Source organism: Anopheles funestus, chromosome 2RL, assembly GCF_943734845.2.
Source record: "Anopheles funestus chromosome 2RL, idAnoFuneDA-416_04, whole genome shotgun sequence".
Lineage (NCBI taxonomy): Eukaryota > Metazoa > Arthropoda > Insecta > Diptera > Culicidae > Anopheles > Anopheles funestus.
Window position 1 is genome coordinate 60,458,758 of NC_064598.1, and position 144,179 is coordinate 60,602,936.

At 39.0% G+C, this 144,179-nt stretch overlaps 11 protein-coding genes across 25 annotated transcripts; 7 read left to right on the forward strand and 4 right to left on the reverse strand.

Moving 5' to 3' along the window:
• Positions 1–1,160: 1,160 nt before the first annotated feature.
• LOC125762623 (acid-sensing ion channel 2) lies at positions 1,161–6,378 on the forward strand. Its single transcript, XM_049424956.1, has 5 exons — positions 1,161–4,747; positions 4,827–5,027; positions 5,269–5,417; positions 5,490–5,768; positions 5,842–6,378. The coding sequence occupies exons 1-5, from the start codon at positions 4,345–4,347 to the stop codon at positions 6,139–6,141; spliced, it is 1,332 nt and encodes a 443-aa protein (XP_049280913.1). The 5' UTR covers positions 1,161–4,344; the 3' UTR covers positions 6,142–6,378.
• Positions 6,379–7,125: 747 nt separating this feature from the next.
• Positions 7,126–15,521, forward strand: LOC125762622 (protein yellow). Its single transcript, XM_049424955.1, has 3 exons — positions 7,126–7,281; positions 10,559–11,469; positions 13,759–15,521. The coding sequence occupies exons 2-3, from the start codon at positions 11,172–11,174 to the stop codon at positions 14,895–14,897; spliced, it is 1,437 nt and encodes a 478-aa protein (XP_049280912.1). The 5' UTR covers positions 7,126–7,281; positions 10,559–11,171; the 3' UTR covers positions 14,898–15,521.
• A 166-nt stretch (positions 15,522–15,687) lies between these two features.
• Positions 15,688–31,331, reverse strand: LOC125762616 (BUB3-interacting and GLEBS motif-containing protein ZNF207). 6 transcript variants are annotated; one of them, XM_049424941.1, is made up of 8 exons: positions 30,895–31,331; positions 30,362–30,675; positions 29,514–30,292; positions 28,020–28,184; positions 27,487–27,634; positions 23,874–23,945; positions 20,387–21,977; positions 15,688–20,301 (listed from the first exon to the last, which is right to left on the reverse strand). In XM_049424941.1, exons 1-6 carry the CDS (start codon positions 30,933–30,935, stop codon positions 23,938–23,940), a joined length of 1,455 nt encoding a protein of 484 aa, XP_049280898.1. In that variant the 5' UTR covers positions 30,936–31,331; the 3' UTR covers positions 15,688–20,301; positions 20,387–21,977; positions 23,874–23,937. The 6 variants fall into 6 exon arrangements, with proteins under 6 accessions (XP_049280898.1, XP_049280894.1, XP_049280895.1 ...); XM_049424937.1 differs by lacking the exon at positions 23,874–23,945 and having other exon boundaries at positions 20,387–20,735; XM_049424938.1 differs by lacking the exon at positions 23,874–23,945.
• A 10,040-nt stretch (positions 31,332–41,371) lies between these two features.
• Positions 41,372–62,719, forward strand: LOC125762634 (arylalkylamine N-acetyltransferase 1). 5 transcript variants are annotated; one of them, XM_049424971.1, is made up of 5 exons: positions 41,372–42,580; positions 59,025–59,393; positions 59,665–59,841; positions 61,608–61,760; positions 61,852–62,719. In XM_049424971.1, exons 2-5 carry the CDS (start codon positions 59,289–59,291, stop codon positions 62,263–62,265), a joined length of 849 nt encoding a protein of 282 aa, XP_049280928.1. In that variant the 5' UTR covers positions 41,372–42,580; positions 59,025–59,288; the 3' UTR covers positions 62,266–62,719. The 5 variants fall into 5 exon arrangements, with proteins under 5 accessions (XP_049280928.1, XP_049280929.1, XP_049280932.1 ...); XM_049424970.1 differs by lacking the exon at positions 41,372–42,580 and adding an exon at positions 57,818–58,181; XM_049424972.1 differs by lacking the exon at positions 59,025–59,393 and having other exon boundaries at positions 41,373–42,580.
• Positions 62,720–63,256: 537 nt separating this feature from the next.
• LOC125762643 (dnaJ-like protein 60) lies at positions 63,257–64,557 on the reverse strand. Its single transcript, XM_049424984.1, has 5 exons — positions 64,246–64,557; positions 64,078–64,171; positions 63,836–63,996; positions 63,606–63,755; positions 63,257–63,538 (listed from the first exon to the last, which is right to left on the reverse strand). The coding sequence occupies exons 1-5, from the start codon at positions 64,299–64,301 to the stop codon at positions 63,388–63,390; spliced, it is 612 nt and encodes a 203-aa protein (XP_049280941.1). The 5' UTR covers positions 64,302–64,557; the 3' UTR covers positions 63,257–63,387.
• A 417-nt stretch (positions 64,558–64,974) lies between these two features.
• LOC125762645 (5'-deoxynucleotidase HDDC2) lies at positions 64,975–66,191 on the forward strand. Its single transcript, XM_049424987.1, has 4 exons — positions 64,975–65,388; positions 65,452–65,590; positions 65,673–65,827; positions 65,888–66,191. Exons 1-4 carry the CDS (start codon positions 65,344–65,346, stop codon positions 66,125–66,127), a joined length of 579 nt encoding a protein of 192 aa, XP_049280944.1. The 5' UTR covers positions 64,975–65,343; the 3' UTR covers positions 66,128–66,191.
• Positions 66,192–66,519: 328 nt separating this feature from the next.
• On the forward strand, positions 66,520–72,819 carry LOC125762613 (GMP synthase [glutamine-hydrolyzing]). 5 transcript variants are annotated; one of them, XM_049424933.1, is made up of 12 exons: positions 66,520–66,681; positions 68,496–68,609; positions 68,692–68,878; positions 68,946–69,063; positions 69,359–69,515; positions 69,583–69,726; positions 69,808–69,904; positions 69,974–70,533; positions 70,608–70,779; positions 70,860–71,089; positions 71,182–71,373; positions 71,490–72,819. In XM_049424933.1, the coding sequence occupies exons 2-12, from the start codon at positions 68,514–68,516 to the stop codon at positions 71,589–71,591; spliced, it is 2,055 nt and encodes a 684-aa protein (XP_049280890.1). In that variant the 5' UTR covers positions 66,520–66,681; positions 68,496–68,513; the 3' UTR covers positions 71,592–72,819. The 5 variants fall into 5 exon arrangements, with proteins under 5 accessions (XP_049280890.1, XP_049280887.1, XP_049280889.1 ...); XM_049424930.1 differs by lacking the exon at positions 66,520–66,681 and adding an exon at positions 67,005–67,114; XM_049424932.1 differs by lacking the exon at positions 66,520–66,681 and adding an exon at positions 67,038–67,205.
• Positions 72,820–77,081: 4,262 nt separating this feature from the next.
• LOC125762651 (UPF0047 protein YjbQ) lies at positions 77,082–102,189 on the reverse strand. Its single transcript, XM_049424997.1, has 5 exons — positions 101,284–102,189; positions 97,656–98,778; positions 82,595–82,649; positions 82,257–82,338; positions 77,082–82,165 (listed from the first exon to the last, which is right to left on the reverse strand). The coding sequence occupies exons 2-5, from the start codon at positions 97,816–97,818 to the stop codon at positions 81,950–81,952; spliced, it is 516 nt and encodes a 171-aa protein (XP_049280954.1). The 5' UTR covers positions 97,819–98,778; positions 101,284–102,189; the 3' UTR covers positions 77,082–81,949.
• A 306-nt stretch (positions 102,190–102,495) lies between these two features.
• LOC125762627 (adenosine kinase) lies at positions 102,496–104,857 on the forward strand. The gene is made up of 4 exons (XM_049424961.1): positions 102,496–102,949; positions 103,092–103,253; positions 103,462–103,623; positions 103,684–104,857. The coding sequence occupies exons 1-4, from the start codon at positions 102,912–102,914 to the stop codon at positions 104,471–104,473; spliced, it is 1,152 nt and encodes a 383-aa protein (XP_049280918.1). The 5' UTR covers positions 102,496–102,911; the 3' UTR covers positions 104,474–104,857.
• A 729-nt stretch (positions 104,858–105,586) lies between these two features.
• Positions 105,587–116,423, forward strand: LOC125762625 (cytoplasmic protein NCK1). 2 transcript variants are annotated; one of them, XM_049424958.1, is made up of 6 exons: positions 105,587–106,104; positions 110,337–110,670; positions 110,737–111,057; positions 111,149–111,485; positions 111,562–111,883; positions 111,956–116,423. In XM_049424958.1, exons 2-6 carry the CDS (start codon positions 110,649–110,651, stop codon positions 112,163–112,165), a joined length of 1,212 nt encoding a protein of 403 aa, XP_049280915.1. In that variant the 5' UTR covers positions 105,587–106,104; positions 110,337–110,648; the 3' UTR covers positions 112,166–116,423. The 2 variants fall into 2 exon arrangements, with proteins under 2 accessions (XP_049280915.1, XP_049280916.1); XM_049424959.1 differs by lacking the exon at positions 105,587–106,104 and adding an exon at positions 106,477–106,712.
• A 1,937-nt stretch (positions 116,424–118,360) lies between these two features.
• Positions 118,361–121,046, reverse strand: LOC125762626 (arrestin homolog). Its single transcript, XM_049424960.1, has 4 exons — positions 120,617–121,046; positions 119,313–120,123; positions 119,123–119,252; positions 118,361–119,020 (listed from the first exon to the last, which is right to left on the reverse strand). Exons 1-4 carry the CDS (start codon positions 120,723–120,725, stop codon positions 118,919–118,921), a joined length of 1,152 nt encoding a protein of 383 aa, XP_049280917.1. The 5' UTR covers positions 120,726–121,046; the 3' UTR covers positions 118,361–118,918.
• Positions 121,047–144,179: the final 23,133 nt, after the last annotated feature.

The following is a 144,179-nucleotide window of genomic DNA, read 5'->3' on the forward strand; positions in this document are numbered from 1 at the left end:
AACTTAATGTCATTATAAAATTTCGAAAAGTTTCAAAGCGTTTGCTCAACAGAGGAACCTTACAATTGTTAAGTTTAGTATCTAATGTACCTATCGACAAAACCCGCTTCTTTTGTCATCGCATCTTTCGAAGATTCCCCACGATGTAAAAAAAAGCTTCTTTTTTCATGGAGGAAATCTGCAGATAGACGTTAGATGTCCCGGTGATAGACGTTAGATAAGACTCTTCCAGCATCCAAAGGTGATCTACCACTTGCAACGATGGTATGCTTCTTCATTGGAAGACTTAAGGTACTCCTTGTTCATTCAATCCACCGCAAACATTTCTAAAACCGTTCTCACAAAAATAAAAGTTGTAACAGCGTGTACAATGCGTTAGAAACAGAAAAAGCGACGAATACGTAATTTACGCTACCCTCATTTCGAGTGCCATGCCACTGTCAACGATGGACGGTTTTCCCCATTCAAGGTCTTGTTACTTGCAATGAGTTGATATTTTTATTGTTATTTACGTAAGTAAGGATTTCACTTTCTCTTTAAACATCCTCATTCGACACTTTCACGTCACATGTCATAGGTGATACTGCGTCACCAATATTTCGAAATATACCTAATCAATTACGAACTTATATTCAAATGGAAACTATTTCAATAATGTCCACATTATTCTTATAAACCAAGATTTACACTAATTTTTGTAATAATTTGACAATTTTAATTAGGTATGTATCATTTGCTTATAGCGCGTTGATTAGTATTATGCTAATTAATTGCCATAACTTTAATGAATCTATTATTAAAAAAGAATTTATTGAACAAACAGGAATGTCGGCAAATGTGTCATATCGTACGATTATTAACAACAAGAAATTATAAAGTTTTATAAATATAGCATTTTTATAATATGTCGGTAAGGGATATTCAAGGTTGTATAAACATATAATTTAAATACTTTATCAGCCATTCTTATTCTTATTCTTATTCTTATTATGAGAAGAAATCATTTTTCCTTAAACACAAAGTTCAACATAAGGAACTCATTACTCGGCATATCCGTCCGATATCCGACAGTATCCCTGACACCATTCATTAACAAAACAGGTTGTAGTGCAATGCGTCGCTTTTTGTTAGTATAGCCATGTTTTTTTTTGTTTATTTGCAACGAACAATCCCTAAACACCTCTGCTTATGATGAACGATCTATTTTCACTGTGCTTCGGGATTGAAATTTCCACAGTAACGCTAATAGCCGCCAACGCTTTCGCGAGGCTTTTTGGTCAGTTGAACCGCTTGACGTAGCAGGAGAGCAAAACCGTACAATAGACAGATACAAACCGTGCCGTGGTTGTTCCATTTCAAACATCACAAAATCTCAACCTGGTTGCTTATTTCCCGATGCTGCGCCTACGACTACCCGGTCTACGTCATCTTTCCATTTACCACCCAAGTTCGTGCGATTTGGCGGCCCATATTCGGCAAGGAATGTCGAATGATCGTATTTATAATCAGTGTTTGTTGTTCACTTTAACACATTTTTGTTACTGCCACTGAGGTTTGGTAGCATTTTTGTTCATATTACTTCTTTCACTTTTCTTACTGGCTTAGCCCGTTCGGTTCCTTCACTGTACGACCGAACCGTATCGCACTCGGTTGGCGCTAACGGCATCAAAAAACAGTTCACGAACGAAATCCTTCGTGACAGTCTTTACTCATCTTAAAACACATCATCTGCGCATAACCACGAAATTATTTCGATGATAATATGAAGAAAATTCTTTCTTCCTCATGGGTGTATAGAACGTGGTCACAAAAACTGTGGTCAAGCAAAACGGGAAAATAGCATGCATGGCATTCTACTACACTCGATCGCTACGGACGATACGAAAGAAAATGAGACTTTCATTCAACTTGAAGCAGAGATGTTTTTTTGTGTTTTAAAGCTTCTGTCCAAACAAGAAGAGTTATATTAAGACATTAGAACTATTATTTAATAAAAAAATTTAAAAACTTGCATGTTTAAGCATATAAAATTGAATAATGATTTTCTGTATAGCGTTAATATAAGAATGTACAATTAATTTTAAAGCAAAAATGCAATATAATACTAGAAAGAAAATTAAGAACAATTTTAACAATTACCTCTCATTATAGTTCTACAAAATAAGTACTTGCAGAGCCATCTAACGGCTGCAATTACTCAAAGCTACTTACAAAAGCTTAAATACAAAAATGCATTCTAGGTTCATCATAGTATTAAAAATAGAAACCAGATCAACGTTTCGCTTTGGAAAAAAGCAAAAGTTTTTGTTTTTTTAAACATATACCTTCAATGTTCTTTGCTGCTTGAACGGTATTCATCTAATTCACCAAACGCTTCTAGCATATCTACATTTAGGCGTAACATACATGACCTTAAATTCACCATAGGCTAGCTTTATTTCCGTTCTTATTTCACTCCGTTGTACAGGTGAACTGCGAGATATATTATTCTTGTGGACCGTGGAGATCCGCGATGATCTGTGTATCTCGAAATTCTTTTCCGCTTTTTAGGAAGAGAAACATTACCAAAAACCTTTGAAAAAAAATATTTGATTTAATTAGAAGACATTACCAATTTCCTTTAAACTTGATAATTTTAAAATCAACCTACTTCACTGCTCATAATGTATGAAGCAACAGTACAGTAGATAACCTCAATCGAATTTAATTACCAAACGGTACTACGGTAGAACAGTTTTTTTCAAAGCTACCTGTGTTTACGATCTGTTGGTCTATCTGAATTGCTGCTTACGAGTGAGAGGGCAACATATCCGGAACCGACAATAGCTACCAATTAGTGTGCGTGTAAAGAGGTGTAAACAAGGAGTACACTCAGTTGCACCATTGCATTCTGAAGTCCCTGGGTACAAACCTACAACCGTCCCTTATAGTACGAATAATTCAATAGTATTTGAAAATATTATTAATATATTGATTAATTAGTAAACATAAATCTGTTGTCTGTGTATGTAGCAATACCGCACTGATATGGGTATGGATCCAAAACCTCTCGAAAGATAATGTAGGCATTACACATCCTACTTCGACTCAATACGTCCACGGCGAACAGAACGGTGACATATCTCCCCAAATATCTGAGCTTGGCTATACGGGGAAGCTCAACCCCTTGGGCAGATGGTTAATATGAGTAAATTATGCGTAGGGGGACAGTCAGCGCATGATCTTCCTGTTAGAGGCGGCTGGAAGTCTTTTTTTAATTTATTTTGATTATAGAGATTTTCAGTAGCTAGGACTACATTCTCCTCTCCCGCGGTTGGATGTCCCTTCTGTCCTGGCATCCTACACGATTTTAAACAGCTAGGATACGTAGGCTTTCCGACGAGGCAAAGGGGGAGGAGAGGAAATTGGAATTCACCCGTAATACAACCGCAATAATCAATGCATTTCGAATCGGATAAACAGATATCGACCCACGCTCCGAAACAAGTACAACGCATTCTTTCGGACGAGGTGAGGGGCCGCGGTTTCGGTATAGTAGCACTACTGGTGGTCCGTTGGAAAGGAGTTAAGGGGCGCTCATACATTGCATGATCTACCAGAGCGGTGGTGAAAAGCATGAACTCGGTAGTAAACATATATACTTAAAGCTAATCAAATATTAAAGTCGAGAAATCACAATGCACGAAAAGGACTGATCTAGGTTCAAATCTCAACTCATGACTCGACTCCCATACACATGACTGACAACAGAACTGAAGCAATCAAAACCATAGAGACATAATCTTGCTCATCACATATCTGAAATGCATACCAAAAAATCTCCAACCTCCATAAACAATGATAAACAAAACACAAGTTCCAACAATCTACATAGGACGCATTTAGTTTCTTCTGATAGTCATTCATGTTAGAGCTTTACCATTTTGTCGAATCAATAAAATGTATGGTGTGTAATAAACATGCCATTATATTTCCCACATACGTTGCTGTGCAAAATATACCAATAGACAGAAAAATGCTTCATGTATCAAGTCTTCCCAGAATTGCATTCAGTGCAATGATTTATGATATGTTTTCCGATAGATAAAAAACTACGAACGCAATGTTTCCGATAAACCTCTTGATTTATGTCGGAAAACATAGTTGATTATCAACGAAAGCCGTTTATATAAAAGGTGTCTACAGGGCATTAAGCCATCGGATATCGACCAAAAGCCCCACGAAGCGCTCGAAAAACCGTTCTCGTCCCGGGTAGTGCAAAAGAGTTGAACGTTAGTTTTGAAAGATGATCACTCGAAAGTGTTTCCCTCAGCTAATCGATCTATACCGACGATCGCTGCAATAATGGTTAGTGTCGCGAAAGTGAAGCACAAACTATGGAATCTTCTGCACCAGCTGTGTCACGACCCGAAGCGCTTGGTTCGTGGGATAGTGTTGTTTATCTGCAGCATTGTCGTAATGTATCAGCTGACGGATTGTTTCAAGAAGCTGTTCAATCCACCAATTTCAACTCATTCCCGGTTCGACCTAAACGACTCCATGCTCTATCCCGCCATTACCTTTTGTCGCGAGCCAGCATACAAAGCAGAAGTAATGGCGAAGTACAACCTGGCGATGCATCCCAAGTACACTAGTTCATTCGATCGGTTTCCCTTCAACGAGTCCTCGCTGGAGCAGCTGTTCAGCGAGGCGACATACAACCATAGCGAGTTTTTTATCCAGCATGGATTGAACGGTGGCACAAACAGTGTGTAGAATTACCTTTGCAGCTGAGCAACTTTCTGAGTACCTTCGTTTTGTGTTGTGCCCTTTTCCAATGTTAACAGATATAGACGTGGTGGAGAGTTTACATTTGGACATGGGACGATGCTACACGCTAAATCCGCTGACCACAACGAAGCACTCCTGGAAGGAGGCGGGATACTCGATCATGTTGCGACATGATACGAATATCTCACAAGTAAGCGTTGGTGACACACCTCCTGGTTGGCACGTTTTTATTCATGATGAAACGGAAGGATTTGCAGGTAAGGTGGATTGAAATTTTTAACATTATTCATTGGCATTTTATAATAAAAAAGCCAAATGACGTTTCAAACGAGATCATTTTTTTCTATTTTCAAATTTTTTAACCATATCTTATACTTTAGTCCTTAAAATTCATTAAACACTCCATGCAATTTATGTACGTTTCTTGCATTTATGTACGAATATAAATCAAAAAATTAATAGTCACCCTGTATTGATCTGCACATTGCATACCTTCAGAAAACCGCATGCAATCGTCCGGTCGTGTGGAGTATTTGTATCTGGAGGTTAACGAAGAAATGGAAATTCGTTTATCAACGCAGCACTTCTTCATGCTAGCCAGTTACGAAAATGAATGCGTTGAGTTTTCCAGCGTAAGCTCTACAAGGGTATGAAGACAATTAAGGATAGCTTCTTGCAATTCACAGCAACAAATGTGATACTAATTCTTCTCCTCGTAGTGCGGCGAAGTTTGCCATTGGAACGCGGTGGTTGAATCGGTTGGATGTTCCGGACCTTGGATGCCTGGGCTAGGGGCGCGCGAGTGTAATAATTCAGAAAGTACAAAGCAATTAATTAAACTCTACCGTCAGCTGGAAGATCTAGATGGGACACAGTGCGGTTGCTTTCAGCCCTGCACCACCACAATCTATACTGCTTCCGTGATGAATCGCAAACCCTTCCACATCAGCGTTCCTGCTGCACAGCTTTGGGTGTACTACACCTCCAAAATGGTCACTGTGAGAATCAACCATTCATAATGCTATGGTTAACTTTAAGCTACGGATTTTAACTATTTTGTCCCTCCTTTAGATTGTAGAGGAATTTCATGGCTATGATTTCAACCAATTCGTCTCGGATCTTGGCGGTTCGCTTGGATTTTTGCTCGGTTTATCGGTTCTTGGGCTTATTGGGTTGCTAGAGAAAATCGTGGAGCTGGTCTTCATTCGTCGATTGATAGCTGAAAAGCGCAAGAAACAGATGGCAAGAGAAATAGTGAACAACGATTCAATGCAACCAACAGATCCTAAAGATGGGGACTCTTCCAAGACTTCAGACGACACAAAAGTATCAAAAAATGAATCACCTGCAAACACTGTTCTGGAGCAGTGAAATAGCAGCTGAATGATAAAAAGTCTTTAAACAATGACTCCAATCCATTTTGTGTTTCATAAGTAAGACATTGAAATATATTTAAAATCACAATCCGTTTTTATCACTGCAGTGATGCATTTATTCATTTACCGATAATTTTAAAGGGAATATTTTCTCCACAACGAAACAAAACGGTAAGAAACTTTGTATTCTATCTTTACTAATTTAAAATACGTATACCTAATCACGTTTTAGCAAAGGATGTTTTGTATTTTAAACTTAAAATAAATTTTATTTTACAATTTACTACTTACATTTCATACTGTTTTATGTAACAATAATAAAAGAAAAATGCAATTCCGAGTTAAAAGCTTGCAAAAAAATGGCGAATTTGTTTATCTCAATGACGGTAATTTGCATTCCTTGGGACCAACATTGTTTTGTAAACATCGGGATTTCTCCACGGTTCGATATGCTACGCCATACGACAACCACACGTGGGATCTGTTTCCAACGCGATCAAAGTGACACATACATGCGTAGAAACGCATCAATGTACGCTCGCTCGTGCGTAAAATACACCCAGAGACGGAGAGCTTAACACAGAATAGTATGTAGTCACCGGTACTCGCACCATAAGCTACACCTAACGGACTGCTTTATTTAGTTGGACCCCGATTTGGTACGCAACTTTAAATGACACATTCTCCAATAATACAAACAGCATGTTTTACCAAAGTACCGAGTAGCGTCCTAGTATTGGAGTAAACAGGCGTGAGCACAGATTCTGCTCAACAAAAACAAAACCTCCAAATAGCATAACCAGGCGTGAGAACGATCAACCCAATAGCATAGATAAAAAAAGAGAGAAGCAAACATCGGCAAAACATGCATATGTGTGCGATCGATCGTTCGCACCGTGGCGCTGTCCACAAACGCGACGATCCGGTTTGATGGGGGCAGCTTTTTCTCAATGGAGGAGATCCGCCACCCAAATACTTTCCATTCCAGCGACGTCAATCGTTGTTTCGCAGTCACCGAGAGCGGATCGTCCACGGGTTTTGGAACGCTGAACATCAACACGTGAATCTCGTGATCGTAGTTCTGTGTTGTGGTATAACTGCTGTGCTGTGCATTGTGATTCTACGTTTCATTGTAGTGAGTATTCCTGGTTCAATGAGATGGAAGGTGTTCGTTGGTTGTTAAAAACATGGTTGTTTTAACGCATAAATTGACTCTGTCGCAAGAACAAATATTAGCATTTGTACATGTACAAAAAAACACGATTTGCATGTACAATTTAATCGAATATCAGTATGTTCGGAATGCGGAACATCGCTTGCCAAGAAAACGACAAACAATGACCAGTGCCCAATGGTCCGTAGTTTGAAGACTGTACTATACCGTTAACTTACGTGTGCCATACCGGATGCTTGATGCAGACTTTTTGGCGAACAAATAATAAACCCACGAACAACCACCAGCGTCGTTTCTACCGCCATAATTTTTAAGAGGAAATTCAAACTCCACGCTTCATCGCCGTAATCGTGGCAAGCGGAATTGGATGAAGCTCCTAGAGTTAAATGCGGATCCATCTCTTCGTCGGGAAGCAGGGGAGGAAACAGCAATTTGCCTGCACTGCCCGTAATAAGCTGGCCGGGCCACTGGCTTCGCCAAAGTAGAAAGTGAAATTTCTCGTACATTATGATGCACCCTGAGGGTGCGTTGAGGTTTAGTGTGTAGCTTCAACTACCCGGCACAGTGATTTACACAATTGACCCTCGACATGTATGACTGTGCATCGTCAGTACAAGCGTCCAAAAATAAGCATAGTTGTACCGTCCCATAGAAAACCCTTCATCATGGCAAGCTGATTTGCACCTTGTTAGTACATTTAGACCCTGTCCTATATTAGGCTTCTGTGCCATCCCCAATTGTACGAGGTGTGTTCGAGCAGGTCGCTTGAGCTTGATGTACTTGACCATCTAAGCCAGCAGTGGGGTGCAGTGTAAATTTCGTAGCTAATACAATACTACCACCCATACATCTCCAAAAGGCCATCACTCCGCCATGCCGACCCCACTGGAACGATCTTCCACTGGCGAGCGAAAAAACCTGTTTCTCCTGTTTGTCTAGATTTTGCCGCCATACGGCAACAGCGAAGTGCCAGTCGTGTTTATGTGTCTTGTTTTTAGTTTGCCCCCTATTTTCCGTCCTTGTTTCTCACTCACTATGTCTCCGTTTATTTACCTGTCCAGCAGTGCTCGAATGCGTATCACAATGCGGGAGGATATCCCGCGTAAATCATCCTTTCTGCACAAGCATCTTCTTTCTTTTATCGTATTCCGCATAAATCAATGCCCATCATCAAAACTGTCTAGACATTTCATGCTGCTGGAGATGATCTTGTTCCGCTTTGTTTGTTTCCACTTCCAAACATCATCTATAGTATGCTTTTCGCCTGTCTTACATAACTGCATCGCTCCCGGTATCCTTGATAAAGAATGCCAATCTTAGTCACGGTTTAGTCATTGGCAATGCCATCACAATCATGCCTAACATGACGCTAACATGAAAGTTGACGCATGTAATTGGCTACAGGCCCTGAGATCCGTCCTGTGCATTTTTGCCAATAGATTTCGACGCTCTAGAAACGACGAATCTATTCAATACGAAATGAAGGCACTGAAAGTAAATCTGCAAAATAGCATGTGGCATAGCCACCGTTCACGAAACAACGTAATCTAAGCCACTGGTTTTCCATTCACCTCGAACAAAAAAAACCGATCACATACCCATCTAAAGTGGACGTCTTGCTTGAAAAGATACCTCCAAACTGCAAGTCATTTATACGAATATCGATCTCCTAGTCTTACCTTCAGTCGCTCAACATTTGCTATACTATACATCTACGGCATTAGCACCGATCCACGTATGCAGGGTTAGAAAGGCTGTGTTCAATATCAAGTTGATGATAATGCATGATAATCGAGAGGGAAGTTAATTTATCATTTACAGTCAATCGATACTGTAAGTGATAATCGAATGTTACCGTTTTATGGAAACGGTATAGCTCACTTGAGTTCATTCTTTGCCGCAAAACCATAAGCTGAGCTTCAAAGAAAACGATTGTAGGTTAGAAGTTTCCTTTTCATTATAAATATATACAGCAATTAATCTTTGACAAGAAATAATTGTAACTTCTAGATCGAGCGACCTCCTTTATTCCAGTGTGTCGAATTAATTGTGCTTTTGGAATGATTCACAGTTTGGGAAAATCCTTCACTGGGGCATTAAATCGGAAACCATACCACCATGTGGTGAACTTCTCATACCCACCAATGAATCATCAGCAATATTCAAAACGCTTCAGCAAATTTGATATGGATGTTTTGATGATATTAATTTCGACATTGTTTGATCGATTTTACTGATACTATTTTTTCTTTAAAATAAATAACTTGTATAGCTGTGTGTTTTTTCTTCTCAAAGCGTTTCGTTCATAAAAGACAGTTTGATTTATGTATCTTAACAACATTTCTGTCTCGGAAAGTAATACAAATAATCAATCATTTCATATCCAAATACCCAGTGGAGCGTAGTTTTTTACTTTATTATTTAAATTTTCTTTTTATAATCTCTATTACATTTATACGACATTGTTGAGGATGTAGATTTTTTTTGCTGTATTAAAAAGTCTAATCAGCGCGTATCGGCAAAATTAAAGCAAGCACGTCTTCGCCTTCCATAAGCAGAAAAACTCGAGTCAAATATTCCAGATTGCTGTAGCATACCTGCATCAAACACACCACGGTGGCAGCTGACCACACCTGCGACCAGCATGAAAACTCCAAGCAAACGCAGACATGTTTGAATTTAAATTTCACGTCGTAAAATCAAGACTACCGTTGAAAGTTAAGCGGGATGACGGAATGATCGCTAACAGAAAAAAATCCCTACGTGAATCTTCAAGGTAAAGTTGCATCAATCCAAACATGCAGTACAAAAGATATGCGAGACCGAACTCACACAAATATTATTTATTGTCAACTGAATACTTCAAATGCAAAACCCAACAGCAAAGGTCTTCCAAATGCCTACATCATGGGCAAATGCTTGAGCGTTTTCTGTTTTTTTTTTTTTGTTTTTTGAGCTATGACCAACAGTGTTCAATACATGTACACGAATAGCTATATACTAGCGAACAAATAAAAAAAAGCTCTCCGGTGGGAAACGACAAAGACTGGCTGGCAAGAAGATCGAACGGCAAACACTGACACCGTCGATAGGGGTGCCAACCCTTGAAAAGGCAAGCAAACACACTCACGAGTGACTGTGGGAAGGGAGCACGAAAAAGCGGTTCACCTTACTGCGCAAGTTCTTTTAATTTTTGGTCACTATCGTTTTCTTCTTGTTTCCTCTCACTATCATCCAGGTTGGAAGCTTGCTGGCGAGAAAGGTGGACGTACACAGGACGGACCCGTACCTTACAACGTGCCTTAGCGCTGCCGAGGGCAACGTGCGACCGGTAAAGAATGATAGAACTTGCGCTGCAGAGTGAAGCAGAAAGAGTGAACCGGTGCTGTGAGCAACTGTTGCCGGGATGCTGAAGGTTGATGTCTGCTCGAGTACGCTGCCTGAACGAGAGTAGTCGGCGGAGTGGTTTGAGCAGTTACATTAGTACAATAGTAGTGCGCTCTAACCACGTAGTGACTAGAAGTGAGAAGTTGTCCGAGCGCGACACCACGGCCAAAAGCGAGTTCTAACTCGGCGTTGAATTATTCCGAACAGTACGCGTCATTTCGTGTTTAGATCGGCACTTGAATTGGTAGTGTACATTCATTAACGCCTAAGTGCTCCAGTGCTCGATACCAGTGTCTCGTGCATTACAAGAATAGTCGTGAATAAACCAGTATCAATCGATCGCTTAAAGTTAGCACATCTGATCCGTACGGTGCGGTTGCAACATAGTGTGTAGTGAATAATAGTGCAAAGAGCTGCAATTTCGTAGCTAGTCGGTCGTACGCGTAGTGATCGATAATACCAAGATGATTGGAGTCAAATGGACGCCATTGGCGTTGACAGTCACCGTTAGCTGCTGCATAATAGCTCTTTTACCTGTGCATATATCGGCGAATGATAACTTGCGGGTAGCGTATCAGTGGAAAGAAATTGACTTCGAATTTCCAAATGCCGCCGAACGACAGGAAGCGATCGCTACTAAGCGTTACGTTCCGGAAAATGTAATACCGGTCGGATTGGAGGTTTACAAAAAGCGACTGTTTTTGACACTACCTCGCTGGAAGGAAGGTATTCCGGCATCTCTAGGATATATCAATCTGAACGGTAAGTTTTTTGTTAGTGTATGCCATACACCAATAAAAAAACAATACGGCCTAATGTAGTCAATGTGATGTGTATACCACATCGTGAACACACGATACCGGAGGACAAGTGGGATTGGGTTAATTTATTCATTTTCGTATCTACCCTCCTAAAGGAACGATCGTCATTGCATTTGAATCTGAATTGACGACATTCCATCCAGAGCCGGTTAGTGCATCTGTGCACGGTTGCAACTGGGTGTGTGGTTGGAGTTCAAGGATGATCGCGTCAGTTGCATTTTCCACAGCACTGACCGAACCCTGACCACGGTCGTGAAATGAGGAAGCCAAATCAACCGACACGATCGGATTATCTTGCCATCGAATTCACACGCCTTTCAATACCAACTGTATGCGCACGCGCCAACGAATTCATACATCCGCGTACCTTTAAGCGCGCGTGCCTATGTGTTGGTACACAAGACCACGAAGGTGCCTAGATTAAGGTCGAGTCAATGCGTTGAGGCTGGAGGTTAGAGCCCCATTTTGCAGCAACATTATGCGGTTACATTTGTAGCACAATAACTTCTCATTATTATTTCATGCTATTGTGCGCTACTGTTTAGTCACACATCTCATTTCGGCCTTTATCCCTTGTTGGATGTCAGCTTCAAACGATGGCAGTGGAGTTATGTTCCAAAACTTTGTATACTTTGTTGCCTTTTTTATAAGTATCACTATAAAATGAAATCAAATTTGATCTAATGTTTGCGATACCATCTATATCTATAATGTTATAAGTAACATACATGTGTACCACAAAAATAGAAATTCCTTTTATATTAAATAGCAATCGTGATTACAGCTGTGTAAGATAGCAAAGACTTACAATCAGCAGCAGCAAAGCGATATTTTTTCATAGTTATGCTCCAATGTTTTCAAGCACATCTTCTTTTAAGTATTCTGCTTCACTAATTTGTCGTAAATTTGCATTATGTGTCATAACGCCATGAGTCACACTTGTTCATCCCGAGGTGTTTTCGAAAGGTTCAAAATCGCATTTTAATTTAAAAAAACCCTGCTAGCAAACCACAGTCTACCCGTGAGTCATGGGAAACTTTGGACGTACTGTCGGAACGATGGTTTACACCGGTTTAACATGTCTTGCCGTAGGACGACGACCACTCTCTGGATACGGAGAGCGGAATTACTGATTTTTGCCTTTGAACACAAAATGTGGACTGTGATACAGAGTTCACGACGGTTCGTTGGGGTTACACCAGTTAACACCATTCTAATGCAAGGGGGCGAAATTACGAATACCGTTGAACCGGTCCACAGCGAGAACGTTCTGTTGGTTAACCTTGCAAACTGCAAATAACCGATCATGTTTCTCGATCGATTAACAATCGTTAAAGTCTCTTACCATGCACCGGTAGCCGACGCCTTTGCATCGTATCGACCTCAACAGTAATGTTGCAAAAAAAAACGCATATCATGCTTCCAGTGAATGTTTACCATTGTCTTATTGGTGTTCCAAGGCTGGGTTTTATAGCACAGCTCGCGGCACCATCGAGGGTGTGGAATTGTATTTCATGCACGCCTCATTCGGTGTACAAAACTAACCCAATGTCCAATGGTCTAATTTACGCGGAACTAATTTTCCACGGGAACTAGTTAAACGATCGATTCGAATGGTTTCGTTAATTCTTTGTTTGTATGAACAGTTTGTTCATGTTATTTGATTATTTCGATTTTGAACTTTTGTAATTTTAAATTATATCTTCTTTATCTAGTTTAGTTTTATAATCCTTGACGGACTTGGCCTGCATTGCTTAATGAGTGGTTATCTATTGAACTCGATTTATCCATAGTCAGCCAAGTGTGTTAGGGTCAATGTATCGATATAGCCGATATTTTAATCTACAAAAGACCTCCACAAAAACTAACTATTAGGCTATGTTGTTTTCTATCAGGCCTGTTTATTGTAGGCATAGTAGATTAAGCAGAAAAATGAAAACCAAATTAACCTTAAAGCTTCTCCAAATGCTAATAAATAATTATTTTCTAAATTTAAAACAACTCACCTAAGCATCGAAACATCTTCTATTTTCTGAAGCAGAGGTTTATAATTCTACGCTGGGAGAACCCTAGGTTTTCGCTTCGTATTCAAAGGCGTACTGCTTCATGTTTTGGCTTACGACTGGGTCTTCTGACCTTTCAAATGTCATTTGCCTCAATCATCGAAATATCAGTACATTATTTAAATTATCAACTGAAAATTAAAGTTTAATATTTATTTTCTTTACAGAAACTACCACTCAATCGCCCCGTCTACATCCGTATCCAAGTTGGAGTGCTCACAAACGCACGAGCGAGACGGAAGCTCCAGAAATTGTATCTCCCTTTCGGATACGAGCTGATCGCTGCGGACGTCTTTGGGTACTAGATACTGGCGTTGAAGAGCTGCTAGGCAACGCCACTGTCACTAGCCCAACATCGCTATTAGTCTACGATCTGCACAACGATAATCTCTTGCGACGATACAAATTTCCCGCCGATCATCTCAAAGAGAATTCATTCTACGCCAATATTGCGGTTGAAGATACGGATTGCGATGACACATTTGCATATGCGGCCGACCTCGGCAGCCCGGGACTGGTCGTTTACTCATGGAAGCAACAAGAGTCTTGGCGTGTGAAGCATCACTACTTTCATCCCGATCCTCTCGCTGGCAACTATAACATCACCGGCATTAACTTCCAGTGGGACGACGGACTTTTCGGTATTGCGCTCAAACCACAATCGGACGGCTATGCTACGCTTTACTTCCACCCTCTCAGCTCGCTAAATGAGTTCTCGGTGTCAACGAAGGTGCTGCGCAACCAAACGTATGCGACGGACCCGGCGAACTTCCATGAGTTTAAGATCCTGGGATCTCGCGGTCCAAACGGGCAGGCGGGTGTTGCGTTCGTGGATCGGAAAACAGGAGTTCTGTTTTACGCGCTGCCCAACCTAAATGCCGTTACGTGCTGGAAAACATCCAACCGTGCATACACCATCAAATCGCTCGGACGGGTATATATGAGCACCATCGATATGGTGTTCCCCAATGACGTGAAGGTGGACGACGAAAGTAACCTCTGGGTGCTGTCGGATCGACTACATCAGTACATGTATGAGTCACTGAATCGAAACGATATCAACTTCCGTGTTCTTACGGCAACGGTTAAGGACGCGATACAAAACACAGCTTGTGACACGAATATTAAGCCACTGCCAGACATTATTACCAATCTGGGCGACATTTTACGACCCTCGACCAGTACAGTTGCACCCAGGACTGGCTCTAACGGTGCCGTTTCATTGCACTTATCTACCGATGGCGTGATGGCTGTCTTTTCGATGCTTGCCGTCCTGCTAATGATGTCTAACTGCTTCAGGATATAAGAGATGGTCACACTGTAGCACCGCAGAGTTCCAATATTATTCTCTCTGTTTGCTGAGCATCCAAAATCAGGGATACGTGTTAGATTACTGCAACGACGAAAACCAGTTGTGTACTTACTATTTCGTTCGTGTAGGAAATAGCAATATACATAGTAGTGCATCGTGTTATTTGTTTTCCTTTGAGTTTTAAGTCAGTATTGAATTGAATGGAGGCAAAGAGGTATCGTATTGCAGTAGGAAAAAAAATAATGTTATTGGCACGATGAACGATAAGCATCTGCTCTAACCATGTTCACATACAGTTCCATTTCACAAGGCCAAATGTTGGTCGCATCTTTGTTCTAGGACTTTTGTAGTACTACGTTCTTCCTGGAACTGTTTTATTCTTCGATTGCTTGCATCTTTCCACGCCAGCTTCTTTGATCACCACAGACACATTTCATTCTATCCTGAGCCATAGCTGTTACGGGATTTTGTTTTGTAACAGTTCGAGTGCAGCTGTGTCATAATTGTTAATTATTAGTCAACGTACCAAAATAAATGTAGAAAAACAAACGACCGTTGTAATAAATTAAATTTCTATTTACATTGGAACATAAGAAGCGTCGGTTTAAAAGTGTCAAACGTCACTAGTGCAAAGTTTAAATAATGAATATCATATCACATAAGGAAAATGGAAAGAAATTTAGTGGACATACTATATTTATGTATTTGGAAATTGTTTATTTATATTCGGAAAGTTTATTGTTGTGTTTGTCATCATTTCTACCAGGAACTTGAAAAACGTTAGTTTGTTGTTTCAACGGATACATTTATTTTCACATATCCCTAATCATTTATTATACCATAGGTGACACGCTACGCAGATGAATATTGTTGAATGAATAAATCTTTTACCGCCTATCGCATACATTTAACAAATGAAAACATCATTAACATACTTTGTCTTGCCTAGCGTGGCACAATCTCGTAGGTGTATATATATCCTTATGCATATCTACTATACATAATTGCTATATATACAACCTATGCAGACGTCGATTGTAATCGAAAAACGATAAATATGCACACTAAAAACTTACGTCGAAAATTGCTTCTCACACTAGTATTTGTTGCTTTTCGTTCAATAGTTCTATCAGTGAATATGCTTCTACGATAACACTCGTGGTATATGTTCCACCGGTTAGCACTAGATCAATTGCTTGTTCACCATTTTTGATTTTCACCAATATACTGTCACATAGGATATGGTGACTACTTTGCTCGCGGAAAAAAACATCGAAACATAATGCAAAACTCCTGTTGTATAGTGGGTGCTGCAGAAACTGGTATCTATTTAAATACGTGCTACGGTTAGATGTTGTTTAAGCTACACATTACGTACTTCACAAATACATAGATCCATAGCTGATGTAGTGCATATTGTTAGGCATAATTGAGAATCTTACAAGCATCTTTGCTTGTTTTTTTGTATGTTTTTTTTCACGAATATTACACATTAACAATTGCTTTGTACAGTTAAAGCATGAAAAAAATACAACCGAACAGTACAGCCCACATCGCACAGGTGAAATGAAATTATCAATCGATGCTTAGTTTGTAACAACCATTCCAATTCCGAAACAAATATGGAAACAATATCTCATGTTAGTTAGGTGGTGAAACTTAAAGAAAAAACTGAACTTGAACTGTTAATCAAGCATGGAGCAAACTGGGTTGTGTATTGGATGATCTCTAATGTAATGGAAGCGCAAAGTGACGAATTGTTCATAGCAAACTCATACTTGCACCACAAAAATAATACCACCAATTAGTTCAAAAACAATGTCCTTCCTACAGTAGAATTGTTTACAGGCTCTCCCAATTAGTTTTTCCCCCTTAAGCATATCAAAGCCGCAAATTAAAATAAAACCAATAACAGACGACCAGAACTGACGATCACCCAAAAGAAAAATTAATAAAATTACCAACAGCTAACATATACCAAAGGTTTAGGCAAAACTCATAAAAAAGTATATGCTTACGGATAGTAACAGGAAGGTTATCAGAAACCCGCTGGTGCTTTACACACCGTCAAAACTTATGTTCAACCGTACAAATTGTTTCATATTACTCACTGAGAATGGAATAGAAAAAAAGGAAAACAGATAAAGTGAACATACACGAGATATGGATTGATGGAGAGAGAGAGAGAAAGAGAGAGAGAGAGATAGAGACAGAGTGAAAGAGAGAAAGGAAGAGAGAGAAAGAGAGTTAGACATATAGATCAATAGACTACACTTCAAAACCCCAAATACAGAAAACTTATATGTTGCAACTTTATGAATCAGCATTCCAATTGTCGATCACGAACAGGGGATGAAAAGTCCAACAGTTCCAGTATGCATATATTGAGTGTATAAACCGAAAAAATCATTGCAAGTACTGACAACTTTACTAACTTATTTTTCAAAAATGTTCAACAGTGTAATGTTCATGAACGTCTATCAAATTATGACAAGACGAGAAGAAAAGAGCAATGGAGGATGGCTTATGGAAGGGAAAGAAGCGGAAAACTTAAAATCACAACCAACAAAAAATATTTCAGACAAACACGATCAAGAAAACAGTACTATTACAGCTATTGCATACAGAAAGAAAACATGTCGTTTGTTCAGAAACTCATCCATCAATCATCCTTCATTACAAGGCCACATCTAGTGATATATTGAAGCTTGTAACTATTTTCAACTAGCATTATCTTAACGGAATACCACACCATACATCCTCATCACCACAGTGTAATCACCACCCACCATCTGTTTTTAATCCCATACGATAGAGTTAATGCTAAGAAACAGGATATAAGAGGAACTGTGAAATTGCACAATTTCGCCTGCCCGCGATGCTGAAAGTACCGCACATTCGGCGAAACTTTGTTCACATCGTTCAACGGCAAGGGACTTTCCACTCAACAAAATTGATGTGACACACGGCCAGATTTCGTTGGAAGATACCGAAAGCTCCGACCAATGTCGCCGACCCTTCATGAAACTGGTGGAAACAATGCAACCAACCATTCAAAGGGTGGGAACGGAACAATGTCCATCCAACATCAACTTTATGATTGCTAAGAACCCAGCAATCACCTGCTCGATCACGGTTCGATTGGAATTTTGGTAATGAATTTCGAGTAGAGTAACATACAGACAGGAAAGGAATACAGAGAGTGAAGGTAAAGCTTTAACTAGTGGGATTAACCAGGACGAAATGGACCCACGGACCCACCGAATTTGTTACTATTTACTAACACATGACTTTCTCTCTCCTCTACTTGCTTGTACGTACGGCTCTTTCCGTTACAATCGTCGTGTAATGCACTATAAAATGGAGCCCGACAAATGTCTGCCGGCCGTGATATGATGGTACTGCACCGTGTGGACGCGTACTGCAAATATGGAAGTAAACTTGGGAGGACTGTAATAATAGCATCAGTGTATCGTAATGCTTGATTTGCCATTCTTATACTTAACTGTACATTACACATTGCTGTTCGATGGTGTTGCCCAAAAACAAGGGTGGGATGATATTAATGGTTTGTTAGCAAAAATATATACATTAGAACAAGGGAAAATAGGGAGCGATGAAAAAATAAGCAACAATTATTATAAAAAATGTCTTGGTCCTCGCGTAATTATGATATAAACCCAATGTTAAAAATTAAACAATTCATATGAAATAAACTAAAGTTTAGCCCTCTTTACTATCAATTCATAAACTAAAATAGTGTCATTATAAGAAGAAATGAAACATTACAAAAAAAGATATATTCGTTAGTCATTTCCATAACCAAATTTAACAAATAACACACGGGGAAGAAAACATTAAACCTCAAATGAAAAACTTTTCAATCACGCGTTTTAATAGTGAACCAATATCGGAGTTAACCGACTTGTCCGTAAAAAGGACAAATTATTTAGTTTTATGCAGCGCAACCGGGCCTGAAAGCAGTTAAACTCATATGCCCGTGAGCAATCGCACAAGACTGAAGGAAGAGTCAATGTCTAATAAGCAAAATTTGAATGAAGTAACCTTCACACTTAGCGTTAAAATTGATATTAAAAGCAATTTCCGGTGCAGCTTACGTTGTTCTTTTTTTCAGAACACTTATATGAAAACAGTTATTAATATTTCGCACTGCTTTTGTACAAAATAAATAAAACGAACGACTTAAAAAATTCTACGGTAAATTATTTTAAATTACTAAAAACAAAAACTTTGAAAATGTTCCATACGTCGTTGTTGAAGAAAATTATACACAAATCTAGCGTACCTTTAAACCACCATTTTGAAAATGTTAGGATATTTGGATTGGTAGCAACAATGCCACAATATTATCAGGCACTACAGGCAATATTATTGCTAGAATGAATTCTAAACGCATTACTAGAAATCTATTCTAGTCCTGATTTTAAGCATACCACACTGCAGCTAAATATTACAAATGATGGTTGATTCGGTGTCATATTCATAAAGCGAATGGGAGTTAATATTAGTTATACCGTCATTGTGTAAAAAGGCTAATATTAGTTAGTTTGAATAAGAAAATTTAACTCTACACCAACAGTAACAAACGATGAGCTAATAACCACTACGAATGCTGAATCAGCCGCCATGGCATTGTATCTTTCGTAAGATGTATGTAATTACATTCTCAGGATTGCTGTCGCGATTTAAACACCATAAACAAATTCAAACAATTGAAAGGACAAGTAATACATCGGCTACAAGGAACGATTATTCCAAACACTGGAAAAGCACCTTGCTTTGTGTAATCGTCGGCATTATGCTTCAGACGTCATGCATGTGTTATCCAAAATATTATTCGATTTGCTTCTCTCTTGTTTCTGCATTTTTGGTGATTACGAATACATGTACAAAGCTAAATGAAATATTACTCTCCTTAACAATGTCATGTCAAAGAATGGTAGTTTTTAACATTCTCTATCCTGACCCTAAGCTGTCGGGTTGTTAAGTGCTCTACTTTGATGTGTATAAATGTTCTTCAATTTAAACATCACATGTTTGAGCATTGCGAATACTTCCAACATGGCATTGTCCCGTATTCTTAACTTCACCTTTCCTACATTGCTACATAATGCCACTTCCTTACCTGGCGGTTTAATAGTTCAGGATTACTATAGAATTATTGCCTTAAAATTTGTTCACACGCGGAACATTTTTTCTTTTTTCTGTTTTGTACATTTTACAATTATAAAAATGAATTAAAAACCACATACCGCTGCTATTCTCTTGATGATGAAAACCTGGTCAATGTCACAACCAAATAGTTTATAATCCATAAACGGGTTTTCGATTAGTAGAACATTGTCAATTGCTAAATCATGTGCACAGTTGTTGCTCTCTGAAAAACGAAAAGAACGAATAAAAAAAAACAATTAGTCACTGTTCTTAATTGAATCATCCTGATTATAGTCAGTGTTACTTACAAGCTCTATTTCATATATATGACAGCATTGAAGTCTTTCGTTAGCCCAAGCCAACATGTGAAACAAGCATCGGAACTTATGCTTGACACAATCCAAATAATTACGATAACACCATCTTGACCACTCGCTTATGGATATATTATTGATAATGGAAGCCGTTGCAGTAATGGTGGTAAAGTAGCTGATGTCACCGCCGTTACTAGCGGTCGAGGTGACGTTACTGAAAGTCGTGGTAGCAGCGCTGGTTGAGTCAATCACCGGAATCGTGGTGGCATCATCGGTAGCATCGGTGCACCGGGGAAAACTACACCCATGCCCGGCACGGTTGGAATTTGCGTTATTAATCCACCTAATTGATGTAGAAAACAACGGAAAGAAGCAAACGCAAAACATCATACAGTATTAGAAATGGTTCAATGAAGCACCTTTTTCCATTAAACGTAAAACTAGATTATTTGATTTTTGGGGATTTCATTCATTTGTATTTATTCCGAACCAAAACGACGCTGCTAATGGTGATGGTGATGATTGTGGTTGTGATGGTAGTAGCAGTAGTAGCATAAATATTAGTAGTAGCGATTATATCAATAGTAGCAGTAATAAAAGTAAGTGAACGTTATTACAAAAACTAAATTATCAAAATTATATCTATATTCAAAACAGCAACGACAACGTGTAGTAAGTAGTGATACAGAACATAGATACGTATAACAATTGGTTTTGCTTATCTGCTCGAGTTGTTCTTGTTTACCACTGCCAGATTGTAAGTATTTCCAACCGCATGAATCGAAATGCGACCATTTTGAGCGACGTAAACATAGAACTGTACATTATAATACTGATGACGAACTTTGGTAGATTGTATTACGACTCTTCTTAAATCATTGATCAAGTACCCTACAAGTACGAAAGCAAAATTATTGACACGTAACTACAATGTTGACACAGATAGTAATTTATGAACATTAGTTTAGAACATTTGTGTATAAGGATTAGAAACTAGGCAAATTAGCTACGGTTAGGTGTTACAACATTACACACATATACAGCACAAACAGCTAAGTGGCTACACAATCCATAGAATAGGATTTGTTAAGTGATGAAAAATTACAATCCATATAAACAAAATTGAAATAACGCTGTTTATAACAAACTGTGCAGGACGCATATAAAATGTATGAAAAGTGGAAAAATAGATGTAAATTGTTAGTGATTGTCCGTCTAAGATTGTACACAGCTACGAGGTGTACACTATACCTAATACCATAATAGCATATTTGCAAACATCTCTAAACATACGAAAGCATCTAGAAATAATACCAAAAACTAACACACTTAACATAAGTTTTTCGACAATAGAGGAACCAAACCTAGGACACTCGCACACACTCAAACACACTCACACAAATGCACACATACACACAATATTACTGGCAGAAGGGGTAGTAGAATACACATTTAAGTGAGTTAGTAGTATTTTATAGGCTTATCTTAGACACGGGGAAGAGTGGTAACAGGTATGAAACTATCATCCATCCCTTTATTATATTTTATTTCATTTTTCATTTCTCGATTGTACTGCACTGGTGTCCTGCAAAAGAAAAAGAGACAACAACAGGAGTCGGCACTGTGGATGATTTTTCACCAACCCAACATCGTTAGCAGCCCATATCCGATATGGTTCTCTCGAAAACGGCTTGGCATATAATGTGTTTGTTACGAATCATCCCATTTCCAATTAGAAGTACTCCAATCATCAACATCAGCCATATGAGGGCGGTACGCATTACTAGTAGCAATGAATTAATAGCAAACCAGGATACTGCATGCAAAACACGATTTTAATGTAATAACTTCGAATATAGCTTAGAAATAAAACCGACAAAACAAATGTGATGCTAGTAGGTTTAAGCGATACGATTACCAGTCGGTATTTTCACGATCATATTTCTGCTCGACAAACTTTCATTTCAACTATGACCGATGAATTGATTTTGATTGTTTTTCAATGTTAGTTTACAATTAATCATTTACTGTATGCCTAAATTTGGTATAAAAAATTAATAATACATGCAGATATCTTTAACACATCAGTTACAGGTTAGCAATTGTGGTTTATGTCATTTTTGTTTTTTTTTATCGCCGTTATCCGTTTAAAACATCTTTTGACGGACGGTTTTATTTTTTGTTAAACAATTTGTTTTGCTTGTTTAAATATCCTTATTTAAATCTCATGTAAGCAGCAATGATAATTAATTAATAATAACACAAGTGTTGCTACAGGGGGGCGGTCCGGTGGTGCATGTGATAAACGGCGCCGGTCCACACGGCAGGACCGGGTTCAAATCCCATCCGAATCGTTCCCCCGTAGCAAGGACTGACTATACGGCTACGTGATAAAATAAGTCTAGTAAGCCAGAAATGGGCGGCGTGACCTGTAAGGTCGTTAAGCCAAGAAGAAGAAGAATACAAGTGTTGCTTTACGTTTTTACATACCTATGGACGCATGCACAGTGATTTTGAAAGTTAATTATACACTAACCAGGCACAATAATAGTAGAACTTGATATTAATTATCAAAAGCATTACATAACTGATAGAGCACACATGAAACGCATGAAATGTACAGAATCTAGAATGTCTACGTAACCCGATTTTAAAATAACTAAAAAATAATCAGAAAAAATACTCACCATGACACAAAAACGAATAAAATGAAAATAAGCTTGAAGCAAAATGAAGCTTCGAAGAACGTCAATCAACATAATATTGTGGGATTTTTTGTTCATAAAATCGTTTGTTAAGCCATTTGAAAATATTGGTAATGTTACTCTAGTATTGTCATGATATTTCCTTGTGTATGTTTTTTTTACATTTGAACAATAGATATTAAGCATGAAAGTAAATAAAATGCTAAATAAATATATGTGCAATTCTATTGCATAATGTGTTAGCGATGTACTATTACGAACAATAGAAAACAACACGTCTGGCTTAATCTGTTCCAACATATAGATTCTCCTAAATAGCAGCCTTAGGTAATGGTATTTCATATGATACGATACATGTTCCCAATTAATTATTAGTAAGGATAATTAAGCATAAAAATTATAAATTTCCTGCCAAATTTTGTTTTGAAATTTTTCAATAGCGCCAAAACGATTATATTTCCTAATTGTCACATTGATTAAAAAAAAAACTATTTTCATTAGAACATCAATAGCTGCAGCGAAAAGCAGCTGAAGCATCTCACTCGTTCTGCAAGCTTGCGCATACTATTTTTTTACTGGGAAACTTGCAAAAACATTTAAATGCACACACGAAAAAAACAGCAATTATGAAATGAAAGTTAATCAATACATTCACACAAAAGAGAAAGTAGTGTTTCCAAACAAGTGACAATGATAATGATATATAGCTAACATTAGTGTGAACAGAATTAATATTACAGTCTATATGAGTATAGGTATGTGCCTCGCTATTATACCTTGGGCGGACACAGTTTGCGCACGAGGAAATCTCGAGTGCGTTGAACTCGAATTTGTGAGACGTCATTGCACTGTAGAAAATACGGGATACAATAAGATAGCAGAAGGAGATGACACCAATAAACACGGCATGATATTGATTTTCATCGTTATGACAAGTTACAATAGAATTAGGGTAGAACGTTTTCCACGTGGATTCCAAATTCAAAACGAAGCCAACTAACGGAACCGCATGGTATGTTCGTCATTTTATTACGCTATTTCACAAAATTAACTAATCGACCTTTAAAGAAATTGGTTCGGTCTTTCTTTTTCACTCACTTTAGATGGGGCAAAATTTAGTGGTAGAACTGTGTATGAAATCATTTTGAAGCATAAAAAATAAACGAAACAAACGATAACTTTCAATGATACATGCTACCTGTGAAGAGTAAGACTTTTTACGTATTTCAAATGTATGAAAAAACAATTCTTACGAGTTTGTGTATCGATACGATGTCTGACACATACACTTACAGAACAACAATCCGCTAATTTAACTGCAGAAAATAATTCATTTAGCATACGCAGGCAACTTAAGTTAAATCGTGTGCAATCATCTCATTATCTTGCATTTGGATTCTGTAGTGTAAAACACATTATCAAATGAGTAATCTTAAAACGTACCAATTGGGAATTGATTGTTCGTTTGTTTGTTTATCTTTTGCAGGCACGGGAAAAATTCCCATTGTCAGTAAATATTCTTTCAACTCGGTTAAATCTGAGTACTAATTTACTATAAGTCAATCAATCTATTTCGATAATTTTATTCGACATTCTGCAGCGTATAGTGTGTATGAAACATACAATATCTTTCACGTCGTTTCTTTTTCATTTTTTTATATAAACATTCCGTTAAGGAAATTTTGAAAATGTGTTCCAAAGTCGTAATTAAAAAAATATCTTTATATAAAATCTTAACTAACAGTATCATCTATCTTTGAACATTATTTTACCAACGGGTAATGTTGTAACAAAAAAATGCTATTATAAGCATTCATTTTGCAACATCATTTCCCCGCTTTGCAAGTATGATATTCATTTCGAAATAGAATATCATTATAAATACATGGCGAAAAATATGAAAAACTCAAACCCATGAAGAACAAAAATGAGGTACCAATAGCTACACAAATTATGCCAATATGCAGCCATATTATAAGCACAAATTACAGCTACAATTGTGTTCAATAACATAGAGGTACCCATAGAGGTAAGTATTGCTAGATTACTACGCGAATCGTATAGACCACATTAAGGTCCGTATCTCATTATAGGATTTGTTAGGATGTTTTCAAATTCAAATCAACTTTGCTTAACACGAAATTTTATTGCTACGTTGAACTTGAATCCAATCATTTTTCAGCGGCTCTGGAAACTACCTTCATATATTTTCGACACCAATGTACGTCAAGTTTTATTGTTAATTACTGTAATGTACTACAGGTGTACATGTATCGTGAATATCATTAGGGAAATCAGTTTATTCCATTTCATATTCTGACAGATACAGCCAAAATAAACATGAAGCAAAGTGAAATTACCAAGAACCAAAAAAATTTTAATGAAAAAAAATCTTTTTAATTCAATCTCAAATGTGTTTATCTACTATAAATTTGGCGTGTTGAACGTATTAACATTTATCTTATTATTTTCAATAGAATTATACCTCTAATATTATTTAAAAATCTTTGAACTTTCAAATCTGGGGATGTTGTAACATCATTACAGAAGACTTTGTGAGGAATTCATCTATTAAAAAGGATAAAATAAAAATTATCAAAACTATCATTTTATGTGCCAATTGTATAAACCAATTGTTCTTCGAAAAACCATTAGGAATCAAGCCACGAATCAGTTTTAATACACATTTGAGATTGGATGAAACATATTATACTTTCATGTTTCCGCATTTGAATATGTCCTTGTTCTTAGTAAGAATTAATGTTCATTAGCTTATTTGTGCTAACAATCCTTTTAACGCTATATTTATCATATTTACGTAAGTAAATATCAATATGCCAATAGCAAATATCAATACCAATATACTTAACGATATAATGCTCGCCATCGTTGTATATTCCAAACACGAAATCAATTCTATGTCCATCACTTAACGATAAAAATGATAACAATGTTTTGGAAATGTACTGTTTTGGTCAACTTCACAACTTGATATCAACAGTTACCAAACTCTACATATCGGGGCCAAGTTTCTTCAATGTTCAAACCTTGACACCAAGTATCATAAACAAAACAAATTCATGAGCCAAAGTTCTCGTTATGCGAGACCTCGTTGAAAGTTACATTATTGTTCAACGAAACAATTGAACAAAATTGACAGCTGTTCAACCGTGGTGAACATTTGTACAGATGTCCGGTTGGTTAAAACTATTAAAATCGTCACCAAACGATATACTTGAAATTATTTTATTTTACGTTCTAAATTTTAATTGTTATTTGATAATAATTTGCTTGATCCAGAAGCATTAAAAGAAGCAGAAGCATTTTTAGCATTAAAAGGACTACCATAGTTTATAGGTAGTATATACGCTTTATCTAGATATATAAATGACCTTGATATTTAAGGGACTATTATCCGTGGAAATCGATTAACCAATCAGTCCGGCCCCGAGCACCCCGGATAATCGACGTTCTACTGTAGTTGCTGAATTCATACGCTGTTATGCTAGAATCTAAATTTCTAACCCCTGTTGAACAGATGCATGACCAAGATCCTGTTCGTAGTTGACCTGTTCTTGGATATTATTACCTGAACTGAATCAAACTATAATATCGAAAAAACCGATATTTTACGGAAAATGCTATATGATATATTGATTCATTCAACGATATAGTACTATTAAAAAATGATCTCAGATGAATATTAATAAACCAATGAATTTATTTGAATATGCCATCAAATTTTTACGCGTTTTTCACAATACAAATATTAATCCCTGATTTCTGTGTATCATAAAATTTCAAGTACGAAAATACGTACCCCTATGATAATGAACACAATTGTTTATCATTGTATAACGATTTTTCCTGATAAGTATGTTTGAATAGTCTTATATCCTAACCTTACATTTATGTTTGTGTTTTACAGTACAAAACCCAGCACAAGTTTCTAAAAGTAGGAAATATGTGTCATTCTAATTTGTATATTGTTTGACTTAAGCTGTATAATGTAAAATTGCATTATATATGTCAATTTATATAAGGAGCCAAATTTGAAAACGATTGCTTAAAGTACTGAGTATGTGAGCATCGCTCTGGATGTTTTCACTTTTGTGTGTTTCATTCAATATTAGTGGGTGTTTGACGACTGTAATTTATACACAAATATCATTCTATCAGCAAGTGCTTCATTCGTCTACCTAACGAATAAAATGTATTCGTTTCGTTTGCATTGTTTAATTAGCAATTAGATTCTCAACATCTTAACCCGTGTCAGGGTACAATCAGAAGCCCGAAAATCTGTCCATATATATAGCACAGAGTATAGTAAAAGTTACTGTGCTACTATCTTGGGTAATGATCACTTTCGATAATATTGATTGTACCTACCTGGACCAAGACCCATTTGAGGGGGACCAGGACGAAGCATATTTCCCCCCAATAACGCCAAGTTACCACCTCCCGGTGGACCAAGCGCCAATCCTTGACGCATCATTTGAGGCATTAGTGGGACGGGACCTCCGAGGGATACTGGAACCTAAAAACAGGCGAAGGGAAATAGAATATAGGTATATTTTAGTATAATTCAGTAACACATATTTTCGTCAATTGCTGTAACACCAATATACAAGAATACAAGCTTCAAGCTAAGTTATACTTAGCTGCAAGCTCACAAACGGAAACAAGCAAAACAGTATTTTTCAGGGCCTATAGCATTTGGTCTCACACCCTTAAAAACAAACATACACAAATCTTAAATACATACATACATACCGCATTCTACATCGTTTAAAATGATACACATCCCAGTACGCGAAATATGACCAAATATTTAGATACTCACTTAGTTTTAGCAAATCTTTACACAAGCAATTGTACCTATAGTATAGCTAGTACTACTCTACAATATCTATTGAACTGACCATTCCTAGTGGCATTCCCGGTCGACTGGCGGCAGCTGCTGCAGCATTCGCCGCAGCTGCGTTTGCTGCCTGAAATCGTTGAATCATAGCTGCACGATTCAATTCCTCGATCTGTTTGTGATGGTTGGCCGCAGCGGCATGAGCATGCGCTATCACAGCGGCTTGCTGAAAAGCGCATAAAAAATATATCACAATTCCAGCATGAATTTCGTTTACAGTGCATCGAAATGGATAAATTGAATTGGGTTGATAAAAATATGATACAACGCAAAATAATCAGAAAGGAATAAGACAATGGAAGGGAAAACTACAAATGAGGAGATATAGTTTCAATAGGAAAATCTTTTTTTTTTTCATTAAAGAACTGAGTTTTTTGTCGAGATTCGTTTTCTATTGCAAGTACAACAGCATTGTAATGCGCAGCAAATTTATGGTACTTTCTGTAACGTCAAGTTTGATTCTCCCGACCGGGGAATGTGTATATAAGTAGTTTGAATAACCTTCTGATTAAACACATCGCGTTTGTAATCGTCCTCTAGGTCACTCACTTCATGTCTAATGTTTTGTTTAATTATATCATTTAAACCTTCCAAAGTATCTATCGAAAAGAATGGCCAAGAATGTATTGCAGAGCGTACTAAACCTGAATCTCTGAACGAAAACAGCCTTACCCATAAAAAATGGATAAAAATAACAATGATCGGTTGCTAGCACCACGAAACAACTTACAGCAATTGTTCATAACTATTACCATTTTAATGAGCATTAAACATTTGTTTGGCAATATGAACACGAGACTTATCAATGAGGAATAAAAATTCAGGCAAGTCAAACACCAATACAAAAGTCAAATTGTGCACAATACTAAGGAAATAGATGAGAATAGAGGCAAACAGGTTAATCGACCCGCACACCCATGCATACATATGATGTATGAGATTTTGCAAACATAACTCAACAAATAACAATACTACTTTAATACTCGAAAATCAATACAAGAAACGAATCAAACCAAAATGTACCCAAATCACGCTTTATTTTTTCGCTTTACCTGACCTGTTAATCAATAACGTAAATTGCAAAAAAAAGAACGTACTAAACAAATTAACATTATTGAGATACAAATTTTTGTATACTTTAAACTACCTGTGAATGTACCGAATTAGTAAAACCAAGTACGACATCGTACAAACATATTACGACGACCGATCGTTTAACAATGTTTTATCGAAATCATTAGCGAAAGACTTTGAAAACAACCGAGGTCAATAAATTAATGCTACGCAATTCAACATTGACTACACATCACATATGCGGGCCCCACGCATGGCACGCATCCGAGCACATTAAGATAGAAATAAATCTGCTCACGCACCATATCTCAACGATTAAGAAAAGCTACTCAGTAAGTTAGGATAGGGAAAATGACATAACAGGATTCTGGATAGATATGTAAAGAAATGATACATTAAGCCAACAGGTAACAGGACCTACCTCATGCGGCGACATCATCCGATTGTCTTTCATCACGGCGGTCGTTTGGGTGTTGGAAACGATCGGTGCGGTGCCAGCTGCAGATGAAAAAGGCGACAATTGCTGAAGCTGGGCTTGTTGTTGCTGGTGCTGTTGTTGTTGCTGCTGTTGTTGTTGCTGTTGCTGCTGTTGCTGCTGATGCTGCTGGTGCTGCTTCAGTTGCGCTTGGGCCTGCACCTGTGCCTGTAGGTGCTGATGAGCCGCTGCAACTGCAGCCGCCACCTGTGCCTTTTGCTTTTCGTGCTGTTTTTGCTGCAGCATTTGCTGAGTAGCTTGCTGAATTTGCTTTTGATACTGAGGCTTCCGTGCTCGTAATTCCTCTAAGCTAAGGTCCTCCGGAGGATGTACAATTTTGGACGTTGCGGTGCCTGAGTTGGGTATTACTGTAGAAGATGCGGCCTTCGTTGCATCACCACCTAACCCATTATTGCTGTTATTACTGGCTGCCGCCGCAGAAATAGCACTATTGGTTGTTGGCGGGGCACTTATCGTGGCAGAGCTGTATGCAGGAAATGTTGGTTTTGAAGTAGTCGATACGGTAGCCGCACTCGCAGCTGCTGCCGCTGGAAACAGTGGCCTTGGAGCGGTTGCCATCATCGTGGGCATCATTTGCATCCCGGGTGGTACCATGTACGGATTCATGCCTCCCATCGCACTCATCATTGGGTTGATGCCGTAGGCTGCCTGCAAATGCGGTGGCATCATATTTTGAATCTGCATTAATCCCTGCGGTACTGACGCTGAAAAGTTAAGATGCATATTTAATAACACTTGTCCAGCCATATAACCATACTCAAGACTCAATTTACCCTCGGGTTGTTTCATTTTCTTGTGTGCGGGTTCTTCTTCTTCCGACTCTGACCGATTCCCGTTCTTCTGTTTTTCATGATCACGGATGTCCTCCGGAGGGATACCTTCCATACCATAAATTTCGATCACTATGTTCGACCGATTGGGAAGCGAATTTGGGACCTTGTCAATCGATTCCTTATGCACCTGCATACAGTGTATCGAAAGCCCCGGACCTGTGTAAAGCTTTTTGTGGCAAATGTGGCATTTAAAATGCTTAGCTTTCTGATGTTGCACTAGAATTTTCTCATCGTCGAATTCTCTGTTGCAGTACCTGTGCAGATTGAAGGCGCCGGAAAGCGCAATTTATCGCTAAGGAAAATACAGCGTTATGTAATAAAAACAGGAAATAATATTGTATAGTCCGCCGCATCGGCTATTTAGAACAGATTGGCATGACACTAAGAAGCACACAATCCGTCCAATGACGCTGTCAATGCTATGCCAACAACGACCGGATGCAGTAAAATGTAAATATTTTATAAAAGGATACCAACACCAGGGCTTTGATGCCTTCTTCTTTTTGCGACCCATTTCTTTAGAAAATGTGTTATGCGGTGAAGTATTTGATGCAACCAGACACAACTGGCTCTGTGGCACAAGTTTAATTTTTCAACTTATATTCGTCGCCCTTCGGCTCTTCTGACGTCGCTTCAGACTGTCTACTGCTTGTTCAGATGGCCCATAATATCGTGCAGTTAAGGAAAAACCCACACGTTTCTAGCTTTCAACATTCGGTTTTTGATCAGCTCACGTAAAAATAAAGGTTTTTTCACACATTTGGTGCTAGTGAAGCATTTAATTAGACTGTTTTTTAACTTTTCAAGGAGCGCTTGCAAATTTTCCACTGTCACGAAATATCGACTGACGAGAAAGGTGGACAGAACGACAGCTTTCACCAACACACAGACACACCTAGTTGACAGTAGCAAGCAACCCAAGTAGAAATATCGAGCAGTTTTTTGGCTTTTTTCAATGGACTTTGCGGATCGGCACCCGTATAGCAAAATATGGGCATTTAAACTACTCGACGCGAAGCCACTGCTCGAATCGGAAAACCCTATGTGCCTCTCGCGCGCCCGTATTCAAAAACGTATCGCGACCTCTCGTTCTGTTTTTGATTTTTTGAGCTTTTACATGATTTTTAAGTAGGCGGGGCTGTAGCACCGCTCTACAATATTGTACCGCTCTATAATATTATAGTGTAAGACGTGTAACAGTGTGTGTCATGTCGCATGCTTCGCTGCATGGCAAACACGACGACACACGAACAACACCGAAGAGGACGACAAAAACACGATCCTTCACTGCACACTGGATTAGGGTGCGCGTACGATGCGGCAAACAGCGCAAGAAGAAAAAACGATCCTTCACTGCACACAGGATTACAGTGTGCGCACGGCGAATGACGCAGCACAAAAGAAGCACAAAAGGAAGACGAAAACACTATCCTGTACCAACGCGTACAATATGTTTTGACACTATTTATCACCAAAATACACGCATAAACTTTCATACACCAAACACTGCACCAACTGAATTCATCGTCGTGTGAACAGGGGAAGAAGTTTCCACAACATGCACCGAAAGTTTTTTCCCTCACTACATTTCAATGCGCTTGCCGAAGCACGGAGTGTAGGGAAAAAACTAACACCACACGTTAATGGCATAAAAAGGCACATCAACTCTACATAAATCACAACACTGGTCAGCATATTGCACTGCATAAAGCAATCGCGCATACTTGCAAACTTCCGCGCATCATTCACGCACAAACAAATATAAAATTTGCTAAGTCCCACAACACGTCCACCCTGGACTTAGCGCACAGCAAACTGAGCTCGTCACAGTGTGGGATGAACGCTAGAGTAAGGACGCAGGATAACAATGTAGGTCAGAACGAGATGGAAACAATTCTAGCTTCAACAAACTCTGTCGGCTCACACACACAATCAAGGGTTTCATGCTTTTTTTCGGGTTTCGCCGTCGTTTTCCATGTTCTTCTTGATCTTTTACCGTAATTTTCTCAAATTTGAGAGAATTTTACCGTCATTCTCTCAAATTTGAGGTCTCTTTGTCTGTCGGGCAGCTTACCCAAGCAAAAAGTTTCGACTTGTCAAGAGCAAATGACAGAACGTCTCCCTCTAAAAAATATTCCGTGCCTGCTCGCACTTACACTGAGCGAGAGTCGGTCAGAAAGCTCGAGTCGTGTCTGATGAGTTTTCTCATGCTGTTCGCTTCTCTTGGGTTATGCCCTCTTGCTCGTACTCACGCTCGTTCTACCGTCGATACAAAAATGTACAATCCGTGCGGTTGTCAGACTGCTCCAAACACCAACAACACCAACAAATGCATTGGTTTACAACAACAAATCGAAGCTATCCGAGTTGTTCGCGGGATCGTATACAGAATCGCTGACGAATCGCTGTACATTTGTTTTCTTAATTTTTATCATTATTATTAACATAATTATTATTTCATATTAAGAGAGGCGAATGCACCAAGACATCATACAAAAATTAAACAACAGCTCATGCTCATGTGTCGAAGCTGTTGCTGTTTTCTACCACGATTTTGTTATGAGCTAATAGACGTTTTGGGCGTTGGAATCCGATTTGATTATACGACCGTGAAATAAAGAACCACCAAAGTAGCTCTTTTTAAGTTTCATAACATATTTTGGAACACGTTACAGCTTTCTTCGTGTTGTGAAAGATAAACAGTTGTATCAATTTAATATGAATAACAATTCTGTTTGCATTTCTCTTAATACAAATCGATTGCGTGGCCGATGTTCCGCGAAGCATTCTTCTAATGCTTGTCTTTGCCGGCCAGAGTTGCTGATCAAAACATTTCATTTGCCATCGATCCTTTCATTCAATTGCTCATTGCATTGCATTGCACCAGCTAAGTCCGTGAGCCAAACTGTTTCTGTTGGATGCGACCGTAGCGACACTTCCTGGAAAACTAATATGCAAAACATATCACAACACAGCTGAACGTAACATGGAACACCTGGAATATTCTCTATCGTTCCCTTGTTACCAGCAATCGATGCCGTGCGAAAGATGCTCAGACACTTTAAATAAAAGGCGCGTGTAGAAATTGAAACGCAATGAAACATTTAACAGTGCACTGTACATTAACGTACTTCGCGACATCTGTAATGATCCTATTCGGTATCAAGCAAGAGCCAAGAATATGTACGATTGATAATGTTCTGGTATGGCTTTGCATATTAGATGTCACGAAAGCCTACGAAAAAAGGAATGTTTATTTTAACAACAAACCCATAGATAATTAAACAAATATCTTTGCAAAATCGTCAAACTAAAGCTACGTAAAAACGGTCCGTGTGCGAGGATCGCCATTCTATGTTCAAAAATAAAAACACTCGTACAAAAAACACCAACCTAAAAATCATTATCGCTCAGATCAGTCCACAACATGTTGATGCATCGCGCACGAAGCACCACCGGCAATAGAACCATAACAGAACAGCTGATGGTACTTCGTTCAAAGCGTCGCACGTAGAACAAAACCTGGTCCGTATCAATCCTTTTGGCGCCAAATTGTTGGTACCATCGGTTCGCGGACGCTTGAAACACCACGGTAAATTGCCTCCAAATGTAAGTCTGGGATCGATTCCCGATATTTCCTACCATTACTATCTTTGCAGAAAACACACATGGGCGAGCTGGCAATATCACTCCAGTATATGACTATCATACTTACCCTTGCGCACATGACGCGAGGATACCCTAACCTTGAAATAATAGTACGGTCTAAATCCTATACCACTAGTCAAAACGAAACAAACCGACAAGCCATAGGCAGAACGAACGAACGAACGCGATGCAAGACATACCAGCGCAGAACAGAACTCGCGAATCGAACAAATACTAGAATTAGCAGGAGCAAGCAAGAGAAAAAATAGACGGTCGATCGCCACACATAAAAAAAATAATGTGGCAACGGCTGTGACAAGCTTTTTTGCTTTAATTTTGAAATTGAGCTTTTTGCTAGACATCCGCACGATGACAGCAAAAATCCTGCAGTCCTCCTGCTGTTTGGACGAGACTGACTGATTGTCGGAACAAATAGCGGAAAACGTTTCGGTATACGAAATATAGGTCGAAATTTATGCCGAAGTTCATTCAAAACGTCCGATTGGGCATTCCCAAGCAAAAAGTTTCGACTTGTCAAGAGCAAATGACAGAACGTCTCCCTCTAAAAAATATTCCGTGCCTGCTCGCACTTACACTGAGCGAGAGTCGGTCAGAAAGCTCGAGTCGTGTCTGATGAGTTTTCTCATGCTGTTCGCTTCTCTTGGGTTATGCCCTCTTGCTCGTACTCACGCTCGTTCTACCGTCGATACAAAAATGTACAATCCGTGCGGTTGTCAGACTGCTCCAAACACCAACAACACCAACAAATGCATTGGTTTACAACAACAAATCGAAGCTATCCGAGTTGTTCGCGGGATCGTATACAGAATCGCTGACGAATCGCTGTACATTTGTTTTCTTAATTTTTATCATTATTATTAACATAATTATTATTTCATATTAAGAGAGGCGAATGCACCAAGACATCATACAAAAATTAAACAACAGCTCATGCTCATGTGTCGAAGCTGTTGCTGTTTTCTACCACGATTTTGTTATGAGCTAATAGACGTTTTGGGCGTTGGAATCCGATTTGATTATACGACCGTGAAATAAAGAACCACCAAAGTAGCTCTTTTTAAGTTTCATAACATATTTTGGAACACGTTACAGCTTTCTTCGTGTTGTGAAAGATAAACAGTTGTATCAATTTAATATGAATAACAATTCTGTTTGCATTTCTCTTAATACAAATCGATTGCGTGGCCGATGTTCCGCGAAGCATTCTTCTAATGCTTGTCTTTGCCGGCCAGAGTTGCTGATCAAAACATTTCATTTGCCATCGATCCTTTCATTCAATTGCTCATTGCATTGCATTGCACCAGCTAAGTCCGTGAGCCAAACTGTTTCTGTTGGATGCGACCGTAGCGACACTTCCTGGAAAACTAATATGCAAAACATATCACAACACAGCTGAACGTAACATGGAACACCTGGAATATTCTCTATCGTTCCCTTGTTACCAGCAATCGATGCCGTGCGAAAGATGCTCAGACACTTTAAATAAAAGGCGCGTGTAGAAATTGAAACGCAATGAAACATTTAACAGTGCACTGTACATTAACGTACTTCGCGACATCTGTAATGATCCTATTCGGTATCAAGCAAGAGCCAAGAATATGTACGATTGATAATGTTCTGGTATGGCTTTGCATATTAGATGTCACGAAAGCCTACGAAAAAAGGAATGTTTATTTTAACAACAAACCCATAGATAATTAAACAAATATCTTTGCAAAATCGTCAAACTAAAGCTACGTAAAAACGGTCCGTGTGCGAGGATCGCCATTCTATGTTCAAAAATAAAAACACTCGTACAAAAAACACCAACCTAAAAATCATTATCGCTCAGATCAGTCCACAACATGTTGATGCATCGCGCACGAAGCACCACCGGCAATAGAACCATAACAGAACAGCTGATGGTACTTCGTTCAAAGCGTCGCACGTAGAACAAAACCTGGTCCGTATCAATCCTTTTGGCGCCAAATTGTTGGTACCATCGGTTCGCGGACGCTTGAAACACCACGGTAAATTGCCTCCAAATGTAAGTCTGGGATCGATTCCCGATATTTCCTACCATTACTATCTTTGCAGAAAACACACATGGGCGAGCTGGCAATATCACTCCAGTATATGACTATCATACTTACCCTTGCGCACATGACGCGAGGATACCCTAACCTTGAAATAATAGTACGGTCTAAATCCTATACCACTAGTCAAAACGAAACAAACCGACAAGCCATAGGCAGAACGAACGAACGAACGCGATGCAAGACATACCAGCGCAGAACAGAACTCGCGAATCGAACAAATACTAGAATTAGCAGGAGCAAGCAAGAGAAAAAATAGACGGTCGATCGCCACACATAAAAAAAATAATGTGGCAACGGCTGTGACAAGCTTTTTTGCTTTAATTTTGAAATTGAGCTTTTTGCTAGACATCCGCACGATGACAGCAAAAATCCTGCAGTCCTCCTGCTGTTTGGACGAGACTGACTGATTGTCGGAACAAATAGCGGAAAACGTTTCGGTATACGAAATATAGGTCGAAATTTATGCCGAAGTTCATTCAAAACGTCCGATTGGGATTGTAAACCGCTTCGTTAAAAAGCGTGCTTTCGTCAAAAATTGAACCATCGTTTCCCAGTGAAAATTCTACATGCTTTAAAATTCAAAACTTGAAATACCGAATACGGCTACACGTGCAATTTTGGTTAGTTCGTTAATTATGCCACTTCAACTGCATTAATTGGACACTGAGAGATGCATTATAGTTTAAATTGCGTTACATGATAACTTTAGAACTCAGTTACCCTGCGATAGTTGATATGGTGTTCAATGTGTTAAAGATATACCATTTATCTTCTACATATTACACTAATTTTATAACAATCTTATCAAATGCAAGGATTTAATGAAATACGTTATCATAATAGCTGAACCAGTTTCATTCCATGTTAACTCGGGTATAAGTATTGGTTCATGACTGAAAGCAATCGCTCTCAAAAGATTTTGAAAGTAAATGGCTAATTTATCTCCATCTTAAACCTCACTTTTCAAATCGCTTGTAGCTGTAACGATATTCCATTATGGCAATGAGTAAAAAACAACATATGCTCTGTTTTTGCGAATAGTTGAACATTAGCAAATAAAAAAAATAAAAGGACAATTGGGTCTTTTGATTGATGATTTAGTGAAACCGAAATTCTTGAAATTTAGGTTATGCATATATTAGCGGCGTTCGATTTAAAGCACCGAAACTGTTAAAACGCATTTTATTACGGGGGCGGCCCCTCGAAATAACGATTAACTGTCTGCTATGTAGACTAAATCCAAGGTATTTCATAGTTATTCTATAGTTATTCTGGCATTACTTTACAGATAACCCATATAATAAATTTTATTGATGTTTTGAAAATCGTTAATTAATCACGCAATTGTCAAGACCAACGAACTCTACATGATTTACTCTTAAAAATGAAGCTCAAAATCTTCTTCTTCTTAAGCAAACCTCAAGAAAAGTTTTGGCCTGTCATTTCCCATTTACTATTCTAGCTTTCTTTGACTTAACTACTTAAGCAGGATAGTCATCCCTGCGTTCGTTGGTACGGTCCGGATGGGATTTGATACCCGAACATGTCGTGTTAAGACCGGCCCCGCTACCACACACACCAGACGTCTCCAGCCTTTTTAAAATTACTCCGCGGAACACTTCACAATAGCTTTGAATCGACATTTTAATATTGTACATTAATTTTAACTCACAGTTTGATTAGAAACAGTACTTGGTTGGTTTGAGAATAACTTTCTCTAATTTGGTTGCTTATGTAACTCTTCTAATATAAAAGAATAGCAAGTAGTTTTTAATGATTTTCGCTATGTCTCAACGTGTTAATAAATCAATTCATCTTATCGTTCCGTTCGGCAAATATCGAAACCCGCTGAAAAATATTTGCTGTTATATAGATCTGTTTCAAGTGCCGTTCTCAAATACGTCCATTCCGACTGTATACTTTATACAGTGTCTTCGGAGTATCTGCGGAGTAGTCTTTTTATCTTTTTTACTAGGCAGAACATTTTTTTCCCCACGACTATGTACACACTTTCACATCGCTCGCCGTACGATTGCACTGGACAGTACTTGTGTTAAAATGCGCTTCCCGAATTGGTTTACTGGGTGACATTGAAGATCAGTGTAGGGGTGCACTAAAGAACAGTTGAGAATATTTTTAGCACCAGTGCAGAGTTGCATGCTTGCTCCAACAACTTTTAAAGTTATTTATATACTGAAGGTCGAGAACACCAAGGGTCATTGCTGGACAATACGTCTTAATCGTCAAGTTACTATTCCTCCTATCTGCAATAAAACCAATGTCTTAAGCGACACTACTACTAGCTGCGATGTACGTAAACAAGTACTTACGCAAAACAATTAACATTGAGAAACCTAGTGTGGAGTTGTATGTGGAGTTGGAGCATCATGTTGTATTATTGTAAGATATTCACGAAGTATTCAAAATTTAAACAAAATTGCTCTGTTAGACATTACCTAGGTACGTCATCAACGAAAAACATATTGCAAAACAATAAAGTAACAATGCAGTAAAAGTTATAGTAATACTAAATAATACATTGTAATACATACATTGCACTAAGTAATGCGTTTAAAATAACGTATTTATTCGCATTATCTGTATTCGACAATAACTTGCACTAAAGAGCAGCATTTGGAAATCTTTAAAACGATGTAAAATCTCATAAATCGTTAGCACAATCCATGATCATTGTTCGACATCAGAAATTTAAAAACAAAACGAACACTAATAAAAATTGAATCAAAACTCTTTTGCGAATGGAGTGGATGGTTTGATCGAAATTAAATATAAATGTATAAGCATATAAACATTGTATAAGCCAATGTTTATACATTTTACAATACTGTGATCATATTATGTTCTATCATAATTTAATAAAATATAAAGCTATGATTGAATGCTAATGTAACGTTGCATAAAGTTTTCGTCTATTTAACTGTAAGTTTTGTTCCTGTTAACGCTAATATAATTCCATTGTTAATTTGTAGTTATAGCCTCATTTAATATATGCCATTGGAATTCCATATTTTTGATACATTGCAGATACATATAGTTTCAGTCATATACTATTCTACCATGGAAATCCTCAAAAATCTGTGGATCCGAAATTTTCAAGTATGTTGAATTCCACTACAATAAGCCTTTAAAGTTGACAGTTATAGAATCAACTTCCTTCTTTCCTCGTAATTTATTCCGCTCTTTATACGGTTTTTGAAGGGAACACATAAACAAAATTTACGTATATTTTATTGAATTAGAAGGCAAAATAAATTAAATATTTACTTAATTTCGTAAAAAATGTGCTATAAAATCGATGTCCTGTCAAATTACTAACTGAAATCACTTTTTAAACAAATAATTAATTAACATAAATTACAATTGAAGTTAAGTACGGTTGGTGTAAAACAAGTGAAAATATAGTACATACTACATCGAAACTATTGAAACATGCTTCAGAAATAGGTTTTGCTTGCATTATCATGTTTTATAAAAAGAACATGGGTTTGGTTACGTTTATCAGGGAAAACAATCTTACCATGAGAATCCATCCCTTAATCTAAAATAAAAATCAAACATGTGTTTGAAGCTCCCTTCATTGTAATGATTTTTTCTAATGAGCGAATTATTATTTTTTCTTTAAAATCATTCATGTTGGATTAGTAATATGTATGTGGATCTGCTGATGGGGTAGGATCTGAAGTAGGTAACTAGGTAGGTTATGTATGGGTAAGTAGCTAATATGCAGATTATGTGTTGGTACAACGTCCTCTAATCATAGATCCTTATTCAAGTGTTATGAATTCCTTATATTACATTTAACAAGCTTACTTTAAAATATATTAAGCAATTAATATATCTACATTAAAAATATATGTCTTGATTTTATATGCCTTCTTTATTTTTTTTGTATTTATTTGTATATACAATTGTATTCATCAATAGAAAGATTCTCAGTTGAATGAGAGCTTTAAAAAAATACCAAATTTAAAGAACCTAGCGAGCTAAACAAGAGCAAAAGAAACACAAAATGATTTGTTAATAAAGTTACATCTATCTTTTCAATGGGTTAAAACATTCAAGTGGCGGTCAGGCACGTTTGGCGATGCTCAATGTTCCGTTAAAGCGGTGATGTGTGTGTGTATTTTGTTTTTTCAACATTTGAAGTGGTAATGATAAGAGTTCGTTTGGTGTTCGCTATGGATTTCTGTTCTAGTGTGCATGTCGCTTCTATTTACGATTTTGTAGCGATTGAAAGACACCAGTACCATGAGTAACTTTGAATTAGTATTGAAAAAGCATACAGCATCTACTAGAGCTGCAATTATCAAGCCTCAGGTCTACGTTTGCTGTGTTGGTGTTGAAGGTCCATGAAGTGGAGCGCTTGCACTTATCACAATCGTTACGACACAACAATAGTTATAACGTATCGTACCAGCTCCAGTATTTAGTTATTAGTATCTTTTTGAAATATAATAAAAAAGACAGACATTCATTATTTATTTATTTTAGTATTCTAGGTTCTGAAAACTATGTTGCAGTTCTGGTGCTGATTATTCAAAATAAGTTCTTTTAAAACCTATGTTGCGTTTGAGTGTGTATGTTATATTTCTCTCTTCCCCAAGCTAGGGCTACCAACAAGCATAAGTTTTGTGAAGAGGGAAACCTTTCTCTAGCTTCCATGCGATGGCCTATTTTTGTTGAGGATATAGTTTTTCACCGAAAAACACACGACGTCCGAATGTCGTCCCTTACCTGCAGCACCAAAATAGGCTACGAGAATGCTAATTTCGGACCACCGCTACCATACTCCTCCGAAGCCGACAATTTGGTGTCGCATTTTGAGCTGCACCATTTGGAGTCGACATAAACGGTACGTCGATATCCGATATCGGTGGTAGCACGTTCGTGACTGTGGCTTTCCACATTACGAGGGGTGCTGATACCCGGCCCGCCGGATTAGTAGTGGCGCGCACCGGATGGAACGTGATGGTACACGGTACGGTGCGAGGAAGCATAAGAAATTGACACAGATAGGGGAGAGAATTTTCTAACCCATACAAGCCAGTTGCTGTGTTGTCGTCGTGATTGTTGTTATTTTCGCTGCCGGTAGTTTCCTTGCCGCCGCATTAGCAAAGCCGTTGAAAATCCAAACCAAAGGGGGCCCCAACAGCAAAACGAATGATTAAGGGTCCGGTTCAGTTTTAGACCAGCGTTTGAGCGTGCTGCACGGGAACGGCCGCATCGCGTAGAACCGAACATTTCATGCGTTCATGTGATTCGTGAGTGACGGCTCGAGAAAGCTGGCCGATGTGTCCTTTAGCACGTTGCTACCGTGAGGACTAGCTTTCGGTTTGTAACACACAGGACACAGACTGTACCGGAAGCAACGGCAAAAAATGCGAAAGTAAAAAGACCAATCGTCGATAAGGGAAGAACGATGCTAAGCGAGTGAAGGGATACTTCAGTCAAATCCACTAACGAAGCACGTACTCATCTTCACGGGTCGATCCACCATAGCAGGAAACCTCAGACAGTACGGCTCGTCCGTCTACTCGGTGAGACGCCCGATATCTGCAACGAGAGACACTACGGGGAGTTGCTACTCGGGTGCAGGTTGTTTGGCAACAATCACAACAACAGCTCGAGCCTGTATGTGACCAACGAAATACTCCGCCAACACCAGACACTACAGCCATACCAGGAGCACACACAAACACACCCCTCCCGCCTCCAGGTGCGATGCTTCTTTCCCACAAATCTCAAACGAAACGTGATCCGAGCGCACATTTCTGATACAGTTCCCGAAAGAAACCCGATACATCTTTCCTCACCACAAATTCCGTTTTAGTACACCATCTTCTCCAGGATAGCAGTGTGTGAATGCGGTGGGCGAAAGGCACAGTTTGGGGGGCCGGGGTTTTGGAGAGATAAGCGAGAGTGATAAGAAAACGACGACACAGCTTGCTGTGGTAAGCAAACTGCTACGACGTCGACCACGATGACGACGCCGACTTCGGCTTCATCGAGTGCGGCATAAGAGATAGTGAAGAAAGGAAGGATTTGCAGGGCCGTGTGGTAGAACACACCACAGCGTCCCTATCGGTGGAGCCCAACCAGCGGGTGGGTGGATCAGGTTTTGAGGTGCAGTTGGGTGAAATTTCCTTCTCGGCACGGAACAGGGCAGAATCATCCTCAGCACGGTGTAACCCGGGTATCAGTGAGCTTTCATCCGGCGTACGGTACAGAACGCTTTTCCACGGGTGCTAAAGAGTTTTCCCCCTCGGTACGTCGGTACGAATTTCAGTCTCGGACAGTGTGGCGTGTGCGATCTGTAATATTTTTTTTTTGGGAAGCAATCAATCGTCGGTGGATAGGCCATTTTTACGCCGTTTAATACGCATCGTTTTAGGTAAGTCCAATAGATTAACGTGAGTTGTGTTGTGTCAATATTTTGCTTGTAAGATACCTGTGCATGGGCGTACTTTTCAGCTGATAACGGTCATTAAATAGGACATCTCAGCGTGTCGTCGAGATGTCTGTATGCAAAAATAGTGCCATATTAAAGCATGCTTTTTTATCATAAAAACTGGTGCATTGTAAATTAATTACATCCTAATTGTTAACAGTGAGATAATCAGTAAAAGACATCAATTTGTATCATTATACTATTTGTGTAATTTCAATTGTGTAATTTATTTTTTATTTGTACAGTGGGTTAAAGTTACTAAGTTACTAACAGGTTTAGTGTTCTATCGGAGCACGTTTTATCTACGTTCATTACTAATGGAAATAAACCTGTATAATAATTTCACCTCAACATCGGATCGAACAAGTACAAATTGTAATTAACAAAAATGTTCAGTTTTCCATCGATTTGTGTTCCCGTAATCAAAATCAACTGCATCCATTCCGGTGAGGATAATGATAAATGCTTCTTAGAAATCGTTTATTTAATAGATTTTGTGGAATTGATAAAAAGATAACAAAGCTATCACTTTTACAAATTAAACCATGATAAACACATGTTTTACGTCGATAACCAAGGAAAAATTAAATCAATAATTTAACAACTAAGATGATAATTTGAAGTGTACAAAATTTACACCTTAAAAGCTCCAGTAATTTGTTTTTCTTGAAATGACACTTCCACCATGCATTGTTGATTACCATGCATTACTTATTAAATAACTTTTTAATATTAGTAAATTAAGTATGAATACAATAAAAATAGTTACAAAACGATCTGCGTTTTTTAAATTTAATTAAAAATTGAAGAAAGTTCTTGCTATATAACCGATTAATAACGTTTTAAAAACTGAGAGCAACTGAAAGGAACTCATCCATGAAGGAAGCACAAAATATGTCTCATCTTTCGAGATTAGATTTTCGGATATTCATTACCTTGTCACTACAACATGATTGGCATTTCAATTCATCGTGCGCTACATCAGTGTCCCATCCCACGTACACACACACACCCTGCTTTGGCTCGTTTGATCACCGGCTCCATATAAGCTTGGTGAGTAATTATTTGCGAAGGATGTTTCAATCTAATGGTTTCGTAAACTTTCAAGCACATAGACATCGGTTACGGAAAAGCTGTTTCCTGATTTATTACTATCTTAGTGCACGTTACTAGCTACGTAACGGGTGGCATTGAGAACGATTCATCTGGACCCCCTTTGGAGGTTGGTGAATGATATTTACTCTAGCAAACACATCCAAAGCCGTTCGTATCGTTCGTACGATACGTATAAGTATGCGTATGAGAAGATGGATTTCAGTATGCAAACATGCAAATAAGCGCGATGTTGCGTTCTATTCAAACAAAATTGCAAAGAACAAACTTAACATAAAATCCTTTTTTTTTGCAATCCCAAATAGTACTATACACTTCTGAACAACCTGGCCAGATGAGTGGTTTACCGGGCTCGAAGCATTTGTGAAAAGCATGCGAGATTTGAAAAGTTATTTTTCGCGCCCATTTTCCTTCATTCCTTCACAAGAACCTGTCTGGATGGAAAAGAAAGCGAGCTAAGTTGAAGCAAAGAGAGAGAGAGAGAGAAATAGAGAGAGAGAGAGAGAAAGAGAGAGAGAGAAAAAGAAGTAAAAAGAACGGACAAACTTTACTACGTTTTGTACGTTTGCCTGATTGCCGTTTATAGAGGGGACATGAGTTTTACTCGTTTTATAGCTATACGGACACAATCAGGACATCGTAGCCGGAAGCAGCAGCACGAGAATATTTATATACACCGCATTTATTTATATAAGCTCGGTGGTAATGACGACCGTACCACCGGGGATGCTCCGGTATAGAATAGTAGCAAATGCTGGATGTCCCCAGCCCAGGATATTATGTACAGCAATCGCTCGAATTGGTTTAGATCGGATTGAATTGAACTCCGGCAGGGGCTGGTATCCTCTTTCATGGTATGTCTTTCGTTTTCGTTTACTTTCACTGTCCTCTGCCGTTGCGACCAAACCCAGCCGCCACCAGCTAAGGCGAATCCCTTTATTGTCGCTCAAGTCGGAAGCCGGCATCCTGCTCCCACCATCGGCCGGACGCTTTTGCTTTCATTTGTATCCTTACACCCCACCCGGTGGGTGGGTGTTTATCTCCCAGGAAATTATCTACAGTATATCAGGCAAACGGTTTCGTTCGTTCCAAAACCCCCGTCGGACACGTTCTGAATGCTGACTAATGTTTTATTTGATTTCGTTTGACTTGACCTTCCTTTGCCGTGCTTCGTTATAGCGAAATGTTCGCGTTCGGGTGAGGAATTTTGCCAACCAGAGCCATACACATTCTCGACACTCGTTTGCACTCCCATCATTGCCTTTCGAACGAAATGCTTTTTTCCCCTCTTTGCAACATTTTCCTTCTTTCCCGCCTTTCCCAATACTTTCTTCGATCGTACCAAGAAAAGAAAGAAAAAAGGGCAAGTAAATAACCCGCTCCTGCTGGGTTTGTGTTTGAGGTGTACGGGAAAGTGTTGCAAAAACCCTGCTGAATTTTATCCCTTTTTTTGTTGCTTGGTTGTTGTTGAATGATTTTACTTAGTCTCGTTTGCGATTTATTTCTCGTCCTAGTCTCCAACACTATGTGCGAGGGTGCTTGATGATACCGTAAAGCTCGTTTTGTAACGATCTGCTTTTGGGAAACGCGAAACTGGTGAACGTCCTTCTTGTGGAAAGCGTTTTTACATACATACGAAATCAACGTTCGCTTTTATGTTTGGTGCTTTGCGCCAGCTGTGTGTACCATGTGCCGCAGATTCGTCGACGGCATCGTAGAATCTTATTTAAACTGATTGCAAGGGAAATCACATGATTGCGTAATGATGTTGTGCCAAGCAGCCAAGCGCTGCAATGTAGATCTCTGGCAGGATGAAGCATCCTTATCGTGCTTTGCTCTTTCAGAAGGATCTTTTGTGTTGTAGTTTTGTTACATAGAATATTATTCTAGCACAACTTTAGAAGCATTTTTTTGCTAACACGTTTTACACACTTTATGGTAACTTTTCACACACACACGCAACGCTTTATGGTTTACTTTTCATTTTATATTAAGTGTTAACTTATTGAATTTCTTTTAATGAACATTAATATAAACACTAGGTTTTGTTTAATTCGCTAGGTTTAGTTATTCTTTTTATTAATTTTTAACCTTTTTTTGTATTTATAAAAAGCGACCTTGTAGTAATTTTTATAACATTCATAACTCAATCTAGAATATAATTTACATTGTCAAAAATTTTAACTGTAAAATACGGTTTATTTTGAAGGAGTAACACATTTACGTCATGAAATACACTAAATAAAATAAATATAAATGATAAACGTTATTTATCCTTATTATGTAAATGCTTGTATAACTCATTCCAAATCTAATTTTGTTACCATATTGTCGCAATAGAAATCATGTAATCACGTATTAAAACCTTTCTTGATATAACGAAACATTTTTGCAGAAGTATTACCAGAAATTGAAGTATTTTTGTTATTGTGCTTGATTTATTAAATTGATAGTTTAGTTGCCTTTTATCTTAGTGTTAGTTAGATATGTAGAATGACGAAATAATTACGTTTAACTGAGTTTGATAGTAGACTGTTAGAAGCAAAAAAATATCACTCAATGAAATTGAAGTTGACATAAACAAGAAAAAAAAGCTATGTAGCTAAAATACGTTAAAATTGAGGGCAAACATGTCAAGAGACGCCCCATTTCGCCGTCGATAAACTAAAATAAAACAACATGCAACACACGGCGTATCTCATTAATAAAAAATACAAACAGAAATTATCGTTTCATGGGTTCACCAAATAATAATTTTATAAACAATATGATTTCAAAAAAATCATTTTCAACTAATTTTTCTTTCATCACTATTTTCATTTCAACATTTAAAAAAGATCGTTTCCGATTTAATTTCACCAATGTAATGCCTTGTTCAGACATTGAGTTAGCACATTTAGCAGATTTTCAGTACAAATGATTCTAAACAACGTTTAGAAATTAGAAAAGTTATCTTTATCCATATTTCCACCAATTTTCAAACGGTCTTGTAATCATTGTTGCAATTTTGCACAGATTCATACTGTTGCAATGATTAAAAAAGGTAAAGGAACCTTCTCGCACAGCTGATAGATAACAAAACTGATCAGTCCAATCAGTCATGCGTTTGTTTATCACAACTGAAGGAAGATATCTGTCAAACAATTTTATTGAGTCCGATCATAGTCCGAATGTGATAACAACACACCATTAGCTTCGAATGCGGCTATTGCTGTTAAATCAATTCAATTGAAAGATAAAACAATAACCTATTACAAACGTTACGAAAAATACTAAAGGTTCTGTTACTACTTATGTACTACAATTTCATCACACACCGGTAGTGATTTATCATTTACACATCATTGATTAATACTAATATCGTTGATTATTACAAAGATAATGTACGATCGCTTATTTAAAACAACAAAAAACGATTAAATGCTATTTGCTTAATGCAGTTTATCTCGATCATAACCACGGCGTAATACGTTATCCAGAGTCATAATCTGATAAACGATCTGTCGTCGGCAATGGGATATGCTGATTATCATACAGATTGGATAAATATTATCATACACACTCCCGTGACAGTAAGATTAATGGGTGTAAGAAAAAATACTCTAATCCCACACGTTTCATTTCGTTTTATACAAGCTCAAACGTGGAGTGGTTACCAAACCGGCAGCCAAAAGAGAACTCAATCATGCTGAAACGAAACGAATGAAGAAAAAAAACGTAGGGCCAATCTGCAAACTAGGCGACCAGGTGCTCCGGTACTTGAATTGTCGATGCCGCGATCACCCGACTCCCATTAATTAGAATTACAATTAGAATTAGAGATCGTAGCATCATAGGCACGGTGGATGCCAACGGATAGTAGGTAGATTATGCTATAAATAACGTCAACTCTCCCACTGGACGTGACACCAGCGATGCCGTGCTGGATGTCGTCCGATCGCGCGAGTTCCAATGGCCACGACCTGCCGCGACTGGCGCCCTGGGAGCGTGATAGTGCGGCAAACACAGCGACTTGCACTGATTATCGAAGTCCATGACCTTCTACCTTAGCCGCTTAGTTGCACGTTGGCGCGGCGTGAAATCGAGCCGCTTGATATCAGCGGTACCGCTGGCCACCAGCACAAAACATGTAGTCGATGTTGGTCAACCGTGAGATACACGGTCTCGGTGCATATCCGGTTATAGCCTAAAACATACTATACATACAGGTGGCTCACAATGGGAACGATCACCACATTCGTTTAATGTCGTGAGGAACGTTACAAAGCAACGTTTCCTCTTTACGGTGGCAGCACTCGATCTAACACGGACTTGAGTTCAGTGAAATAAATATGTCACTTTCATGTGTTCCATTTTTTTGTGTATGCAAGGAAATGCCTGAACGGCACGCGACACAGCAAACGATGGAATGGAATAAGTTAGTGAAGACTTGAGGAAATAGATTGTAGTTTTTGCACAACAATCACACCGATCCGATCGATGAAAAGTTTTTTGTTTCGTTGTTTTATGACAGGACTTGGCTTGTATGAAACTCAATCAAGGTAATCAGGGAATGTGCAATCTACCCGTATTATCTGCTTTTTTTCGTATTAGGCCTTCATATCAAACAGCTGTCTAAGTGCAAGGATTATGTTTATGTAATATCTTTAGATCACTTGTTCATTTATATAAAAACGAAATGATTAATGTTTTTCTAGCTAAACAAGTAATACTTTATTCAGACACACAGAGACATTTTGATGAAGCAAACAAAAAACTTTATATTGCTATTTGTTATAGTTGTTTGCTATGGAGCGTTAACGTGCGAAGAGAAGACCAGTTTTGAGTCACAGGTTTGGGCCATGGCCAGCTTTGGTACATTGTAAATTTTTTCTCCAATTTTTAATTTATTTTAAAACAATGGCCTTACAGGAAATGGCTCTAAAGAAGCTTGCGCCTTAAATTTTTTTATTCCCTTGATGATAAACTTTTTATCTTGTGTAGCAAATTGAGTAAATTTCTTTCAATTGCGATTCAAATTGAAGCGACTGTAACACTACATGGACAGAAGACGAACATAAACAGAAATAATCAGTGTTATTTTTGAAATTATAAATATTATAATATTTATATTATATTAGTTAAGTTTTATTTAGATTAGTATTTAGATTATATTAGTTAAATAATCTTTGTTTTACATTTTAAAATTAATTTTAAAATTGTAATGTCGTAACTAATACCAACTCTAAGAAATTCGATTAAATTAACCCTTCTTTTAGTCAAATAACATAAAACTACTGCTTGTACTGCATGAATTCAATTTTTGAGAGTTTTAACTCATGTAAGCTTCAAATTTTGTGGCGGTAGTTTTAAAAAAAACCATCTGCTAATTAACATCATTACCTTTTAACATGCGCACGTCTCTATAAATCAAGAGCTAATCATAAATTTTGTTAAAATAACTTCAAACGCTCAGTAACACGTGCAAATTAAAGGGCAAAATTTTAACTGCGAGATAATAGTTCGTGCTTCCGTAACAAGTGTCGCATTCGCTTTGCTTTGTACAACCATCGATTATAGCCAATGGTCAAGCAAGCAGGTTTTTAAACGATAAAAATAGCTACTCATCGAAACCTGTAATTGATAAGGTGTGAGAAAAGACTTCATCGTGCAGAAAACGATAAGCGAGTATAAGCCTTTCTTGGTGCCGGCGTGTGAATAAACCGCCCATCGATTATGTGTCGATTGTTTTCGAGATAACACCCATTTTCCGCCTCACACTCTTCAACATCCTAAGGCTGTGAAGGGCAAAGCCTTGTGCTGGACCAAGAAAGGGGATCCATTATGTTTTTTGTTGCAAAATACAGAACGCAACGTCCGAAAACAATTGCAGACGCGAAATGATAAGGGCTTAAGCATACACACAGATGGCCGCGTAAACGAAAATATGAAGCAGGAAGCTGATACTTCACCATCGTGGGGTCACAGCCGTGATGATAAACGACAGAGCATGCCTTTCCTTATCGGATCACGAATGTCACGAAATGTTGAGACAAAAAACAAACAACAACAACAAAAAGCAAAAACCCGCACAAGCCACAACCGGCCAATAGGATGGCTAAATTAAATGTAATTAAATGGCGAACGAGCCTCACAAGTATGAGCATTGTGCTTGCAACGGGCGGAATGCCGGTCGCGTGTGCACATTGCACACTTCTTAACCACGATTTGGACACAACACTTATTTTAAATATGTTTATTTGTTTCCGAAAGTGCCTCTCGTAATGATGTGTAACAAAACGCCCCAATGCCTGTTTGTGATCATAAGCTAATTGTGAAAACATTTTTCCAGTCGCAACTATTAGTCCAACGCAACCAACACATTTTTGGCCCGGAAAAATTCTAGATCTCCACTGTTCTGCCAAGCTGTCCGGCATCTCACGCTAAGTGGAAACTGCGGAAAGTGGCATTAAAAAATTACTTTAATTGCTCATAAATAATCACTTGATCACGATCAATCGATCGATCTGCGCGTACCGATCGCGCGCCTGTTGCCTAGTGTCAAACTCGAATCGCGAACGTGCGCAAGAGGGTAGAACAACTGTTCTGCCACCCACCTGTGTGCTTTAAAATTCCTGTCCACCTGTTCCGCTTTTACCCTTCGTCCTGTCCTTACGCCGTTGCCGATCACCGACGTTTCGTTGAAGTGGCTACAATCAATTTTCAATGCGAAAGGCTTTTCAGTGTCGTATTTCAATCTCGTGCTATCGTAAAACAGCATTGGCGCGTGCCACCGAGGGACAGGTTTATTTTTGTAGTAGTTTTTTTTAAATGTATTTTTAATACATGTTTTATGCATTTGGTGGCGTTTTTTTCTTCTTCTCCAATTTGGCTTGCACGCCACTGTTATTAGCGTTGTCAGTTTCAACTCAACAGTCGGAACTGATTTCTTGATCCCCCAATTCGAACTACTTCTCCGTGACGATTCTCTCTTTGTTTCTCACATCTATCATACGCCCAGACGCGTGCCACCTGTCAAATATTGTAAATGTTGTACCCGTTCATCTATTTCCTGTTCAGTGGCAAAGCGATAGCCACAACAATTCCATTCGCTGGCAATGATCGAATTTGCCCGACCGTGCAAGTATCAAAAATTTAAATCTTGCTAGTACCCGATGACTACCTCCCCTCGGGGTGTTTGCGAAGATCGCAAATAAGTTGTCCGACACCGCAACTCGACTGTATCCCTATTATCTGTCTGGTTCGTTTTGTCCGCTCCTCGCGCTCGTTGGTGCGCTAATTATGGCCGCACATGTGCGCGGAACCACCAGGCAAAAACGTTCCGTACGCTCCCGATGGTGTGGATGTGATAAAGTTTCGCAAAGTAGTTCCTTGAAATTATGACGCGTGCCGCAAGCCGTGCCTAAGAAGGCCGCCCCAACGCGGGACAGTGCTTTCGAGTTGGGGTTTATTTTGTTCTTGCGTTTCGCAAATCGTTCAAAACTGGACATTCTCTTCATCATGCTTCACAGCATGCCGATGCAACGAGACACTTCAGGCAGTGCTTTGCGGACGGGATGACGGCACGGCTTGTTGCAATTAACTATTTACGAACTGTTGGTGTTTGTAAATTGAAATTTAATGATAGCCAATCATAGGTTTGTCTTTCAATAAAATTTAAAGCATCTTGACGGAAATTGTTTATAAATATTGCAAACATAGCAATATAATTAGTAGGTTAGTAAAGCTAAAGAGTAAAAATTGAAATCCTTTAAATTAAAGGACACAGGGGAAAGCTTTTTGATCCTGCTTCCTGGTTTGAGTACTACCAGCAAAACGCCAAGTCCGCTTAGCGGAATCGCGAATGTTGTTCTAACGCCATGATGCAGTCCATCACGGTCGATGCATATTTCCCACGGAAAACTACGACCCGAACGTCCTCCAGACACAGGTCTCGGTGCAGAAATAAAAACACACATTTCTAACCATCGAACACCCAGAACAAATGGCAAATCGGACGGTTCCATCGGTTCTGACGTGGAGTATATCGAACCTGTCCCTTCCGTCCAAGGCGCACTGTTCGGGAACCATGTGGCTGTGTTGCTGGTGTTGTGTTAGAATAATATTTATCACGGCAGACGGTTTGTATCATTTTGCTTGCTGTGGTTGTGTTGTGATTGTCGATGTTGATTCGTTTGTTTCATTCACTCGCTCTATTGCGCACCGTTTTATATACGGCGGCACAGTGTTAATCTAAAAAAAACCGTATTCAATCTAACGCACGTTAGCGGATATTTAATATCCGTTCGGCAAAACACCAACCGATCTGTTTATGGCCAAGGGCGGAAAAAGGGACGGTGTCCGCATCGACGTAAGCCACCAACCCAACCGTTCGCTGTGTCGTGACATTCCTCTTTCATAGACAATCCCTTCATATCAAACCTGATAACCGGCACAATAGGAGGCAAGCATGTTCGATGCACGCGCATATAAGGTCGGGAATCAATTCTTCGTCGTTTACGTAATCCTATTAGAAGCGGAAGTACAAAGCCAAAGCCTGATCGGTAGCTGCTCGGCTCAGTATCAAGCGCATTTTAAACAGTGTGGTAATTTTCGGTGCGGATCGTGGTGCACATTTGATTAATAGAATTTATAATCAAGTGAAGTGGAATATTACAGCGCTAATATGACTTAATGCTGTTACAATGATTGTTTTATTGATGGTAGTTAATGCTATAAAAACCGCAAACCGAATCAGCAATGTTTTTTTTGTCTTACTGAAGATTGTAATGTAATGAAGTATCGAGATACAAGCAAATAATTATGGCTTGTCTTGTACTACCTACATGCGATTTGGTAATCGTAAAGATTTAAAACAACAATTATAACCATTAACTATGGTTTTATTTCAAGTACATTCCGTATATGTAACTCTATGCTAAAGAAGCAAATTCTTGAGTTAAAGGCAATTGTTGTAAATTAATTATAGGTTAAATTAATTATAGGAAACATCAAAATAACATAATATGAGGAATGATGAGAATTTCTCACAGCAACGATTTGGGTGTATCAGGCTTACTTGTATCAGGTATTCTATCGAAAATTACTTTTAGGGAAGATACACAACCAACACCACACCATAATCGAGTAATCCAATTTATTTTATTGCAATTTTACGATATTTTTTCCTGAGATTGAGAATGTGTCCTCAATATCTGAAAAAAATCCATCTTCCAACAAATAACGAAGTCGCACACTAATGTGTAAAATGTGTGTGATTTTTTACAAGCATATCCAAACATTTTTTACGTACCCAGCTGAACTCTACAACATCTTTGTTCGAAAATCTACAAAATCTCGACTCGACAAAAGTTAATTTAAAGTATCTCCTTTCATAATATTTTATCTACTGTCCGGTGGGTTTTGACGAGAAACCACTCACATGTCCCAAAAATTATCTTTTTTCTACCTTCTGACTGAATATATCAGCACAAGGTAAGGAAATGCTAACAGAAGAATCATTTTTACAGTTGGTTTCAAGATCAAACACAGAAACATTTTTAACGTAACGTCTAGACCTTTAGCTCTTGATCACTTGACCAACAGATAGTTGCTGACAAAGGATAGGTAACATATCAAATTTTTGTACATTGCTATACGCACAACATTTTGTTTCTTGTTAATCGTAACAGTTAATCGTAAACTCTGTCTCGCCATGATTCAAAACAGTTCAAGTACCAAATACATGGCACTAATGCAAAAATGGATTAATCAAACGCGATAATCAATCGCTTTTGAATTACTGTATATTCCAATATCTATTGCTAGTTTTATTTTGATTACTTAATTTTCTTTGCACTTTTTTTTTATTTCAATAAGGACGGCCAGGCCGTATGACTAACTTTTTTTTTCTTTGCACTTAAAACAACATCAATTTTTTTTTTATAAAATGTGTTTATTAAAAACAACTTACATACTAGTTTCGACAATGTATAGAAAACATAAAGGGATGACGTATCAATTAAAATTCAATGTTCATAAGTTACAATATCCCAACAAATAAGAAAACTATAGAATTGATTAAAAATATACTTCGTTATCCGCTTTACCATTCTTATCTTGATTAAATAAAAATAATCTAACTTGCTCCTAATAAGATTAGGCAAAATGAATTAAAAGTTAATTCCATTGGTCTCCGTTGTCGCTAAAAATACAAATACGCTACAAGTACATGATTTCCAAACTCACCTAGAACGGCCAACCAAACAAACCAAACAAACAACAAACGCAGCAGGTGTTTCACCTGTTCGCCTTTACTTTCTTATCAATTGTATTGTGCTGCTTACGGTGCGCGCACTGGCCTGGTGATCATGACGCTATGCTAATAAGTGCTCCCCATATTTAGCAACACTTGCCGGGAGTGTTGCCGATTCTCATATCGTCGTCACCGCATGATGCATAAATTAAAGCACTGAACCGGGAGCGGATCAGTACCGACGCTAATGGTGTGGTCGCGTGGCTCACGACCAGTTAGCGGTCACGCACACCAGTGCGACGTTTGCGACACGGCACGGAAGGACACCGTAGCCGGATTGGTGCGGCATTTATCCGACCGTCTGTTCCGAAGGTAAGGTAATTTATGTACCCGAATCTGGTGATAAATTCATCTAAAGTTTGCTCCATTCTACCACAGCTAGAACATTCTGCAATTGCACACCGACACCCGGTGTGATGCAAAATTAATTACAACGCAGTCACATTTTAGGCGGAATCATGTTTCGCCACACATTTAGCATCCCATGCCCGGTCTTGCACCCACCATGACAAAGACAACTTCTGCTCAATACATTGGCGGGGCAGGATTCTGCCGGAGTTCTTCCCTTACGATCGAGTTCCTTCACTTTCAGTTTCCAAGTGCATATTGCACCGGATAAGTTACGAAGCCGTTTTTCCCTTTGATTTAAAAATAGTCACTACCCGACCTGTTTTGTCAGTGACATTGTAGATTTTATTTAGCGCACAAGGTTGACGATCAGTTTGCTTATCCCTCCCGTTCGCTATCAGCTGACTTTAGGAAACGGTCTGCAGCGAGATCGTTCCGTGCTGTGCGAACGGTAAACGGAAGCAAGTTTCTATAAAAAAAAAAACATTGATCAGCAAATCAGGAAAGGAAACATGAAACTTGGAATAACAATGCATTTTCAAACAAAAAACCTTCAATTGTTGGGTAGATGATATATGTTAGAATAAACTAAAATGCTATAAATTTAATTAAGAAATGATGTTTGAATTTGACATTAAAGCTAAAAACAAATTTTATAAAAATATACCAACACAGGCATAGTATGAAAACCAAACTGCACAATGGCCGTTGAGCAGTGTGGTGCAGACTTTGAATTACAAAAGAATTGTTACCATTGCAGTTTATCTCACAGTTCACATCTACCCTACTATTACCGTGTTCCAGAAGCGAACAACTGAAAAGTAATGAAAAGCGAATGAATGAAAAGGGCGCCTCTAACGGCGATTGCTGAAGTACTTCGTCCTTATTGTACCAATCGTCCAACTATTGCAATAGCAGTGGGGTTATTTTGTATCGGTGGTTTTGTAAGTTCATCCATTTGTTCGTTCGTTACAAAACGTTATAAATAGCGCAGGTACCGATAGCAGCTGGAAGGTGGACCGTTTTTCGCGCAGAAAGCATAGAGAATCGTATTTTTAGATTAGCGGAGACACAAAACCCTATCCTACCTACCCTCGCTCGTGTTACCGAAAATCCCGCAGATGGCCAAACGCCATTGACGAGCGGAGATGATGTGGTTCTGTCTGTCTCTGTGTCAACGGTTCTCTAACCCATCAATCAGACCGATGCTGACTGATGCAGATTGCCACGTTGTGCCGCGCTGGTTTTTGCTGCTCAGTACGCCTGCTGCTACTGGTACATCAAGTGGGCATGGCACCGTAGTGTCCGATTTGGAAACTGCCATCCGACGACCGAGTGGTTGAGTGAAATGAAATCGTTTATTGTTTTCGGTTTCCACGCCCCACAGTGCTAGAGCGTCCCGTCCGTTTTGCTGTTAACATCTTGCACCTGTGGCTACACATTTTGAATGTGAAGCAATGGGAGGAATCCCATGCAAAGGATCTGGTAGCCGGTCGTGTTACAACGTTTTCCACAGGTAAGAAAGTGAAAGTCTACTAAAACGGGGTATAGCTGGAAAACAAACAACAACAAAATAACGAGTGCAGCCAAATAGTTGGTTCCGTGCACGCGTGGCACACGCTCGGGATACTGCCAGGAGCGGGTTGGTAAGACCGTTCAAGGCTTTGTTGTGGTTTTAAAAATAGCACTCCATCGTTGCGACAGGATTTTTTAGAGTTTCTATATAAAACAACCCACTCGGATGGTCAGTCAATGTCATGGATTTACTTTGGCGAATGAAATATGAGACAGAGTCGGAAGTACCTTGAAATTACTCTAGCGCTTATCTTTCGATCGACCATTGGTCGTTGGCGATTCATTTAGCCGAACGGGAGGCTTTTCAACACAACGCTTTCGTTGTTATCGAACTCTTATCATATCTGAATAAAAAAAATTAAAATATTCTTGTGTGTGCGTACATATAGATGAATATAATTTTATTATTTTTTATTGTGAACTTTAATTTTCTATAGCTCATACATTGTCACCTTAATCTTCTCTGTAATGAAAGAAAAAAAATGCACGAAATATTTAATGTTGTCGTACATGATGCAGAAATATGGTACATACTCTAATGTATTTGGTTTTTGTTTTTGTTTTGAATTGTTATTGCATATTGGACACCGTTCGAAAACTGGTATTCCGAAATATGATATTCATGAACCATGTTTGGCGGATGGCCCTCCTCCTGTGTTCGTATTCTCCTTCGCTTTACTACCCTGCAGCAGCCCCATTCATTGCATAACGGGTTTAGATTTGTTGAAAAAATTAGAGCACGAAATTGTAGTGCAATCAAGGAAGTGTCATTGGTTTCGTATGTTGTGTTTAAGGGACTAGCTAAGAAAATATAATAACTAAAATCCTCGGTCCTGGCAAACGAATAGACGGAAATGTGAGAAATACATAAAAAGAAAGGTAGAAAAAGGGATTTTTTTGTGTTTTAGCGAAACAAAACCCAAACGTTCTTATTCTTCCTGTACAGTGTGCAGTAAAAAATGCTGCAGCCAGCCACGGCTGTATGGCTTCATTTTTAACATTAATATTGCAATCAAAACATCCTAAAAATGGAAGATGTTGTGTGTCTTTTTTGAGCCAAAATTTGAAAAAAAAAAATTAAATTAAAAATTTAAAATATTAAGAAAACCCCTTATCGATGTAATCCTGTTCGTGCAAATGTATGTAAAATGTATGAACAGTAAGGAGAAAATGTTTATATTTTTAAATGTACAATGATTCTTTTAATATGAAACGGCATAACATTTCTTTTTTAATGAAGAAAACAGATTTTAGGATTTTTTTTAACTAAAATTAAGCGTTCTTATCTAAGTTTCAATTTATTTAGAAATATTTATTAGGGTTACACATTGCTTGTTAAAAAAAAGTCGCTTACACGCAATATGCATCTTATTGGCCGTTACACGATGTATATTTCTACGTTGTACGATATATTTGTTCATACACTGTGCACTCCTATAGAACAGGAAAGGCACCTTTCTGTACGTGTGTATAAGAATTGCAACCAGAACGGAAGGAAGGTTGCATATTGTTTTATCTCAATGCATCCTAGGGTAGTAGCCGATTCTACTCCCTTTCCCCCCTTCTATTCCCCTCATCCCCTCCCTCTTCCGTACTGGGGCCACCGGGACAATCCCTTTTTCCATCACCCTGTCCGGATGCAACGGGCGTCTCGTCTATCCACTTCGATTGTCATGTTCGCGCACACTATCGCACACAATCAGAACGCACGGCGCAGACACACCGTCGCACACACTGACAAGATGTAGCGCGGGTCTAGAGTTGGCCGCGTGCTAGAAGCTTTCGCGGCTAGAAGCGACAGCACACAGTGTCGGCGGTGCAGTATAAATATGAGCCCGTTTCTAATGAAAGCTCATTGCATCTGTTGTCCCTGCGGTGTTCAGTGTGTTGTTTTCGAAGGCGCACGCGAAATTCCATCCATTCGCGTATTTACTTACCTTTGCTAGTAGCAGTTACGCGTCCTGGCTGCTTTAAGAAAGTTTTAAGTTGCCAGTGGTAGTCGTGTGCGCAAACGAAAATAATACCAATCCAGTGTTTTAGTGAACACACCGCAAAGTGCAAGTGGCGTTAGGCATCAGCTAAGTGTCGTTGATAGCAAATTCTGTTTGAGCGAATAGTTCGGCAAACAGATTGGCTAATTTAGCAGTTAGTGTACGAGATACCGGACGAGATACCGTGCTTGCGTTGACCCGCTCGTGAGCCTGTGTGGCATGTGTACGTAATCGGGGATGTTTTTCACGAAAATTGTTTCCCTTTCAATTTCGCCCCTGGGTGTCAGAGGGGGAAGTAACCTCTATTACTATTATTACCACCGTTAGATGACACTGTTTTTCGTTTTTTCTTTGCATATTAATGATCCCATTCCCAAGAAAAACACGTGAGCTAGACGTTCGAACACGCGGGCGTTCTCTTCGATGCACAGGTGCAACAGTGCACCATTGTAATTTCCTTGTCTAACAATGGCCATTTAATAGGGCTGGGTTCGGTACACACTCCCAACGTTTCATTAGGAGTTCGATTGGGACACGTTTACGCTTCAATGCATCCATTTTACGATGTAACGCTGCATGTGTGCGCTAATTGTTATGCATCGCTGAGAAACTGATCAGATGATCGGGTTGGTCGTGATTTAAACAAAATATAAAAAATACGATGCTGGTGAATGCTGCGTTACACATGTCTTTCGTCTAGCAAAGTCACTAGAATATTCAACTTAGTTTAATTACTGATCGACTGATCACTTGAACTGATCAATTCGATGATAATCATTAAACGGAAATTGATCTTTTTTTCAAATTTATAGTTTAATCGAAATATTTTTTTAACTTCAATTTATTTTTTTGGATTTCTTTTTTAATAAAGGAAAATTATTTTCAGTAATCTTATAGATTGGGCTTACATATTTGAATTTTTTCTATGTCTTACTTGCTTTACGCTTTAATTTCTTACAATTTTTTGTATTTTAATTTTTTTTTTTGGGAATTTATGTAACTAATTCCTAATTTCAACATTTTTTTCTTTGTTTCCCTTTTATTCCTTTTCTTCATTTCATTTCAGGTAAATTCGTTCATTTAGCTTAAAGTTATTCACCACCTGACCCGTTCGATAGGCTGCATGAGTTTTTAAGCTTTACCTGTTTAGTGTTTTTTTTTTACCATAATCGCATCTGAGCTATCTGTTACATACATTTCACGCATAGCTGTGGTACATTATCGTGATTGTTTTTGCACCGATTGCAACCAAATCCATTCACATATCCAATCACACACACACACATTTAATTCTGTGCACGAAAAGCGAACGCATCCTCGTATCGGCAAAATGAAGGTTGACATACAAAATCACGTCGATCATCTTCCGGCGCTCAACGGTATTACCGTTTCATCTACCCATGATCCCCTCATACTGGATGAAACATGTCTAATGGCAAGTATTACTTTATTATTTCTCTGCAAACCATACCCCGCCATAACACATGCGGTGACAATGCTGCAAACAATATAACGCCTCTTCAACAAATGTTTGCATAGTTGACAAAAGTGCATACCCGCCGCTTCACCGGGTTTTGCTACATAACCATGTTAATTATTTACTTTGTTGTTACAACGAAAAACATCACGATGGCGTTGCTTTTAAAATGCACTAGTTTACAGTTTTGTCTTTGCGTTCGTTTCTCCACTCTGTGGCTTTATTCCAGCTGTCGAACTTACTGACGAGAAGCAACCGGATGGCTTCGAAAGCGCCAGCAACTTGCGAAGTAGCGGCTAATGTCGAAGCGAAATCAAGCGAGATTGATACGGACCTATCGATTTCGGTTATAACTGAGGAAGATACTGAGGACGTTTTGGATCTGCTGAAACGATTTTTCTTCAAGGTGAGTGCAACAAAATTCATAGATTCACGAAATTCTATTCTTTTAATGGAATCACAATTAAAACATAATGCGTAATGCGTCCTTTCGATTTGGTTCCATTTATTAATATTTATAATGTTTTAGTTAGCTTTCTTCTTTTCAAATTAATTTCTTGTTCCCTAATTATACTCCATTTAAAATGCTGCTCATTAGTTTTTTTTTTCATTCTCAACATTAAGATAGTTGAGATGCTTGATAATTGAGATTTGAGATTTTTTTCATATTAAATCACACCTTAGTTCAATATTATAACAACGAATATTAAGATAATTAAAAGGCTGTAAACTTATGCAAAAAAAATATATATATGGAGAAAATAAATTAATAATGTTGAGGAAATTATATCACGTATGCTCACTTTTTGACCAAATTTCCAGAAAAGCTCTTTTGAAACAAATATCCTTTCCACTAATGCATTGAAATTATTAGAGCATTTTTATAATTAGAGCCCAACGAAGAAATCAGAAATATTAGATCATAATATTAAGATAAAATTTTATAGATGAAACTATTTGCATTCATTGTCCTCCAACTCCACTCTAACATTTGTGAGATTTGCGCAAAACATTGAAGATTGCGTGGTTGCGAATGCAAGAACATGACGATTTAAATTTGTTATTTGTAATTAGGTGATCTGGTTTTCGTCTTTTGTGATCAATCTACTCTAATTCTTGTAACAAAACACTGAAACACATAAATTACAAATTCGTCTAGATATTAACACTAGAACTACCGGACCAGTCATTTTGACTGGAACGCTTAATTTTCGTCACAATATTTTTGGGTGTTAATCAATCCTACTGTAGTTGAAACATGAGTTTTACATATATATTCTATGGTACGATCTGCAATAAACAATAAAATATACTCCAACTCTTAGGATTTGTTTAAAAATTAACCAAGAACGTAAAACGCTTAAAACGCTTAGTAGTTCTAGTGTTAAAACAACTTTAAAAAGTTCGGTAGGTCGTAAAATATTAAAAAGAACCGTGTAGTACAATGTTTAAAAAAGTGTACTAATATGTGTACTAAATAAGTTTTTAAAATTGAATGCTTCGTACTTTTCATGGCCTATCAAATACGTAAATTTCTACAAATCTAAACCATATTGCAAAAAAAACTTTATTGTAATACAACAGAGGAAAACAGATATTCTCTTATATGTGTCTTAAACAAAAATTCTTCAAGATTGTGTAGTTTCACTATACGAGGAAAATGTGTATAATATGTAAAACCAGCAAAAATCGAGATACAAAAAAATCCTAAATAATGTTTACACATTTCTGCAAATTGTTCGTTTCTATAAAAAATCAAATCATGAAATACCTACTATAAAACATTTATAATGTTCTTTTGCATATGTTGTTCTATATTTCGTTGTTTATATAATTTTAACGTTTTTCTAGTTACTCTCTTTTCTAATGTACTCTTGTTGGCAACGAGCGCAAATCTTCCATTAACATTAGCTTAAGTACAAGTTTGGCCTTAGATAGCATCGGTCTGTGATCATGAATAATGCATCATCATGGAAATAGGATGAATAAAATACGAAAAGAATTCAATTTATGCAACAGGGAAGAACCTCTTCGCGCTTTGTCCCAATTTCGCACGGGATCTCCTATGTATCAAATCCCGTTCGTCCCATACTTCTTCTATCCTATCGGAACACTTGTGTTTAGCATATTTCGTATCATATTTGCTTATCTTCTGCTGTTTCGTTTTTCCAGGATGAACCCCTCAATACCTACGTCCAACTTGGTGAGTGTAAGGAATTGGAGAAGTATTGCACCAAAAGCCTGGGAGAACACTCTTCCTACAAGGCCGTCAATTCGAGAGGTGAAATTGTGGGAGTCATCCTTAACGGTACAATCATGAAACCAGTAAGTGTCTCTGCTTCAGTTTCGTTTCTTTGTCACCAAACTAAGCCAATTTTGCTTTATCCGCTTCGTTTCGCTTTTCTCCCATTTGCAGCAACCTGGCGACGAACCACCGGAAAAGTTGGCTACCAACTGTGCGCATCCCAAATTTCGGAAAATCATGGCCTTAATGGACCACGTGGACGAGCTGTTCGACATCTTCGAGCTGTATCCCGACATCGATCGATTTTTGGACTGCAAAATTATGTCGGTCGACACAAACTACCGTGGCATGGGCATTGCGGGCATGCTGACGGACCGCACGCTCCAGTATGCGTCCCGAAATGATATTAAGCTGCTACACGTTCTGTGCAGCAGCCATTTTTCTGCCCGCGTCATGGAGAAGATGGACTTTACGGAGGTGTTCCGTTTGCCGTATGCGGATTACCACGTTAACGGCGAGCAGGTATTCGATCCCGAGAAACCTCACGTGGCGTTGAGAATCTTGACGAAACGATTAGACCACTAGCTGGCCGCAGGACGGTTATACGATTAATCAACACAAAAAAAACCCCAGTATTCATGGTTGCCCGATTCGAACAAAAAATCGAACCCGTTAGGACATCGCAATGTTTGGCATAGTGTAATAGAACCGGATTTTATTCACTCAACTGCCGCAATCGCGCAATGTCAATTACTACTTACACATGTTGAAAGACACAGTGAAAAGGATTGATCCCTCTTGATGAGGCATTTTTGAAAGAAATTTGTATCGTGTAACACAACAAGTCATACTTGCAAAGATATGCTAATTTGTGATAATGCTTGTGTTTTAAATGTGCTGCATTTGGTCATTTGAAGTCAAAATTTAAATAAGTTCAATGCAATCACACGCCGGATTGATGAAGATGAGGTTGCAACAGTGTTGCGGATATATATGTAACTGAAATCAGATAATAAATAATTATTTATAAATAGCATAACCATTCCTAGTTTTCACTCGCATTCTCTTGTCCGTTTACGCTGGGTACAGAGTTGTCTGTAATTCTTTTTCTGTTTCATTAAGTTGAAGTAAACATTCAACAATCTAGGAAAATTTTTAAAAAAATATCTTCTTTATTACCTAATTTGCCATAAACGGCTTGTATATATTATCACTGATGCATTTCGACGCGTGTCAGTAAAATAGCAGGTGAATGGACACGCTAGAGATCGTTTTTCAGCGGTCTATACTCGTTTTGTTTTACTGGTCGTTTACGAGCGTTTGCATTTATTACTATTAATCGCATTTCGGGCTTCTCGTGATAGCAATAAATGCATTATAAATCTTTATATTTATTAGAAGGTTAGAACACGTCGAATATTCATTTTTAAGACTACAAGAATTTTATCCTATATCTTCATGAAATACCCCAATAAAATTTTTGGAGGTTGGATTATTTAATTAAAGGTTGTTCAATTTAGCATAGATAACAATCTCTGTTTTGCGTAAGCAAATAAATTGTCCAACAAAACAAACGTTTGTATTAAACTTTTTATTACTTTTCAACTCCACCACTGATTTCGAATTCATTACTACAATTTACATTATGTACAAATCAAGCATAACGGTTTGTAAAACGTCTAAATAACTGCATAATTACACTCCCTATCACATTCCTTCTTTATTTAGTTTTGCCTTCATGCGCTCGATTTGCGCTTTATTTCCATACTTTTGCGCTTCTTCGCGTACCTCCGCATGGGTGATTGCATTCTGTCTAGAGAATTCGTCCAGTTGATCTCGTTTGAAAGTGAACGATTTGCTGTAAGCAATAAAGGAAGCAATAATTACTTTAAGAACATAAAAGAACCGGGAACGTGCATTGTTACCTGATTGCTACAGCCTGCAGAACGATGCCGATCAGCATAAAAATACCGCAAAACAGTACTATCGTCCAATTACTAACCTTTTTGACACCTTTAATTCCGTAGTAAGGTTGTTCCTCGTTGCTATAATGCATTGCATTGGCAGCCCACGGTCTATAAGTAGAATATTGCGATTTTCGAAGGGTAAATCAGATCGCACCAAAATTACGACGCAAGTAACAAATAAAAAATACCTGTGAAACACCTGATTCCCTGGATTCTTGGCCAATGATAACTCATAATCATAGGCAGCTCGAGTTTCCGGTTTACTGAGCACTTTGTAAGCCTCCAGAAGCTCAACAAACGACTTTTTGTCATACTTTTCACTGTTGCTCACGTGCGCATCAGGATGCAGCTGTAACACAAAAGAAGGTTATGAATTTCCTCCCAGTTCAATCACAATTTTACATCACATCAACCATCATCAACTAAATACTTCTTTAGAAAGTTGAATGAAGGCAGTTCGAACGTCCCTCGTTGAGCAACTAGGTTGTAGCTTTAGAACATTGTAATGTGTCCGATGGGTGTACCTGCAATGTAAGTGCGCAAAACATAAGCCAGCTTGTTCTCGGTTTTATACATTATTGTAAGGAAGCTTTTTTACCTTACTTGTACCTGCAGCGCTTTGTAGACGGCATTGCTGTGGGAAACTTTTAACATTTCTTTCCCTTATTGCGTCGAATTGTGCTAAATTGCACTTTAACTTGAGGTAGATGAATACTTTTTGTAAATTTGTCAACAACGCAATACTACAATGATGATCTTTACTTTTAAAACCGGCTTTTTATCGAAGCGCCAGTGTCTCGAATTTATTTTCTGTGTTGTTACGTTGCACGGCTGTGTTACAATATTTATTTTTATTTTCTAGATTAATGCTTTGTTATTGTGTGAACTGTCAATTCTCCAAAACAAATCCTCATCTTGAAGCAGGGACTGGCAATCAGTTGAAGAGCGCATTTAGCAAGTCTACACGTGCACATTTGGTAGTACACGCACTAGTGTATTTTGATCTGCAATAATTAGTGAAAATCGCAATTGTAAATTAATTTTCTTTAATTAAAAAGTAACATAATTTATGGAACGTGAACAAACGCAGTTACTGTATAATTTTACTTGAATTTCCGCTTTCGATTGCTTACGTTCATACATACACGCTATGAAGGTTTTATAAATTGATGTGAAAGTGTTGGGTATATATTTCATGATGAAAAATGTGCAAAAATGTCTGTTATTGCCAATGATGTCAAATAACAAGCTTCCCAATGTAACTTATCAATGGCTAAAACCCCTGCAAAAGTGTAATTGTTTTTTGTAACCTGCTGTCATTCATGGTCGTTTGGCGTTTCTCATCCGATGTCACTCATGATGAAAACAAACACAGTTTCATCCGTTTTCACGGAACAGTGAAATAAAAGTACATAATCAAAATTTTAGATTACATAGAAGGCTTGTACCTAATATAGAACTTAAAATAAATTGTAATAATCAAAATGGATTGCTAGCTGCCTGGAACAAGAGTTTCACTGCAACGGTGGAAAGTGTGTATGCATAAATTGCATCCATCCAGTGCTTAGTGGCCTAGTTGTTATTTTTATCAGTCTCTTACGGTTGTGAATTGAGAAATCGTGTTCATTGTGCGGATTAAAGAAGTCGATACCAAATCTCCCAAGTTCCTCACCAGAATAGAACAGCTCTAGTAAAAATGAATAACTACATAAAATTTATGGAAGTGCTAGGAAATGTTAAGGTAAAGATTGATCACATTGTGTCGTTCATTCGTAAAATTCTCTAAGCACTTATGTTTTTGCAGCATCTAAAACGAACTGGATGGGTACTAAGAAAGGTTAAAGATTGTGAAACCGTATCGGGTCACATGTACCGGATGGCGATGATGTCATTTTTTCTGGAGGATAGCCACGGTTTAGACCGAATTCGTGTGATGGAAATGTGTAAAGACAAGCTAGTACCTTAATACCTCTACCAGTTTTTTTGTTTGCCAGTAGTACAATTTAATTTTTCCTTATTGTTAAGCCCTTGTCCATGATTTGGCGGAAGGAATCGTAGGGGATATTACACCTTACTGCGGAGTTTCAAGAGAAGAGAAACTGTTGAAAGAGTTTTCTGCCATGACAGAGATAGCCGATTTACTTGGCCCCAACAAGGATAGGATGATGGCATTGTTCAACGTAAGTTGCGGTATTGGTAACAATATCTAATTTACAGATTAATTTACATTTTTGTTCTAGGAATATGAAGAAGGCAAGACGCCAGAAGCAAAGTTTGTGAAAGATCTTGACCGGCTTGACATGGTAATGCAGGCATACGAATACGAAAAACGTGACAACTGTCCCATGAAGTTGCAGGAGTTTTTCGACTCGACGGAAAATAAATTCTCTCATCCTTTGGTTGTCGATATTGTAAACACTATCAAGGATCAGCGAACAAAAAGTTCTAAAACGACTGCCAATCCTGGTAGTAAGCAGTGAAAAAACAGGGTTGTAGTGAGGCAATATAAAATATATTAAATTTCCAGTTTCTTGTTACAATGAATATGACGCTAGTAAAGCTTTTTGCATGTTATCCGCAGCTGAACGAAATGTAATTAAAACATTCTTTTCACCTAAATTTTGCACTTTGTACCTGGCGCGACAAGATGCAAAAATCAAACAATTTACAAAATCACATCCAGTTTATCGTGTCTAAAATACAACATATTCAAGGTCTCACAGCTCCGTTACCCGTGCATGAATATCCGTGTTACCCAAAATCCTTACTAAATGAAAAGTTTATTTTCGTCTAATCTAATTTTTAACAATGTTTTTTTCATTAAATGTCACTCGAATGGTCTACGGCATAGCTCTATGCACTGTCTGCACACAGGTAGAACAGTTCGGTAGCAGCAGCGTCACGTATTTGAAGATAAGCTCCACAATCCGAAACGAAAATCTACAACCAGTGAACCGATTTGCTGAAACAAAGGCCGAAAAAAAGTTTCTAAACTTTAACCGTGCTGTCGTTCCTAGCGTGCTTCAGCAGAAAGGTACGTCGGCAAATTCGTAACAATTATCCTAACTTGGATGATTCAATAGGACTTCGGCTTGAACGTCTCATTATGCGTATGTGCGCGTGTGTGTGTGTTCTGCGTTGCACGAGATAAGATGAGTAAAGTATTTCCAGGAAAATATTAATACAATTTGCTATGAAGGAGTGCTTCAGTGGAAATTATATTCAATTATGAAAGGAAGATAACGCAGTTTTACCATCTATAAAATCATGATCGTACACAATCGTACGGGTGTAGAAGGTGTGTAGGGGGGGGAAGCCGGTATAGATATTTTTCGCGGTGTGCAGCGGCTGTCAAGTTTCCGACAAACGATGACATTTGTCGGATTGCAAATGACAGTGCGGAAGCGCCCATGACAGCTTGGTGTTGGTGTTGGAAATCATCGTCCGTGCAAAGTGAAAAAGAAAAGGTTTTTGGTTTTATTCTTCTGCTTGGACGCTCGAAAGTGTGAAAAATCGTGAAAAGTTGTGCTAAATCGACGCAACGTGAAGCATTTTATCGTAGGTGTTTGCTACTGAGAACGTTTGTCACGTCCGTCGCTGAATAATTAAAGCCATATCTATCATCGGTTTGCGACTCGATCGTATTTATTTTTTTTCCTCTTCCTACGCCCGCAATATATCAGTGCGTTGCCTCGAAAGCATTTTCCTGCGATCCGTAAACCCTTCGGTGTGGTTGAACTGAGCACAGAAGGACCGATAAGAAAAGTGAATCTCTTCAGGTAGCGTCGCATTTCGAGCGACTGTGAAGCAAAGAAAACGGAGCAGTCCGGATCCGGCCGTCGGAAGTTGTCGTGGATGTTCTTGCGTATATTTCTCCGTGTAAATACTGCACCCTATTGCGCCGCCTGTCTGTTCTGCAGCCGCTGGGACACAGCTTTCTTTTAGTTGCGAATCAGCACTTCCATTGGCATTATTTTCAAAAGCCAGCAACAGTGCAATAGAATTGAGTATTTGTGGCCCATTCTGCTGTGTCGTTTGCCATCATGCGTGTGTTGTCATAATCGCTTTTCGTTCATTCTTTACTTCATACTACTATTGCTGCCACCTCCGCTGCATGCGCATTATTGCACCGCACACTGTCAGCTACTAGATGGTCACGATGACCTTAAAGAGCAGTAGTGCAGCTACACATGCATAACTTCAGTGTTTACGGCGGCTGTTCATAGGACGCGTCATTTATCTGGCTGGCGTATCATCTGACATCGTGCGTAGCAGCTAACATTTTCACACGATGCAAATGTACTGTCATCGGGGAAAACTAAAAATGCTATCCAAACCATAACCTAGAAAATGTTAGATTGTTTATCTGTTGTTATGAGACACTTTCCACGTATGATTCTAATCGATGGAATCGTATGTATGTGATTAACTTTCTAATGAGCGAATCATCTTACCTGACCACTGCTCAGATCAATATTTAGACATTGTAATGCTGTTATTATTTGCCTGGTATTTGCTAGATCCTTGGTAATCGATCAACTAATCTTATCAAGTAACCATAATCAAGCTGAACCGATGATTCCCTGATCTAGTTAGAATTTTTTTTTGAATAAGTATGTTTGTGTGTTTGTGTGCGCTAGTGATCATTGATGTGGTGTTTTGATCTGCCATAGCAACTGATCATAGCTGTTGAATGCCGGCAATAACAACATAGTTCCTAAGTCGTGTAATCTATGTGTTATCAATCAGTAATGAAAATCGGTTCTACAGCGTACAGTGGCTGACGCAGTAAATTTCTGTTAAGTTTTTTTTAATTTTATACTGTATCATTTTTAATTTCGTTTTCAGTGCTGTAACGATCAAGACATGAGTGCATTAAACAAATCTGCTGGCCTAACGGAGAATGGAGGGTTACATAATGACCGCGTGGCAATTCTAGACGCCGGATCACAGTACGGGAAGGTTCGTTTAATTTCATTTCAGCTAAAAATGCATGCTTCGCAGTACCTTTACTGAATGCAAATCCGTTTCTTTATTACCATAGGTAATCGATCGAAAGGTGCGTGAACTCAACGTCAAATCAGATATTTTACCTCTGGAAACATCTGCCTTAAAACTCAAAGAACTCGGATACCGAGCAGTTGTTATATCCGGTGGACCCAATTCTGTTTACGCCGAGGATGCGCCAAAGTATGATCCAGATATTTTTAAGTTAGGCTTACCAATATTAGGTAAATATCAAGCAAACGTTCGAGTACTCGAATGGTGTTCAAACATTGTACTATCGTTTCTCCATAGGTATTTGCTATGGAATGCAGATTATCAACAAAGAGTTTGATGGAACCGTACAGAAAAAGGACATCCGAGAGGACGGAGAGCATACAATAGAAGTTGAAGAGAGCTGTCCATTGTTCAAGTGAGTGGCAGTGTTTGATTCTATGATTCGCACGGTGCAGGAGGAATAAGAAAAAGATCATCTCATCAGTGTACGGTGATCTTTGATACAATTCTCCCAGAGCAAAGATAAGTCAGGAACAACTTTCGAGCTAATAAGATTATAGTAGAAAGCTACACCTGATTTTACATTCAACATGGATTGTTGGCAATATTGTGTATCAGAATGTGATTTCATTGGAACTCATGTCATACCTATTAGTTGGGTTATCAATTACGGTGGATAAATTGATTATGGGTTTATTTTGCGTTTACAGCCGCTTGCAACGTTCACAGAAGGTTTTGCTCACTCACGGCGATAGTATTGATCGAGTGGGAGGCAAGCTTAAGGTGGGAGCATATTCGTCAAATCGCATCGTTGCCGCAATTTATAACGAACAGCTGCGTATTTATGGCGTACAGTTTCATCCGGAGGTATCTATCCTGACGTGTGATAGCTAAAAAGTAAAAATCACGTGCTTAATTATCATTTCTATTCCAGGTCGATTTAACTGTCAACGGTAAACAGATGCTCTCTAATTTCCTTTTGGATATTGCGGGAATGCAACCGAACTTTACAATGCGCAACCGTGAGGAAGAATGTATTGCGTACATTAGAGAGCATGTGGGTAACAGTAAGGTGTTGGTAAGTATCATCCCTATCAAGTGTGATTAAAAAATTGATCATTCGATCGATTTAATTTTTTTTCACGTTCTATTCATGCAGTTGCTGGTAAGCGGAGGGGTAGATTCGACAGTTTGTGCAGCATTGCTAAGACATGCCTTAAAACCGGATCAAGTAATTGCTGTCCACATCGATAATGGTAATTGATCGTACGCTAAAACCCTTCCTGCACACGTAAGCAATGTTGGTTTCTGTATTTTCTCCAAAGGTTTTATGCGTCTGAATGAGAGTGCAAATGTGGAAAAGTCGTTGCGTGAGCTGGGTGTAGATTTATTCGTAAAGAATGCAATCTACAAGTTCATGAAAGGTACGACCACAATCAAACTTCCCGGTTCCTTATACAATCAGGACACACAAATGCTGTGCCAGACCATCAGTCCAGAAGACAAGCGTAAGATCATTGGTGATGTGTTCGTAAAAGTATCCAACGAGGTGCTGCGCGAGATGAATCTAAACGCGGACGAAGTGTACCTGGCCCAGGGAACTCTTCGGCCGGATCTGATCGAATCCGCCTCTGCGTTGGTGAGCGCCAAAGCCGACACGATTAAAACACACCATAACGATACAGAACTGATACGGAAGCTGCGCGATGCAGGGCGCGTGATTGAGCCGTTACGAGACTTTCACAAGGACGAAGTGCGACAGCTAGGCTACTCGCTGGGACTACCGGCACATTTGATCGAGAGGCATCCCTTCCCTGGTCCCGGTTTAGCCATTAGAGTGCTGTGCGCTGAGGAAGCGTTCATGAAAGACTATTCAGAAACACAAGTAAGATCGGACGCGTATGGTGTGCAAGGACATATTGTGCTGAAGCTAATCATACCATTTGCTGTTGTTTTTAGGTCATTGTAAAAGTGATAGTGGATTACAAAAATAAGCTGGAGAAAAATCACGCTCTGCTGAATCGCGTTTCCGGCACCACTACGAAGGAAGATCAGCAGCAGCTCTGCCGTATATCTAGTAACATCAAATTGAATGCTACTCTACTGCCAATAAGAAGCGTAGGCGTTCAAGGTAGGTCGGATAGTGAAAGAACGCGAATAAAACCAAGCAGATAATCGTTTGTCCGATGCTAACATGATTCTCCATTCTAGGCGACAAACGCTCGTACAGCTATGCGGTGGGTCTATCCAGCAAGGATGTCCCAAATTGGCAAGATATGCTCTTCTTAGCGAAGCTAATACCGCGTATTCTGCACAATGTAAATAGAGTATGCTACATTTTCGGGGATGTTGTCCAATATCCGGTGCAAGACATTACCCATACGCTGCTCACCGAAAGCGTTGTGTGGCAGCTGCGTCAGGTAGATAACATCGTCAATAAGGTAAGTACAGCGAAGACAGCGAATGATAAATATTAACGAAAAGTACATAGAAAATTGATACATGAGTTTTGTGAAATAATTATTTATTTCAGATTCTGATGGAACACGAATGTATGCGTAAAATTTCTCAAATGCCTGTCATCCTGATACCAATACACTTCGATCGGGATCCTGCGCAAAAGACCCCATCCTGCATGCGATCTGTAGTGTTGCGACCGTTCGTTACAAACGATTTCATGACCGGTGTGCCAGCGATTCCCGGAACCGACAGGTTACCGACAAATGTAAGTAAATGTGCAATGCTTTTTGCACCTGAAGCTTGTGATAAAAAATCACGTTGAGATTGAAAATGCATGGTTAATAACGGGTCTCTTTTTTTCTGCTTCTATTTTTCCACTAGGTACTACAAAAAATGGTAGATGAATTATCAAATATGCCGGGAATTTCTCGAGTGCTACTAGACCTGACGTCGAAACCACCGGGTACTACCGAATGGGAATGATTCCCCTTATATCAGACATCTTCTCCTCTACTTGCACTAACTTCGCCACCAATCTGATAACGAAATTAGATTAAACGAAGAAATATCATCAGCATCATCGTTGCCAGCGTCATTAGCGCACGCTGTCAGTGTCGCATGATTTGCCGCCGTTATTGTTGCTGGTCCCGCACGCACGCGCTTAGCGCTAAACCCCTTTTGATTATCGTCGTCAACATCAGCCGCACTGCTGGTCCCTGAAATGTGTCCTGAGTTAATATTCTTCTGCGTTTCTATCACTTACTTTACGTTTGGTTAAGAAAAGCTCCACGAATTTGGTTCATGTGACCAGACCTCGCCGGACGTCGTTATGTTTATTCTTATTCATCCAGCATTTAACACAGTGTTTCATGGACTGGAATTGTAGCAGCGGAAATATGGTTGTTTGCCCGACTTTGTTTCGTATTCGCGTGACGAATATTTGTTTGTTAGCAAGCCAACGAAACCACCATGTTTGGGTACGGAATTGAAACAAATGGTGCAAATTGAAGAATGCAAAAAGTACTCAACGTATGTGTTGGAAATGTATTGAATGAATCTATACACAAAAAAACAGTTTGAGATGTAGTTAAACCATTCTGTACTGTATTGAACTATACGTTACAATAATTCACACGTATTAATTGCAACCTTCTTTTTCTTTGCATATGTGTTCTTTACTATTTTACCTTTTACCTGAGAAGCAAAACAGTTTAAGCGCTAACTTGTAGTAATACTGCAATAACTTTACACAGAATTATCCGCTACGCTCTGAACCAAAATTTCTCATTCAAATGCGTAAAACAAACTTAGGGGATAAAGGAGAGCAATGTACACCGCAACACGTTGAAAAGATTGAATAACTTAAAATCAATTCACCAACAGCTAACAGTTAAGTTACATTCAACCAAACATTTAACAAAGAAAAAAAAACAAAAACGAACACACATTCTCGGTAATATACAGCAGCAGATCGGAGAAATCAGTGGTACGAAGGGACAGATGTGGCAAGTAATACTGGGAGTTAAATAAAACAGTTAAAACGAAACCGTTGGTCGAGTAGACAATTGATAAACCCAATTGTTTTGCGCGCACGCTGCTGAAAGTGAACAACAGTTTCAGAGAGAAAAATAAATAAAAGTCTGTAGTAGATATTTTTATTTATGTGTAATGGAAGATGAAAATATGAAAAATAAAAGGCGGAAAACAAACATTAATATCGTCCGTATTGTTCTATTACTGCAATTTTATCTTACTGTAAAACGAAATCTGCCATACGAAGCAACCACACTGCAACTGATTTGTGCTGGGGATTTCAACGTGAAAAGCAACGAACTTTTTGGATAATCAAAAGAAAAAAAAAATGCTTGAAGACAGGGTCGTTTTGGTTATCTTATCAGCAGCTGCTGATTTTTATGACCGATCCTCTGTAAGCATCTGCTGCATATGAGAACACACAAAACAATAATGTACAAGTCATTAGCGTATGCCAAGATCCGGATTGACTTAAAGATGAAGGTCCCCATAGTTTCCACTCCCGAGTTGCGAATGAGTCTTCTCTAGGTGCTATGTTTTACAGGTCCAATGTTTCGAACCAAAATTCAAATATGTTTTTTCTTACGAAGTTTAAAATAATAATACAACCACAATTTATGTTTTTTTTTCAATATTTTGTTTATTTTTTCATCATTTTTGTTTGATCCACTTCCACTTTCTGCTGAAAGTGTTCTTTTAATTCGTCATATTTTTCTTCTGTATTATGTTCCTTTCTTGCGTGTTTCTTCATCTAATTCGACCGGTTTAGCGTTTGCTTATTTGCGTTTTGTTTTCTTCTCCTTCTTCTTCTTCTTCTTCTTCTTTGTTTCTAATATTAACTCACTCCCTTTCGTCTGGCGTTTTCATTTTCGCTCACTGCACTTATCTCCTTAGTATATCTTAGAGAGCAGCAAAGAGAGTATTTTTGGTTACGAAAGTTCGACTCGGCAATTTCAAAAACGTAAATTCAATGCTTCGGGGGGGGGGTACCTAACTTCCAAACAAACGAAGTTTGGCAATGATGCATCATGTGATTCTTAGTTCTTGTTGCATCTGCCACATTTTACCAACCATTCTCACACCATTATTGCGTGCAACTATTGATTCGATACTGCTATTATTTCCGTGCACGTGGGCACTATGCTCGGATGCACTAAGTTTCTTCGTTTTGTTCGTTCTGTTTATTCTATTCCTTGTTGCTATTGACTGTTGCGCTTTTTGGTATGTCATCTTCTAGAGGCTTTTTCAGTACCGGTCCACTTCGGTCATAATCATATGTCTGTGTTCCGACCAAATTTTGTTTTCCCCCGCAATAAATGTTACATAATTTGCTAGCGTTTCTTTTGTTATCGTTAGTGTAAATGTCACTACTGTTTCATTGCTGTTTAAGTGTTTTTTGCTTTCTTTTGCTTATTACTTTTATCGCTTATTACGTTCCTCCGTACGAGCGTGTATGCAAAACCATTCCCAATGCTTGCCCATGTGTGGCCGTCCCCTTCGATTCCATTAATTGCTTAGACCGACTAACTCAAACAGTTTTGTTTTTGCGAATGGAAATTTCTCCGTAGGACATCTGCTCACAGCAGTTTGTGTTTTTCGCTTGGCTGTGTTTTTGTTTGCAAACGTTGGGAACCGATCTGTGTGTGTCTTCACTGCCGTCAAGGTTTAGTCACACTTTACTACGACGCCGAAGTACTGAACCCTGATAGTTATGTACAAAAATTGAACATACTTCCGTGAGATTTCGCCGCCAGCTAGTCGCTTTCCTAATTACTTTGCTATCTTCATTATCATTTTCAATGTTTTCCAAAACTAATTGGTAGCATCATGTTTGTTGGGGTTACGTTTCCAATTGGTTTGCAGTTTTAAAAATTGTCTGTGCCTTCCTTCTTTCCTTTGGTTTGCTATTTTGTTTTACAAAGTACGTTAGCCGATGCAACGAATAATGAATTGCCGTAGAGTTTGTTTTGTTTTGCTTTTTTTTTTGGTTTTGTTATTGCCGACATATTCTAAACTAGTCCATCCATTCCAATGTACGTGTGTTTTGTGTGTTTATTATTCGCCCCTTGCTTTTTCTATAACTCTGGAGTCAATCCTTTTTCTTCTAGTTAGTTAGCTAGTTATTAGTTTAAGATAATTTTTTCTTCTTTCATTTATCTATTTACATATTGTCGATTTTGTGTGCATGAGTGTATCTATTTTATTTTTGCCTAGACTTTTAAACTCGGCCTCATATCTTTAACTACTCATTTGACCATGGCTGTGTATCAATCTGTTGTCAATCTTTAGCTTTCTTCTATTTTTTTTTTATTTTTTCTCTTATTTTCAATAACTTGCGAGCGCTTTTCAGTGTTATGAATACGGAGTATACTTACTGAAATATCATCAATTTTTTTGTTATGTTTTCCTATAAGTTTTTCTTTTGCAATGCTTGCTGCTTCTACACTTGTCCAAAGGTACTCGAAAAAGCAAAAAACAAAAAACAAACAAAACTATCGTACAATGTTACAAACTTTCGCTCATTTGCTATTTGTTTGATCACTTGCGTTGTATATGAATGCTTTTCTATTGCAGCAAAAATATACGATAGGATAAAAATCGATGAATATGTGTGAGTGTGTGTATGTGGCTTTGTTAAACAGTTTTTAAGCGCAAATATCTCACGCATTTCAACGTTTTGCCTCACAGTGTGCGCTATGGAACAAGTGTACTATAATGGTTGTAAAGAAGAAAAACTAAAACACTGAGGATTTGTTTTTTTACTATTGTAGCATATGAACAAAAACTATTCCGAATGACGACGATTTGTATTGATCTTTCTCCTTCACATTTCTTTAATGTAAGCGGATATAGATCCTTGTACTGCAAATGCAATTACTTTATTGACTTTTGCAGCTTAACCCATTTGCGTTCATCAGCTTATACTTTCTTAACGTTGTAGTAATCATGTTTTTTTTTACAAATTGGCAGTGCGCTTTTGTGTGTAGTTTTTCATAATTTTACTGCTTGTATGTTCGCTAGTGTCTATTCGCTTTTGGAGCAATATAGGACAGGATACAGAATTTCAGAACTTAACGATACGAAATTAGAATTATAATCCGTTTGCGTTGCATCGCAACATCCGCTACCCTTTTACACAAGCATTGTTTTGACCGCTTTCGTGTTCGGGTATCGTTTGTTTATTAGTTGTTGCTATTACTTCCATTAGCAACATTGTCACCCGACGCGTAATTGCGCCTTCAATGCTGTATGCAACCCATTGCATTGTTTCTAATTGCAGTTTCCCGAGCAAACAGTTTCGCTTCTTTAAAGGCTGTAAGGCTAACAATCGTTTCAGCTCGATTAGATAGACAGTTTTGTTTTACGAATAAAGTTCTTGATGAAACAGGACGGGAATGTGCAAGTGCCGATGCACAGGTCTGCAGTACACTTTATGAGCATGAAATGATTAATTTACTTAAAACACTAAAACCATAGCTCGTGTATAACCAGCAACAGCTCTAGCGTGTTAACGTGACAGTGCGGCTATGAGTAACTTAAGCCACCAAATCGGTCAACCATTCTTGAATATGGCAAATCAAAGCCGACAAAGATTGCAGATCCATAGAAGAAAACGGAAAAGGGAACTAAATGAATAATTTAACTACACAAACAAATTAACATTAAATTCTTCTGTGAAATGGTTAAACCATGCTCAACATTATATGCTCTATGAGGAATCGCAAATAAGCAACGAAAAAAAAAAAGAAAATACAACTTATTTGTATGATTTTATAGTTCGAGCTGCGAGCTGCACAAACGTGTAGCTAGCTTTACAACACCACTCAATACTTCTCGACCACATTCAACTATTAGCTCGTTGTTTCATTTCCTAACCTTTGATTTCACTACTGCAATTTGATTCTATCCTTGTGATTCTGTGACATTCGCTACAATCATCTCTCCCACGTTACGCAAAATAGTTGCGCCTTATGCTTTCTATAGAAAGAAAATTCCGAAGAAAACACGTTTGTTTTTTTGCTACCTTTGGACGTGTTGGCTTTCATTGGCTCGACGAGCGGTGTGTTTGTGGTGTGTTTACGGTATGTGCTTTGGTGTGAAGAATCTTATCCTGCGACACTATATCGCCAGATCGCTAAGCGGACATTGCAAAATATGCAGTGGTCCGTTTGTTCCAGCAATCCCATTTTCATTGGTCTGCCACATTCGAGATGACCTTTCCGGCTGCAATCTTGTTGCACATTATGCATGTGTGTGTGTGTGTATGTATGGTGGGTGTCTGTGTGCAATTTGCGTGGTGACTGAGTATAAACAGCGATCGGATATAAGAGCTATTGTGTGCTTAATCTCAGTACAGTAGGGCGGAAATTTTGCATTTTGCTTGCGCGCGTATCAAGTAGTATACAAAATAATGGTTTGCTCGTTTGTTTTCTCTCTTCATTTTTACATTCTTTGCATATTACGCATCATAAATCTGCTTTCCTGTATTTATTGATATACTCCCTCTACCAACAAACTCCGCTTGCCTAACTGCTCCATTTCTATCCCCCTACCCCGGGGGGTTCGACGCTTATTATCGGTGCAACAATATTTTACAGCGCAAAAGCATGAAAACATTCGAAGAAATAGATTTGTTTCGTGGATCGATCGATTGATCGTTTTTTGGGCAAACTGTGGGCCATATTCTAACTGGGGACACATCCGACACACGCTGTATAATCCAACGGGTTCCTCATTTCAATAATCCAATCTATCGATCCGGGCGTGTCGTCGTCTTTTCTAGGCATTTCGCAAGAAGTTACCATCGCGTGTAGATAGGGATTAAAGGGGAACACTACAAAATATCTTCATCTTTAATCAAATCTTACGATCTGCTTGTTGACGGATTTATTTCTTTTGGTATTTTATGTTTTGTTTTTGGTTGTTTACTACAGCACTTCAACATTACATCTTTCTATTTTGTTTTTGCCATGAAAATGAATAGCTCATTCTGTAGCGTAAGACAATCTTCCTCTTCTTGGGCTGCATTCGCTGTGTTTGCGTTTTTGATTAATGATGCTTACGATTTATATGTGTATAAAATAGGCTTCTCGTAGGCTTTCTAGGTAGCCTTTGTAATTACAGCGTGTGGACTACCCATTTGTCGAGAAAAAAAATGACCAAATTATCAAAACCGTTCCGCATAAAGATGTGAGCGAAAAAATCGAATTGTTTTTTAGATAATTGCAAACCATCCCACCGTGATACTCAACACACGTCTATTTCCGATGGTTTATATTCAGCGAAATATTGAACACGTGTTTGAACACACAAAACTTTGCCTCACAAAACTGCAGTGCGCCAGTCTAAGAACGAGGGGGAAGATACTCTCGTTGTGTCTAACTGCCATTTCAACATTGCACTGAATTAAATCCATCCAATCTGTGTCCTACCTACTACTGGCACCGTTCTATTCGTACTTATACTTGTGGTTTTGTTTTGCTTGCAAACGCATAACGCCAAAACTCAGGCCTCACACAAAAGGTTTGGTTTTTTTTTGTTTTACTAATTTATAATACCCTCGCGTACGCAACTACACCAACTGCACGTAGAGTTGCCGTCTTCATTACGGTGCAATCCGATTTATCGTTTTCAAACCCTATAATAATATTATAACTTTACAAAGTACCACCGGTTCCGCTTACATGCTAAATAATTGCTCTGTTCTAGAAAATTCAACTAAATTGCCTTGCAAAAGATTGTTGTTTTCTGCTCTGCGCATACGTTTACTGCCTAATTTTTGCTTAACTACATCCTTAATGTTATTATTCGATCCACACTATATGGGTAGATGGAACAATGTTTTTCATTTTACTTCGAGCTCGTGGTAAAATGGATTCCGAACACGTCACAGACGCTGCCTATGCATTACGGTACACGTTCATAACACATTACACAGTAGATTGTAAAGAGTGAAATTAGGTGTGAAACACATTACACAGCATTAACATTTAAAGTAATGAACCGAACCGTGCATCTGTTTTGGAGAAGTGCATTACAACGGAAAGAAATGATACACAGAAATCAACCACATGGTAAAAGAGTGTTTTTATACACCGAATAAGACGTTTTTGGTCCAACAACTTAACGTATTATTTTTGTGTTTTAAATTACAAAACTGTATGTTATCAACGTGTACTTTGTACTGCGGGGCAGCCATCGTTTGATGGATGCTCAGTGTTCCAACTCATAAACTGTAATTGTTCGCTAGTAAATGTATACGCGCACGCCTTTATCTAATCGTTTAACGTTAGTTATATTACTTTATTATATTTATTTCGTGTTTAAAGCTCATACCAAGATTTTTTATTTTGTTTTACTTCATTTTCATCCTACGTGTTTGCCCCGTTTTTATTTGATGTTTTATTAAGTTCAATTTCTGGTTTCTTTTATACGCGTGACAAAATGGAGATTGATCGGTTATGAATTTTAATGAAAATTTCATTTAAGTAACGGTATTCCAACATTGCGCTTCAAAAATTGCCCTGGCTTACGCCTTTCTTTGCGGATGTTTATCCGAAAAAAGCGCCACTGCGCTTTAGCAACGGGGACAGGTTAGATGCGTCACGGTAAGATCCCCAAATCCGAGTATCTCATCGGTTGATCCAGAATTTATCATTTGTCTAAAGTTTATTGCTGCCTGTTTTTTTTACATTTTTTCACTTTCTGTACCTCCATCTTTACCCCATGCCACTATACAGTGCAGTTAGTTTAATGAAGGAAAGAGTTCGTGTAAAAATATTGATACGTGAAACCATCATCAAGATGGGATGTTTACTACTGCTTCCAATTTAAACGTGAAACGTTTCTGCAGGTTATCAAGATTGCTTATTTAATAATACCACAATGCATTGTGCAGTATTATGGAACGACCACCACAGAAAGTTAAATCATACAAGAAGAAGATACGAATGATCGTGTTGGAGCATTTTTTGTTTTCATTTCAAAAGAGCACATTTAAAATACATTCTTTATATCGGTTCTGTTACACACTAAAGGAAACGTACAAAATTCTCTGATCTATAACAGTACCCAACCCATCATCATAGGGTTCGGAACGGTATTTTAAAAAAAAAGCGATTTTTTAACAAAATATTTCAACCGAAAGCTGTGTGTATTTGTCATTCATGAGCATTAACTGAACTTAGATGCGAACAAACAAGGTGCACATTTATATGCCTTATTTAACAGGAATGCATTCCGCGGCGATGGGTTCATTATTGCATTGGTATATGTCTGGGGCAGATCATTCCTTGGAAGAACCATAGAATGCGTCTTTTCTTGAACTTGATGGAGCATCAAAGTAGAAGCCTACACTATTACACGATTCTCTCTGTAGCTGTACTGTTATGCGATTTACTACATTAACAAATTAGGTAACTAATTTATAAATGTTTCTGTCTATGCAATCGTAAAGATAAAGCAATTAACAATCGTTTTAAAAAATAACAGATGCGACACATCTTCCGAGTGGCAATAATCGACGGTATTACTGTTTTAGAGTGGCTTGATCAAGACATTCTTATGAAGATTTTAATTTTTATTTGAATCACAGAAAATGTGAAAATTCGCACTATGTACAATTGTTGTTTTCTTTTCATTGACATATCGCTCTCGTTATAACATTCACCAATAAAAAACATCCATTCATATTGTTTTACCGTTGCAATTTATTCGTTTGGTTATTTTTCTTTCCCATGGCAAGAGTTGCATTGGTCATACGTAACGAAACAAAAAATCAACTTCAAACCCATACATCCATTCATGCAATTCATCATATCGTTTTCTAACAATTATATCATACTATACCGACGAAATGACAACTCATATAAACTATTTGGAAATGAAAAGTGAAATGGATTTTGTAAACATAATATTTGAGTTATTGTCCTTCATATAATTACAATCAATCGTAACGAAAAGATCCTTATTCGTACACAATGTTTTTACCATTTACGCATGCTTTACTTAACATGTTTGACAACGTTAACGAGTATGAAACATTTACGTACAGATTTGAAGTTGATTTTGCTGCTCAAACCAAAACCAAACACAAGGGGCACCACTATATAAAGGCAACTATTGAAACGTAACGGAAGCAACAATTATCCCCGAAATGCATTACGAATTGGATGTGTTGGCCCAAAATCAAAAGATCATACACATATCGATGATCATTCTGTAACAGCTTCATCAACTAATCGGCACATATGTGGTCGCTTACCAGCAGCAATTTACAATGTGGGGGAAAAAAATTATCCATCAAACAACAGAACATAAGGTATCCACATTATTTCACTTTAGAAAACACACCTATATCCCTACAATACTCCTCAGTTCTTAATTTGACCGTGCTGCATACTATTGTTTCATCCTGCTCGCTCGCTATCCTTTATTGCGCACATCTACTATTTATTTTCTCACTGGATTGCTACATTCATGGATTGAAGTTTTGTGTAACAATTGCATTCGTCTATAATTACGCACAAGAGCCTCTATTCCGCGCGCCCGCTGGAAGGATAAGTTTGTATCAGAGCTTTATCGTTCTATTGTTGGTAGCAATGTTCAAAGTGACGGCATCAGGAGGTTGCTTTTTGTTTTGTTCATTTGTAACGCTTCTAAAATGCTTTAACAATTGAATTCATCGCCGGTTGCCGCGTACCACTACCCACCAACCTGTTGTAATTAATTCGTTTTGCTAGATATTTATTTGCCTTTTTACCATTTCTTCCATTTCACTATTTCCAACTGGACATGGCTAACATCGACTTTGCATGATCAAATCAATTGATCATGCTGCTGGATCTTTCGCTTATCATCCACGAAAAGCGATTAGCAAAGGTGTTTGATGGTGTGTATAGTTTTTACTTTTGTTTAATATTTTGTTAGCTGTTAAGTGTTGCTTCTTAACCTTCTCTCTCGCTTTTTGGAATTGCTTGTACGTTCAACACCTTTCAAACAGATTCGCAATCATTACAATTTGATACCGTTATAGTTTTAGAAGTAGTGATAGTAGTAGTAGTTGTAGTAGTAAAAGTAGTGTCGTAAGTAGCATTATTATTTAGTTTAATAATGGTAGTAGTAGTAGTAGCATTACTGGTAGCATTAGTAGTATTTCTTGCTGTGGTTGCTGTTGTTGTTTTGGTTAAAATTGCTGTTGATGTTGTTGTTGTTGTTGTTGTTGTTGCAGTTGAACAATTGTTGACCTTACAGCAGAAAGCCGCTCTAACCCACGATTACCGACTATCGCGGGCAGAGCGCGGCCGTCCCTAACTGGAGGTAGAGGCAATTGGTGACACGGGCGAAAGGGGACTTCGGGCCGAGTCTCGCGGACAACCGGACAGCGTTATCACCAGCTTCCGGGAGCCTGCGTGGTCCCGATGTTCGCACAGCCAAACACCCTGCCACGTACCGAGTGACAACTTGCCGTCGGTGATTGGGATTGTCAGTGAACTTCCAAGGAAGCAGGCTTTTACGTGAGCAGGCTGCAAAATAAATGCGAATGCAAACGAGCATTATTATGGATGTGGGATTAGGTCGCCTGCAAGCTTGATAAAAACAAAACTAAATATATACCATATCATCTGGACCTTCGCATGAATGCCTGTATTGTAGGCCTTCGGGCACTATTTTGTTCAACATCATTTCCATATCATCCCTAAAAGAAAAATACGCATTAATTGTATAATCATCAAACTTCCCCGTTCCAGGCCGTTCTTTATGAATAAAAAAAAAACTTCCCCGTAGCTGTAGCAATACAAATATAAACATACAGATGATACAGAAAGTATAAGTAGATACAAGAGAAGTTAAATAAAATTTTAAAGTATTGAAGCTGAACAAACAAAAAACTAAGCTAAATCATCGTTGCCTTATATTTTACATTGCAGCAGCTGTTTAAAGGCTCCACTTACCGGACATCTGGATCCCAGCTTTCATTTAATGCTAAACTGGCGGATGTATGAAGGACTGGAAAAGGAAATAAAAAAGGTGTTTTAATTAATTTAATTTTTTAAATTTTAATATTTTTATTCATAAAGAACTGCTTGCCGTATTGCTAGAAATTATTTAATTGACTGATTATAAAAAATATTGTGTTATAAATATAAACCATATCTTTCATGAGGAATTATTTACTCATGAATTATGGATGTATTGCATAAAATATGTCTAAAATAAAAAATGAAAATATACGAATTTACATGTATGATATGTTTTATGGTTGCTGTTAGTTTAACTGCGTCTTTCACTTATAGCGCCTTTTTTATACAAAATAGTGTTTTTTACAAAGTCAAAATAGCAATACGAAGTAAGATTATGAAACAAACCGTACATTGAAAGCTTTAAAAGTATTTGTTTGATTACAATTCAGTGCATCTTATCATTGTTTACTTCACTTTGACCAATGTGAGGAAGTAACAACGAAGCAGCTTGTTAACGATCACATGAGAAGTAAACCTAAACTGTCGTGATCGGTTTCTGTGTTAGCTGTAATGTTATAAATTTATTGTGCAACACTACAAGACTTCCGGCGTAGGTTTTACTTTAAGGTGGAAATATATCGTGAGCAACCAGCAAGGAACGCTCCTTGCATGTCGTCCTCAGCTGGCCTATTTTTGCAGCGTCGCGTGTGTATGTCCGTTTTGTCATGATGCACTGTTCATGCCGATTAATAGATTAGCGTACGAATAGTTCCACCATGCAAGATCCTACAAATTGCGCACTAATAATGTTGTGTCAATTTGTAACCGAACGCCTTGGTTTCGAATCGCAAGGTCTGTTCACACATACTACCGCCAGCAATCAACTAATTGAGTGTTTTAAAGATTCTAAATGGCATTACTGTACCGACACATATTTGGTAGCCCAAATAGACCGATTCGATACATTTTCCCATTAGCATCAAATACCAGCTAATTCCCTTAAGTACCCGATTTCAACATTGAATCACACATGGACGACTAGCTGCTGGATTTTAGGAACTTTATTTATTGAAAAATGGGAGCATTTTTCTTATCTGATTCGATAATCAAATTTTCTATATTTACTCATACAAAACCGTTGCATAAGTGTTTGAATGAAAAATTCAGAATCTGGCAGCACAAGATTTCTTACTACAGCGATCCTGGTTTGTTAACCATAGCTCTTACTTTCCGCGAGAAGCAATCGGTACAACATGGCAGGCGAACGACAAAAAATAATTTTGCATGCCCCAATGCAAGGTTTCAACGGACAATTCTGTGCGAAAAATGCTGCGAGCAAAACAATATTAGTGAGCTAATCAATCCAACAAGGTCTTAAACATTAGATATTAGAAATTTGCTTTGTGGAGCAGCTGTAAGCTGTCTGAACGTCGTTGGCGTAACGGGGTGAATTCCATCCCAAAGCGGCGAGAAGAACACATTTTCATATGGACACCTGAGATCCCAACTCTGTGAGCTGCCCCTTCGAAAATTCTACACATATCGAGAAAGATCATTGGAGAATGCATATACCCTTCTTCTACCGGAAGCGAGCGTCTAGAAGACATCCGCGGTAGCTGCAAAATTCCCCCAACATTGCGATCACCACAACGGAAGTTACCGTCGTGGAATGCAACAGTATCCGAGCTATCCCACAGCAATGAATGTTCCCCTCACCGGATAAAGGAAGAGATACGAGTCGTCGGTTAGAATCAGGATCGTATTTTCCTTTTGAACGAACCAAGCGGCTGCGTAGGCCCCCCGGCTTGAAGGGCCCCCGAGCTCAAGCACCAAACGAATTGGTTCTGGCGGATTAAGCGGTACGCAAACTAAGAAGCTGCTTGCGCCCCCACCATCAGCGTAGTTTTAGGACCCCGAGGAGTGGCAGTTATGGCCTCCAAAAATGACTCCACCCATCCCCATGTTTGAAATCAGTTCACCCCCGGTCGGTATTTTCAAATTTTGGCTTCCTACGATCAGTGGACCAATGCAAAATAACGCTCGATGATTTAAGTTTATTAACAGTGCGACCATCCTTAGTTTTGGGGCCACATCTACCATTTCGCTCAGGGCTTCCGAGAAGCTTGAACAGCATTGCTTAGGACTAGCGATAAGAAAGTTCCTTTTTTAGGAACGGAACGGAACCAGCTTCTTTTCAATAAGGAACGGAACGAACCTGGAAGGTTCGCCGAACCTACTACAATGGAATTTTTGAATATTTTTTTTATTCATAACTGAAGCCGTATTGCAATTCAAACAACCGTCATCACATCAAGCTGCACATCAGCCTGCAACTCGAACACCAGGGGCCCCTTTAAAACCCAGAACAAACCTTCTCTAAGGAATCATATGGATAGCCGGGACCATGTGGATGGCCGGCTAGTTTACCAATTTGTTCCCATCTTGCTATATTCTCCAGTGCAGTTAAAGATAGCAGGAGCCCCTTTAAATCGAGAACGAACGTTTTCCAAAGAATTATATGGACAGCCGGGGCCCCTGTATTATCAATGACTTTTTTCCCTGAAAGCCATATGCACAGGTTGAGTGTGTGTTTCATAACAGTTGAACAATATTTTGAACTTGCTTTGCTACTTCCAGCGTTGATTTCGTTCCAAAATAAACGGCTAAACAGTTCTGAACAAGAACAAAGAAGTAAAAATTGTAGATGCAAAAAACCTACTTCGTGGTTTTCTTTGAACCTGGGTGCGTTCGTTCCATTCAAGGAACGGAACGAACCTAGTAGGTTCGGAACGGAATTCTCATCACTAGTTAGGACTATAAAAAGCGAGAGTTAGGAACAAATTTTTGGCATATGGCTTCGTAGGAGTTGCTGAATATACTCATGCGAAAACTAATAAGTTGTATTAAAAGTTTTTATTTATTATAACAAAGAAGTGGCGACCCGCGTGATAATAAGTATGTATGAAGGTGCTCAGAAGAATTTTTTGTCCCATACGTCTGGAAGGACGATTAAGGAACCGCAATAATGACAACCTGCAGTAGGCCAAGAAAACTAAGCGGCTTTGTGCCTGATACGACAACAAGGGTCAAGGAATACACCTACTACCGAATCCTCCTGGTATAATTTTCATTATAATGGAGGAAGACTAAAATGTCTCCTAATCACTTAGGTATAAGAAGCCAGATTAAAATTTAGATTCTACAGTTAATTAAAGAAAATAGTAGTTGTACATACAGATATGTACGATCTACATATCTGTTCTGTTGATATATAAGTTACTCTTTTTCAATGATCTTCAATACGTCAGACAGACACTTTCAGCATCTTCTTGAATTGTACAGAAAATGTCGTTAAATGTTTAACAAAACTGTTGAGCGCTATGTAAGAGCCTAGAACCCAATAAAACGGTTCTATTATGCTGTATGGGACATACATCAACTATTAAATTAATTTTTACAAAACAATTTTACTCGCACTTTATTCGAAATATATAACTGTTATAATATAACAAAAAAATCATTCATAGAGTTAGTTTATTTAGTTTTCTTTCAGACATGATTTGACATAGCTCCGCCACTGACATAGCTCTATTTCATAGGAAATAGATTTACATTTATTTTTCTCAGGTGCTATTTGCTTGCTTCACCAATGTTCCAATGAATCCTAATGATTCATTGCAACAAGTACATGCTGAACACAATAAATCGATGATGATGATGTACTACTCTAAGAATAATTTTTCATTATATTTTTCGAATTTACTGGTCACCCCGTATCATATTGCTCAGTTGCTTCAGAATAAAAATAAAAAAATGCATGTATCTGTTGTATTCTTTAAAGCAGGGGTCAGCACGCTTTTCACGAAAGAGGCCTGATAGTAAAAAAATGTAATCTTTTTTAAGGCATATGAAGCAAAATTTTTAAGCATATGAATAAGGTGATGCTATAAAACCGTAGCAACAACATACTTAAAAATATTTTCCTAGCTTCCTGCTTCTGTCAAGTCCTAATAGTGAACGTATTCATATTTCCACATTAAGCCTACAAACAATGCGGAAGTCCATTTTGAAACGTTATATCTTTGCCTTAATTACCGCATGCGTTCTAGATTTTACAATCAATCTCGGTAAGCATTCTGATGATTTCCCAAGAATTGCCTGGGAAGATTTAAAAAGAATTAAGCGATCATTTGAAAAAAAAATTAAAAAAAGAGAGTAAAAAGATAAGACACATTTGGTGTCGACGTTAATTCATAAATAAAGTGATGTCATGGTGACGTCGTTGAGTTTTTTTTGTGAGCCATGCTAACATTTTCTCTCGGACAGGATCATATAAACTGTCTAGTTGGATTTAACCCGCGCGCGTGGATTTGCCAATCCTGCTTTAAAGCATTAATTTCCATTGCCTGGTTCGAGTCGACAGATCTGTTAACTATCGTACGTGCATCATGTTCTCGTATATTCATACAGTGTAATGAGTAATACAGTGTAAGAGAAATGAAAATGAGAAAATTTGGCCATCTGATGGCATTAAATATTTTGCTGTACATTAAATATTTTAGCAATTACCATAAACAAACAAAACTTGTGTAGAATATAATTCATTTTATGACATAAAATAAACTATTTCAAAAAGCATATCGTTAGCAATCTCGTTAGCTTAATTTTGAATGTTTAATGTATTCTATGTGATCAAGTAATCACAAAATAAAAAGATTGTTTTATTAACAAAAACAAACTTGAAACCTGAATAATCTTTTAAAAAATGTTTTTTCTTACAGTGCGACAGCAGATATGTTGCCTAGCTGTTTTGTCCGCTGGAAACAAACATTAGAAGATCTGATATAAACAAGACAATAATTCACACAATAATCACATCCCAATTATCAAACAAATGAAATAATCATAATTTTTTATCTGAACGTAAGCTAAAACATAAAATAATGTCGCTACAAGCAGAAGCAACTGTTCATTTATTTTCCTTTTAAAATTATCAACTTACTTCTTTGCGTTACGTTACATCGCTGTTGGCAAATTTGAGAACATAAAACAAGAGCTATGCTTTTCATGATTGAACGGTCAATTTTAATCATGAGCTGGAAGGCATTTTCATTATCACCAAAGAATCATTATATGGTGCCTGATTATTTCATGCATCCATTTCTTTACAACAATATCCAATGAGTAGCAATATTTATACGTAAATTAAAAAAAATCAAAATTAATATAAAGTTGTCTAATTAATGAACATTAATGTATGATGTATGACCATAATTTTATGGTATTTCATTCCACTTAAATTCAAATAAAGGTGATATTTTATAATGAATCGCAGTGTTTTAAAGAATAATTTTCTTCTTGGCATGCTCATGGTCGAGCACGTCGCGAGGAAACTCGGTCTAGGGCTGCAGTCCTTCATCTACGACTGCATTCGATCTTCATTCGACTCCACCTGATCCAGCGAACGAGCTTGCTGTGTTCCTCTACGTCTCGTGCCGAACGGGTCACTCACGAGCACTTTCCTGGTGGGACATGAGTTCGACATCCTCATTACGAACCCCAGCCATCGTATCCTTCCGGCTTTGACCACCGTCAGGATATCTGCACCGCCAAATAGCTCAGCTAGCTCGTGGTTCATTCTCCTTCTCCACACACCGCCAAAGATAGTCCTTAGCACCCGTCGTTCGAAAATAGCGAGTGCATTGGCATCCTCCGTTAGCAAAGTCCAGGAAGCGTACACGTAGAGGACTTCCGGACGTATCAGTGTGCGATATATCGTGCATTTCGTGTGTTGGTGGAACCTTCTGGATCGCAGGAGTTTGTGAAGCCCGTAATAGGCACGATTTCCCTGAATAATGCGCGTTAGGACTTCACTGCTCATGATGTTGTCCGAAGGTACGATCGTACCAAGGTAGCAGAACTTCTCTACCATCTCGAGACCATCGCCGTCAACTGATAGTATCATGGTCAGAGCCTTCGGAAAGCTGGTACTATGTCTTCGTCACATTGATCCTTATTCCAATACAATCCGAGACTTTCGGTCTCGCGTTTCAGTAGGATGTATGCGAAGCCAAAAAATTCGAGGGAACGGGTGGGAATCGTGCCCCGGATATCGCTTCGCATGACCCCTTCCAGAGCGTTGTTTAACAGCAAACTGAAAAGTCCATCCCCTTGTCTTAGGCACCGGTGAGATTCAAACAATTCGGACAGCATGTTCGACATTCTCACCTTGCACTGCACCCCGTCCATAGTGGCCTTCAACAGCCGTACCAGCTTCCCTGGGAATCGATACTACTGAAGTTCGGTCCAATCTATGGTGCCGTAGACCGCTTTGAACTTTTGCAGGAGCCGTGGAGGCTTAGAGTAAAGCTTTGGTCGGTGGTCGATTTGCCTCCAACAAATCCAGCTTGGAAGTTTCCAACGAAATCTGTGGCAAGGGACTCAAGAATCCAGAAGAGTATTCGGGACAGGATCTTATAGCTAGCGTTCAGGACTATAATGACTCGGAAGTTATCACAGTTCACCTTGTCGCCCTGCTTGTAAACTAGGTGTACGACACCCAGTTTCCACTCGTCCGGTAGTTCTTTTTGGTCCCAAATCCTAACGATCAGCCGCACGATGCGTGTCGCGGAGCGAGCGTACGCCGTCGTGAAGCCGTAATAGGAACACCTAGCAACCTGCGGATAAACGAAATGCGTGCAACGTGTAACACGAAGCTCCAGGCGTCCGGCGATTCGCGGCGTTCCCACGATAGGGATAGGAATTCAGGCTTAAGACTTTGGTGCTGACAAATTTTGTCATCAGAAAATTAGTATGTATAAGAACTGAAAACTTCAATAAAAATCGTATTCGACCACAACAAGTCTCACTTATATATTGTATTCAAGTCGCAACGCATCGCTCCTGTCTTGGGTGGCTTGTTCCGTCAAGCGTCAATGCAAAATGGCGGCAAGCCGCTAAGGGCCTATCTTATTCCATTTCAGTTGTTTGATGACAATAATGACTCCGTCTAAAGATGCTGAGGCCACTTCGTCATCATCATGCTGGCTCGCCTCTGCGTCTCGTTCGGTATCTCCTGCATCTGTTCCGTTCGCTCATCCGCCATGATATCTCCTTTCACGAGCATGGCATTGAGACACATCACCCCGAAAATAGTGTCCTACGACAGCGCTTCCTCAAGCGCGGTCGCGAATTCTCTCGTCACATCAGCTTGTCTCAACTCGTTTGTCAATCTGCTTGTCGATCTATGTTATACGAGTAGTACCTTCCATGGATGAGAACATGGGCGAATTGGCAATGTCTGCTGTGGAGATCTCCAGGTTTAGCTGCAGCGAGGTGCGTGCTGGAAGAAGGTGTAGCGAGCACTCCTCCAACTGCTTATAAAATTGGGGCTTATTATCATAGGTGCTTCCAAGATGCAGACTTTGCACATTAATAATGCTCAGGTTGATGAACCGTCCACGAACCCCCAACCTGCACATTTGTTCGTTGATCGGCCATCATACGATCACTCGCTTTCGCATCGCACCTTATGACCAGGAACTCTGTACCGAGTTCATGCTTTTCAGCACAGCTCTGGAAGATCATGCAATCACTGCGCTTTGAGTGTTCCGTTACTCCTTTCCAGCGCACCTCCTGAAGTGCTAATATACCGAAGCCGCGGGCCCTCACCTCGTCCGAAAGAATGCGGATACTTCCGGGTGCTTTGAAGGCAGATCTGCAGTTCTCTGTCCCGAGTTTCCAATCGTTGTCCTTGTTCCGTAGGGTGGGTCGATATCCGTTTATACGATTCGCAATTTCATTTGGACTTCTGGTTGCGATTGTATTGGAAGTGGCTTGCAAGGCCTTTCCCTCAACAATTTGAAGGACATTTAAAGGATAATATTAAATCAATTAAAAATAAAATGTAATCATCATCCACACTTTTTGTATCAGCATTTCACTCCTTTACGTTGGTTTCATCAATACTTGTATAACTTATTTCATTTTTGTTTATACCACTTATATGATGTTAAACTTACTTTATTATGAAAAAAAAAACAACTTATTATTCACGTAAAAATGCGATACCTGTTCAATAGTAAAAACAGCTCTTATACGTTAACTGCTACATCGCAATGAACACGGTGTATTGCATTGCAAAGACAGACGGCATAAATGTGCAAAACGACAATGTAAAGGGGAAAGGAAGTTGTTTACAACACACTCGTTTCACTTGACCAACACGTGCACACACACTTAAAGGTGCATTTGCGTGGTTAATTGCGTGAATAGAAGAAACCCACGGGAAGCGGAAAATTTCACGTCCGCATGTATCGTCCCAGTGTCGATTCTACCGTCCTATATCGCTGTGGCACCTTCTTCTAGCTACTTGCAAGGGCTTTTCATTCATTCATTCATGATTCTTTACATTCTACGAATGCCTACACGCTACCTAGGCAAACCGTTCCGTATCACAAAAGGGGATAGATACTATTTCGCTTCAACCGACTGTGAGATTCTTCCGCGAAACGTGCAGGCAAGAAGAGTTCTCTTCGCGTCGTTATGCTTTGTACGCAATTTTGCCCCTGTCGCCTTATTCATGGGCGAACTCATAGACACAAATTCACTGCTTCCTTCAGGCGGAAGTGGCCACTGCCGGGATAGTGTCATAGATGTGCGGTTGCGACATGAAAGCTGATACTGTTTGTATAGGCGCTGTTCATCGTGCTGCAATACTGCTGTGTTCCCGCTTACAATCATATGTACTCTTTTCAGTCAAACACACGCATTGTTTAGCCAGTGGTTGCACATAAACGAAATGGAACGATGGTGCTCGAATGGCGAGGAATGGGATAAAAAATTGCGATAGAAAATTTCACTTAAAAATTCGATTATCATAAATAATCTTCAAAACCCTTCCGACAAATATCACCTATTAAAATCAATTTGAATATTTTATCACACTGATTTGTTCGAAGGTGAAGACAAAACACACCCGATATGAGCTACGAACAAGCATCTCAAAAATAACTCACCACCTCATAGGATTGTGCTGAGCTGCGAATTGTCTGAATATCCTGCAAAATCCATTCTGAACCTCTTGTGCTGAATGTATGGGCTAATATAGAAACAGACCTCGGCAGAAATGGAGCCCAAAAAAAGGGATATATTTCTTCCCCAGATTTAATCTATCTCTTTTTCCCCACGTTCTCCATATTCCAACTATACTCTACTTCTCAGTGGAAAAACATTCTCTCAGCTCAGCATAAATAAAATAACATATTTCCTCTCATCGTCCTTCGCATAGGCGATATTTTTCTCAACGTGTCTCTCGGATTCTCCAGTGCCTTTCTGCCGTCTTCACACATGTTGAGTGTTATCTCATTCTGGCATGCAAACAGCCATCCTACACACATTGGGGGCGCATCACCATTTCTCCGGGTTGCTCTATGATCACACCGGGGAACTAATTGAAGCATTCCGTGACAGGATGTTATTGGATAACAACATCGTGAAGACTTTGCGAAATACTTTTATCCCCACGTTAAGATTGTGCTGCAACAGTAGCTTAAAATGATTTACCCCGGGGCCCAGCAGGCAAGCGTTGATGAGTTAATTGAGTAGCCATTCGATATTGTACCATTGTCGTTACAAACGGGGTCCCATCGTCAGCTTCCACCGTTTTCCCGATGTGAAAAAAGAGAGCAAAAAATACAAAACACACCTAGGATCTGTTTTCTCTTCTCGGTACCGTTGCAAAAGTTTCGAGAGCAGTTATCTCCACGCAGCAAAGTGTACTCCCTAGAAATACGCCAATAATCTTCAGCACGCTCACGATGTGCAACCATCATTACAACACAACATAGCGTAAACAACCGATGCATGAGAGTGAAACTGCAAACATATACACATAGAACCAGCAATGTACAAGACAACCTACTATACACCGCTACGATTACTTTAGTCAGGTCATGGACACGAAATTTTACCAGTTTCCCCGCGTTCTATCTGACCGCGTTCGGCATTTTCCTCGGCATTGGCGATGATCCGGTAGCATGCTGCAGCATAAATGGGAACGACCTATTGAAGCTGCTGCCTTCCACCGCTTTCCAGCTACAACTTCTTACGTGATTGGCGCAAACTAGCTACCATGCCTTGGGTACTCCCAACCCCATTTCCACAAGGGAACGTTCATTTTCCATGCGGTCAGTCACGCTTTGTGTCGCTTAGTATTCTTTCACTGGCTAGAGACAATTGCGGAAAAAAGAACACTAAAAACCGGAAACAAATTCCCTGACAGAATTTAATTTAGCTCGCCTATGCATTTGCTCCGAGAGGAAGGATGTATATTCGCGAAATGACTTAAAAAAATTATTTAAAAAAAACGCATTTACGCTGTTGGGAGTAAACATGTGATGCACATGTCGACAAGCATACTAGCGTTACTTTTTTGTTTGTTAATTAAAGATAAGCTTCAGCACCCGTGCGGCACCTGCAAACCAGGCAGCATTAGTTGGCAACATGCATGTCCAATCCACCACTAACGGAACCTTGCTCGTTATACAGGAAGGATATTATTCAATAACAATATTCACTGCCAAAAGCACTATTTCATTTCCAACCAACCGTTGAAGATGAAAAAAGCCCCTCTCGCATCGTCAGCACACATCCGCACGGTACGCGCGCTAGGTTGAGTGGTCGATATTGTGTCCTGAATTAGAGCGCTTCGAAGCATGGCTTACCCATTTGAAGGATAACGCAAACCAACGGTGTGAAAAGGAGTACGAGAGAGAGTGAGAGAGAGAGTGAGTGAGACGGAAATTGGACGTTATTATTGATGTATGAAAAATGTACGTACACATGGCCAAAATAAAGTACGCGCCCAGGCGTTTGTAGGCCGATCGATTCCGGAGTATCTTGCATACATGTGTCGTAATATAAAAAAAAATATTCGTTTAAACTATCGAGTCAATATTTCCCAAACATTGCTTGCAAACTATCACCCCTGGTGCAATCTATACATTAATTAGCTAAGATTATATTGTTGTCAAACAATCGTGTAAATTATTGGTAACATAAATAATTCTTTACCTTGATATGGTCTGGCTGTTCTTAATAAGCAAAATAAAATAATTTATTATATTCATAATTAAAATTATGAAAATAAATTAGCCTTAGAATGGCAAATCTTTGCAAGATATTAGTTTCAATAATTGCATGATCAGTCGTCTACACCTCCATTAGGGGAAGTTTATATTCTGAAGTAAACGTGCGTTTTATTGAAGTATTTGTTTTACCCTGGGTGGATGGTTTTCTAAAAGAAAAAATATAAACAAAAACCGGATACACAGATGTGGCAAAGCCATCGAAAACCAACAAAAAGCCAAAGCATTTTCGTTCCTAGCACAGCATCATTTCACGGTTTCGAAGACCGCACCACATTTTCTTTCTCATAATTTAGATTTATATCTGCGGAATATTTTTTATTCATGTGCGCCTACGTGTCACCGAGCAACAGCACCAACCCCGATGCTTTCGATCGTAAGAGATGCTGGGTATTGAAAATACACAAACTATTATATGAGGATCTCCCGTCAGTATACACGTACCATTTGCTTCGATATTTTCACATAATGCACCTGTCAAGTTCATGCTCTTGTGTATTGCAATTCACTTCGCAAATCAATGACTGGTACGGTAGTTGTATTCCATTATACGTAAATGTCCTTCCTATATTAGCTCATAGAAGTGTTTTCGTATTGTATCAGGAACGCATGACGCTTTTCTATAAGTAAAGTTTGAATGTATAATTTCTAGTATTGAAATTTATAATCATTCACACAACCCTTTTTCATATTTTTATAAACAATTTTTTTTTCAAAAAAGGATTAATTAAAACCATCCAGTTATACCCACTGCACATTATTGAAGAACATAACGTTAAAAAATCAAATCAAAATATACATAATTTTACAACAACAAAAAAAGATTCGATAAATACAGAGAATACATAGTTTTTTTACGTTACGTTTCTTTTAATTTTTAAAATTATTGTATTTACTGTAACCCAACTACCTGAAACTAAAATATTCAATTTTTTTTCAGCATAACAGCTTGTGCAATATTATCAAAAGAAATATGTTGTCATAATATATAGCTTACTAGAAAATAATTTTAATACATTTTTCATCGTTTTGTTTTGCTTAATATAATAGAAAATACAATATTTTAAAATTTAATATACAAAAATAATTTTTATATAGCATTTTTACTCAGGGTTAGATAAGTATAAAAAACTGGTTTTATATTTGGTCAAAATTCACATAAAGTCACATGTTGCCATTGCACAAGTCAAGCAAACTAAAGAAGGCAAAGAGAAAAACACAAATTAAGATTCGTTTCGTTTTAAATATAAAAATAATGATTCTCAACTGCATGATAGTATATCATATATCACACAATACGAGGCAAGCCCTATATTTGTACAAAGCTCAATCAATCAGAAGAATAAAATCAATCAAATGCAATACTTCACCACATAAATTCAACGGTCGCCCACTTTCTGTCGTTAAGCGATAAGAGCTGCGTTTGCACTTTCGTTGCCTACATTCATTTTACCATCCGCAAGTTGCTTCATCATGCTCCTCGTTAAGCGTACACCGCAAAAAGTCGGTAAATAATTCAAAATTAGCTCACCAACGGGGTTGCGGATGCGCGTCTTCGGGCAACCACATGGAACAGCAGGTCTGGCAAAAATGACGATGACACTCGGTCACGCAACCGAAACCGACCGTGCCAACCAGGCCGGAGACGGTTCAAGGAAATGTCAACCATTAAACCTATCACCGTTTGAATCGGATACGAATGACTACTTGCAATCTGTCCAGCAAAAAAAAAAAGAAACCACACTCAGCCCTTTTTTCCCCGTTCCTTGGACATGGTCAATGCAACAAAGTGCAGTCCAAACGGGCGCAACGTAACGAAGCATTGCAATAAAGGTGCCATACACTTCACAGTGCCAGAAGCCTCTACGTACGTTCATTCCAATGTGGGCTATGTCTGGGGTCCGAGTGAAAAACGATTTCCTTTGCTTAGTGAGAAGCGCGCCTTGTAGGTAAGAAAAGCGTTCAAACGTCTACTTTACAGCACCTCTCCTTCGATCACGGCGTGGAGCTAAGTAAGTAATCAAGACATATTTCAAATAGTTTGCTGTTTATCGGTTTTAATTATCAGCACATTTTGCAATTAGCCATATCCTGCTACGTACCAGGCACACGATAAGTGCCGTATCATTATCGAAGGGAAAGGAGTTGAGCCGCACTCAACCAAAAAGACGAGGTAGAGAGAGAGAGAGAGAGACAGAGAGCGAGTGATGCTTAAGCCGCGACTTTGTTCAGTTTCGCGATGCACTACCAATGAACCATGCGCTTAGCAGACTCATTCTCAAGATGCACTGATTGGGTGCAATGTAGCTCAGGTGAGAAGAAGTGTATCCAACATCGTTCCTTCACAACATAACTTTTAAATAAAAATGTCTATTGAGGCGCGATAAAATATGCAACCATTTCTAAATATGCGCATGAAATATCTTATACATCCTAACTAAATGGTTCATAATAATAAACCGGTATGGTTCAGTATAATTACCAACCACAACGCAGCTACTGTGCGCTTATTACGAATGCTATTCGAAAGTGCAATATTCCATTCCACTCCACGGTGAGGCTCAATCAAAGGCCATACAATTTCTTTATCAAACAGATATGAAATGAAAAAGTTATGTTCATGTATTCTCCTAATTTATTTTTGATCGTTGCACGTAATCCATGCTCGTGACGGACATTTGGAAAATTATTTTGTTCTTGTCTTAATAAAGAACCACAAATAAGAAATAAAATTTGTCTCAAGCAGCCACTGTAGGTGCAGGATTATGTTTATTAGCATATGAAGAAAAAACCTTGTAATGCTACGTTGATTAAGGATTTGTGTTATTTTCCGCTGCAGAAACTTTTTCCTTGACATTAGTAACTCCATAAATTCTTCGGGAGATGGGTCTTCCATGTGTCTTCCATGTGGTCTTTGGAAGCTCTTCAATGTTATTGTTTTCCAAATCATAAACTATTGGTCAAGTCCATTAACGATTGGTTCTTTGGTGGGCATTAATCTTAGAAACTCCATATCAGGCTTAACTTCAATGGTTCGATATCTTTATAAATCAGCAGAGATTTTGCTCGTTGAAAGGGGTATTTTACAGATATTTATAATTGCTCGTTATACGAAGAAATCATTTAAAATTAATTTTCAGGTACCTAGTTCAGCAGTTGCCCGAAAATATTGCTACAAAAGTAGACACACTACTGGATGCAAGGTGGCAATGAACTGTTATAAAAAATCGCTGGAATCAGGTCATTTGTTTGACTGTATGGGTTAATAACTTCCTAAATTTAGGATGACAAAAGTTGGGGTGGAATTATGAAATTATGATGTATGTACATGAGATCTTTTGCAGAACGATATCAGCATACTCGACAAGCTGTTCATGTACAACGTAGTTTATACTCTATATCAGTGCTCTCCAACCTTTTTAGTACCGCGGACCACTTTTTGTTCGACATAAGTATATCGCGGCCTACATGTACTGTCTATGAACGGACTCGTAATGTATGTATGTATGTGTATATCGCTGTTAAGGCGATTTTTAACTAAAACAATAGCAAAAATTATAATTGGCCACAATCTGACACATCAAGAAGTGTAGAATGATTTCGTCACGTAAAAACGCTTGCAATGGTAAACAGAAAGTGTTAAAATAATCGGTCCAACGACCGAAAAATTCTTCCGTGAACCACTTTTACTTAAGCCACGGACCACAAGTGGTTCGCGGACCATAGGTTGGGGACCACTGCTCTATATAATAACTTAAATCAATGTTCTGTCAGTTGTTTGAGAGACTTCAGCAAACCGTTTGCTACAAACGCATTTTCGCAGATATGCAACAATGTTATCGTGTTACGGACACAATTATAGCGTACCATTGTATAGCCACAGGTATTGAAGTGCACACACTTACTTTGAACATGACATAATCCGACAGAAAATTGACCCAGCTCTGGCATCTGCCGTAGGATCTCCTCCGTCACCAGATGAATGCCACGGTGTTGCGGCCGTAGGTTGATCTTGCGTTGAAACCAGGCGGAACCAATCTGTATACCGCGGTGATTTGATGAAGCCATGTTATTGGTCTTCTCATATGATGAGCCCGTCGTAGTCGTGGTCGTTGCCGTTGTCGGGTTTATGCCCGCCGTAGACGTTTGCTGCGGATGACGAGGGTATCCGGATTGATGCCGATGACTGGCCGCCGAACTACCGCCACCACTGCTCCGATCTGCGTCACCGCCACCAACACTTCCACCAGCACCACCACCACCACGGCCACCGCCACCACCACCACCGATTACACTTCCTTTTCTTCCCTTGCTTCTGCCACCACCTTCTGTAACTACTACTGCTGCTGCTCCACCCGATGCACCAGTGCCGCTTCCACTTGCTCTACCAGCACCACCAACACCACTTCCGCCACCTCCACCACCAGCTCCTCCTCCACTACCACCTCCTCCCCCACGGCCCCCGGCAGACGTTGACAAGACTAACGAGGACGAGGACTCGTCGGTGACCGATGAAGGAGGGCTGCCCCGTTTGCGAGGATGATCCGTTTTGAGGCAGGAAATGGCAACTACCGACCAACCTATTACACACACATACACTTATAATTAACAATCATACACACGCACACACAACACGGAACACGAATGGTAACCTTCAGCGCACACTTTTGGGGACGACGGGCAGCAACGTACCTCGAGAAGTTGATACAATAACCGATATCAATAGTGGTGTGGCAGGAAGAGGGGGGTTGCACTGGAGAAAGAACCCGAAGCCGGTTAGTTTCGGCGGCTCGTGTGCTGTTGTTGCCTCGTATGTTTTATAGCTGAACCACAAACCACTAGCGCACAAATATGTGCTGTGCTTTACATCTTCCCGTAACGCGGCACAGATCTCTTATCACTTTCTTCGTTTAACCAGCACTCCAACACACTTCTCAGATGCTCACTGACTTTAGCACATCCTATGCTAACGGTTGGCTTATCTTCACTTCACTCACCAACACACAGCACGCCTCGGAACGAATTCACCTGATTGGGCGTAGAAAACGAAACGATTAATATTAATGCATTAATATAACTGCGTTTCAGCAAGTTTCTTTGAGGTTTTTTTTTATAATAATTCATTTGCCAACCAACTTTGACTGTCGACGTAGAGATGCAAGCAAGAACATTATCTCCCGAAAATCATCATTTCCCTTTGCTTGCGGTTTACACACCTAGACACACTCCATTGCGACAATGAGCTGAAGCTAGCACCTAGCACTACAACGGATCGGATCGTGTCATACGCGGATTTCTTTTTTTACCCACTGCGACACAATGTACATGATACGAACGAAGCAGAGGAATTTCAAACGGTTCAGGAGGCGGTTTTGTCAACCATCACCTTTGGATCACCTGGAAACCCCGTGGTTGAGCACATCAGTTCTAACAACCTAAACGTTCAATGCCAATACCTAATGTGCCTATCTATGGCTAGCAGCACGTGATTGTAACCTTTGCCGTGGATCAGGCCACAGTACCACGACCAAGACCAATCCCTCGATGTTTTCAAACAATAACTTTGTTCTGTTCAAGTTTTTTGCTTGCCGGTATCGTAAGCAGATTCGTCCGGAGTCACGCACAACATAGCCTACGAACGGTCGCACGCACGTTACGTTGGTTGTTCGAAATTCGTTGCGTGATTTTTACAAACTAAAGGTACATTACAGCGAAAGAAGGCTAAGGGAAAACGCGAATAATTATAGTAACATCATACGCCAATGCCTCTATGTGTAGTGAAAAAGTGAACAAGAAATAGGCCAGGAACAGGCCAGGCTCGTACAGCATTGGCAATGCCAAGGAATGTCAAAAAAAGGAAATGATGTGCTACATAACTGTTAGCAGCAGTCAGTGCTTTCTGTTCTCTCAGTATATGCAGAAAAGAGCTGCGTTCGTCCCACATTCTGTGCTAGCAGGAATGTTGTGATATTTTGTATAACCTAAAACGTTCGAAATACCTATAGCCAATCTATGGAGAAAGCAGCAAAGTAACGTAATTTACACATGCGTAATCATTTCTACTGCAAATGATCCTTAAACGCATGCAGGTTATTTAACGGAATGCCGATCCGGTAATGTCGTACATTGCCGATATTACAACATCAGCGAATGTTCACGGATGTTTCCTTCAATTTGGAATTCTAATACTATATTTATGCAGCATTTGTCCACCGTTTTACATTCAAAAGTAGTATCGATTTCTGGGCAAATACTTGTACGTTAACCACCAGCAGGGCTATGTATTGAATGTCCTTAGAAATCATAACGAACTGCGTGTAAACCCCGTAGGTGCGTAAGTGTTTATCTCACGAAATGAAAACTACTCCGCGGATCTTCCGTAACGTAATACATTTTTCCTGCTGTAAGGAGTAGGCTAAGTATCTCGTTCTCCCTCTCACTCTCTCTGTCACACACACTCACACACACACACACACACACACACACGCACAATTTCACTGTTTCTCTTTCATTCATGCTGTGTTTTATCTAGATTTTTTCTTCGGCGCAAACACACTGATCCACATGCTCTTTTGATCTCCCTTTTTTAGCACTCCTCTTGTACCAATCCGCTCTGGTTATCTTTCTCGTTCACTCTCTGCACTATTCCGTGTAGGGAAGGAAGCCCTCTCGTTCAATCATGTGGTAGCTTTCAGCCATACATAATCATACGCATAAGATGCTTGCGGTAGTAGACACCACTATGATTGCCAACCAAAAATTTAACACACTCTATACAAGTCAAACCATTTGCTTCCAGCAAGGCTGCACACCAAACAAAGGGGCAACAAATTCCGATGCTGATTTGATTGCCCTTGTTTTGAAGCCCCGGACAAAGTATCCTCGCGCACTGATCCGCCCGAACCTTTCAGGGCACTCAAGCACACACGCACTGGAGCACACACACACACACACATAGACACGCACAAGGAATGCAGATGCTTTTCATCTTGTAGAACATTTTTTTACCAATGTACCCATTTCTTCCGCAAAGTATGAACATCACACTGTACTATTCCACGGCAGGTTCAATGCTATTTCATTAATTACCATGCAGCACTATCTCTGCACAATGACTCCCACTTTCTAGCCCTTTCCTTCGTCGAGACTGTCATTGAGCCCGGCAGACTCCATAGCCTGCTTGCTGTGTACTCGTCGATCGGTAATGTTGGTCAAGGAAATCCTTTTTTAGGGTGTCACCACATGCAAAAGCAACTTCACTTTCAATCCGCATTTTACCGACAAGCCAGCGTTATCTACACGGTGCTGAGTTAAGAGACAGCTAACCCTTGTGCTGACATTGCTAAACAATTCCGCCTAATCAAACTATGTATGACGACATGCAGGATGGGTTATACGTTTTGGCCAGCGAAAATAAAACTCCATACGCACCACCATCTCGTCCGTGTCACTACCGCGTGTAACAGATTTTCTTCCCTCACGCGCATACTCCCCACACACAGCCGGACGACACTCTTGAACGTGAAAACGTACCTTTTTTACGATATACGACCGATTTGAACTCAATTCTGTTTTATGTAATTTCAGAACCGTTTTTTCGAGCCACCGCTTTTTTCCTTCGCTTGTCGCGCTCTTCTCTTCATTGCGGTCCCACCAGAGCTACCCTATCTTTTTCGCCTCTCTTTTTCGCTCATCCACGGGCGGGCCTTTCCGTGGGCTTCGACACAAAATCCATCTCGGTCGCGTTATCCTGCCTGTGTAGCATCTCTCTTTTGCCTCTGCTAGTCCACTCTACTTCCTTTTCACACGATTGTGCCGCACATTTTCGCTCCCTTTCTTTATCAGGCGCGCGTGTGCTATATCCTGAAATCCTGCACGCGATCTCTTTAGCGGTAACCTTGCGCCCACACACAGATGTTGCTTCCTGCTTCCTCACTCGCCTGTGCACCGATAGGTACCGAAAATAAGTTGATCAGCTTCTGCAATTTCCACAAACGCTGAAATTTGCTCCGAGTTCATATTTTTTCGCCTAATAGTTGTCAAAACGTAACTTGACACGCTAACTTCGTCGGTGATGCCGTAATGTAATCGAGGCCTTTTAATATGTTTTTTTATTGACAACGACTGAACGACTGCTGTCATTGTGCGCTGCATTATGGCCAAATTTTGGAACTCCATAGTCTGTTCTGGGTACCAGTTTTCCCATAGTTTTCAGACACGTTAAAGCGAGACAGGACAATGTAGAGCGAGAACAACAGATACTCTACCGAGATTTCGAACTATATAGTTCGAAAATAACAAAACTCTTGACATTTTTGAATTTGCAGTTAAAGTATTCAGCAACTAAATCTATTCTTTTCTCGACCGATTGAAAATCAACTCTGCCAGGACGCATTCAAAATAACTAATTGAATACATACAAAATAACTCAGCGGAACTGAGTTGGCCATAGCGGAACTGTGTTTGAAAAATTTCAAACTTTTTCAAGTTTTGTAAAATTTATACCAAATTTTAAACAACACATAATGTATCACTATTTAAAAATAATTGAGCACTATAACGACAAAATAGCAGTTTTAGCTTTATATTATGGTGGTTCCAATTATGTAAAGTATAGTAACATAAAAATGTTTTTGTAAATCATATCTAATTGCACATTCAAATAGCTTCCAAAATTAGCTCGAAGCTGCCAACTAAACGCTGTATACGCCTCTTCATATGACAGCACAAGGTGCATCCTAAATGACAGCAAAAAAGAAAACACAAACATACACATTCAGCTACCGTTTTGCTGGTTCCAAATGAAATTTCGTTTATAAACGTTATCTATACATCGCTTATCTATTACAAAATCCGTGCATGCGGTAAAGCAAACTGATAAACTGGTCATAAACATAATCGTCGTCACAAAAGCTAGCATATTTTGTGCATGCTGAATGAGCCCGCGAAACCGGTTCAAATTGTTTCTAGTGGAAGGGGTGAAGCTGGGAGGTTCGGTGACTAATTTTGACATAATCGTCCTTGCGAAGTTCGTACGTGCATGTGCATTTCAGCGTATGGTGAATGTAACATTGCAACATATATATTACGGTAGATCAACGTTGGAGTGATCTACAGAATTGGTAGCGTCGCAGACAAACCAGGATATTTCCACCATCAGCATGACAAACGAAAACGATGATCTCGCCATCACAAGTTGGTAAGTAGTGAGCAAATTGTTACAACATTGCACAAGAGGATGCAGTTGTTGCATTACCTTACATCGGTTAAACATACAAAAGGGACAGCGTGAGGCGATGTAAACTAAACTAATGTTGTGATTCCATTTGCTTCTCATGCAGTGATCGGTGCCCGCGAATGGTCGCATTTGGTAACATTCTACTTGATATCAGCGTCGAGCTGAAGGATGGGACAATTTTGAATGATTTCGATCTGAAACCGGATGATCAAAGGGAAGTTCCTGCAGACAAACTTGCTGCCCTTGTCTCCGTTGCCGTAGAAACGTAGGTATTTGGTCAATGACGGGACTCTCCAAATCACGCTGCTGTATTTGACTCATACGCACAGACCTATCATGTAACGTAAATAGACCATGACTAGCGTGTGGAGTGTCGATATGAAATGTGATGAAAAAAAGTTGAACGCTGTGCGTGTGTTTACATGTTTTGGAGATGGCATAATTTACTGTGAATAATTTGCTTTTCGCTCCAGCTGCGGTAATCCAATCTACAACCCTGGTGGTTCCGCACTTAACACATGCCGTATATTGCGTGCCCTTGGAGAAAAAAATATAATTTTTTGCGGAGCGGTCGGTGTTGATGAGAATGGCCAAATATTGCAACAAATCTTAAAGGATTGTGCACTAAATACATGGTGAGTAGATTGTGTGCTGCAATTCGACGTACCGTGCAATGATGCATTTTTGTTTTACAGCATACAAACGTTGCCTGATGAAATGACTGGAACATGCATGTGCCTCATCAGTGGTGACAAGCGGAGTCTGAACGCGAACATTGGTGCTTCGCTACATTTCAAGAAAGAATTTGTAAGTTCGCGCTGGTGCCAGTCAAAGATCGGTGTTTGCAAATCAGCCGCACACACAAATATTGACGAAGACATGCGAATTTTCTACATCGAAGGGTATTTCGTGCCGGAAAAATTTCACATCTGCACGTACATCTATGAACAATACTGCAAGGGAACAGCAAACCTGCTGGTAACCAATTTGAATGCATCGTACATACTGCAGGAATTCACGGCAGAGATGCGCTTTCTCGTGGAGCATGCCGATCTGGTGTTTGGAAATTTGGCGGAATTCATTGCACTGGCACAGATTTACCACTGTGACGACGTGGACGCATTGGCTCGGTTACTGATAAAGCCCTACCGAAAATATAACCGTAACAAGATTCTCATTGCAACTGATGGTTGTCGTAGCGTTCGGTTATACTATGGTGCGGGCTCAAAATTCATAGCAGAAAGCTACCCAGTACCGGTTATACCAGCGAACACCGTGGTCGATACAACCGGGGCCGGAGATTCATTTGTGGCAGGGTTTCTATACAAATTCATGAACGATGAAAGCCCCACGTTAGTGGACTGCATTCGATACGGGTGTAAAGTGGCCGGGAAAGTGATACGGCAAGTGGGATGTAATTTACCCTCCAGCGTTCCATCATCGCCATCGATTGCCCCGACTACAAAAGAGGGGATGATTCCTTGAGATCGTGATCGCCGGGCACGGCAGAAAGTGTGTCTCTGAACTTTTATCATCCAGGAAGAGCATGTTCCTTTACTCTTGTTTTGCTACTTAACAGATTTGGCTAGGTGCTTGCTGCATGGTGATTTTGCTATTACTGCATTAGTTTGGTTAAGGGTAATTGTTACAAAAAGTTGTTAGTCGTCAATATTTATAAATGCACCTTACGTACGCGTACATATAAACTAGATTAAAAGTTATTTTACTCCCATGAAAGAAATTGTTCTACATTTAGAGTGTTTGGTTAAGTATGTGTAAGTGTAGGTAATTCAATATCACAATAACTATTCTGTAAAACTTCTTGTGTAAAGGGCGCTTTCGGAAAGCTAATTTCAAAAGAGTACATCAAGAATAGTCCCTATATCATATATTCTTCACTGTGAAGCTTCCTATTTGTACCGGGTAGTATAACTGTTTTTTGCATTTAGTGGTTAATAGAGGAACACCAATCTGAATAATCATCTTCAATAAAAACTAAAATAACATAATTTTACCTATAAACAGACTTCTAATCGCTTTGCAATGCTGCAAGCGATTCAAGGAAGGTTGTCAAAGGGTCAAAGGCTCATATTAGGACCACTGCTTTATTTTTTGTGTATTTTTCCTGTGTTTAGAATTCAACACACTACAATTCTGGCTTTGTTCATGTGTACAACTCTTTTCTCGCCTTGTTTTTGTGCTCCACTACCTTGTTTTCTATTTTGCCGCGATCCTTCCTTTTAAAAACCGTGCTGCCAAATGCATTTAAATGTATGACCCTTCTGCTGTCATTATTCAAATTTTCCGTTGGATCTTTTATGAATTGTGAAACAAAATGTTTTACAAATCCTGTCGATCCTGTGGAAACTCCAAATAAAAGTAAAATGTAATCTACTACAAGATACAAAATGTGAAAATTTCGCCGCTCTGCAGATAGTCACATATTGATGGAAAAACTCGAAAAGGTATTCGTGATAGATTATCGCATTCTCACTTCGGTTGTTTTTTTTTTCGTGCATCATCCGTACGGTTTTATTACTCACAAACGTCAAAGAACACTCCACTGGTCTGTCAGACGAGTACATATGTATTAACCTGCCATTCACTCACTGTACGTCCAGATTTCGGACCACTGCTCGAATAGCTTGCTGTAGAAGTTTAGGCAGAAAAAGATTAAAACAATATCGAGGAAAATACTTCGGAAAATTCGCAATTACACGTGCAAGGGAGCTTGCTTTTTCCACCGTATACACGCTCCCGGGTGTGGTTGCAGCAAAATCTGCTAGTGGGTGAGTGAAGCAGACACAGCTGCCTTGTTGTTTCGGTGCAGTTTACGGGCCCTCAATTTGCTAGGGTTTTGCCATACAATCTTCTTTCGGTGCGGTCATCATCACCACGGTTTCCAGTCATCCCTGGAACTTTCCGTACGTCCATGGTGGACGCATCAGTACGATACTCATGGATCAATGAATGTAACAACGAATGCATCAAACAGTGCAATGGTAAAGTGACCGAAAAAAGCGGAAGCAAAAAGTAGTTCCAGAATCAGACTCCAACGTAGGTGAAGTGCAAGGGTATAAAACATCGCCGACAACGTAATTGGCCATGAGCTAATGGTACGTAGCAACTTTTGTCGCTGCATTGAAGTAATGGTTATCATCTCGGTGGGATTAGGATGCAGTTGGAAGCGGGATTTCCGTGGAATGGACAGTGAAATAAATGCTAAAAGCGGTCGGGAGACGATTGTTTCCTGGTAGTTAAGGGTGTGAAGGTGTATGCGTGAGCACAGTTTGCATGCAGAGTTAAGCACATTAACAGCAACGAAGCAGCGGATGCTACCTTGGAGTAAAAAGGACGACTGGTCGGCCTGTGTGACGTGTGGGTGTGTGTGTGAATGTAGTAGTGTTCGTGCGATGTTTTAATGAAATGATATTTTCCCAACGTATCCTTTGCGTGTGGCACCGTAAGTTCTGTTTGAGTGTGTTAGATGGGCGGATACTGTTTTCTTCACTGATTGCTGTTGTTGGAACGCGTCCTTTGCACTTTGCATTTGATTCCCTTGCAACTGTACGGTGTGTGACTTGACAGGTTATTATTTTTGCATCTGGAAGAAACCGTGTCTGGCTTGCATTTGGCCCTACACGTAATATGGACAATGTTGTGTTGGAGTATGTGTGACATCTTCCATTTAAATCGCGGTCGGAAACATCGCCTCCAAAAGCAGGTATCTTTGTTTTTGTTTTCGACATCAGTTCGCATTTCGCTTTTTTTTTGTTTAAACAAGCACATGCTACCAGAGTTCCTAGAGAGGGAGGCTTTCGAATGAAGCAACCCTTTTTATCCGACAATGGACAATGTGCATGCAGCGTTTCAGCAGTGTCTTATCATTTTAGCCGGCTGAATAACACTTCTCGAAAGCTCTTCCCCAAGCAAAAAGTTTCGACTTGTCAAGAGCAAATGACAGAACGTCTCCCTCTAAAAAATATTCCGTGCCTGCTCGCACTTACACTGAGCGAGAGTCGGTCAGAAAGCTCGAGTCGTGTCTGATGAGTTTTCTCATGCTGTTCGCTTCTCTTGGGTTATGCCCTCTTGCTCGTACTCACGCTCGTTCTACCGTCGATACAAAAATGTACAATCCGTGCGGTTGTCAGACTGCTCCAAACACCAACAACACCAACAAATGCATTGGTTTACAACAACAAATCGAAGCTATCCGAGTTGTTCGCGGGATCGTATACAGAATCGCTGACGAATCGCTGTACATTTGTTTTCTTAATTTTTATCATTATTATTAACATAATTATTATTTCATATTAAGAGAGGCGAATGCACCAAGACATCATACAAAAATTAAACAACAGCTCATGCTCATGTGTCGAAGCTGTTGCTGTTTTCTACCACGATTTTGTTATGAGCTAATAGACGTTTTGGGCGTTGGAATCCGATTTGATTATACGACCGTGAAATAAAGAACCACCAAAGTAGCTCTTTTTAAGTTTCATAACATATTTTGGAACACGTTACAGCTTTCTTCGTGTTGTGAAAGATAAACAGTTGTATCAATTTAATATGAATAACAATTCTGTTTGCATTTCTCTTAATACAAATCGATTGCGTGGCCGATGTTCCGCGAAGCATTCTTCTAATGCTTGTCTTTGCCGGCCAGAGTTGCTGATCAAAACATTTCATTTGCCATCGATCCTTTCATTCAATTGCTCATTGCATTGGATTGCATTGCACCAGCTAAGCCCGTGGCCAAACTGTTGCTATAGGATGCGACCGTAGCGACACTTCCTGGAAAACTAATATTAAGTGCAAAACATATCACAACACAGCTGAACGTAACACACGGAACATTCTCTAGCGTTCCCTTGTTACCAGCAATCGATGCCGTGCGAAAGATGCTCAGACACTTTAAATAAAAGGCGCGTGTAGAAATTGAAACGCAATGAAACATTTAACAGTGCACTGTACATTAACGTACTTCGCGACATCTGTAATGATCCTATTCGGTATCAAGCAAGAGCCAAGAATATGTACGATTGATAATGTTCTGGTATGGCTTTGCATATTAGATGTCACGAAAGCCTACAAAAAAGGTATGTTTATTTTAACAACAAACCCATACATAATTCAACAAATATCATTGTAAAATCGTCACACTAAAGCTACGTAAAAACGGTCCGTGTGCGAGGATCACCATTCTATGTTGAAAAATAAAAACACTCGTACAACAAACACCAACCTAAAAATCATTATTGCTCAGATCAGTGCTCAACATAACAGAACAGCTGATGGTTTATGACGTCATCGATCGGAACTTCGTTCGAGGCACTGCACGTAGAACAAAACCTGGTCCGTATCAATCCTTTTGGCGCCAAATTGTTGGTACCATCGGTTCGCGGACGCCTGAAACACCACCTCCAAATGTAAGTCTGGGATCGATTCCCGATATTTCCTACCATTACTATCTTTGCAGAAAACACACATGGGCGAGCTGGCAATATCACTCCCGTATATAACTATCATACTTACCCTTGCGCACATCGCGCGAGGATACCCTAACCATATGGAATAATAGTACGGTCTAAATCCTATACCACTAGTCAAAACGAAACAAACCACCGACAAGCCACAGGCAGAACGCGATGCAAGACACACCAGCGCAGAACAGAACTCGCGAATCGAACAAATACTAGAATAAGCAGGAGCAAGCAAGAGAAAAAAAAGACGATCGACCGCCACATATAGAAAAAAAGTGTTGTGGCAACGGCTGTGACAAGCTTTTTTGCTTTAATTTTGAAATTGAGCTTTTTGCTAGACATCCGCACGATGACAGCAAAAATCCTGCAGTCCTCCTGCTGTTTGGACGAGACTGACTGATTGTCGGAACAAATAGCGGAAAACGTTTCGGTATACGAAATATAGGTCGAAATTTATGCCGAAGTTCATTCAAAACGTCCGATTGGGTTCTTTCCTTAATTTCGTCTGATGTAGAGATAAGGTTGCGTTGAGTTACACTTTCCCGAACGGAGTGCGTGTGTGGCTGGCTGGGAGCGATTTATCAATCCATCTACCGACGCTAAACAAAACAAACCCAACAACAACCCCCTGCTGCTTTCGTTCTTTGCACGCTACATGAAAGCAAGGCAGGGAAAATTCACCCCGTGCGTGCGTGCGAGCGTGCTCTATGTGCGATTTTTCGTTTTACTTACCATTTGGATGAGGATGATGATGATGATGGTGATGATGCGCCAGACAGACAAGACGGTCTAGGGTACTGCAGACATTGAACTGCTTCTCATTCAATAGTGGCAGTGTCTTTTAAAATTAGATATTCGTTAGTTGTCTATCCACTGTCAGGTCCAGTGTATGCGCGGATGACTCGCTTCGTTTTTCATAATTGTGTACGTAGGCAGTTGGCAGAAGCTCACTTTCACAATTTCTGAACAAACTTTTGTACACGGAAAGCTAGAACAGTTTACAAAATATAACACAATAAGTATGTAATTAGGGTAAATTGTAGAAATGATTCCAATCTGGTTTCGAATTCTTGTGTTTATTTAGTGTACATTGTCTGTTTCAAAATAGAGAATCCAAAACATAATTAAATAGTTCATAACAATTTAAATTCAAATGTTTCCGCAGTTCCGGTTATGATTGGAATCATTATATCGTTTTTTTATAGTTGTGTACAGCATCGTTGCTTTTCGTTACTTTTTATATTCTACCATAGCAGATGTCTATAACTATGCAACATTGAAAACCAGCACAGCGACCTTCACTTGGTTCTCAGAATGGTTGCGTAGTGGTAACCTTTTCATACTGTTCATTGTTTATGAGAGAAACGCGTCCACACTACAATACCCAAAAGCTAACTCGCTGCTGCGGGTATGCTTAGAACCGGCGAGACCTTCAGACATTGATCGTGGCTTGTACGATCACCCGTTGAGATTTACCGCTGCAGTAGGATCCCATGAGGGTTTTGTCTTTTCTGCCCTAACACTAACCGGAAGGTGTGGGCGAAATTGTAACCAAACGTTACCAAAAATGCAATTGGAGTTTTGCCATTTGTGTACGTTCTGTTTGGTTAGAAAATTGGCTTTATAATTGTCCACATATCTATTTAACGATATAACTTTTGAAGTGCCTGGTAGTTGACATTGACCGCAATAGAACATCTATGTTTGGAAGTATTGATGTAATGCACTGTTGAACATAAACATATGGTCAATAATTTTACATATTTTTACTTAAACATATAAAGCAAACTTCCTTTAAATAAACTATAGCAATAGATAAAATAGTAATATTATATATACTCTTGTTTTATCTCTGCTACTTTCAGATTTTGTTCAACTGAATACAAGTCTCTTCGTAAAATGATCGCGGCTTATATATAGGGCCACGATTTAAGTAAAACAAGTGTAGCAGTGAATGCTAAAAGGGATCTATTTAGAAAATAATCTTGCGTGTTGCGGACAGACTCGTGGACATAAACACAGTACAAGGAACTTCGACACGAGAGGAAAATATATTTTTCTATCGGTGAATAATTTTAAATATTCTTTTTTAACAATAACTCGTTTCGCTTGTGGAAGTAACAGAATAGGCGTGTAACGAACGAACGAAGCTGCAAAAAGATTGAAGTCATAACATAATGGCTGGGAGTATTAAGCAAGGTACTTGGTGATAGAATGTCTGGTTTATGAACGTTATATTAACTTGCATTTTAATTGCCGTTTTAGAGGATGTTTGCTACGTGGTAGCAAAGTACGATTATGAAGCGCAGGGAGCCCAAGAGTTAGATCTGAGGAAAAACGATCGTTATCTTCTGCTGGACGATAGTAAGCACTGGTGGAGAGTACAGAATACACGTAATCAGTCGGGATACGTACCGAGCAACTACGTCAAGAAGGAGAAAAAATCCGTCTCACTGTTCGATAGTTTTAAGAAGAAGGTTAAAAAGGGTTCCGGCAGCAAAACTCTACCCAATTGCTCACCTTCTAGGCAGGTCGATAGTCCCACAATGAGCCGACGGTTACCACCGGATCCTTCGGATGCCATCGGTAAGGCAATGCGTTTTGGAATTTATTTACTTTTCATTCTAATATATTATTCTGTTTAAAACATCTCGTTTCTTTCATTCACCGCACGCAGCTTCTACCCCGATAGGAACTGCCATAGTCAAATACAACTATCAGGCGCAACAGCAAGATGAACTGTCGTTGACCAAAGGTACGCGGATATTGATACTGGAGAAATCGAACGATGGTTGGTGGCGTGGCCAAAGTGGCTCAGCGACTGGATGGTTTCCTAGTAATTATACAACGGAGGAAAATGAAGACGATACTCTGCACACGTACGCGATGGCAGAAAATGTGCTTGACATTGTTGTGGCTCTTTACTCATTCAATTCAAACAACGATACGGAGCTATCTTTTGAAAAGGGTGATCGGTTGGAAATTCTTGATCGACCAGCGGCTGATCCCGAATGGTAAGTGTGTTTGTGTGGGTGCGTGCCACACTCGATGAAACCTATAACTAATCAAATTAAACCTTGTAACATGTAGGTACAAAGCCCGGAATAATAATGGCCAGGTTGGACTAGTACCTCGTAACTATTTACAAGAATTGTCTGAATATCTGGCTCAACCATTCCGGAGCAATGGCAGTGGCCCGGATTCACTTGATCGACGACCTAACGATGCACAATCGAATAACAACAACTCCAACACGAACAACAGCAACAACAATAACTCCCAGCAACCAGAAAGACCCCATCTGACCGGAAAAAGCTGGTACTACGGTGCTATTACACGAAGTCAATGTGATACGGTGCTAAACTCTCACGGCCACGATGGAGATTATTTGATTCGTGATAGTGAAACAAATGTAAGTTATTTAAACGTTTGTAAGCAATAATAGTTTCATCATTGTTCTAATTCGTCCATGTCTCTTTCGCAGCTGGGTGACTATTCTGTATCGTTGAAGGCCCCTGGTCGCAACAAGCATTTCCGTGTGCACGTTGAAGGTAATATGTACTGCATCGGGCAACGTAAATTTCACACACTGGATCAACTAGTGGACCATTACCAAAGAGCTCCCATTTATACTAACAAGCAGGGTGAAAAGCTGTATCTTGTACGACCGCTGCCGAAAGCAAATGGTACCTAAGCTCGATATAGCTGAATACATAAGTCACCTGATATTAGCAGGCATCAGCGAAGGAAGTCACCGGATCGGTGTTGACAAACGTATGACTCATAGCATTAAAAAGACGCACGGCAAAGCGTCCAAGTGCAGAACGAGATACAATGTTGGATAGATAATGTGGTAATTTCAACCTATTGCTGGACTGGTTTCCGATTTGACCTTTGTTCGTGAAACATCGTGCATTGTTTTCGGATGCGAAGTTGAATGTTTTATTTTATGCTGTGTTTGAATCTTCTATACAATTGATTTTACATGTTTATCGACTTTTAAATGTCTTACAGAATTTTAGTTTCGATTAGTTTATGTATTTTAATATCTCCTTTAAATTAGGCATTCATACTATAGGTGTGTATGGAGTGAAAATAACGAGTGAACGATTAGTTCTGTATGTCATATTTGATTCAGCCCTTATGTATATTATTATTTTTAAACATCGAATCTAATTTCCACGGAGATCATTAGAAATGACCTATTCGGTTTAAAATCATGATAAGGAATGATACAGCAAATGAAACATAAATCGTTGAATGAAAAGCTCTTCGAAATGCAAACTCGATGTAATGGTAATGATAATTATAAAAGTAGTAATTTATTTCGAAGCAGCCAAGCTTTAGTAAGGCAGTAGTCTTTTTTTAAGTCACTATAACATTGGCTGGGAACTCAACGCGGGGTAAAACAGTTTTAACCAGGAATACATTACGCAATTTTACTTCGGTTGAATATTTGTTTTTATCTAACTAGAGCGTAAAGGTCTTGGTTCTATAGCAATCAGTAGATACTAATTTGTGCATCCGCTTAGAATAATTATTCTTCAATATAGAAAAAAACAGTCGCTGAAAGATCCGCGTCCCTTGCTGTAGATGCGTGTATGCTTACACTGAGAGGAATTCTTATATTTAATTGTAGTTCAAATGATAACCAAAGCGGTAAACATTTCGTTTGCAAAGCCCATCCATTTTTTATACGCATGCGAATATGGGTACAAGTATATGAACCGTACCCGCATCCAAATAGATGTGACGTCCAATTCGACGTGACGCATTTAGCGATGATACATCTTTCCATCCTCAGAGCAACAACATGTATTTGTTATAGAGCGCAAAGTGTAGGCATTTATTTTGTTGCTGTTCAGTAGATTCCGCAACAACAAAAAAAACAAACCCCAGAGTCTGAACAAGTGTGAGTGTTGATGATGAATAGAATTGCAAACAAAAACAAACAATCGTACAGACCACCAATAAATAGAAAGAAGTGAGTTAGTTTTACATCTATTCCATTTAATCTACTGGATGAACCAATTGTATCAGCAAACTAACTATCAGGATATAGTTTCCATCAGTGATTTAACTCGGTGTCCCGTGCTTTCGTCATTAGTGTGATGACGAAGGAATGGGAATGAGCGCTTGGTTCGAGACGATGGTGTGCTCTTACACCTCCAAAACAGAAATCCGGCCACTAGTAAACACTAGTTCTGATCGTAAAATCTGCGCACACCACGCTGCACATCAATATCGCTTGCTGCGGAGCAGTATTCGGAAAACCTCTCTATCTATGGTTGGAAAGGAATCACACTAAATATTGGTGCTGTTGTTTCCCTTTTCGAGTTTCATTTAGCGTCTAAGCTATTGCTGTATTAGGCATAAAGTTTCGCCTTTTACCATTTTAATCAGAGTGGCATCTAACGCAAATAGACATACGAATCAATGTGGCAACATTGTATCTATATCCATACTCATCCGTGTACAGAAGATATATTAAAATAGGCTTTGAGATAGGGTTTCCTCATAGCATTTAACATTCATTCCTTGCTTACACTGCTAAATGTAACGTTTACTCAACGTTGCGGCGTATTCGTATCATGCTAATACAAACGTCTGACGAATAGGATCAGGACAGAAATGACGTTAAAACGAAACGAACAATGCGAAACAGGCGTATCTTCATCGTGCAAGCAACACAACAGCACTGTGTACGAGAAGAATTGTTCTGTATTTGGGAGCGATGGTCTGATAATTTTATACAAGGTAGCACGATGTGATGGAATTAGTAATTTTGATACTTCCTTTTTATATCGACGAGAGAGGGAACGCGATTTATTTGGACGAAAACACACATCCACACCAACGCGTCCGACAGCCGCGAATGGTGTAAATGTTTTGTCGTGTGTAGTGTAAGTGTAAATTGGTGTTGTGAAGCTCTCTAATTTTCTTCTCGCTTCTCTAAAACCTGTCCCCAAAACAACCACTGTTGGGCCAAGGTATGTGATGGAGCCTTGTAGCATACTTGAGAAAGTATACAACATTGCCGAGCGCTGTTTGTTAAACATAGCTAAACGTTTCGGTTTACAGCAAGCACAACTGGGGCATGATTGGGAGTTTTGAAACGAACATCCATATGGAGTATTATGTGTATTGCGCCATTAGCGAAACACATAATCAAACAAGATCGATACCTTGAAACCGATCAAAGCATAACCGTACACAGCATCTGTGAACGGCAGAAACGAATGAGAAATTGTGAGAATGAGTTCGAGCCTAAAGATATCTTCCGAAAAGCAACGGTATATTGAGTATTGCCATTTTTAGGTGTGCTAACGAGTGAACAAAAAGAAAAAGGTGGAACGTAAATTCATACTAACGAAGCATTGGCACTAATTTTTCGTGAGTAGCGGTCGAAGCGAATTAATCAACGTTATACATACATATAGCTAAACTATCTACTTACATCACATAACTACAATCCGGAATATAATAGCAGGTGTATGAAATAGAGTAATGATAATCGAATTTCGCGAACAAATGCCTTTGAATCGAAGGTGATTGCGAGTGACACAAGAAATGGGCTACGAAGTGCCATTTTCAAACCGATTTAGTCCCTAAAAGCGTAACTCAAACGTGCATTGTAAAGAAATACCAATTGGGCGGTATGCTGGCGAGTATTACCAAGTTTTACATGCTATTTTTTTTTTGCTTGGCATCATCGACTAACAGAAAATAAACTCTAAACCACGTTTGGTGCGGTTGCCCATTATACTTGTATGGATATGTATGGATATGCGAAGCAACCAGAAATGCATGGACTGTTGTTCTGTATGTGTGAGGGGATCGATCACCAACAAAGATAAAGCTTTCTTTTCATGCATCGGATTGTTTCTTTAGCTGTCGACCAAATATCGTAAGATGATCCTTGTTATTTTGATTGGAAAACAGCATTACAATCAGTTCAGGTTTGCTGGCCGGTGTGGTTTCTGTAAGATGGTTGAACATAGAAATAAGTGTATGAGGGTAGTGAAATTGTAGAACCTTTTTTCAGCTAGACACAACACCCGCTAGAATCTCTTCCACGCGAAGCAAGCAGTCTCTAAACTGGACGTGTGCAACAATCCAACACCAGTATGGTGAATGATCGCTATAACGTTGATCGACTCCTTCCAAGCGAATGTTCACTCATAAATTCTATTCTTTGCTACTTCACTTCATCATACCGTTAAGGCATTCATTAATTTAAGCAAACGTTTGCGAAACTTTGCCACTGACGTTTGGCACAGCGCAGTATGAAACATAAAGTCAATGAAGACAGGGAACAGAAAGCAAACAACAATTGAAGGCACGAAAAATTAATCACGAAGCGCAGTGGTTTGAGATAGAAATGAAGAATGAAATCATCCTAATACCAAAATATACAAGTAATATAGAATATTATAAAATAATAAAATAAAACAGGAAGTAATTGCAAACGATCGATCGTGAACAAATAAGGAAGGGCAAGTAAAGACTCCTCACAAGCTGATACGTAGCAAGTGGTGTAGCAGTGTTGTTGCGAACGATTTGAAACGAACGACGTACGCTCGGTAGTGAACCCAATGTTGTGGAGGAATCGTTTAATGTCAACACTGATGCTAATCACTGACACAGACTGGAAACGAGTGAACTAGGAAAGTATGCAAAGTAAAGACATAGGCGTGAAACGATGAGAATATTGTATATCGTAAAGAAAAAAAAAAACAACTAAGTCATCGCAATAAAGGTAAGATCAATGAATCTAGAGAAAGAACATGTTTATTATTTTTAGTGACTTTGTTTTCTTGAAACATAATAGAAATACTTTATGTTACATGTGGGAATGTTCAGCAACCAATTTCATAGGGAATGCAATAAGTAGATTGAATGGCACAAAGGAGTGGGAAGAGTTCATGGGCACTTGTGAAGTAGTACCGTAGGATCCGGGAGCAAAACCTAAAAAAACGGTAGTGACAAGGGGAGGTTGTAGATGAATAAATGGAAAACAGTGAAACAATTAAAACCGTTCTAACATACAGGTCAAGGGTGTTTGCTAAGTCACTACTAAACGATAATATGATGGTGTGCTTGAATTACAAACAAATAAAACAAATCAAACACGACAGTTTGTTGGAATTGTTTCGTAACTCAAGTGCAAAATAGATGATAACATCCCAAAAAGACAGTTAGTTGACAACCGAGATGGATTGCTCACGATTAAGCGCAGTCGTCTGCTAATCGATAATACCGGCTAGTGGCCGGAAAGTATGGGTGCTAATGAACATGAAAGGGATCACAGAGTGCATCATTTACGCGTCTCCTGCAGGGATCCTTTTAGTTACTTTCCACACCTCAATTTTGCAGGTCGTTGATGACTTTTGGCTCAAGATGGATAAAGTTTTGGGGTACTACAATAGTGAGATTAACTAACCTCAATCTCTTCTTGGCTTAACGACCTTAATGGTCCTTGTAGAATTTGATAGCCGGTCCTGTCTTGTAGAACCGGCGCTGTTTAGCACATACCCAACCGTCCCACCCCTTGACATTAACTATTGTCAGCGTTACAAGCGATGGATTAGTTTGGAATGGTTATAAAAATCAATAAATAAAAGGAGTTATTGTGGTTCAGAAAGTTTTCAGGCTAAAACGGATGTTTGGCTCATTTTTTCGTGGCCTTTGCAATATCGTTTTGGTTTTAAAAATATTGGAGTTCATCCTTGGTTTGAGGTTCGACTAAACATTTCCCATTGATCGTAACTCAAGGTCCAGTGGAAGGATGGTAACATTTTTATCGTTTAGCCACTAATTCTTGCATTTTTCTTAGCGATCCCAGGAACACAAGACCCAAGATCAAACCAAAACCCAAAACTATATTTCTTAGTTTGGACGTCGGTGGACACGACGTGTTTCACGATGTTCAGCTTTTTCGCTCGGGGAATAAAATTTAACTGTTACAAATTATTTAACAACGCTATCAAATTTGGTCCTTGTCCAACAAGACAGCTAAATGCGGAAAAAATATATGCGTAATAGATACATCACAGCCCAGTGTAATTCGCCATTTTTTTAGTCCGCGTAAAATCCCCGTAACGAAGGTACTTAATTAGCAGACCAGACACAAAGCGCATTAGAAAGGTTTGGTGCATTATTTTTCTATTAATTATTAAGTTGAGTTAGATTATTAAGTCTATTAATTCTAAAAGTTGTTCTTATATAATAGTTACCATTGTTGTGTTGCTATTGTTAAAGCGACAGAGATGCGCTTTTATATTAGTATCTTTCTCACATATATTAGTATACTCTTCTTTTATATTAGTATACATATGTCTGTTTAACGTGTTTTGAAGAACCAACGGGCTCGGAACCGTTCGAATCTCAACGAGTAATGAGGCAAGGAGATGGATTCTCCTGTCTGCTATTCAACATAGGTCTTAAAGGTGTCGTACGAAGGGCGTGATGCGACAACCGGGGAACGATTTTTACAAAATAGCTTCCATTTCCTTACATTCGCTACTTACAACGACATAACGGTGCCAATACACCTGACTAAAACGCGAAGTCTTAACAATTGGATTGAGGATCATTGCGCCGTAGCCAAAGTACCTGTTTCCCCAAAGCTATAACCGTGATAGAGACCGCCTGGGGAGCAAAGCTTGAACTGACGGCGACGATCTCAAGGTAGTTGAGGAGTTCTGCTATATTGGATCATGACTTTGGATAACAAATCCGGAGGTGGGTTGTTGCAGGGAACCGTGCCTAGTATGCTGCACAAAAAGCTGCCTGCCCCATCCTAATGCGTACGTTTCCTGGAAACAGATTGGTAAGCCAATGATAATGATAGTATCTCTGGGTAGTAAAATGAACGAAAGCACAAAGATGTTTTTTTCCAACCAATTAGTATATTATTCTTTTCGATTTGTTTTATTCAATTATATGAAATGTTTTCGGTGTGTACATAGTTGACGGTTTTGCCGCCATGTAGTTGCAATCGGTCGCAAATAACAAAATAGCGAATTTCAGTAGTGTCCTTACATTCAGAAGGATTCTATGAAAACTACACCAAAGTTACCGAATGTTAAAGACGGCGAAGACGTTTTCTATATCGTAAATTTTGTAAGGTACATCGTCAGGAAGGAAAAGCGTTTGGTTTGAACGCTGGTCCCTTGCTGCAGTTCTCTACAGAAACATTGAAATCATCGGATGTGTCCGTCTTGTATTTTGTTGTCTCTCGTTGCATTCTCTTCATCTTTCTCTCCCTCTGCCATCGTTCTATTGCTTAGGATGAAAAAGACGGGGAAGTGAGATCGATCGTTTCGTCGTAGGTCGTTTGCGTTCGGTTGTATGAGTATATTCCATTTTCAGTGGTTTTGTGTGTGTAGATGCTTAGTGGTTCATCGTCGTAGTCCATGCCAGGGTTCCTAGCCTCTCCAAGGAATTAATCAAAGTCCACCGAGGCCTGCTGATCGACTGTGTCCTGTCGGAAGGTTTCTACCTCGGCCTGGCTGTCAGCATGAATGATTTTCGCCTTGGTACCGGGCTATTTATTTTGTACGAGAGAAATGGTTGAGAAAAAATTAGACGCAAATATGATGATTAACGTTCACTTTAAAGATTGTTTGTTTTTCTTAAAGCTGCTTACCTTCGGGTGCATCAGCACAAACGGAAGCTCAGCCGAAAGTTCTCCCCCGAGAGCACCGAGGAAAAGTTTCACCTTGACGGCGTACGAAATGATAATGCCAAAAGCATCGCGCTGGTCCGGTTGAGCCAATCTATGAAACAATTGCCATTCAGTAATCTGCCGCACAAATGGACAAGTGCCCTCTACTTACAGAGTAGTCGAAGCCAAACACTGTTCCTGACGCTTAATCTGACCGTCCAGAGCGACACCACGTCGCTGCTTGTTGGAGGACAGCAGCGGCGTGAGATACATCACCTTCTGCAGACTGGAACCGGGCTGGATCGGGCAGCCTTCGCTCGTCTCCAGCGAAGCCACCGTGTTGCGGTAGCTACCATTCTGGAACAGTACCACATCCACACCCTGCTGCACCATCGCCTTGATCTTCTTGACCATTTTGTTGGAGTTGTTGCGTATGCAGATGTTGACGCCTATTCGCTCACCGTGCAGATACAGCTGCTTGTCGAGCGTAACTTCGAGCTCAAGCTCTCCCGGGCTCAGCATGAAGTCCTTGCGCACCACGGTGCACGGCTGCTGGCCCTGCTTGGTTGGTGCAAACTGGATTTTGCGAATACCGAGCGTAACAGTGCTGCGACGGTGCGTACGATCGGTTTCCGAGTCACCGGCAAAGATCTTCACGTAGTACGACACACCGCACGGATCACCATTATCGTCTTCGCCCTGCTGCAGCGTCACCGATGATGGTGCATTCGGCGACACGTTGAACGTGAACGGGATGGCATTGGGGCCCAACTTCTTCAGCAGGCGTTCCTGCAGCTTCGTTTGCTCTTTGTCCGACTTTTCCGGACGAGGGTAGATCTGTTCCGAGGCGAGACAAAGCTCCTTCTGAAAGTTCAGCCCCATCACCTCGTCCTCTTCGCGGCCATAGCGGAAACTGCAGACCACCTGACCGAACACCTTCCGGTTGTCACGAATGTATTCGTCGTCCAGAACGACGATACCATCTAATCAGACAAGAAGCAAAGAGATATCGAGCCGTTGAAACATAGTGAACTGAATCTGAATTTCAACAGACAGTTTTAAATTAAGCTACTGAAAAAATTGTTTGTTGAACTGTACTAAATTTGTACTAAAATTATGCTTATTGATGTTCAGATAATTTTGTCTTTGAAGTTCTCGTTATTGATGTATAGCATTAAATTTAACTACCCCATGTAGTTTTATAGAGTGACAGTAATTCGCAAAGAAAATTTAAAGCTAACTGTCCGCCTGTCGCAACAATTAATAATGATGAATAAGTTTAATTTGAAAAAAAAAGTTTGACGTAATACTCCAGTGTACTACAACTCTAGCGAATGTCGTTAATGTGTCGAAAGTGATTGCTTTAAATCGTTTCGTAGGACTTGTTTTATAACCATGCGCTCGCTACTTTTGCATAACGTATCTCTGGGGAGAATTGTGTCACTAGCCACCAACATGCAAGCCTCCAATACACACCGATCGGTTCAACACCGGCAACGTGGTCTACAAAGTCACGCTTGCCCATGTACAGCGTAACCTTGCCGTTGGGGGCACACTTCTTGAAGACTTTGAAATTGTAAACCATTTTGATGTAATTCCTTTTCTACGAACTTTGACACAAGAAAAACACACGGGTGCACACACACAAAGTTATTGTTATAGTTCCGGAAATGGTATCTGCACTTTCACTGCTGGATTCGTGCGGTCGATTTAAACTCGATTGTTTTCGCAAGAATGTATTAGATATTGCAGATGACTGGAGACGTTTTTATGAGTAGGAATGTAGGTTTGATTTTTTTGTATTTTTTTTTTAATTTATGAAATTATAGGTATGATTCGTGTCACCACCAGCGGAGGGATCACAACCGTCGTTCCTGTTGATGAACGCAAACTGAATTAGATTCCGATGGGGCGGCTACATTTATACGCTTCTGCACGTTGCCTTCTTCAGGTTGGTGTGTTGCGTTGCACACATATTCCTGCTGATCCAATTACGCGTAGTCCGAATCCTGCTTCATCGTTGGTCGTGTCAGCACGATTCGGCGTGCGTCCACCGATCGATCGGCCAACGTGGTTACACCTGTCTGTTGTTTGGCATAATCGTAGAATAAGTGTCGTGCTCATGGTTTCCTTACGACTTTAGCCATCGCTTTTCCATTGGCCGATGGTTCGATTATGAACGGTAACATCGTCATATCGCCTTTTGCGTTTCCGTTCACTATACGGAAACGCAAAGAAGTTCGCCTTACGATTGTTTCATACAAAAGTTTTCCATTTTCCTTTGTTTTTTTTGGAGACATATTCTCACCGGTCGTTTGTATGGGTACGAGCGAGAAATGTGCACCGGACACTCGTGGCATTCGGTCGCTTGGTTAATATCACGTGTAAGATAATTTTTTTTTTGACATTGAGCTTAGAGTCGGCTGTGTTTGGGTGAAGTCTTCGAGGAAAAAGAATTTTATTTAGTTTTGTTTTTTTTTTGTGCTCAGCTGTGCTAATACATGAAAGCGCATAAGTTGTTTAAGAACTTCTGTTTGAATCTTGTCGATAGTAATTGTTTTATTTTTTCCCTAAAAAAGTAATTAGTAATCTCTTGCAAATACGATGAACATCACGGTGGAGACGCATGGTGTTTCGTAACACAAAACAAAGAATGAACGTTTGATAAACAAAAGTGCGTCGTATTGCTGCTAATTATGAACAGGTTTGTTAGTGATTTGTGTGGCTGGTTTGATAATAAAGTTTAAGCAAGACGAAGAAAACTATCTACCGTACGCAAACGACCGTTGAAAGTGACATTGGATGGCGATGATTCTCTCGGTCCAATTAAGGTAATGTGATCGCATCGATTTCTGGCCCATGCACCACACTAGAACAACTCATGACGTACGGTAGAAACACGTGACCGAGCGGCCGATCGCCAGACATCATCGATGTGAGGAACCTATCCGATTGGATTGTATGTGTCCTGTGCTCGTCGTCTTTAAATTGAAAGACGTCGCTTGTTCCACGACGGCAAGAGTAGGGTTTCACGCGTGACAATCGTTTCGCAAGGCTTGAAGTGTTTTTTTGCCAATATTTCCCTTTTTCTCACTGTTTTCATTGTTTTTGTAGCAAAATCAGTCTGCAGTCCAGTAATTTCTCGTAAGCGCTGACCGTGAACTTTAATAAATGTGTGTTTTTTTGTGTTCTATGAACATTACATACTGAGGTACTTCGTTGGTAACCTATGTAAATAACTTATGTAAGTTTCATATAATCATGCGTGTAGTACAGGAAAGACAAATAGCGTGATTGACAATATTGACGAAGCTATACAATTGTATATATTTACTGTTAAATCATGAGAACATTTTACAGTGATTTTTACAGAAAGTTTACAATGGATATCAGTAGATTTGTTTACAAAACTTTGATCTATCTTTGAGTATGCTGGGGAAAGGATTCCATGACCACTAATGTTAGTTAGTTAAATTTTTTAAAATATGATAAATAGGTATATGAAATAATTACACAAAGCGTGCAATTACATGAAATCCATAGCATTCATCACACACTGTTTGTTGTCGCAGAAGAAAAAAGAAGCAGCATGGCCTAAATAAGAGGTAGTTTGAGAGAAAAAAAATGAGAAAAACTTTTTGAATTTTGGATTTGAGACTCTTTTTGAGAGATTTGAATGCTGTCATGGCCCCGCGACTAATAGTTCAATATTGATCTTTTGTAAAGCGTTATCCTTAATGAATACTAAATATTTTTTTACATTAAAACGTTGAATCGTTCCTTCTTCGAGCCTGCTACTCAAAGCGTCTATCAAATTGACGTTTTTCATACTTCCGCACATCAATTTCTATCTTGATCAGATACTTTTTCACTATTTGCCTGATTCCGTTATCCTCCAGGAGTTACGAAGAGTCTGTCTTTTTAAAAAAGATTCAAAAGGATTTTCCGTATGAATTCAATTAATCGTAAAAAATCGTAAAAATAAGTCATTTTTTATGCATACGTTAAAAAGGTACCGGAAAAGGTACCGTCCTGAACTCGGTATTAATTTTTGGGTTTTATGCGTTGGATCGAGACCAACCTGCGATCGGGCTTAAGTTTCTGGCAATTATATGTTTTTTCTGACCTCTTTGAGAATTTGGTATTATATGTCTAATTTTTATGTTTAATTGTTCATCCTCTGCGATTCATTAATTTAGTATAGTTTTCTGTAGATTTTTTTTATTTCATTTGTATTGTTTCATGTTTAAATCCCCAAATTCATTTTTTCATTGTTGTTTTCTTTTGGTTTCTAGTATACTTACTACAAAAAATTAGATATATTTTAGAAGAACTAACAAAAAAATTTATATATATATATATAATTATGTTTGTTAAATACTAAACTTATTCTACATCTAACCTAAACTAAACCTAACCAAAAAACTAACAATTTGACCTTTGATATTATGAACAACGTGTTCGCACAAGAGCTAAAGAGGAAAGAGATCGAGCTTAACCGTCGCGTTGAGCTCGAGGCCTATCGTTATTCTGGCCGTGTTGCCATCTGCTTTGCTATAACGATTTATAGTACTCGTATAATATTACATAATACGTAATTCCTCCCGGGGGTACAGAACGAGCGTCCCCGTTCGTAATTTTAAGTCTTATCTAGACGTTTTATCTTATTCTTATGCCGTTTTACATTACGAGAATTCATAAAGGTTCTTTCTTTTACATCGTGAACCTGCATTTTGTATGATCGAGGGTCTAGTTTTTTTCTTATGTTTGGCTTCACGTAAACATTCTGTCCTTCTTCAATCATTGGTGGTTCTTCTTTACATTTGGTTTCTTTACATTACATTTGGTCATTCGCTGTCTGGATGCTTCGATATTCGTTCTAACTTTCGCAAATATTTTCTCCGCCTGTTTTTGTATCTCGATGGGATTTCTCTGATTGGTATTATTGAATACAATTTCGTTTGGTGTATAACCGGAAGCGGAGTGTACTGATCCATTGTATAATGATATACATAGCGGAATGAGCTCGGTCGTAGCCATATTTGGAAATTTATGTTTGTTGGTATTATAAATTTCTATAACTGTAGAATGCATCTTTTCCACTTGACCATTGCTTTCTGATGATGATGCATACGTCAAATTTGTACCCAGCGCGTCCAAGAAATTTTTTAGTTGCATTGATCTAAACGTCGTTTCATGGTCTGTGACGATCTTCAACGGTATTCCAAAATTGCCAAAGTATTTCGCTAACGCTGTCTTCACATCAACCAGGTTTTTAGATAGCATTACTATCATTTGCGCGAATTTTGAAAATGAATCGATCAGCGACAGGAAGCTGCAGGAGTTAATGGAAAAGATATCCATGTGAATTCTCTCCATTGGATGCTCTGATGCGGGTCTCGGCGATATTTTAATATTATACGGTTTTCAAATTTACAAATTTCGCATGTTTTAACGGCAATTCTTATTTTCCTTAACATTTGTGGAAAAAAATAAGCTCTACGCAATTGATTTTCAATTTCTGCCATTCCTCTGTGCCAGGGTGGCCACTCAACCGGGAAATCGGGAAAACCGGGAATTTGCCGGGATTTTTTTTAAACCGGGAAAAACCGGGAAAACACCGGGAATTTCTCCGGAAAACCGGGAAAATTGTTGTTTCCTAATGTTTCCTAGAGCATGTCAGTATCTTTATGTCAAACCTAGACATGTATTTTTAGATTTTTTCGATTCTTTTGATGCATAGTTCGGAACATGAGTGCACTACAATAGATCCAAACTCAAGGAAAGGACGGACTAGACTAACAAATAGAGTTTTTATACAAACAAGATCGTCTAACAGAACGCCAAGATCACGGACCCTATCAGCACCTTGTATCGCTAGTCCATTTATGTTGCATGAATACTAATGCACATTTTGCGAAATAACTCGGTTCATTTAGCCCCATAGCTCTGTCCATTTAGCCCACCCTTGACAAATTAGCATCACGTGAAACATTTAATGTTAATGTTAATGTTATACCTATTGTGTTTAGTTTTGATTAAACTTCTTCAAATGCTCATAATTCCCAAATTCCCATTTCTTTTAAAATGGTGTCAACTTTGAAATACCAAAACATGTAAACTGCTTATACTAACTTGAAACTAGAAAATTTTATTTAAATTTTTATTAGATTAATGCATCGAAATTGAATCACGTATGAACAAGTTACAGGCCTCTAAAGTTGCAGAGAAAACCGATTGTGGTTTACACACATGAACGTAATTTCTGGAGCCCTAAGGAGAAATGAGCAATCGAAATCGGTTTGTCTACCCAAGTAGCCATTTGCATGGAATTGAGTTAAATGTTATATGATAAAGAACTTCGGCATTAAACTACCGCGCAATGTTTATTTACAACCGAGAAACTAAGTGTAGCGAACCGCCAAAAACCGGGAAAAACTTGGAAAAAACCGGGAGAAAACCGGGAAAAAACCGGGAATCTAAAATTCTGATTTGAGTGGCCACCCTGCTGTGCACTCTTTCGTGTTCTTTGGTTATTAACTCGTTTTGTTTTTCTTCGTCTAACACGTCTTCGACTTGGTAGTGAGTAATAATAAAGAATCCAACATTACTAAAATGTTTCCTAAACGTTTCCTGTATAAGGCTTAGTATCTCCTCTGGGGCGTGCACCGCAGTTTGTTTTCCGTTATGGTATTTTTTTAAGATTGAAACAATTGTAGGTTCATCGAATTTCCGTCTACTGATAGTTATTTTGTTGTAATTGTTGAAAGGAGTTTCTTTTGTATCGCTTTCTGTCTGAGCTACATGAAAGATTAATTGGTTCCTATAATAATTAACCGGACGTTCGGTTGATTTTATGAAAAAGTCATCTGATGTAACTGCCGAATGTAATGTATCTATATCTTCTGTATTGTGTGAGTTAATTTGCTTTTCTTCTACTTCCTCGTTGACTTTACGACTTAATGCATCGGCAACAACATTCGTCTTGCCTTCCTTGTATACAACTGTATATTGATAGTTTTCCAGTTCTAATCTCCAGTTCAAAATTCTATTGTTTTTGAGTGATGTTTTGATAAATGTAAGCGGTTTATGATCGGTAAATAGTTTGAACTCTCTTCCAAAAAGGTATGGTTTATATTTCCTGATGGCCCATATAATTGCCAAAGCCTCTTTTTCGATTGTCGAATAGTTTTCTTCCGCTTTGTTTAACGTCCTGCTGCCAAATGCAATAGGACGTTCGATTTTATCCTGAACTTGCGAAAGGACAGCACCAACCGCGTAGTCGCTTGCATCAGTTGTCAAAATGAAAGGGATTGAAAAATCAGGATAAGCTAATACTTGATCTGATGCTATCGTTTCTTTAAGCTTTGTAAACGCCTGAATGTATTGTGTATCATTTGTATTTACGGTTTGTCCTTTTTTTAAGTATCGTGTGAACGGCTTTGTAATTTTAGAATAATCTTTAATGAATCTTCTGATAATGAATGAATGAATCTTTAATGAATAGCCTGATAATCCAAGAAATTGTCTGATTTGTTTTTCGTTCGACGGTAATTGCCATTCTAATATTTTTTTACCTTATCAGGATTTGGCTTTATGCCTTCTGGAGAAATAACATGACCAAGAAACTCAGTCTCACGTCTTAAAAATTCGCACTTATCAATTTGTATTTTCTCTAAAATATATAAGTATAAAGTCTGAAAGCCGTTTGAGTACCATAGAAAGATTTTCTAAATGATCTTCTAAATTATTTCCAACTATTACTATATCATCAAGGTATACATAGCAAATTTTCCCAATATAATCCGAAAGAATATTATTCATAGCACGCTGGAATGTCGCAGGTGCATTCTTTAGCCACAATGGCATTCTAGTAAATTGAAAATGTCCTTGACTTGTCGAAAATGTTGTTTTCTCCTGATGATCAGGATGCATTTCAATCTGATGAAACCCAGATTTAAGATCCAAAATGGTGAAATACTGCGATTTTCCTAAACTGTCAAGAATATCCTCGATTTCTGGTAGAGGGTATTTATCAGATATCGTTTTTTCATTAAGCTTTCGAAAATAGATTACAACTCTAATCTTCTGTATTCCTGATGCATCCTTCCGTTTTGGCACGACCCAAATAGGCGATGCGTAAGGACTCTTCGAAGGTTTAATTATACCCGTTTCTAGCATTTCTTATATTTGGGCCTCTACGTCCTGTTTGTATACGTGTGGATATCTGTACATTTTAGTGAATACGGGACTATCATCTTTTGTATTTATTTGATGTTTAACTGCGGTTGTACTCGTGAGTTTTTCGTTATTTTTAAGAAGAACTTGATGATGTCTTAATATGATGTTGATGATTTTTTCTTTTTCAAAGTCCGATAAATGATCAGTTCTAATAATTTTTTCAATCATGTCTCTGTTCGAAATGGCATTAGAATCAAATGGGATTGGTGAAATTGTTTCAAAGTTATTAACTGCATTATTAAGTTTGGAAATTTGTGGAGTGATTTTGCTTGTTGTTAATACATTAATTGTAGATCTATTATTTAGCGAGGAATAAATGCCAGGTTCTATTAGGGTGTCTTCCGAAAGTTGTTGAAAAGATGGTACAAACCAATCTCCACTGCGATCTGTTGTTACTGTAATGGTGTGATAAAAATATTTGTTAGAGTAATATTTTTTAAATTCAGTTTCTATTCCTTGAATGGTTATAGTATTGGTAAAGTAATTTATTACAGTATTAGTTTCGGCCATAAACTTAGAGCCTATAAGACCGTCAAAATAATTATGAAAATCATGGATATAATAAGTTTGTGGTTTAATTTGTTGTCCTAATAATTTGCATGTGACTTTCGTATTGGTAGTATGAGTTCCAAAAATATTTGATATTTTTGCAGTGCAATTTTGTTCACAATTGAAAATAATTCCGGGTTTAAGGATGTTTTCATTTGCTCCGGTATCAATAAGTAAGCGTATAATTTTGTCTGTAGAGCTATCGTAAACAGTTATGTATGGCAAAAAATCTAGAGTCTCTTTCAAGTAAGATTTTCGGAAGCGATTTCCCGATGAAAATTTGAATTGTCTTCGTTTTTATGCATGATTTCAGTGTTGTTAATTGTTCTATTGTAAGTGGTATTTTTGGTTCTGGATGAATTATCAACATCCATCGGTTGAGGGTATTGGTTATCAGGCTTCTTCTGATAGCCCGTATATACTCGTGAAGAGCTACCAAAATTTTGTTTATTTTGCGGAACCTGCTTATGTGAGGAACTAGCAGTGAAAGATGGTTGATGAGTGTTCATTCTGTTAGAATTTAGCTCATGTGATCTAAATTTGCATAAAAAGTTGTAGGCATCTTCGATGTCCTTGGGTCGTGCTGCTTGAGCATAACCGAAATATGGTTTTCGTAAACCAGCAACAAAAGCCGCTAAGCCATCTTCGTCGATAAATTTGCATATAACTGTCCAATTATCTCTGTAATCCTTTTCTTGTTTTGCTATTGTTTTAATATTTTGGATGATTTCCTTCGCTTGCTGGTAATACTTATGCAATGTCATTCCTTCTGTCATTGTGTGTTGCCACAATTGGCATTTGAACGTTGAAAGTTCACGCCTGTCTCCTATGGCATCAATTAAAATTACTTTAATTGCGTTAAAATAATGTCCTTTGCCTTTCCTTCGATTTTGTTGCAAACAGCTGTTACGTAAACGCAGTACACATCACTGTTCACTCTACCTTTAAAAAGGTTCAATGTACTTTCCGCAGTGTCAAGTCACGCGGTAAGTTGTTTTCTGTTTCCATCATAATTAGGGAGAGATTTGATCGGATCGGGAATCCTATAAAAATCTTCCACCTTACTTGTAGTGGTAGGTTCCACGTTGGTCACCTGATTCGCCTGAACACAAATCTGTTCTTGTGTTAGTTTAATGCACTGTTCCTGAATATTGAGTCTCTCGTTTATTTGTGAGAGTCCCAAGGTCAACTGCTTAAGTTGCTCTACGATTTGATCTTCCATCGTTACGGAATTGCTATCTGAATCTGTATCTGAAGCTACGTTAGTTGAACGCCAGTTGATGCGTTGGTCAAAATGCTCTTTCTCTTTCTCGCTCTCTTTCGGCATTTATTATCACGAGTGACAATAAGTGATCAGTATCCGATCAGCCTATCATGTAGTGCTGATAGATTTATGTGTGGATCGGACTCGATAAATTGTCTCTCACCACGTGTTTATCACGAAAATAACACTAATAAACACTTGCAAAATTCGACCTATCTGGTAGTGTCGATATTGCGTTAGTAAAACTTGGTGAAAAAAAGTTTTACTTACGTGTGGTAGCAGGTCGTGCCGGGGGCCCTCGAACCGAACAACGGATTCAATCCTTCAGCTGCTGGTGCAAAATGCGGGAACCACTTTAGAAAGGATTGTTAATCCTGTTCTTTTCCACTGTTAATAAAGCACTTCCTGAACTGTCTACAGCGCCAATTATGTTTATTAAACACTAAACTTATTCTACATCTAACCTAAACTAAACCTAACCAAAAAACTAACAATTTGACCTTTGATATTATGAACAACGTGTTCGCACAAGAGCTAAAGAGGAAAGAGATCGAGCTTAACCGTCGCGTTGAGCTCGAGGCCTATCGTTATTCTGGCCGTGTTGCCATCTGCTTTGCTATAACGATTTATAGTACTCGTATAATATTACATAATACGTAATTATATATATATATATATTTAGGTAGCAATATGAAATGATCGATATAAGTTAAGTTAGTATACGTAAGATTAGACATAATAGAAATTATTATATTATTCGTGAGATACAACGTATCTCTCGAAACTATTAAATGTATAGGTAGTAGTAAGTAAAACTGCCACGCGTCCCGTCTGGCTACAGCACTAGACGCGTAGGCCAGTCTCGTTTGTAAGCTTGAATAAAACACTATTATAATTGTAAAATCTATTCAAACATCCATGAGGACATCGGCCGCTATGATGGACGAATACAAAGATTCGTTGCCAGCCATAGGTAACTTGCTTGACCTACTGACATTAACGAGGTTTATCGATGGGTTGGACTGTAATTTATCCATGTATGTGCGAAGCTTCAAACCCAAAACGCTGGAGGATGCGTTGGAGATAACCGAGCAATACTCTAATGCTGCTTATCGAACAAAGCTAGAAACAGCTAAAAGCAGTAACGGAAATAATACAAACAGCAGTTCAAATTTCGGTAAATATAAAAATTATGATCAAGCTTCTGGAAGCTATAAATCATCAAAGCACGCCGCCGGAAGATGGAAAAATACAGATAACACGCATACAGCCTCAACAAAACCAAAGCCATCATCCGATAGAGATGTTTCGATGAAGACGCAACTTTCTAGGATGCTTTATCTGCACACAACGGAACGCATGAAAGGTACTACAAGAACCAACAAGCTGAAAGGTGCTATCAGCGTGACAGCAGCGACTATGAACAAGAATGCGAAAATGCGGATGCTGTGCATGAGGTAAACTTATCTACTATTTCAAGAGACAAGTTAAAGCGGGCAGTGAATAGCAATAATTTCATACCATACGTATCAATTCACACTACAGACGGCGAACTAAAATTCTTAATTGACACCGGAGCAAATAAGAATTACATTGCACCCGAAAACGTTTGTTTAGACGAGTGTAAAGACGAAGAGGGATTACGCGTGAACAACGTTAATAGCGAACATAATCTAAACAAATCCACTTCAATTGATATATTTCAAATTAAGAAACCTTTAACTTTTTACGTATTTAAATTCCATAAATTTTTCAATGGCATTATCGGTTACGAAAGCCTAAGAGATTTGAGAGCTCGACTAAACATTAAAGAAAACACCTTGGCGGTAGGTAGAAAAACAATTAAATTGAAAAAGTATTTTTCAGAGAATTATAAATTAAATTTAAGCGAACAAAAATATCAATATATTGAGATACCCAGGAATTCTACCGGTTCGTTTTTGATCGAAGACGAAATAGCATGTAAAAATTACACAATATTACCTGGGCTATATTCAGCCGTAGCTGGAAAGGCGATCGTAGCTATCGAAAGAACGAGTAATCCGTTTTCAGCTGATATAAATTTCAATGAAGTAGAAATAGGATCGGATTATCAAACTTTAAGTAAACTACCCGAAGTGGAGTGTTGCGACCAATATTTCCTACGAACAGATCATTTGAATGAAGAAGAAAAGCAAGCCATACACGAGGTGATCAGGTTAAACAAGGAAGTTTTATATTTTGAAAACAACCCGCTTACGTTTACACACAAAATTAAGCACAAAATAATAACTACAGATAATATACCCATTCATACGAAATCGTATAAATATCCACAAGTTTACGAGCTTGAAGTACAGCGACAGGTTAAAAAGATGTTAGAAGATGAAATAATCAGAGAATCTATATCGCCGTACACTTCCCCCGTGTGGATAGTTCCGAAAAAGGACGATTCATTAGGAAACAAACAATTTCGGTTGGTAGTAGATTACCGAAAATTGAACGAAAAAACCATTAATGATAGATATCCAATCCCCGAAATATCTGAAATACTAGATAAACTAGGAAGAACTTGTTACTTTTCGACCATCGATTTAGTTTCGGGATTTCACCAGATCCAGTTAGCGGAGGAAGATATCGAGAAAACTGCGTTTTCAGTAACATCAGGGAAATATGAATTCACACGCATGCCGTTCGGTTTAAAAAACGCGCCAGCAACTTTCCAACGCGTAATGGACTGTATTCTTAGGGAGGAAATAGGAAATTGCTGTTTTGTCTACATGGATGACATTATTATATTTTCAAGTTCATTGCAAAATCACAAAAGAGATTTAATGAAAATATTTAAAAAACTCAGCGATGCGAACTTGAAAATGCAACAAACAGTAAATGCAACTTCTTTCGCAAGGAAGTAGATTTTTTGGGTCATACAGTTACAGAAGACGGTGTTAAACCTAATAGTAGTAAAATTGATGTTATAAAAAACTGGCCAACCCCTAAAACAGAAAAAGAATTACGTCAGTTCCTCGGTACTATAGGATATTACAGGAAATTCATTAAGGACTTTGCAAAATTAGTTAAGCCGTTAACAGCATTATTACGAAAAGACGTTGAATTCGAAATAACACCAGAGATAACTGCATGTTTCGACAAATGTAAACGATTGTTAACAATGGAACCAATACTTATTTATCCCGATTTTTCAAAGGATTTCATACTTACAACCGACGCAAGCGATTTCGCAATAGGAGCTGTCCTATCGTAAGGTACTTTGCAAAGTGATAGGCCCGTCGCATACGCATCTCGCACACTAAATAAGACAGAGGAGAAATATTCTACCACCGAGAAAGAATTGCTTGCGATGGTTTGGGCTGTAAAGCATTTTCGACCGTACCTTTATGGAAGGCATTTCAAACTTGTGACCGATCACCAACCATTAACCTATTCACTTACGAATTCAAACCAGAGAATAGTTAGGGGAAAGTTAGTATTAGAGGAATACGATTACGATTTGGTATATAAACCAGGAAGAAACAACGTCATCGCAGACGCATTATCGAGAATAAGGCCGAATGAAGCGAATTTCAACAATCAAGCACCAAGTTCAAATAGTAATAGTACAAGCTCAGTTTTAGTGCAAATCCCGAACTGTTATACGACAAGCGATTGCGAAACTGTACATTCCGCAGATACTAGTGATGACTTTTTCATTCCTTGTACAGAAAAACCAATCAATTCATTTAAAACGCAAATAATTATTAAAATAGATGATTCAGTCAGCTTCACCTCCGAGCAAATGTTTCCTAAGTATTACAGGTTCAGTTATTGCAAACCGCATTATGAAGAACAGGATATAATTAACATATTTAAGAACCAACTAAATCCTAAAGTGATCAATTGTATTAAATTACCTGTCTCTATAATACAATTAGTTCAGGAAACATATAAAAAGTTAGGCATTGATAAATCATTCAAAATAGCTATTTCTAACACATTATTGGAAGATATTCAAGACGAGGCAGAGCAAGATAGAATCATACGCGCGACACACGAGGAAGCACATAGGGGAGTTAATGAAAACAAATTACAAATTTATCAACATAATTTTTTCCCTCGCCTAGAAACCAAGCTGAAGACTTTTATCCAATCCTGCAACAAATGCAAACTAAGCAAATACGACCGAAATCCACCTAAACTCATTCGGAAAAGTTTTTTTGGCGCGGCACCATTTGATAGGATTCTCATAGATATTTTCTTTCTGAAAAAAAAATGGCTAACGATTGTCGACTCATTTTCGAAATTTGCAAATACAATCCCAATACAGACAAGAACAATAGTAGATTTAAAAACAGCTGTTACAGAGCATATTCGCCAATTCGGACGTCCATCGACAATCGTATGCGATCAAGAGCCGTCATTTACATCAATTGATTTTGTCGGATTTCTAAATGACTTAGGCATAGAAATTCACTACGCGAGCTGTTCAAGTTCTAACGGAACAGTGGAAAGGTTCCACTCAACATTAATCGAACTTCTTCTTCTTCTTCTTTTCTGGCCTGCTCATGGTCGAGCACGTCGCGTAGACATGGCCTGGTCGCCAATCCGTTTCCAGGAAACTCGGTCCAGGGCTTCAGTCCTCCATCCACGGCTGCATCCGATCTCCGACAGGTTTGACTCGCTCGCTGTGCTCCTCTCCGCCTCGTGCCGAATGGATCGTTGACGAGCACCTTCCTGGTGGGGCATGAGTCCGGCATCCTCATCACGTGCCCCAGCCATTGTATCCTTCCGGCTTTGACCACCGTCAGGATATCTGCACCGCCAAACAGCTCAGCTAGCTCGTGGTTCATTCTCCTTCTCCACACGCCCTGCTCGCACACACCGCCAAAGATAGTCCTTAGCACCCGCCGTTCGAAAACAGCGAGTGCATTGGCATCCTCCGTTAGCAGAGTCCAGGACTCGTACCCGTAGAGGACTACCGGACGTATCAGTGTGCGATAAATCATGCATTTCGTGTGTTGCTGGAGCCTTCTGGATCGCAGGAGTTTGTGGAGCCCGTAGTAGGCACGATTTCCCTGAACAATGCGCCTTCGGATTTCGCTGCTCATGTTGTTGTCCGAAGTTACGATCGTACCAAGGTAGCAGAACTCCTCTACCACCTCGAGATCGTCGCCGCCAACTGATACTCTGCTCCCGAGTCGGGTTCTATCACGGTCAGAGCCTCCGGCAAGCAGGTACTTTGTCTTCGTCGCATTGATCCTCAATCCAATTCTGTCGGCCTCGCGTTTCAGTCGGGTGTACGCGTCGCACACCGCCGCAGATGTCCGTCCGATGATGTCGATGTCATCCGCGAAGCCGAGAAATTGGAGAGAACGGGTGAAAATCGTGCCCCGGATGTCGAAGCCCGCGCTTCGCAAGACACCTTCCAGAGCGATGTTAAACAGCAAACTATACCGTACTTTAAAAGATAAATACAGAACTTTTACTCTAGAACAACAAATCAATATAATAACAGATATTTACAACAATACTTTCCATTCGGTAACAAAATGTAAACCTCGTTCAATAATATGTAATACGCGTAATATAACGAATACCGAGGAGATTGAAGAAAATTTTGAAAAATTACGAAGCGTGGTATAACATAGGATAAATAAGAACAAAGAGAAATACGAGCATAAACACCGTATGCTTGGGAAAAACCCAAGAAACTCATGCAAAATGAATCCGTATTCATCAAGTCATCCCAAAGACTTACAAAGGATCGTGATCCGTTTAAACTATCTAAAGTAAAAAATGATAACGAATTAACATTTAAAGATAATTACAATATAAAAATACGAATTGCATCAAAGACCGATAAATTGCATTTGATTCATAAATTACAGGCCGAGGACGTCCTTTTTCTACCCCGGGGAGGAGTTAGGTAGCAATATGAAATGATCGATATAAGTTAAGTTAGTATACGTAAGATTAGACTTAATAGAAATTATTATAATATTCGTGAGATACAACGTATCTCTCGAAACTATTAAATGTATAGGTAGTAGTAAGTAAAACTGCCACGCGTCGCGTCTGGCTACAGCACTAGACGCGTAGGCCAGTCTCGTTGGTAAGCTTGAATAAAACACTATTATAATTTATATATATATATATATATATATATATATATATATATATATATATATATATATATATATAAATTATAATAGTGTTTATTCCAGCTTACAAAACGAGACTAACCTACGCGTCTAGTGCTGTAGCCAGACGGGACGCGTGGCAGTTTTACTTACTACTACCTATACATTTAATAGTTTCGTGAGATACGTTGTATCTCACGAATATTATAATAATTTCTATTAAGTCTAATCTTACGTATACTAACTTAACTTACATCGATCGTTTCGTATTCCTACCTAACTCCTCCCCGGGGTAGAAAAAGGACGTCCTCGGCCTGTAATTTATGAATCCAATGCAATTTATCGGTCTTTGATGAAATTCGTATCACGCTTAGCATCTTTTCGGTTCTCGTTTCCGTTAATTTTAAGTTATTTTCTTTGTTATTCAGCTCTTAATTCTTTTCTTGTGTATTTTTATATTGTAATTATCTTTAAATGTTAATTCATTATCCTTTTTTACTCTAGATAGTTTAAACGGATCACGATCCTTTGTGAGTCTTTGCGATGATTTTATGAATACGGATTCATTTTGAATGAGTTTCTTGGGTTTTTCAGAATGCTGGTATTTATGCTCGTATTTCTCTTTGTTCTTATTTAGCCTATGTTGTACCACGCTTCGTAATTTTTCAAAATTTTCTTCAATCTCCTCGGTATTCGTTATATTACGCGTATTAAATATTATTGAACGAGGTTTACATTTTGTTACCGAATGGAAAGTATTGTTGTAAATATCTGTTATTATATTGATTTGTTGTTCTAGAGTAAAAGTCCTGTATTTATCTTTTAAAGTACGGTATAGTTCGATTAATGTTGAGTGGAACCTTTCCACTGTTCCGTTAGAACTTGAACAGCTCGCGTAGTGAATTTCTATGCCTAAGTCATTTAGAAATCCGACAAAATCAATTGATGTAAATGACGGCTCTTGATCGCATACGATTGTCGATGGACGTCCGAATTGGCGAATATGCTCTGTAACAGCTGTTTTTAAATCTACTATTGTTCTTGTCTGTATTGGGATTGTATTTGCAAATTTCGAAAATGAGTCGACAATCGTTAACCATTTTGTTTTCTTCAGAAAGAAAATATCTATGTGAATCCTATCAAATGATGCCGCGCCAAAAAAACTTTTCCGAATGAGTTTAGGTGGATTTCGGTCGTATTTGCTTAGTTTGCATTTGTTGCAGGATTGGATAAAAGTCTTGAGCTTGGTTTCTAGGCGAGGGAAAAAATAATGTTGATAAATTTGTAATTTGTTTTCGTTAACTCCCCTATGTGCTTCCTCGTGTGTCGCGCGTATGATTCTATCTTGCTCTGCCTCGTCTTGAATATCTTCCAATAATGTGTTAGAAATAACTATTTTGAATGATTTATCAATGTCTAACTTTTTATATGTTTCCTGAACTAATTGTATTATAGAGACAGGTAATTTGATACAATTGATCACTTTAGGATTTAGTTGGTTCTTAAATATGTTAATTATATCCTGTTCTTCATAATGTGGTTTGCAATAAGTGAACCTGTAATACTTAGGAAACATTTGCTCGGAGGTGAAGCTGACTGAATCATCTATTTTAATAATTATTTGCGTTTTAAATGAATTGATTGGTTTTTCTGTACAAGGAATGAAAAAGTCATCACTAGTATCTGCGGAATGTACAGTTTCACAATCGCTTGTCGTATAAGAGTTCGGGATTTGCACTAAAACTGAGCTTGTACTATTACTATTTGAACTTGGTGCTTGATTGTTGAAATTCGCTTCATTCGGCCTTATTCTCGATAATGCGTCTGCGATGACGTTGTTTCTTCCTGGTTTATATACCAAATCGTAATCGTATTCCTCTAATACTAACTTTCCCCTAACTATTCTCTGGTTTGAATTCGTAAGTGAGTAGGTTAATGGTTGGTGATCGGTCACAAGTTTGAAATGCCTTCCATAAAGGTACGGCCGAAAATGTTTTACAGCCCAAACCATCGCAAGCAATTCTTTCTCGGTGGTAGAATATTTCTCCTCTGTCTTATTTAGTGTGCGAGATGCGTATGCGACGGGCCTATCACTTTGCAAAGTACCTTGCGATAGGACAGCTCCTATTGCGAAATCGCTTGCGTCGGTTGTAAGTATGAAATCCTTAGAAAAATCGGGATAAATAAGTATTGGTTCCATTGTTAACAATCGTTTACATTTGTCGAAACATGCAGTTATCTCTGGTGTTATTTCGAATTCAACGTCTTTTCGTAATAATGCTGTTAACGGCTTAACTAATTTTGCAAAGTCCTTAATGAATTTCCTGTAATATCCTATAGTACCGAGGAACTGACGTAATTCTTTTTCTGTTTTAGGGGTTGGCCAGTTTTTTATAACATCAATTTTACTACTATTAGGTTTAACACCGTCTTCTGTAACTGTATGACCCAAAAAATCTACTTCCTTGCGAAAGAAGTTGCATTTACTTAATTGGATTTTCAAGTTCGCATCGCTGAGTTTTTTAAATATTTTCATTAAATCCCTTTTGTGATCTTGCAATGAACTTGAAAATATAATAATGTCATCCATGTAGACAAAACAGCAATTTCCTATTTCCTCCCTAAGAATACAGTCCATTACGCGTTGGAAAGTTGCTGGCGCGTTTTTTAAACCGAACGGCATGCGTGTGAATTCATATTTCCCTGATGTTACTGAAAACGCAGTTTTCTCGATATCTTCCTCCGCTAACTGGATCTGGTGAAATCCCGAAACTAAATCGATGGTCGAAAAGTAACAAGTTCTTCCTAGTTTATCTAGTATTTCAGATATTTCGGGGATTGGATATCTATCATTAATGGTTTTTTCGTTCAATTTTCGGTAATCTACTACCAACCGAAATTGTTTGTTTCCTAATGAATCGTCCTTTTTCGGAACTATCCACACGGGGGAAGTGTACGGCGATATAGATTCTCTGATTATTTCATCTTCTAACATCTTTTTAACCTGTCGCTGTACTTCAAGCTCGTAAACTTGTGGATATTTATACGATTTCGTATGAATGGGTATATTATCTGTAGTTATTATTTTGTGCTTAATTTTGTGTGTAAACGTAAGCGGGTTGTTTTCAAAATATAAAACTTCCTTGTTTAACCTGATCACCTCGTGTATGGCTTGCTTTTCTTCTTCATTCAAATGATCTGTTGGTAGGGAATATTGGTCGCAACACTCCACTTCGGGTAGTTTACTTAAAGTTTGATAATCCGATCCTATTTCTACTTCATTGAAATTTATATCAGCTGAAAACGGATTACTCGTTCTTTCGATAGCTACGATCGCTTTTCCAGCTACGGCTGAATATAGGCCAGGTAATATTGTGTAATTTTTACATGCTATTTCGTCTTCGATCAAAAACGAACCGGTAGAATTCCTGGGTATCTCAATATATTGATATTTTTGTTCGCTTAAATTTAATTTGTAATTCTCTGAAAAATACTTTTTCAATTTAATTGTTTTTCTACCTACCGCCAAGGTGTTTTCTTTAATGTTTAGTCGAGCTTTCAAATCTCTTAGGCTTTCGTAACCGATAATGCCATTGAAAAATTTATGGAATTTAAATACGTAAAAAGTTAAAGGTTTCTTAATTTGAAATATATCAATTGAAGTGGATTTGTTTAGATTATGTTCGCCATTAACGTTGTTCACGCGTAATCCCTCTTCGTCTTTACACTCATCAAAACAAACGTTTTCCGGTGCAATGTAATTCTTATTTGCTCCCGTGTCAATTAAGAATTTTAGTTCGCCGTCTGTAGTGTGAATTGATACGTATGGTATGAAATTATTGCTATTCACTGCCCGCTTTAACTTGTCTCTTGAAATAGTAGATAAGTTTACCTCATGCACAGCATCCGCATTTTCGCAGTCTTGTTCATCGTCGCTGCTGTCACGCTGATGGCACCTTTCAGCGTGTTGGTTCTTGTAGTACCTTTCATGCGTTCCGTTGTGTGCGTTTATCTGCATCCTAGAAAGTTGCGTCTTCATCGAAACATCCCTATCGGATGATGGCTTTGATTTTGTTGAGGCTGTATGCGTGTTATCTGTATTTTTCCATCTTTCGGCGGCGTGCTTTGATGATTTATAGCGTCCAGAAGCTTGATCATAATTTTTATATTTACCGAAATTTGAACTGCTGTTTGTATTATTTCCGTTACTGCTTTTAGCTGTTTCTAGCTTTGTTCGATAAGCAGCATTAGAGTATTGCTCGGTTATCTCCAACGCATCCTCCAGCGTTTTGGGTTTGAAGCTTCGCACATACATGGATAAATTACAGTCCAACCCATCGATAAACCTCGTTAATGTCAGCAGGTCAAGCAAGTTACCTATGGCTGGCAACGAATCTTTGTATTCGTCCATCATAGCGGCCGATGTCCTCATGGATGTTTGAATAGATTTTACGTTCTTATAGAACTCTGATATAGACTTTTTTCCTTGTCCAGCATAGAATAAGGAATACATGTGCGTCGCTAGATCGCGCTTGTTTCCATATGTGGTCGTGATTGCCTCTTTGATTTCGGGCCATGTGTTCGGGTTGCCCGCTGCTACGAGCACTTCTTTTGCTTCGCCTTTTATTTTACTCTTCACCGTTCGGATGATTTGTGCGTAGATGGGCTGACCGACGAAGCTTTCGTAGAGGTTAAGTGTCTCTTCTGTATCTACGAGCCATGCGTTTGCCAATGATTTATTCCCATCGAAAACAGCAATGTGTTTAACCGGATCAGGGATAGACAACTTCAGCAATGGATCGTTGTAATTAGTATTTAATGTCGTTATGCTGTTCATCAACACTTGCTGGTTTAATGTAAGCAACTTCACTTGCTCCATTAATTGTCCTACGTCGGGCTCCATATTTCTCCTCCTGTCGAATTCTTTAGCACGTTTATCCGACACTTTGAACGTTAGTAAGGTTCTTTTTCTCACTCGATCCTGCTATTGCCGCAAATCGGCTGATATACGCTCAGCGACCGAAAACTCGGGACAACAGATGCCTCGTGCGTGGGCTCGGATTACACTTGTGAGAACCGTCGACTGCGCCAATTATAATAGTGTTTATTCCAGCTTACAAAACGAGACTAACCTACGCGTCTAGTGCTGTAGCCAGACGGGACGCGTGGCAGTTTTACTTACTACTACCTATACATTTAATAGTTTCGTGAGATACGTTGTATCTCACGAATATTATAATAATTTCTATTAAGTCTAATCTTACGTATACTAACTTAACTTACATCGATCGTTTCGTATTCCTACCTAACTTATATATATATATATATATATATATATATATATATATATATATATATATATATAATCTAACGTTGTGTAGGTGTGTACATACCTCGAGCGCTAAGCGCAACGCCGGTCCTTGGACACGACGTATCCAATTCGAATATCTTTGGCTTGCGCACCATCGTTCAGCACTCTCAACGTTTCGTCGTGGGGTTACATCTCCTGCCTTTATGTCTAAAATGTTCGCTTATTCCAGGGTGGCTTACAGTAGCTATCCAAAGAAAGGCATGCCCCCAGGACATCAATTCAGGAACCAGCAACCGGTGTGTCCATCACCCACCCCCCACACTTGAACTTCAAACACACCAGGTTAAGGTTTAAATTGCAAGAGAAGTTTCTCAATACTTTATTCCTGCTTATATACTAACAACGCGTTCTGAGATTTAACAGTAAAAGCGGGACGAACGAATTAAAGGGGAATTAAAGCTTTAATTGTTATGCTTACCTCGACTGGATGCGAGCATGCTCGCCTCAACGCATTACGTTATGCTTAGGTTCGTAATTTTTAAGTTTATCTTATATTTGACCCGTTTCAACTTGCTCATGATCGTTTTAAGCTTCTCGTTTTATGCTCGTTTTATGATTCAAGGTAACGTTCGCAACAGTTCTTAAGTAACGAATTGTTCGTTGCTGCAAGCGAGACAGGATCGTTCGTATCGCCTTAGCAATGTTGGCCCAGTTTCCGCGATTTGCACACGGTGGTCATAATTCCTACGGTTACTTCAGAACCGACCAGCTTGTGCATATGGTGGCATACAACAGCGAACCTCGGACATTCAAACAAGGCATGCTCCGATGAACCTTAACGAATCCGGGACAGCGGGTTTCTCGCATCAGAACTGGAGATCCCCTCGAGATGACACTGGAAGAAGCTGCGTCCTGTCAACAAACGAGTGGTATAGAACTCAACCTCGCTGTTGACAAAAGCAAAACTTTCTCAATCAACTTTTGCAAGAATTTTCGAACTTCTCTTTTTTTGGTCTTTAGCGAACAATTTTATTTTGCGTTACTGTAGGGTTCAAAAATTGGTCTTGCTCTGACCGTCTCTCAATTGCTACTGCCCTATGCTTGTCCTATTGACACATATATTCCGCGCGCATACATATTTTTGCCTTATTTGGGCATACTAATTTGGGTGTTCGCCGAAGGTAGAACGATGACCCTAACGTATCTTTTCCCGAACCTAATCCGCGCATTTAGCGCCACCTAGTGTGCGGTCCGTCAACCCAATTGAACATTCAGCAACTCTAGATGACAACCCGGGTAGCAATAACATCATACCTTCTCGTTCTGTCTTATGAACAATCAAACCTGCCAAAGCGAGAAAGCATGTTGGTTTGGCTGGTCGGGAACTAATTCGAGCCGATTCGAATGTCACGTTAGTTTGTTTACGATCATCCGTTATATGCGGTCTGTAATTACGCGTATTACAAGAACAGTGAATCGTGCCTACACTCCACCCCGTAAATTCTATTGCCTGTAAGAATTTGCTTACAAGTAGCACGTTTACTTAAGGTACGCATTTCTATTTTAAGTATTTGTCGGCGTTTATCCCTAATCCATTACTTAATTTCAGTTTTCAATACTGCTAGCTTGACTACTGCTCTTTTTAAAAGTTTTCCCGCGGCTGTACGCACTGCAGCTTGTCGTATTCGACCATCGCTACCCGCGTGTACTTCCTCTACTATCGCTCTGATCCAGTCCTTTCTGTCGCCCTCCGTAATGAACACCAAATCACCAATGCGAATCGAAGTCGTATCTTCATGCCACTTGCTTCGTAGGTTGAGACTGGAAAAGTATTGTTTAAGTCATCGATCCCAGAGGACATTCGTTAACACACGGCTTCTTTTGTAGCTACTACGTAACGCCTCTGCCACGTCTGGACAAGGTGCAAGGGTTACTTTCGTTCCGGAAGAATTGCCTAGAAAAAAATGGTTCGGCGTGAGAGCTTCTTCGTTTTCTGATGTGAGTGGCATATAGCAAAGTGGACGCGAATTAATGAGATTCTCAGCATCCACCAGCACCGTATGTAGTATCTCATCGTTCAGACTCCGCCCGTCATCAAGCGCCTTTAGTGCCTCCTTGACACTTCGTACCATTCGCTCCCATACACCCCCCATGTGCGGTGCTGATGGTGGATTAAACGACCAAGTGGTAAGGGCGTTGGTAAAAGTATCGGCAGCTCCGTAGTTCATTGCGGTAACTTCTCGTTCCAGCTCGTTGCTTGCACCCACAAAATTCGTACCATTATTGGAGAATATTTGGGTTGGTGAACCTCTCCGGAACACGAACCTCCTTACTGCCATGATGAACGAATTAGTAGACAGTTGATACGCGACTTCCAAATGTACTGCTCTAGTGACCAGGCATGTGAATACTGCCACATATCTCTTCTCCTTTCGTCTACCATTCACTATGCTGAGCGGGCCCAGGTAATCTACGCCTACGTGGCTAAGCGGGTGAGTGTGAGTACTAAGTCGTTCCACCGGTAGTGGTGCCATTCGAGGATGATACTGTTTGGTTTTGTGGACTTTGCAGTGTTGGCAGCTTTTCGATCCACTAGGATTATTTCATGGCCAGCTCTCATTCATGGCCGTATGCTCATACAGGATCTTTGGAGAGCTGATTTGGCATGGGACGCGGAAACGTCCGACGCAGATTTTGCGAAATGGCAGCGATGGATTGAACTGCTACCGATAATCTACCAACTCAAGATACCAAGATGCTACCTCGGTAATGCTAACCCTAGTGCGTATAATTCTTTGCAACTCCACGTATTCACCGACGCAAGTGAGCTAGGCTATGGATGCGCGGCCTACTTTCCTATAGTAGAGAATGGAGTGGTACACTGCTCTCTGGCTATGGCACGTTGTAAAGTTGCCCCACTCAAGCATCTCACGATTCCGAAGATGGAACTGCAAGGAGCGCTATTAGGAGCTAGACTGATGGAAACAATTTGCGAGAATCACACCATTTCGATAAAAGAAAGATTTATCCACACCGATTCAGAAGTAGTACTTTCTTGGATAAAATCGCCGCCCAGAGAATTTAAGCAGTTTGTTGCTTGTCGGGTTGGAGAGATACTTTCCTTGAGCGAACCGGAAATGTGGAGATACGTGTCCACAAAAGAAAACCCAGCCGACTGTTTAACCAAGTGGAGTAAAGACACGCAACCAGACGTTCATGGCAGATGGTACAAGGCTCTATCCTTTTTGTATCTCCCTCCAGAAGATTGGCCAGAACAGAAACGGGCCAAACAGACATCAGAAGAGCGCAGGATGGTACTAACGCATCTTGTCGTAAATGAAAACCCCTTAATAGATATCGAACGATTTTCGGAATGGACAATAGCCCTACGTACGATAGCTTCAGTGTACCGATTCGTAAATAACTGTCGTCGCAAGGCCAAAGGGCTCCCCATTGAGACGTTAAAAGCTACTAAACGTCAAACCATGCAAATTAAACGATCAGAACACAAATCCTTCTAAGTAGCGAAGAATACTGCAAGGCCGAAATCTTTCTACT

Bases quoted from the DNA above. Each gene is read 5' to 3' on its own strand.
- LOC125762623 (XM_049424956.1), top strand. From the start codon at position 4,345: ATGGTTAGTGTCGCGAAAGTGAAGCACAAACTATGGAATCTTCTGCAC. The intron at 5,418-5,489 runs GTATGAAGACAA...TTCTCCTCGTAG, and splicing joins CCAGCGTAAGCTCTACAAGG to TGCGGCGAAGTTTGCCATTG. The intron at 5,769-5,841 runs GTGAGAATCAAC...TCCCTCCTTTAG, and splicing joins ACACCTCCAAAATGGTCACT to ATTGTAGAGGAATTTCATGG.
- LOC125762622 (XM_049424955.1), top strand. From the start codon at position 11,172: ATGATTGGAGTCAAATGGACGCCATTGGCGTTGACAGTCACCGTTAGC. The intron at 11,470-13,758 runs GTAAGTTTTTTG...TTTTCTTTACAG, and splicing joins AGGATATATCAATCTGAACG to AAACTACCACTCAATCGCCC.
- LOC125762616 (XM_049424937.1), bottom strand. From the start codon at position 30,935: ATGGGTCGCAAAAAGAAGAAGGCATCAAAGCCCTGGTGTTG. The intron at 28,185-29,513 runs GTAGGTCCTGTT...TGCGCTTTTCAG, and splicing joins GGATGATGTCGCCGCATGAG to CAAGCCGCTGTGATAGCGCA. The intron at 27,635-28,019 runs GTCAGTTCAATA...GCCTGTTTTTAG, and splicing joins CGGGAATGCCACTAGGAATG to GTTCCAGTATCCCTCGGAGG.
- LOC125762634 (XM_049424971.1), top strand. From the start codon at position 59,289: ATGAAGGTTGACATACAAAATCACGTCGATCATCTTCCGGCGCTCAAC. The intron at 59,394-59,664 runs GCAAGTATTACT...GCTTTATTCCAG, and splicing joins TGGATGAAACATGTCTAATG to CTGTCGAACTTACTGACGAG. The intron at 59,842-61,607 runs GTGAGTGCAACA...TCGTTTTTCCAG, and splicing joins TGAAACGATTTTTCTTCAAG to GATGAACCCCTCAATACCTA.
- LOC125762643 (XM_049424984.1), bottom strand. From the start codon at position 64,301: ATGTTAAAAGTTTCCCACAGCAATGCCGTCTACAAAGCGCTGCAGGTA. The intron at 63,756-63,835 runs GTATTTTTTATT...TTCTACTTATAG, and splicing joins GGGAATCAGGTGTTTCACAG to ACCGTGGGCTGCCAATGCAA. The intron at 63,539-63,605 runs GTAACAATGCAC...TATTGCTTACAG, and splicing joins CTGCAGGCTGTAGCAATCAG to CAAATCGTTCACTTTCAAAC.
- LOC125762645 (XM_049424987.1), top strand. From the start codon at position 65,344: ATGAATAACTACATAAAATTTATGGAAGTGCTAGGAAATGTTAAG. The intron at 65,389-65,451 runs GTAAAGATTGAT...ATGTTTTTGCAG, and splicing joins AAGTGCTAGGAAATGTTAAG to CATCTAAAACGAACTGGATG. The intron at 65,591-65,672 runs GTAAAGACAAGC...CTTATTGTTAAG, and splicing joins AATTCGTGTGATGGAAATGT to CCCTTGTCCATGATTTGGCG.
- LOC125762613 (XM_049424930.1), top strand. From the start codon at position 67,058: ATGACAGCTTGGTGTTGGTGTTGGAAATCATCGTCCGTGCAAAGTGAA. The intron at 68,879-68,945 runs GTAAATATCAAG...GTTTCTCCATAG, and splicing joins GTTAGGCTTACCAATATTAG to GTATTTGCTATGGAATGCAG. The intron at 69,064-69,358 runs GTGAGTGGCAGT...TTGCGTTTACAG, and splicing joins GAGAGCTGTCCATTGTTCAA to CCGCTTGCAACGTTCACAGA.
- LOC125762651 (XM_049424997.1), bottom strand. From the start codon at position 97,818: ATGGCTTCATCAAATCACCGCGGTATACAGATTGGTTCCGCCTGGTTT. The intron at 82,650-97,655 runs GTAAGTGTGTGC...TTCCTTTTCCAG, and splicing joins CGGATTATGTCATGTTCAAA to TCCTTCATACATCCGCCAGT. The intron at 82,166-82,256 runs GTATATATTTAG...TTTATTTTGCAG, and splicing joins GCGAAGGTCCAGATGATATG to CCTGCTCACGTAAAAGCCTG.
- LOC125762627 (XM_049424961.1), top strand. From the start codon at position 102,912: ATGACAAACGAAAACGATGATCTCGCCATCACAAGTTG. The intron at 102,950-103,091 runs GTAAGTAGTGAG...CTTCTCATGCAG, and splicing joins GATCTCGCCATCACAAGTTG to TGATCGGTGCCCGCGAATGG. The intron at 103,254-103,461 runs GTAGGTATTTGG...TTTTCGCTCCAG, and splicing joins GTCTCCGTTGCCGTAGAAAC to CTGCGGTAATCCAATCTACA.
- LOC125762625 (XM_049424958.1), top strand. From the start codon at position 110,649: ATGGCTGGGAGTATTAAGCAAG. The intron at 111,058-111,148 runs GTAAGGCAATGC...CACCGCACGCAG, and splicing joins GGATCCTTCGGATGCCATCG to CTTCTACCCCGATAGGAACT. The intron at 111,884-111,955 runs GTAAGTTATTTA...TCTCTTTCGCAG, and splicing joins TTCGTGATAGTGAAACAAAT to CTGGGTGACTATTCTGTATC.
- LOC125762626 (XM_049424960.1), bottom strand. From the start codon at position 120,725: ATGGTTTACAATTTCAAAGTCTTCAAGAAGTGTGCCCCCAACGGCAAG. The intron at 120,124-120,616 runs GTGTGTATTGGA...TTGTCTGATTAG, and splicing joins TGCCGGTGTTGAACCGATCG to ATGGTATCGTCGTTCTGGAC. The intron at 119,253-119,312 runs GTAAGTAGAGGG...ATTGTTTCATAG, and splicing joins TGTTTGGCTTCGACTACTCT to ATTGGCTCAACCGGACCAGC.